We start from the raw sequence: 144,179 nt of genomic DNA, 5'->3' as shown, positions 1-144,179 counted from the left end.
TTCACTAGGCTGCGCTGCTGTCAATTTAAGACCTGCACGCATCTCGTATACAGACACGCCATTTTACTTTCCCTTCAGACACAACCGACTGTGTTTATATATGTTAACCTTGTAAGTATTTGACAGTATTAGTGCAGTAAGACTACTTAGTCCAGTAATCACGTGTTTGGCTGGCTTTTAGTGCGCTCGCTCAACGCATGTATAACAAATGTTTAACCGGCAAGGCTTTAAAACACATGCAAATAATGAACTTACGTGATTGTGAATAACTACATTGTTCCATGAGTATAACTCTCGGACAGCAGCACTGCAAGTGTGGCTAAACACCCCCTAACTTTAGTGCATATAATTGGATATTTGCTCATATCAGCGTGTACACTCAACAGCACACTCAAACAGACATGAAAAAACAGAGAAATATTTAAAACAGAGAGAATTAGAAATAATTAATTAAATGCAAAACCAATAAAAAAAACGCAATTCACAAGCACGTATTGAACTGTGAATGCTGTACCGAAAAGTTCAATATTCTATTGAGAATTGTGGCATCCCTATTGTTTAGTATCATAAATGTCCCTTCAAAATATGAAATATTAATTACAGGAAAAAATATACTTATCTAATGCAACTTTTTTTCTTTGCCTCCGCAGTTTAAACACTATTCTGGATTATCTACCCAAGCAGCGGCGCACAGGGCTGTTCTCCGCCACGCAGACGCAAGAGCTGGAGAAGTTGGTGAGGGCGGGTCTGCGCAACCCTGTGCGGATCACAGTGAAGGAGAAAGGTGTAGCGGCCTCCAGCGTCCAGAAAACCCCAGCCAGACTCAGCAATTATTACACAGTGAGTCATAATAGTCATCTATAACCGTCTGTAACACGCTGGGACTGATTCACGAAGGCACATTCATATTCAGTTAATTATGACATGAAATCAGAATTTGACTTTATAAAACATGCTCCTTGTCTAATTAGGAATAATCTGACTTAGGTTCATAAGCATGTTTGCACTATTTCTCAATGTTTGTGTTGTTTATCTGGATATTGTCTTCATTATGTGCAGATGTGTCGAGCAGAGGAGAAGTTCAACACTTTGGTGGCGTTTCTCAGGCAGCACAAACATGAGAAGCAGCTTGTGTTCTTCAGGTTTGGTCGACTGATTTTGCCACATACACTATCGGTCAAAAATAGTTTATGTTTTTGAAAGAAGTCTCTTCTGCTCACCAAGGCTTTAACAGTTTTCTATTTCTGTTTTAAAATGTGATTTATTTTTTTATGATGATGATGATGATGATAAATAGAAAGTTCAAAAGAACAGCAGTTATTTGAAATTATATTATAAATGTCTTTGCTATCACTTACTGTCATTAAAAAAAAAATGCATCCTTGCTGAATAAAAGTATCTCTTTTTAACTTGCAATTCAGCTTTGCATCACAAGAATAATTTATATTTTAAAGGGGTCTTATAATGCCAGTTTTTAAAGTAAGTGTAATATAATAATATAATTTGTATGTAAGGTTTTAGCTCAAATTACCACAAATTATTTTTATAGGCTGTTAAAATTAACTTTTTGAGGATGAGCAAAAAGACGCCATTTTTGTTTGTCCCTTTAAATGCAAATGAACTGCTGTTCCCTGCCCCTTTTCAAAAAGAGTGCATCGTTTTCAGAGCTTGTGTTAGCAGCCCTGATTACCTCACACACTGAAAATATCAGAAACTGTTCGGCATTTTACGTTTAAACTGGAGTCTGACCATGATGGAGAGACTTAAGAAGAAGACACAACATGTAGAATGAGTCAGGACGTTTCTGAATGGTTAGTTGATGAATTTATGAGTTAACTATCTTCAAGTCATTGATTAGCATATTCTGTCATGATAACTGTTGTAAAAGCCAAAAGTTTTATTTTTTTCAAACGCCAAATAATCACGATGCTCACGTTTACAAGCCAGCGGCATTATAGTAGTCTATTGGTCACCGTTTTACAGAATCTATATGATACTTCAGTTCAATGTTTGAGTGGTAGGTAATCACCATAACAAGCAGGACAGCATCGGTCGGGCACGCCTCCTTCAGCTCACGCCGACGAGCAAACGCTGGTCACATGTTGATCCTCATCCTGCCTTTAATCACATCACTTTTTCATTTCCTCTTATTGCTTTCCTCCAACAAAACCTTTTCTTTCTTATTTGTCTGTGCTGCTTCGGACATGACTATATTATCCGACGAACAAAGTTGGGCTCGCACGTCCGAATGTAAGGAAGTGTGTGTGTGTTGGTGGAAGTGACGTATATGCCGTAAAGCAGTCGAATTTTGTAGTTCTTTTTTTTTCTCGGGTTACTACCCGAAACCCGAAGTTTAAAAGTATGATTAAAAACGATACAGACCCCGTCAGGCTAAGGCAGACGTGTCATTCAACCTATTGTAAGTCGATTTATCATCACAAGAGTCTTAAAAAATATATTATGAAGGTTGAAAAGTTACCTAGTGCTGCTTTAATTAGGATTATAATTTATCTTGTCATCTTGCTTTTATGACATGCATGACATTTGTTACGTTCTGTATTGCAATGCAATAAATGTGAAAGAATGTGACAGCTTGAGCAGACTCCTTAACGTGCTGCAACTACAACAACTCATCGTTGCATGTTCTAGGGGCAGGGTTTATATAAACTTTAGGGTTAGTGATGTCACTGACCTGTGAGGAAGCTCGTTGTAGTCCCTACCAGCCGTTTATTGTAGACCGTAAAAAGTTATTTCTGTAAAAGAAATGATCTCCCTTTGAAGATGTTGTTTATGCTCAAACAGCAACAATACATGCTAACTAAATTTTAAAAAGTCAAATCGTAATCAACCACCCCTTTAAAATAACTCAAATCGAAAAATGTCACTATATTTCTGTTTTTACTGATCAAATAAATGCATCTTTAGTGAGCAGAAGAGACTTCTTTCAAAAACATAAAAATCGTTAATGTTCCAGACTTATTGTCCAGCCGTCCTAATATTATATTACCCTGTGTACACTCAGCACCTGCGCCTGTGTGGAGTATTTCGGTAAAGCCCTGGAAGCCCTGATCAAGAATGTCAGCATCCACTGCATCCACGGAAAGATGAAACATAAACGAAACAAGATCTTTGCAGACTTCCGTGCGCTAAAGAGGTAATGTACTGGGTCATTTAGTGTGAAGCCTTTCTAGCTATTTAAAAAGAGGAAGTTATAGAGTACAATGAATGCATCATGTATGTGTGCAGTGGGATTCTGGTGTGCACAGACGTCATGGCAAGAGGCATCGACATACCGGAAATGAACTGGGTCCTTCAGTATGACCCACCAAGCAGTGCGAGGTAACCAGGACATGCATGAACATACTTGGGCTTTTGGAATCATTTATTACATAATTTATGTTGTTCTTTGATTAGTGCTCATTAGGTCAGCTGGCATGAGGTTAGTGGCATTACAGCATCTTCGGCTGTTTACACCTGGTATTAAAGGGGTGGTTTCAGGGTTTTTTTCTAGGCTTGGTTGTGTTTATGGGGCGCAGTCAGTAGCGCGGGAAGGTGGGTGCTGCAGCCCCCCTCGTTATAGCATCAGCCCCCCTGGTGGGGGCTGTGGACTAAAATTATATTGCATTTAAAACATGAAATGAAATAAATTAAAATAGACCAACATAACATGCTGTATTTGATATGGGATTAAAATAATGGGCAGTGGATAAGATATAAACTAATGATAAATTATTTTAATAATTCCTCAGGAAGTGCTTTCGTCACGTCACCTCGCTCACTCTCGTTTGGTCATGGCTAGCAATAAGCAGCAGAAACGCATTTTTAGACTTTTTGAGTAACGTTACTACTAACACTAATACGGTTAAGAAAAGTAAAATTGGGAAATCTTCTCAAATAAAGTATGTAAACAACAACGACGCTGAACTTGACACCGACACAAACTCTGTTCAGACATCCGCAAGGTTTGTGAGCTGGATTAACATGTAGCCTAACGTTACTCTCACCAGTCTGCTGAGGTCAGGACGCATGATACAATCATTATTTCTCCAAATATGCGCACATGATGGACTAAGAGCCCTGGCAGATGCTGTATATTGTATGTAGCCTATGAACACAAATAAAAAGAATGCTTTATGAGTGATGATTAACGTGTGTCTGTGTATGATCCATGGGGGTCGGAACCATAGTGTGTCGTGAGGACAAGACCCACCCACTTTAACCGAGAAAAACGTATTAGGTGTTAGGTGTGTTTCTTTTGTTTTTTCACTTTTCTAATATTTTCTCAATATTTTATTGAAAATAAATACCTTTCCTATCTGATATGTGATGTGAAAAGGGAGTAGAGCGAGTTCAGCAAAAGGCTGTATTTTTCTTCTATTTGATCTTTATTCCACACCGCTGTCTCCACTGTCCTTTGAACGGCTCGTCTGCTTCCTGCTTCTATGAAGCCCATCCCTCCGAAAAACGCAATGGTCTTAGATTGGTTAGATGGCCAAATGTAGTTTCCTGTATTTTTATTGGCTGAAGTGCCAAGCGCAGGTTGCCGGAAACGCCACGCCCCTTCCCATTACGGGCAGAAGTCACATCTGCGGAGACTAGCGAGGGTTTATGATGTCACCAACCCAGGAAGAAGCTCGTTGTAGTCCAAACAGGCCATTTTTGTAGGCCATAAACTGCCATAACTTTCGAAGACAATATCTCCGTTTGCATTGAACTTTCAGCGCTGTAACTTTGCCGATACTGTTTATACTCAAGCAGCGACATTACACACTAACTACAGTTATAAAAGTCAAATTGCATGCAACCACTCCTTTAAGACGCGCTTTGGTTGATCGGATCTCAAGTGGACAACACTAAATACAGGTGTAAACGGGTCTAAAACGCTTTGAGCTTGTCCACTTACAAAGTCTTGCAGATGTAGTCAGAAATGCATTTGACCAGATTGCTTTATGTTGTGGAATACATTTGAACAGCCATAAAATATGTCTTCTCTCCGCCTTCTGACCTAACGCATGAACATTATGGGAAGCGTGCTAGCCAGATGGGTTAAATTAAGACTTTGTCGGCTGGAGACCCAAGTTTACCATACCAAACACAATGTTCTCTCACATTCCTGATTTCTAACATACACACGCAGCCTTCTTCAGGTGAAGTTAGATCAGGGTTGGACAAGAACTCTGCAGGAAACTAAATCTTGAGGGCGAGTTGTTGCCTGGTCCTGGTCTAATGCTGCTTTCCAGGTGAGGTTGGACGTGGGAATATCCCAAATTAAATGTCCCACTTTAGACCTCAGTGAGTATCAGGCAATTGGACGTGTTTTTGTGCCAATTATTGCAAAAACAGAATAAAATCAACATAAAATCACTTTGAAAACAGCTGGCAAAAAGCAAAAACCAAGTTGTTGTCACATAAACTTAATATCTAATGTTAAAGTTTGTTTTTTACATTTATGCTCGTTGGAAGCAGGACTTCTACATCTTGGAAATGTTGTCATATGACGCATCTCACTAAGGTTGGGGTTGATCGATGTACTCTTGAGTTCACAGGTCAAATGTCCGACTTTGATTGGCGTTCCAGACGTTATTTCCAAGAACGAGGTGGGAATAATACAAATCCCGAGCTGTCTGGAGCACAGCATAAATCCTGCGTCACCGTTACTATTGCTCGTTAAATATTAAACTTCAGCATTCTTAGTGAAAAATATTATCTTAAGTATTAACTTGGCTATAATCAATGTGTTTCAGAGCAGTGTGGTTATTATAAACTATAAAAACTTAGAAATGTACTTAAATTACTAAAACTGAAATTAAAAAAAAGTTAAAGTACGAAGCCCTTAAAGTGACATGATGATGGCAGGAAAAATTATATTTCAATGCTTTTGTGTTCACTTTTAAAATGTTTGCCTTTTCCCGAGAAACTTTGAGTTCTTTGCGAGCTAACACAAATTCCCTCAAAGCAATTGTGAGAATGCAAAATCATTTAAATATACGTTTGCCCTCTCCATATCCCTTTAGAGCCTCTGTTTTAAACAAAATCACCAATTCTGAAAATAGAATAAAACTGAAAATAAAAATTCAGCTAATAGTTATTCATAATATGAATTAACAGTATATAAACAATTCTAGAATAGGAGTGTTTTAAAGGTGACATGCTATTTGAATGTTTTGTGCATGCATTGCTAATTTTTGTCATCAAATTTCCATTAGCTCCTTTGTGCATCGGTGTGGACGGACCGCACGTATTGGAAACCAGGGCAGCGCTCTTGTGTTTCTTCTGCCGATGGAAGAGTCGTATGTAAATTTCTTGTCCATTAATCAAAAGGTAAGTCAGAGAGAAACTTTGTTTCATATACAAATAATCAGTGATCATTATGGCACTTATAAATAAGGGAAAAATTATAACAAATATAATAATAAAATACATTTAAAACGATGCAATGATGCTTTTATCTAAAGTGACTTGCACTGATATACTTCTTTTCAGCTAATGCATTCCTTGGGAATTGAACCTATGCCTTGGTGTTTCTAGCATCTAATATTGTTATTATTCTATATCTTAGAGTTTAAGTTGGTAAAATAGTGTTTGTACTTTATAATCCTGTGTTGTTTGGCCACAGTGTCCCCTTCAGTCATTTCCTCCAGTGAAAGACGTGGTTGATGTTCTGCCCAAACTGAAGGCGATGGCTTTACGTGACAGAGCAATGTTTGAGAAAGGCATGAGAGCCTTTGTGTCTTACGTGCAGGCGTACGCCAAACACGAGTGTAGTTTGATATTTCGCATTAAAGGTGAGTGAGTTGGCGTCGCACATTTTAAGAAGAGACATAATCAAGAAAAATCACCTGATTAAAATGTGTGCCTTGTACAGACCTGGATTTTGCTGCTCTGGCCAACGGCTTTGCTCTCCTTCGTTTGCCCAAAATGCCTGAACTGAAAGGAAAGACCTTCCCGAACTTCAAACAGGTGACCGTCGACACAGACGCCATCCGCTTTCAAGATAAAAACAGGGAGAAACTGAGACAAAAACGACTGGCGGAGCAGAAAGAGAAAGCGCCGCCTTTGAGGAAGAACTTCATCAAGAACAAATCCTGGTCCAAGCAGAAGACCAAGAAGGATAGGAAGAAAAAGAAGACAGCAAAAAGAAAACTGGATGATGTATGCTATTCATATTTTCTCTTCCTAAATCCACATTAATATGTAAAGCACTTAATGGAGCAAATGTGGTCCTCTCTATAAAGTCTCAATGCTAAACTTGTGTGTTCACAGGAGTCAGATGCTGACGATGAAGACTTGAACGAGCTCTTAAGTGACACGCGTCTGCTGAAGAAACTCAAGAAAGGAAAGATCAGTGAGGAGGACTTTGACAAGCACATGAGTTCAGCAGGCAAACGAGCACAAACACACAGTCCTGATGGAGAATGATGGAGAAGTCGTTTGACTTCAATAAGTACTCATGCTGTATCAGCAGTGTCATTTTTATGTCATTTTAGTCTTTGGACTGTACAAGGAGAATGTATTCATCACAAATGTGCTTTTGTATTAACTATCTTCCATACACCATCACTGCTCAAAAATGATCAAATAAAGATTTCTGTTGGAAATAAGTGTTTTTTTTTTAAGCCGAGGGTCTCTCTGGGAAGTGATATGTTTTTTTATTATATTAAAAAATAGTAATATAAATATGTCTAAATATTATTTGGAAAATATTTAATTATTTTTTAAAAATAATAATTTTACTTTCAGATTCATTATTTATTTGCTCATTTATTTTTGTGTTTATCAAATTTGTATTAAACTTTTTTTTTAAATTTAATTATATTTAACTAAAATACATTATTATTATTATTGTGTTTATTTTTTATGATTGTTAATTTTTTCAGTGTTTTCTCAAAAACATTTCCATGCATCTGCAAAAACCTCATGCTATGCAAACTAGCCTCTTTTTCCTATTTGTAGTGGAGATGAGTGGTACCCGGTGGGGTCTTCTGCTGTTGTAGCTCATCCGCCTCAAGGTTGTGTGTGTTGTGGCTTCACAAATGCTATGCTGCATACCTCGGTTGTAACGAGTGGTTATTTCAGTCAAAGTTGCTCTTCTATCAGCTTGAATCAGTCAGTCCATTCTCCTCTGACCTCTAGCATCAACAAGGCGTCTTCGCCCACAGGACTGCTGCATACTGGATGTTTTTCCCTTTTCACACCATTCTTTGTAAACCCTAGCAATGGTTGTGTGTGAAAATCCCAGTAACTGAGCAGATTGTGAAATACTCAGACCGGCCCGTCTGGCACCAACAACCATGCCACGCTCAAAATTAATTATCACCTTTCTTTCCCATTCTGACATTCAGTTTGGAGTTCAGGAGATTGTCTTGACCAGGACCACACCCCTAAATGCACTGAAGCGACTGCCATGTGATTGGTTGTTTAGATCATTCCATTAATGAAAAATTGAACAGGTGTTCCTAATAATCCTTTAGGTGAGTGTATATTGTATTATTACCTGTTACATTTTTACACTGTTTTTCTCTAAACATTTCCATGCACTCCCTTGTGGTCCCCTGGGGGCCACCAGAAACCCACTTTGAAAACCCCTGCTTAAACAATTGTAGTTTTTTTTTTTTAAAGCAAAAAAATACATTTTAAAACTCGTTCGTACCATTGCACTAATTTTTTGTATGCGAGAAAAAGCACAGATGTGTCTTTTACAGTGACACTGAATGAATGACACGCATGACTCCAGGCTCCTGTTTAAAGTCTTTCCGGAGTGCTCGCTCTGCGCATGCGTACAATTTAATCCTGCTCAGCTCCATCATGGCGGCGAGGGGCCATGTGCAAGACCCCAACGACAGAAGACTGCGACCCATTTACGGTAAGATTCGCATCGCACCGCAGGGCTTATAGAGACTCGACGGATCTGACCAGTGCTGTAGGACCGGCCCGTGCGTTTTCAAGCATATTAATGCGCTGCAGGAGCTGTGGAGAGCCGGTGAGGCCTGTGGAGCTCAAGCCGCGATGTCGGTTCCACTGCGGTGCCGGATGACAGTGCGTCCTTATGCGGTCATACTCTGAAGTTTCAATCGGTAGAAGAAACCCTGTTTATAGTGCATTTAAACCTATACATAATGTTTGAATGTCAAGAGACTACTGTTAATGTCATCTGATCAACCGGCTCATTACCTGTATGAAATGTCAAAGAGATTAACTGCCTCACTAGTAGCCATTTGTGCCTTAATAATTAATATGTTCTATAGGTTATGTGTATATAGTCCTAGACAGATGCTTTACATGCTTAATGATTTGTTAATGCTAATAATATATGTGAAATTACATTATAGATGCTTACAGATAAGCTTTATGTCTGAATTATCTGACATTGACCTGCTTATTGTATTCTAGAGATTATTTATAAGCTCTGTTTATATTATTATGAAGTAAGGCGTTTAATTTAGAAAATTCTCGTGAGTGCTGCAGGAATACCCTATATATGGCTTTAATTGCTTAGTCTCTTAAACTTAAATTGATCAGACTGTATAGCCTTGAGGAACACCTTGAGGACATTTGTGTTTTAACTATCAAAATTATGTAAATTTGACTGTATTTTACCATCACATATATGTATATTAATGCTCATGCATGTAGTAGACATTAATGTATTTGCATATTTTATGGCGCTTACTTTGCAGAGTAAATAAATTTCTATGCATCTTCTATTTAAAGTTGCATGGTTATTGATTGATCTGCCTTGCATAAATATTTTAGTTCATTCAATTATATTAATAAATAATATTGTATTAAAATACATTTTATATATGTTTTTATCATTTTATAAATTGATTTTCAAGTATACCGGTAGTTTCAGGTTCTGAGTTCAGACTGTAATGAGCCGGTTTTGAATGGAGTATTCATATCAATAACTTGCTATTGTTCTACTACCCTAGAGATGCTGCGCTGTGCATGTGAGGTTTATCACAATCAATGACCTTTATTCTGCTGCTTCGTGCAGTCTTGCCATCCTATTTTGTGAAATTGATCGCTATTGCGTGGGTGATTGATTAAAAATCTAACCAAATGCTATTTGGATGTATGAATGGACACACATGGAGCTGTTCTCTTGTAGAAAGTCCAAATCTACTGTCTGGCCTGGTTAATTTTGGCATCCAGCTGTCATACGACATGGTCCTGTGTTTTTAGCAGAGAGGCTCATGGGAAGGGAAGGGAGGGGGATCCCGCATCGAGCAGCCGGTGAGAGAACGTTCTCACAGTCAGGGGTCTGTCTGATCCGTGCATGTTTTGAGTGATGCAGTGCCGCATGTCTGCAGGCGTTCGGTCCTGATCACTGATGCTCTTATACCATCACTTGTGGTTTAGCATCATTGAATGTGCAATTTACCTGTAATAGCCATTCTAAAGCTGTCAAATTTTAAATTACAGTAACATTTTATCCACTTAGACTTGGTGCTGGTGACCCAGTGAATAAAAATATTCATGATTCTGAAGCTGAAAACACGATTTTGACGAATGCTTGCACTCAGTCACTGACTAGATATATTTAAAATAATGTTACGTTCACAGAAAGTACCACTTTTTCATGGTAACGAGACATTAGGCATTATCAGGATGCACAAATATTCCCCCATTGCATTATTATTTATTATTCATTATATTATATAGATTATATGTAGTAGTGTAATGTAGTTCTGACGCTAAAACTTTTTAGTTTTTATTTAGGGTGAAATACACACAATACAGATCCACGATACATATTGTTGCAATTTTGTATTGCGATATACTGTTACACCCCGTGTCTTTTAACACACACTTGAATGATGGAAACGCATGGTAGTAATTGTCAGAGATGTTGGAAATGTCCACACTGCTGCTGTTGAATTGTAATTGTTGTAATTTCTCTTCTAGATTACCTGGACAATGGCAATAACAAGATGGCAATCCAGCAGGCTGACAAACTGCTTAAGAAGCACAAAGATCTTCACTGTGCAAAGGTGTGTACGTTATTTATTTTTTACCAAATAGCAATTCTTAATGCGGGTTGTGCACAACTAACTATGTGCACAGCAACTCTGTATGCTGTTAAACAGGTCGCATCACTTTCGGTTCGGGTCTTTTGTATGTTCTTGTATGTCCATTGATGATATACGGCTGTCCAGTGATATCCAGTTCATACTGCTGTAATAATCACACTGAGTCGTACTGTGATTTCCCTTTTATTTTGATTAATTGCGCAGCCCAATCAAATACAGTTAATTCTGGTAAGCACAGGCTGCCATTGGTTCCAGTGTCCATGTCTCTTAAATATATTTAGGGCCCAATGAATTCTGTTTTTATTTTTTTCCTTGCTTTTAACTTTTGGGGACTCCATTTTCAATGGTAAAAATTAAAGTCTAGTAATCAAAAAAGCATGTCTAATTATTTGAAATCATGAAACCTATTCAGTTTAGGAACAAAGTTGAATAAAAATGACATTTTAGTGCCCTATAAAATATTTTATTTATCAAGTTCTATGTTTTTCTGTTTTAAGTTTTCTAGATTACATTTTAATAGCTTAATTAAATTTTGTCTAATTAATTATATCCATAAAAACAACAAAATGTATTATTTAAATGTTTTCTCAAATTCTGTGTTGTGTATTGTTTTTTTCTGGCAATCAAATGAAGGCATAAAACATTAATTTATTAGCTCTCTTAATTTTTGCCTTGTGGAAATCATGAGGTCCTACTAATTGTCACAAAACATCAGCAGAACTGATGGATTAACGCTGCACTGCACATGACGCTGGGGATAGTGGTCGACACAAAAAGCGTTGTTGTTGAAGAAGAAAAAAACATGAATATGACCATCTTGATTGATAAATTAGCTCTGGATGCATTTATTTGCAGGTCTTGAAGGCGATTGGTCTGCAGCGCACCGGCAAACAGGATGAAGCCTTCACGCTGGCACAGGAAGTGGCCGTTCTCGAACCAACAGATGACAACTCTCTGCAGGCACTGACTATCCTCTACAGAGAAATGCACCGGCGTGAGTGTTGAACACAGACACACAACTGAAATACTGCAGCAGAATCTCAGGCAATCCGAAAAAAGCTTATTCACATTGACTAATACCATGAAACTTGTGTTTGCCGTTATTGTTTCTGTAGCCGAATTAGTGACCAAGCTTTATGAAGCCGCAGTCCGGAAAGTTCCAGCGAGCGAGGAGTACCACTCTCACCTCTTCATGGCCTACGCTCGGGTCGGAGAGTACAAGAAAATGCAACAGGTTCTGTTTGTGTTCATTCTGGTGTCATCAATCATTACATCCTGTTTATAATATTAAGTAGGGCTGCTTAACTTTGGGGGTGGCAAAATCTAAATAGAATACATATATATTTTTATATTATTTTATATTATTTTTATTATTACTACAACAAAAGAAAATATAAAAGTTCACTGTAAAATAAAATAAAAAACATTTTTTTTTATAGCATTTATAGTAGGGCTGTTTAACGATTAATCACATTTAAAATAAAAGTTTGTGTTTGCTACTCGTTTTCAACTTTCCTACATTTAGATATGTGGGCAAATGCATTTTTGTCTCTGCATGCATCATTTTAGTTTGGCAGGGTCGCCGCTAGCTTAGTTTAGCATAATGAATGCAATCCTATGTTGCCAGCTAGCATGTCCTCACAAGTAAGTCTCAAGTCTTTGCCCTCGAGTCCTGAGTCAAGTCGAGTGCTACATATATCGGCTACTTGTAGTCGATTGTTTGGTTTATTTAAAATATTTAATTATTTTGTTTTGCTATACTTTTCATGCCAAATTGCCATGCCCCCCCATAGTGCCTCTCCTCCCTGTTTCCTCTCCATCTCTGTACATCTCTGCTGGTCGCATTGTTTGTAAAAATGTATTTGTCTATTTATGTCTACGAACTACCATTACGTGCATTTATAACGTCGCATCACATACCTGCACGTTGAATGCGATTTTTCTTCAACGAGGGGGAGAAGGAAGTGGAATGTATGACGACGAATGACTACAGCACTTGTATCGTTGCACTAATGGCTATTAGCTATGAGAAGACAGTGTCAGTCAATGTATTCGCACAAATCAGCAACCATAAATGTAAAGAAACGAAGTTGCTTGTCATATTTTCCTAACAAGCAACCACATTTTTTAAAATAAGGCAAAAAAACGCGACCCCGCAACTCGAGATTTTTTTTACACCACTTAAAAGAAGCCCAAAGTCGCGTGTTCTTCTCGAACTTGGCCACTATGGATGCTGTCGAATCAAACCAACGTGGGACTACAGTGATTGAATGTCGTGCAGGCAGCGCGCATTCTCTCTGCATCATACAGGTGATGCAGATACACTGAGAGCAGTGCGGCCGTGTGAACATTTTTCCCCAGGTTTTCATGGGAAGTAGCAAGTCAGAAGTCCAAGTGAAGTCACGAGTCATTGATGTTAAAGTCAGAGTCAAATTGCAAGTCTTTGTACATTTTGTCAAGTCGAGTCTTAAGTCATCAAATTCATGACGCGAGTCTGACTCGAGTCCAAATCACATGACTTGAGTCCACACAAAAATGCATTTGCCCACATATCTAAATCTAGGAAAGAAGTTGAATAAGCCCTATTTCTAAAAAACGGTGGAGTGTTCCTTTAATATGTGTGTGTGTGTCGAGTATAATTATGTATATTTGAATACACGCACATACATGTATATATTTTATAAATTATTATAATATATATAAAATTGTCCTAAATATACACGTGCATTACACACACACACGTGTATATATATATATATATATATATATATATATATATATATATATATATATATATATATATATAATTATTATTATGTAAACAAACTTTTATTTTGGATATGCACTATTTTATATTTTAGTCTATATATTAAGTATTTTTTTGGCATAAAACAGCAAGGACCTCACCTTCAAGTTGTTCCAAACCTGTGAATTTCTTTCTTTTGCTTATCACAAAAGACAATATTTTGAAGAATATGAGTAACCAAGCATTTGATGGACTGCATTGACTTACATTAACTGGTTACCCATATTCTTCAAAATATCTTCTTTTGTGTTCAGCAATTCAGACAGGTCTGGAACAACTTGAAGGTGAGTAAATGGAGACAGAATTTCCATTTTGGAACAAACTATCCCTTTAAAGCTTCTCTTTTATTAGCAATTGCTGCTTTATAAGTGCATTACACTTTTGGGAAGATGCATGTTATACGCTCTTCAAACTCAAATCAGATGCAGAGATGGAGTTTGTGTGGAGTAGCGTTTCCTGGAACCGTCTCAGCAAACACCAGATAATGAGTTGTGTGCTTGTGTGTAAATGAACACAGACGGGTTTTATGCTTCACACATGCATATTCAGCACATAATTAAACAGTTTAAAAATGAGATTTAAATTAATCATAAACCATCAAAATCATTGTTTATGTTGAAAGACTTTTCTGTCTCCACACTTCTGACAGGCTGGAATGGCGCTGTATAAAATTGTCCCCAAAAACCCATATTACTTCTGGTCGGTTATGAGCTTGGTGATGCAGGTATGATTTTTCTCACTTGCATAAACAATACATCCCAGCAAGAATATGCAGGTTCAAAAGTCATCAAATAGACGGCTAAAACAACCCTGATGTGCTGTCAGTGAAAATTGAATAGACATCTAACCATATCCCAAGTATAGACTAGTCAGCTGGAACATGGACATGTCAAAGAAATTAAACCAGAAGCCTTTTAATCACTGTTGACTTTGCTTACATGATGGACTATCAAGTTATTTTGCCAAAAACGACATATAACCAAATTCAAGGTTATTTTGGCTTACTCATACCTGGACTATATCGGGTCTATAGTTAACGGAGATGGTGAAATTACGCCTATTGCTTGCTGGGATGTCATTGATGTACAAAATTGCCTTTCCAATGTCCATCAGTACATTTCTCCATCATCAGCCATGTCATGTGTGTTTCAGGCCATCTCGGCACAAGATGAAAAGCTCTCTCATACCATGTTCCTGCCGTTAGCTGAGCGAATGGTGGAGAAAATGGTTAAGGAGGAGAAAATAGAAGCAGAAGCTGAGGTAGGGCGTGTTATCGATAATCTGTTTCTGTTTATTGCAGCCTTATAAAGTTTATGACGCATTTTCCATGGGCTGTTCCAGGTCCAGCTGTACTTCATGATCTTGGAGCGTTTGGGGAAATATGTGGAGGCGCTGGAGGTGGTTCAGGGGCCACTCGGAGGTGAGGAGGAACAAAGTGTTCTTCAAAGGAATATTCTGGGTTATTTCCAGATGAATGTCTTCATGTTGTTTGTGTAATAGTTCACCTCTCTTTTTGGTATAGAAAAACCTGCATTGTACATTATAAGGTTGAAATTATTATTTTTATATGTACTACGATTCAAGTCTGGGGAAAAGGGCTGTTAAACAATTAATCGTGATTTATCGTGATAGCTGTGAACTTTGTTGACAGTAATATTTTTTAACATGATAAATGTCTTCACGGTCATTCTTAGCAATTTAATGTAATTTTTGCTGAATAAAGGGCTGTTAAATGATTAATTGCATCCAAAATAAAAGTTTTTGTTTACATAATTTATGCATGTGCTATGTTTAATTGTTATTTATATATAAATACACACGTGTATATTTAAGAGAAAAAGTATATACATGCAACTATTTCTTAAATATATGCATGTATGCGCACACGTATTATGTAAACATAAACTTTTGAACTTTTGTTTTGGATGCAATTAATCACAATTAATCGTTTAACAGCAAATATGACATAAAATTAATAAGTGACATTTATCATATTACAAAAATATTGCAGTCAACAAGGCTCACAAGGATCCTTTTTTGGGGGCCACCACAAATCAATAAATAAAAGAAAAATTGTTAGTTTTCATTGTTTGAACTAAGCAACCTTAAAGATATAGTTCACCCAAAAATGTAAATTTTCATGTTGTTCCAAACCTGTATGAATTTCTTTGTTCTGCTGAACACAAATTAAGATATTTTGAAAAAAGTTTGTAACCAGGCTGCTTTGGGACACCATTGACTTCCAGAGTAGAAAAATAAATACTTGGAACAGTTCTGGGGCACCGTTGACTTCCAGTTTCCCCCATTCTTCATCTTCCTCTGTGTTCAACAGGTTCAATCAATCAATCAACTTTATTTATATCGCGCTTTTACAAACAATGATTGTGTCAAAGCAGCTTCACAGTGTCAAACAGGATAATATTGCAACAAAATTAGATTTGGCTGTACAGTCGTACTGGAGAAAACAGTGATGTTATCTGCTTAGTTTAATTGATCATATAGCGACAATGTTGGCATATCAGTATTATAGTTTATAGAATTAAATAACCTAATTCATAAATTTTATTTGTATAATTAGTTGAATAACTTTAATCATAAATTTTAGTGTCCCCAACTGAGCAAGCCAAGCCAAAGGCGACAGTGGCGAGGAACCAAAACTCCTTCAGGGCATGATGGAGAAAAATAAACCTTGGGAGAAACCAGACTCAGTCGGGGTGCCAGTTCTCCTCTGGCCCATTAACACACCGTGTAAGATTATTATTCTGGCAACCTTACAGGTCAGAAATCATATTAGATTGGAATATACAAAATTTCAGGGTATCCCGGAAGAGACGGGTTTATTTAGGATGGGGCGTCGATTACACAAGAGTATGAATACATGAAAGATCGGAGTTATTGCGCCTGAGACGGGTTTTTTGAGCATGACGTGCCGGTGAGGCAAATTCAGAGGAGACACCAATGGACACGGTCCATACAGGTTTGGAACAACATAAGGGTGAGAAAATGACGACAGAATGTTCATGTTTGAGTGAACTATGCCTTTAATAAATAAGATTGACACCAAATTTCAGATAGTAGTGAAATTTCACAAATCTCGATTCCAATAAGTTCAGATATCAGTCAATTGGGGCTTTCGCACCAGAGGAAATTTTTCATAGTTCCTAGAACTGATTGCAGAAGTACCCGCTTTTTGGCCTGTTCGCACAGCAGAAACACAGCAGTTTTAGTTCTAGGAATGACTTTTGCGGGATCTAAATGAGCTCTTACTTCAGGATTGTTAAACATAGTAAACTAATGAAGGCAGAGAACGGGGGCGCTGTGTGCAACATAACAAATGTCCGCTACACTTCCAAAATAAGTCACAACAACAAGCGTGACTTCTGGGTTCTTATTGGTGGTGTGAATGCAACCAGGAAAATGGCCCTAGGGGAACATGTAGTTAATGGAGACGCCCAACTACCCGGTGTGAAAGCCCCTAATGGTATCTGTAATTGAATGATGTTTTGTGTTTGTGGAGAAACTAAACAATAAAATGAAGGGGGGAAAATCTTACAGACTCCAAAGATTTGCTTCTACGATTAACATTGATTTGAACATTTGTACTGCAAAGAATGCAAACCTTCCCTGCATATTTAAATGTCTCAGTCATTTGCATTGTGTTTTTCTCTCTCAGAGAAGCTGACCAGTGAATTGCAGAGCCGTGAGAACAAATGCATGATGCTGTATCGCCGTCTGGAGCGCTGGCCCGAGTGCAACGCGCTGTCCTCCAAGCTGCTCCTGAAAAAGTCAGTCCACTGCTGATTAGTTGTCTTTCTGTTCCTTAAACATAAATAGCTACGTCTGAGTGAGGTTGTTCTAGTTCAGCAATACATTTCCAGTGCTTAATAAGGTGTTAATCGGTAGATTTTGTTTCTCTCTGCAGCCCTGATGACTGGCAGTTCTACTTGCTATATTTTGACTCTTTGTTCCACCTCATTGATCAGAGCTGGACGCCTCCACAGGAAGGAGCTCAGTACGTAAAAAGTTAATTGCATGCAAATATTGAGCTGGTAAAGCTGGACATTGTGACATTTTGTCACTAGAAATGGAAGGTCAAGTACACTGCATTGTACACTGCCTGTTGGTGATACAGATATCCCATCTATATTGAGCACAGTATACATACTGCATACTTGAAAGTAGTGTGCCATTCTGAACATATCCTGTCTCATGTTCTCATGCATGCTGTGTTGTTTCTCTCTGTGTTGCAGTTCTGCAGAAGGGGAGGTGCACACCTCCGTAGCCCAGTCCGTCAGCTTCATGAAGGAGCGACTGGCCACAGAAGATGCAAAGGAGTCGAAGCATCTGAGAGGACCATACCTGGCCTGCCTGGAGCTCATCAGACGGCTCCGAGAGCGGAGCTGTCCTGAAGCACAAGAGCTAGGTACAGGGTGGGTCGGGACGGTTTACACGCAGCAGAGGCTGTATGTTTGCTGTGTGTTTCTGACGTGCTTTCCCACCCTGATGCAGGTGACCCTCTTGAGCTCATGTTCCAGTTCTTTGTGAAGTTTGGAGACAAGCCATGTTGCATTACTGACCTGAAGATCTTTCTGGATCTACTCGCACCTGACCAACATGTGCAGGTTAGTTGTCCTTGTTTATATTACATTGTGGGGACCAAATGTCCCCATAAGGATAGTAAAACCTGAGATCAGCTACATTGTACAATACAACTTTCAAAATTATTATAAATCATACAGGATGAGGTTTTTTTTGAGAAAGTTAAAATGCAGTATGTTTCCTGTGATGGGTAGGTTTTGTGTGTGTGTGTGTGTGTGTGTGTGTGTGTGTGTGTGTGTGTGTGTGTGTGTGTGTGTGTGTGTGTGTGTGTGTGTGTGTGTGGTGTGTGTGTGTGTGTGTGTGTGTGAGATGGGTAGGTGCAGGGGCAGTGTATGGGATAGAATGTACAGTTTGTACGGTATAAAAACCATTACATCTATGGAGAGTCCCCAGAAAGATAGTAAACCAGACGTGTGTGTGTATGCGTGTATATACAGTACCTTTCAAAAGTTTGGGGTCAATTTCGTTTTTCTTTTGCAACAAAAATTTTTTGTGCGCAAACTTTAAATTGTGTTTTGGGGGATGTGTGTGAATAATAAAGAATCCCAGCGGATCAGTTTTATTAAATGTAAGATAAATTAAATGGTATAATTTTAAGGCATCTTTTATTTTGGGGATGGAAAAACATAAATCACAATATTGTCTAATTTGATTTTATTAAACTTCAAAAGGCTATGATTTCATTAAATAAATGTGAGTGCTTCACATTTGAAAGCCTGAATGTGGCGCTGTTGTGCATTCTATAGGCCTGAGATTATTTCTCAATCGATGAATAGCACACACATTTATGCCAACCGATTGCTTATTAACTAATGCTGATCAATTATGACTTTTTTTTCAATATTGTTTATATGTTGTATATGGTTGTAAGCATGCATATTTCATCTCCCTCATCTGAATTTTAATGAAAATCCTGCAATAATAAAACATAGACATTTCAAAATAAGAGTCCCGGTGTATTTCGGGGCTTGTTTATAAGTCACACAGTGCGTCCAACTTCCACCCCAGTTGTTATTTGGTTACACAAACTGTATTAAATATACTTTTTAATTTAAAGTAAACTATTATAGCTTCTGACTGAGATGCCACATCACAGAAAAGAGACTAAGACATTACTTGACACACATTATTAAATGTATAGATTTTGCTATCATTAGTATTATTATAGTTAACAACTAAAACCATAACATTTTTGAAGCACTCCTTCAAAAAAAGCATCACGCCCTGCTATGAAGCAGCACAGCTGTTTGTAACATTTGATAATAATCATAAATGTTTCTTGAGCAGCAAATTATCGTATTAGGGTATATAAGGATCATGTAACAGTGAGTAATGATGCTGAAAATTCAACTTTGATCTCAGGAATAATATTTATTAAAATGATAAACAGTTTAAATTGTAGTAATATTTTCCAATGTTATTCTTTTATGTTAATGCAGCCTTGGTGAGCATATGAGACTGCTTTTCAAAAACATAAAAACATTTTAATGGCAGTGTATTTATATTCATCTTGAGTTTTACTGTCTTGCAACTGTCTCAGTTGGCATGTATGTATGTTGGTATACCCTCACATATATACATTTATCAAATATTTTCTTGAGTGTTTCTAACTGTCTTGTGACCGTCTCAGTTCATCAACAGGCTAATGGAGGCCGTGCCACTGATTGCTCCAGGAGAGGATGGTTACGCCCTCCCGGCAGACACACGGGCTCTGCAGAGACATCTGTGTGTAACGCAGCTCAGCCGCTGTCTGGGTCTACAGCATTCACCCAGCACCGAGGGCAAACTGAGCCTTATCAAAGAACTAAAGGCACATTACCGGCACGGCTTACAGTTCGGTAAGCAGATGACTAGGCAGGTTGGACTATTATAACTTCTTCCTTTATGAATGACATAATCTGTGATAATGTCAGCGTCTTATATTTTCCACGGCAAGCATTAGTCATATTTTCTTTTAAACATTTCATATTTTATATATTTGAATTGACCTATAATGTTGTGTTTTGCAGCAGTCTTACCATTTCCTGTTTTATTTCTGCTCTAGGGAAGTCCTGTTTAAAAACAGAGCTACAGTTCTCAGATATGTACTGTCTCATGGCGGCTCATGTCTATATAGACCTGTGGATTGAGACGGGTGCGTGTGCTCCTCATTTTCAGAATCAGTTTTGATTTAAAACCTTTCATGTTATTGATAAACAAGTGCCGTGTCTGTGTTGTAGGCGATCAGAACATGTTGTGGCAGTGTCTGGGGCTGTTAGAAGAAGGTCTTTCACATAGTTCCTCCAATGCTCAGTTCAAACTTCTGCTTTTGCTTCTGTACTGCCGTCTGGGGGCTTTTGAGCCGGTCGTAGATCTTTATTCCAGCCTGGATGCCAAACATGTCCAGCACGACACCATAGGGTAAGAACACAGCGACTACAGGGAACAAATATATCTTTTATTCATATGTAAAAAGATCAGTTCACTTTAAGATGAAAATTAGCCCATGATTTACTCGCCCTCAAGACATCCTAGGTGTGACGTATGACGTCTTTCTTTCTGATGAACACAATCAAATATCCTGATGTTTCCCAACTTTGTAATTACAGTGAACAAGTTTCAAGCTCAAAAAAGTGCATCCATCCATTATAAGTCCTCCACACGGCTCCGGTGGTTAATAAAGACCTTCTGAAGAAAATACATGCATTTGTGTGAGAAAAGTATCCATATTTAAAACTTTATAAAGTAAAATATGTAGTTTCCGCTAGACTGCCTTCCACATTTAGCATTGAAAAAGCGTAACTGACGCTACGATGGTATCGGATGAAGTGCAAGCGCTTTGAGCTGCAAGAGGCGTTACACTTTCTCTGCAAGTCAAATACTGAAGGCGGAAAAATCTCCATATTTAACACGCTACAAAGTAAAATATTTAGCTTCCGGCGGACCCCCTTCAGTATTTGACTTGCAGAGAAAGTGTAACGCCTCTTGCAGCTCAAAGCGCTTGCACTTCATCCGATACCATCGTAGCGTCAGTTATAGGAATAGGAATAGAAGTTTATTGTTATTACAAATGTACAAGTACACAGCAACGAAATATTGTTTGGAGTAAGCCCCCGGGCTGCAGCCAATTACGGCTTATGCTTTTTCTATGTTAAATGTGGAAGGCAGTCTAGCGGAAACTACATATTTTACTTTATAAAGTTTTAAATATGGATACTTTTCTTACACAAACGCATTGATTCGCTTCAGAAGGCTTTTATTAACCTCCTGGAGCCGTGTGGAGCACTTTTATAATGGATGGATGCACTTTTTGAGCTTCAAACTCAATGGACCCAGTCACTGACATTATAAATCTTGGTAACATCCAGATATTTTTTAAGATAACTCTGATTGTGTTCATCAGAAAGATGGAACTTGCATTCACTGAGGATGTCTTGAGGGTGAATAAATTATTGGCTAATTTTAAATTAAAACTAATATTTTAAACTAATCCTTTAATGAAAACATTAAATAATATATTAAATATATATGTTCTTAGTCTCATTGTGCACAATTCATCAGTGCACCTTTATTCTACATTTTCAGGAGCAGTTCTTAGGCAAGATTTTTGACATAATTGAATATATGAAATATATATATAATAAATTGAATTACACATTTTTTGAAAATATACAGAATTTGTATCCAATATAATATAAGAACTTTACAGATATTGAACTAATAATATCATACTTTACTTTTCATGATCAAATCCCAGTAGATAAAATAAAGTCTTGGAATTACATAACATTATTTTAGTACATCACATTACTCCTTTATTAAGTTAAATGGACTAGCATGCAGTTTGTTGTTGTTTTTGTCAAATATCACCCACGCTAAAGCTGTTCCTTTGGTTCTGTTTTTGTACAGGTATTTATTGACCCGTTATGCAGAGTCTTTAGGCCAGTTTGCTGCTGCTTCCCAGTCTTGTAACTTCTCCCTCAGGTTTTTTCACTCAAACCAGAAAGATGTGCGTTGTTGTTCTTTTTTAAAAAGGTTTTCATTTATGTACAGAATCAAAATGACCGTTCTGTCATCATTTACTCATGCTCCTGCTGCTGCCATGTGTTTGTTCCTGCAGACCTCAGAATACATTATTCAAGCATATAAGTATGGTGCTTTTGAGAAAATCCCAGAGTTCATCGCCTTCAGGAACCGACTCAATCACTCGCTGCACTTTGCCCAGGTGCGCACAGAGAGGATGCTGCTGGACCTCTTCCTGGAAGCCGACATGTTAGTCTCTCTATCTTTACCTGTCGTTTTTAGAAGTCACAAATGGGATTATTTTGAGTTCTTTAGGTTTCATTGTTTTTGTCATCTTTTCGTTGCACAGATCATCTCCTCTAGAAGAGAGTGTAAAATCAATGTCCCTATGTCCGGAAGAGGACGACATCCCATGGGACAACTTAAGGGATAACCGTGACCTGACTGTTCTCGTCAGCTGGAATCCTAAAGACCGGTACATTTAAAGAAAAGAAAAAATCTTTGAAGAAGACCTGTTGTGCTTTTTTACTTACATAAGTGTGTAATATTGCTGTTTCCCAAAGGCAGTTATTCTCTATATATCACTCTTTCTGTACTCCCTGAAACATCTCCATTGTAGTCTTGAGTTTCCTAATTTAAGTAATTTCTATCCAATGCATTAGCTAAATAAAGGGGTGGGGAATTTGTCCACAATTTGCCAGTCTGAAGCAAATGTTGAGAATCCTAAAAGATTCTTCTCATCCTAGATGAAAATCTGAAGTCTTTGATCACTAGATTGACATTCGATTAATGACGTTTGCTCTCTCTTTCTTACTCGCTCGCTCACTCACTCAGTCATTTCATTTGCTCCAAATGAATATTGTTGATATTACAGGGCTTAAATTGTGGCGTGTATTGTGCATAATTTTTGTAACTCCTGCAGATTTTGTGCTCTCGTCCAAAGTGCACAACAAAGCCGCATCTCAGCACTAAATTGAGTTAATTTTTGCTGCTTATTGCACTTAAAACAGTCAAATGCACTCATAATAATTTCAAAAAATGCTGGTCTTGGCGAGTATTCACGTAAACACAGTCAGTTTTGTTTTACGTGAATGTTGAACAGTTGAGAAAGGAAACACATATGTAACAGTATAATGGATCTCTGCGTCAGTTCTTAAAGTGACAGCAGCCTAACATAACATACGTAGCCAGCAGCCATATCACCCTGCAGCCCAAGACTGGTTTCCCACTGAAGCTAAGCAGGGCTGAGCCTGGTCAGTACCTGGATGGGAGACCAAATGGGAAAACCAGGAGCTGCTGGTAGAGGTGTTAGTGAGGCCAGCAGGGGGCGCTCACCCTGTGGTCTGTGTGGGTCCTAACACCCCAGTATAGTGATGGGGACACTGTACTGTCAAAGAGCACCGTCCTTCAGATGAGACGTTAAACCGAGGTCCCGACTCTCTGTGGTCGTTAAAAATCCCAGGATGTCCTTCGATAAAGAGTAGGGGTGTAACCCCGGCATCCTGGCCAAATTTGCCCATTGGCCTCTGTCCATCATGGCCTCCTAACAATCCCCATATCCTGATTGGCTTAATCACTCTGTCTCCTCTCCACCAATCAGCTGGTGTGCGGTGAGCGTTCTGGCGCAAAATGGCTGCCGTCGCATCATCCAGGTGGGTGCTGCACATTGGTGGTGGTTGAGGAGATTCCCCCCTTCTATATGTAAAGCGCTTTGGGTGTCTAGAAAAGCGCTATATAAATGTAATGAATTATTATTATTATACCTGCTGACATAATTTTCTCCAATTATGAGATAATTTTGAAAAAATCTATGTCAGTTTTTCCCAATGTCAAAATTGTGACCAGTGAAAATGCTGAGTGGCTTGAAAACCACAAGCCACAGTGTGCTGGTGAGCAAAAAAAGTTAATGTCAAGCTCTGATTATGATCAAATTTTTCACTGCACACGAAGTAAAGAAAGCACAGTCCTGGGACCAGTTACACCAGCTGTGTGTAAGTTACAACTTACCAGCCAAGTTTTGATGTAAATGGAAACTAACTTTTAACTTGCGCACTACTAAATATTTTTGCATTTCATCAATAAGCTTAGTTGAAGTGTAACTCTACTAGCTGAATATTTAGTAAATCTAAATCCTCTGATCAGGAGTAATGTTTGGAATAAATCGTACAGTGTGCACCCGCCATAGTGTGTTGAAATTTGCGGTTATGGTAAGGGGTGGGACGTTTCTCAAACATGATCAAAGTGAGGGTCCAGCCAGCCAATCAGAGCACATTGTGCTTTTCAGAAAAAGTGACTTTATAGAGACAGGATATAAACAGGGGTGCGTTTCCTAAAACGTTATCAACATAGTTTAATGAGTCAGTGTTTCCCGAAACCATCTTTCCAACGAACATTCGCAAACAGCATCGCAAACTTGTGTGGTTGCAACGACAAATCTCGACCTGCGGTTAGAAGCATAGTTTCTTGTTTGCATGACGTGGACTTATCCAGTATGATCTATCTTTTATTTCGAAGACACATGTAATTTATGTCTTATAGTTTGTCAAGAGATTTAAGCACCTGTTTTGAAGTATGTAGGAATAAGCTTATGATTGAATCTGGAAATAAAGCAAAATTACTGAGACAAATGAGAATTACTCCTCAGATACCATGTCCAGAATTTATAGCAAAAAAAATCTAGCATGAATTCGATCTCAAACGAATTAATTAAAAGCAGTTATTACTCCACCACCTGCGTGACATCATTAACTAAAATGGCTGAATGACAGATTTGCGACAATACGGTTTTGTGAAACGGTTGTGACTAGCTAGTTTTCTTCATCGATGCAACGTTAAGCAGTGAGTTATGTTGATCTGCGGGAAATGCAACCCAGGGCATTATTGACAGACTGGGAAGAGAGGAGTTGCAAGAATGGAGAATATGGGGGAAATAATGTTGTTGATTCATAATGTTCAAAACACAAAACATTTGAGACTTTGAAACAGGGCCTCTTCAAACATTCATCTGTTTCAATAATGGTAATGTTGATCACTAATTGTAGGCAGCTGAACGAGGAGCACAAGCAGCGCTCTCTAGAGGACGAGACCCTGTGGCTGAGGTTGCGGTCGCTTACTCTGCGGCTGATTGGCTGCATCTCCACGATGACCCACCCGCCCGCAACACGTAACTCTGAGAAGACGACTGAAAACGGAGTGGCAGCCAAACCTTCTTCTCTACTGTCACTGATCTCCCAGCTTGAAAACACGCTAAACCAGGCCACACAGTTCACGGAAAAACAGCCGCAGGTCAGAACCGTTAGAGACCGTTTGGCAGATGCAGTTAGCGTGTTTTTATCAGTTGATTCATTTCTGTTTGAGTCCAATTGTGCTGAGTAGCTCCTGATTGATATCAAAAAGCCAGAGATAAGACTATCAGCATCAAGTCTGGTCCAGTGTTTATTTAATATTGTAGTATTTATTAAAATTGACAATTTTTTAAATACTTTTTCCTTCAATTTGTTTTTGTAATTATGTATATTATTTTTTAATGTCTATTTAGCTTTCATTTATTTTTCTTCTGTAATTTCTTTCTTAGCAACTAACTGAAATAAGTTTAGAAATTAGGCAACATCTTCTAATTTTCATACATTTTCAGGGTTAAGATTTGTATCTAGTTATCAAAAGCTATATTATTTAATTATTCTTAACTGATTTTATTTAATATTTAGACTAAAGAAAATCTTTCTTAAAGGGATAGTTCAACCAAAAATGAAAATTGTCATTTACTCGGCCTCAAGCTGTTCCAACCCTGTATGAGTTTTTCTTCTGTTGAACTAAAAGAAGATATTTTGAAGAATGTTGATAACCAGACAGTTGATGATATCTATAGTAGGAAAAAATACTCTGGAAGTCAATGTGTACAGTCAACTTTCTAGTGAAGTCTGTCTAGGCCTACAAAAAATAAACACAATATTACAACTTGTATTTGCACAAAACAAAAGACTGTGACTGCACACACAAATTTAATCATGAAGGTGTAAATCTATCCTTTTAACATAAAATGGTCCCAATCATAACTCTTCATTTTTCCTTATGTCTGCTTTACTTGTTTCATGGTTGAGCATCATGCGTGCACATGACCTTGCTTAACTGATGATCGATACGTTTCATTCATTAAACTATTAACAATTAATCAATCGTCGATTAATCATTAGCATATAGCGTAGCTGTGCCCTGGAGTCAATCGTTTTATTTGTGGTGATACAAATAAATGAATGAAACATGACACTGTGACAATTTTTGGCTAGACAAAAAAAAGAGATTATGAACACGTACAAAAACAAGAGCCAACAAAATATTAGTAATGGAGTATGTTGTGGTTGATGTGAGCTTTTTGGTTTTCATATTACAATAAAGCCTTTTTGGTAAATAATTTTGTCGTAAATACCGTAACCAAGTTGCTCATTCGTCATATAAATATTAAAAAACTTTATTATTTCTCTCATTTTGATGGTTTAATCAAACTTGTTGGATTATTAAAAACAAATGTGAAATGTTCTGCTGTGCCAAGCTGAAAGTTGGCAAAGAACTTTTGTGAAGAGTATTGAGAAATGTGGTGTAGTGATTTCAGAAAGCTATCTTTAGTGTGCAGACGGGTCAGTGTTGATTTAGTTGAATCTGTATGTTGTTTGACAGCAGTACCCGTTTCTGGGTCCCGTGTCGTCTCGGCTGGCTCAGGCTCTGTCCAGCGGTTGCTGTCAGTGTCAGCTCTCCTTCCTACAGCTCCCGCTGCACCTCCAGGAACTCGAGACCGCCGGCCTTGGTACGTGTTACTTCACCTCCTTATGTACAGTTTGAGATTCAGCAGATATTTTATAAAGCGTCCATCTGCTTGGCAATCCTCTTTGATTTCCATGCCAGTTATTAGCACATTTATTTTGCTATAATAATGGATTATTTTTGTAATTTTCCTGGGGCCTATTGCACAAAACTAGGATCAGGGATTAAGCCGGGATGTCTTGATGTTCTTGTCATCTGTACGCAAAATTTAGTACACCGCTGTCGTGTAAACGTACCTTGAAGGCCCCCACACACCAAGAACTATAACGATAACGAAAGATCACTATATTAGCGGATAAAATGAGCCAGGATCACCAATATATCCTGGCTTAATCCCTTATCCTAGTTTTGTGCAATAGGCCCCTGGCCTGGATTTTTTTTATTTTTTATAATATAATGTTTAATTACTTTAAATCGTGTTATTTTTGTTGTGTATTGTTTTGTATTCTTATCATATTACATATTTTTAATGCTTTGATTTAATTTGACTGTAACGGTTGTATTACATTTAATACTATTATATTTCCAGATGAATCAACAGAGCTTCAGACACAAATATCAAATCTTCTCAAGTCTTTAGCAGTACAACTTCAAGGTATGGCATGGATTAAACTAGTTTTACTTAAATATTTTTCCACATTCGTATCTCATTTGTCACATTTTTAAAGTTAATTAGGAATTTGTTTTAGATCACTAAAATTAAATGATCTATGCTTCTGAAAATATTTATTTTCATGTATGCGGTTTTAAGGATGCGGTTTTATGTAACCGCATCCATATGGTCAAGAAAAGAAAAAAAGAATAAGCCTACTTTCACTATCCAATCAAATCCGGATGAAAAACATTATTACAAATGTTGAATGTATTGCAGATGTATTTTGTATGCTTTTCCAGATATGTTGGGAAAATGTAAAGGTGATCTATTAGAAGTTAAAGACGGTCAAATCAAGACACAACCCTTTTTACTGGAGAATCTAGTCTACTTTGTTGAAGTGAGTCTCACATTAAGATTTTAAGAGATTACACAGCTCTTTTAAAACAATACAAATAATTCATTCTGAACTCTTCGTTCCAGACCGTTTGTATTGTCATATGGGTGTCTAATTACTGTGGAAGCGTCCTCCGGCCCTTAAAGTCCAGTTTACAGAAGAAGAAGAAAAAGAAAAAAGAAGCCAGCGCTGTAACGGTAATGCTTTGATTTCCATTGAAGCTTTCTCCTGAGTCAATATTTATGAAGTGTAGGGTTGGAGGGAATGCGAGTCACTCTTGTTTATGTCTCCCACACAGCCGGCGGTGCTCTCGGCCTTCCAGGAGTTCAGCGGCAGCTTGCAGAGTCTCCTCAACCAGGCCCTGGAGCTCATCAAGAGCCAGGAGATCAGCCTGACGGCCCTGAAGCTGGGAGCCCTCAGTCTCCAGGGACAAACTCAGTCTGAGGTTAGTGAGGTCAGGGTTCCCACGGGGTCTTAAAAAGTCTTACATTTCAAAATCCCACTGTTGAAAAAATCCTAAGAAATGCATACTCGGACTAAAACAGATACAGTTCATGAATCCTTTGCACTAAAAGCATAAATATGGCACAATTTGAAAGCAGACACTTGGCAGTTTATTGTAAAGTCAAAATTATAATCATTTTTTATAATCAAAAATAGCTATAATAAGCTTCAAAGTTTTGTAAAGTTATTAGAAATGTATTCGTATGAAATATCTTTATGAAAATAAAATTGAAGTTGGTCTTGGAGAAATCTAGAAATGCACTACAGCTAAAGCCACTGTCTGACCATGGCATATTTCAAATCTGAAGATGAGAAGTCAAAAACTTCATTTTATTCAATGTTTTAAAAGATCATGTCTTGTGATTTTATTTTGAGATTTCTCTAAAATATCAACTGATGTTTATTGCCATGTCTTCTGAGCTTTCATTCAGTGTATTGCCTCTATTGTTTAGAGGTGCAAACTGCCCCATTCAGTTTGTCTCCCCAGCACACATTTACACTTCTGCGGACTGGTTATGGCTCTATCAGTGTGAATGCAATCTGAGAATTAGTTTTGCATGTTTGTGACCCCTGTTTTCCTGCTTTATTCAGGCGGAAGCGACCTTCACGAAGACGGCCATGGATAAGGTGCAGAACAGCTACCTGCGTTCGCTGCAGGAGATCGGGGAACTGTTGAAGAAGAGAGTAGACACATTGAAATCCCTCAAGATCTGAGCACTCCATCGATCCCTGACCCGCACGGCTCCATGCGACGGCGTCCTCGGTTCCCAACTCAGTCTGTGAACTCAGCTGGTCGAGATCTCCCTCTCTTCCCATTTATCCGTCTCATTACTCACGTACAGATACTGGCACACTGTAAAGTTGAACAACGGCTTCAGCACAAGCATCTACGGTGCTCCCAGCAGCACTTTTAAGTGGAAACATAACTTCATATCCCTAGCAAAACTACATAGGCAAATGAATAAGCAATTTTAGAAGTACTGCTATAAATTATTGTACATAGTGTGAAGATAAAGAATATCAACGAGAACTCCTTGGCGAATTAAAGTGAACTGCTTTGTCCTTTTTGTCGATGTCTTGCGTTATTGTCTCTCTCACTTCCCAGCCGTAGACCTCGCGAAACCCCTCCTGACGAGTCGTTATTCGCCCTACCGGTGCCACTCCGTATCGCAAGAAGCCAACTTCCAGACTGACACTGCGACGCGTTCACATAGCCGTTCGCTAAATAGCTAAATTCGTCCCGAGGATATTTTGCGCAAACTTTCGGTGAGGAGGCGCAAGTATTCGGATGCTTTGGGTGCTTCTATTATGATATTTCTTTGTATATTACAAATGACTTTACTTGAGCCACAAGCGTTCGAAATGTAGCTTTCCCGACGGTTCGGGACCGTCACCATATGGAAACAAATGCGTCAACGTAGCGTTGAGTGCTACTTGAAAGGCATGGTGAGGTTTGGGAAAGTGTGTGTATGTTTGTTTGGTGAAAAACATTTATTCAATCTTGTTTGAAATTAGTTTTATGCTTAAAGTGGCGGGTGAATGGTTTTGTCTTTGGTTGGGCCGAGTTGTTTACTTTGAACTCTAACACATTGTTGATTGCACTGATGATGTCCCTTCAATGATGAGGTTTTATTGTTGCATACCAAAAACGTCTAAATTAGCCTTGCGTTAACGTCGCACTAGAGACTGAGGTAGGTTTTTATACGACTGATTTGTTGATGTCTACCGGGAAGTGCAACTTGTTTACAATGTTTCCGAGCGCCATTATGAATCATGTTTATAGCGTGTGATATACGGTTTGCTGCACTCTACGAGCTTTCACTGCTTTATACCTGCTCGGGGAGGGGGGGAAGCTTTTCTCTTTTGTCAAGCTTTTTTTTTATTTTAATCCAACACGACGGGATACAGGACGAGTTGTGCAGCGAGCGGCTCTTCCATCGCTCCGGGACTGAAGGGCTCATTTCACGTCCTCGCCGTCACAAAGCACGAGGACGACGAGCGCTTCTTAACTGAGGAGGTCGTTTCCAGATGTCAAGAGGTGGTTGGAAGTGTGTCGGCTGATGAATCTTTTGTTAGGGAAATTGAGAAAATACAAACAAAAACACTGGAATGTGAAAAGGAGTTTCTGTTTTTTAAATAAAAAGTAAATGTTCCACATGCTTTGACTGCTTTTGATTTCTTGCACATGGAAGCCATAAAATACTCTCAAATAAACATGTTCATGGTGGATGACTTTCATTTTAGTCATGGAGCATTGTCTGTTTTTACCTCTTTAGCCAGCGAAAATAGCTCTAAATCCACAGAGCAACACTGTTTTGTTACCAAATTAATTTTGTTGCGTGTTAAAGCTACGCTATGTAATTGTTCCGTCCACTGGAGGGCGCCTATTCAAAACAAAGGCGTAGTTTGATGATGCCAGGTTTGAGTTCAGAATCTTGGGACATGTGGTCTTCACCTCACAGCCGGTGGAAATGAATCAGGCTAGGACTCTGGCAGGATTCATGTTCATGGATGCGCTGGAGCTATTTGAAGGAGCTCAGTCAATTGACGGGGGACAGTCGCCGGCGCCATTTCCGCTTTTCCTGTCATGAGTGTGAGGTAACAGCTCTGTTTATCATGTCAGATGCATTTAAGTGTGTTTAAAAGGATGTTCTGATGTTACTCCGTGCATTCTCTCAGCGGCTGCTGTAACTTGTTCACACTGCTAAGAGTAAAGCTTTTTTGCAGAATAACACTGGAAACAGAGAGTAACGCATATTTGACAGGCGACTCCCTCAGACTTCCTGGCTCATTGGTTAAAATAGCAATTTTCTCACAATTTACAAATAGTTGGAAACATTTGGGATATTTTAAGACCTCAACTGAACAAAATATGTAGCACTGGCCTGGTGGTTTTTGAATATTTTACTGCAAAAATCCTACATAGTGCACCTTTAACAGACACTGAGTTGCAAAGGCCACCACTGTTGGTGTTTTTATGAAATCGCGTCAATCGCCAGTTGGCTGGTGATATTTTCATGAATTCTAACAATGCAAAATTGTGAGAACAGGAACAAACAACGCTCAGGGTAGTGTTACAGCTTCACGAAAGTTTAAGCCTTGACAATTTAAACATTCAATTTCTATCTGCAAACATCCAAATTGACATACTTAATTATGCCTTAACTGGTAAATAAAACAAAGCATTCACTCTTAAAGTGACAGCAACCTAATATTCCTGTTGCTGTCTGTTTTATGTAAATCTAACAATAGAACAATTGCTCATTGTGCCTTGACCTGATATCTTTTAATCGCTCATTGCTCTTGACTGAAGCTTTTTTGTAACTTTAATAAGGATTATTCTACGTTTCATGGCAGGTAAAAAATATTTATATGGCCAGTCAGAGGTAGACAAAGGACACAACTCCATTACTAAAGTAAAAGTACTACTAATGGTCAAATATTACTCCATTACAAGGGAAAGTTATATTTTGTCAATGCATTATTTTATTATTGTATGAATGCACATTGTGCTATCATGGTGGTTTAAGCCAGTCAGTGATGCTCCATCCGACATGCTAGCATACAACTACCTTAAACTCATTTCAAAGCTTGTATAAAAGTTACAAAGCTGCAGTCACTTTAAGGCCGATTGTCTGGGTCCAATACACTGATACACATCCGACAAACTGTTCATGTTTCACTGAAGTCATAATCGAATGTGTTTATGTGAATAATGCCAAAACTGACATCTTGACATAATTTTGTGTATTGATCAGTGCTGCGTTTCCCAAAAGCATCGTAAGCCTAAGTTGATCGTAGAGACCATTGGTGACAATTGTCCTATGATCAACTTAAGCATACGATGCTTTTGGGAAACGCAGCCCTGTTTAATTGCAAAAAGACCTGAAAGAGAGCTCTATTAAGTACTAATGCTCTGGCGTCTGAGAGGCAGCTTTCTGTTTGCTCACAGAAGAGCGGACTGAACTGAGCTCTCTTTCGCATTTTAATGCTTTTTCAGATTCATCCATACGTCTCGTCTTCTCTTTCTCCCAGACGTTTACATTTTTGAATGTATTATGAGACCTGAATCAAGTCTATGCCAACTATCTTTAATCTTTCCAGAAAACTGAAACATACTTTCTAAGTATGGCCATGGGTGCACACACTGCGCCGAGGAACCGTCGTCTTCCATTTTTCTATAAACCGGTTAGTGTTCAGAAAATGCAGAGAAACTTCACATGACCCTATAAGAGTGATCACAGAAAAACTTGTTAAAAAACTTTTAAAGGAAAAAAAAAATCCTCTGACTTTCACTAGCAAGTTGCAACCAATTTGACTTTGAGAACCTTGATAGAAATGTAGTGGAGAAAAAAGTATTGTCAAGTGTATTGTTTCAAATGTAGTGAAGTTAAAGTCATAAGTTTCCAGAAAAAGTCAAGTAAAGTACAGATATTTAAAAAGTGCCCTTAATTTACTTGAGTACTGTACGTTAGTTCTTCCAGTAAATGTTCTCAAGTCACCAGCCATTGGCAGGTGTGGCAAATAGTTAGTTTTAGTCCCTGGTATTAAATATTACATTACATCAGGGTTTCCCAGACTGAGGTTTGTGAGTTTTATGAAAAGCTATTAATGAAATCATTAAACTGTAAGATTCAGATAATTAACAAAAAAGTACTCTCATCACTTCATAACATTAAGTTGAACCACTGGAGTCACATTAACTATTTTGACAATGTCTTTAATACCTTTCTGGGTATTATAAGTGTTATTTAAACAGCTGTCTATGGAGGGGCCAGAAACCTTTCATATTTCATCAAAAATATCTTCATTTGTGTTTCCGAAGGTCTTACGGGTTTGTAACGACATGGGGGTGAGTAATTCCTTACAGAATTTTCATTTTTGGGTGATCTATCCCGTTAATTGTATAATTAATTATCTTTATTGATCTAATTTATTAACTTAATCTCATGGGCTTCTAGTAAATATATTAGGGCAAAGGGGTTCAGCTAACAAAAAGGTTAGGGAATCCCTGCACTGCATGTAAATAACACACAGAGTAATAATTATGAGTTCATCAAAAAACAAAAGTGAAATATCTGTAAATCCAGTGATCGAAATAAAATTGATACACACTTGGGAGCAAAATGATTCCGACACTTTGAGCTGAGCATTTTTTGCTTCAGGGTTTTTTCTTTAATTAACCTTTGACACCACAGACTGAACTAAATGAAGCATTGCTTGGTCATTGGTTGAGCTAAATTGGTATTATCTGATTGGTTGATTGATCCATTACGTCCCTTTCTATCAAAGTGATCTGACATTATCAAGATGAATCTTGTTCTTATGTATTATCGAGTTTGTTATATTTTATTTCCATTTTCTGAACTATAGCGAATAGACTGATAATGTGAGAAAAGGGTTCTGAATAAATTTTGGTTTGAATGTATATAAAATATATAATTTAAATGTATATATATAATAATCATATCATTTATAATCACATAATTGAATCACTTATGATTTTTTTCCAAATGTGGGTCACTGTCTGGTCTCAAAATGGACAGTGACTTCTCTTATAAAACACTTTTAGCTCACTGAAATAAAAATGAAATGGCAACCAGCCGTTTCCTCACAAAGTCGTTTATTTAGCGTTCAGAAGACACTTCTCCATTGACACCCACTCAAAAAAACGACCTTTTGTCTTAAACGAACGTGTTTCACCACAGCCATAGAAAGAAGGAATGCCTGTATATAACTTACTCTCTTGTGTGGCTTGTGCGCTGTGATCGAGAGCTAAGACTGACACAAGTAAGTGCTTTTATTTGTAGCTTTAACAGTTTGACAATCACAAATATTCAGTTTGTGGCCTTCCTGTCAAGTTATTAATACACCAATCCCACGCATCTATGAGAAGAAGGGTGTGGAAACCAATACAATGACTCGGTACAAAGAGTGACAGTGTTTTTAACTTTCTAAAAATAAGTGGGTGGACGTGTTGGACAGTAAAGCATAACAAAGGCCACGTGATTTTGTGCAGCGTGCATCTAATAACCAAATACACAAACATCAAACGTTCCCACGCGGCGGACGAGCCCTTACACTGCAACGGCATTGTCACAACTCCACACCTGTGACCTGCGATGAGAATACTGCTCACAATGTGTTCTGCTGGGGTGAATCTCACGGGGAAAAGTCTCATAGTTCAGCCTGAATCTAAAGAAAAAATTAAGAAATTATATTTTGCAAAAATTAAATGCAGCCTGAGTGTTATTTTCGTGATGATTAAGCACATGCTCACTGTAAAAACATTTAATTTTAGTTACAGTAATGCAAAAAAAAGGTATATTACTTTAAATGTATTTAGACGCCACTAAAATATCATAACAGGTTTTTTATTGTTTGTTTTAATTCTATAAAATAAAATAAAAATCATCCAGATGCATTACAGAAAAATCTAATTTCTTCTTCTTTTTTTTTCTCTCCAAGTGAAACGTGACCAGAACAGGTCAGTTCTGTCATTTCTACAAACGTAAAGTAAACCAAACAATGAATAAACTTCCAGAGTTATCAGCACGCGTTCATGAATCTGACGTCTTCCAGCTAAAATGATACGAAAATAAAAGAACAGCACTTTTCATATAAAAGCTCCATTTGTAAGCAGCACTGGTGTCCTCGTGAGAGATATTAGTGAACAAACTAATATATTAGAGCCTCTAAAGTAGCGGGAACACGAGGAAGGGCGATTATTCAAACTCCCTCATTCCAAAGCAGCCCGTGCAACATTTCCGCCATCCGTTAAGCACTTAACACACTAAACTGATCGTCTTTGTCTACTTTCCCCTCTTGGATCGTCCTTTCCGGCCCAGTTTGCCGGGGCCGTGGGCCGAGGGCCCGGGCTGCGGGGCGGCAGGGGCCGCGGCGATGTTGATCTGACCCTCTTGGATCTCTTGCCGTGTGTCGGCAGGCATCCGATCGATCTGCTGCTGCGTCTCCAGGTAGAACATGACGTCCCGCAGCTGCTCCTGCAGTTCAGCGATCTGGCCTTCTTTATTGGCCGCGGTCTCGTGAGCCCGCCTCTCCTCCTCCTGCAGCTGCGTCTGGAGCTGCGTCTGATTGGCTCGCAGGCATCGGTTCATCTCCTGCTCCTCCCGCAGCTCTTGACTGAGCTTCACCACTTTGTTATTCAGCTGGGAACATCTACACAGAAAAAGCAGCACAACAAGAGCGTGTCAATAGTGTATCATTAGAAAAATGTTAAATAGGCAACTCAATTTACAACAATTTATACTTACACTGCAACTTTAACTATTACTTTAATTTTAAAAAATAGGGTTTTTTTTTATAAAATCTTCCACTGTTTAAAGAAAACCTTGATTATTTTTTTTTTATTATTATTGGTGCTGTCAAATCATTTAATCTCATCTAACATAAAAGTATGAAAGCATTCATCATTACTGTTGTAAAAGAAACATTAAATGACGTAACTGGTATTTTGGAAACTTTCTCATACTAGTTTTATTGTAGTATCTTTGAGATAATTTTAAATCTTTTATATAAATATTTGGAATTCGTTTAGATTTTTATATATTCTTTTGTCACCTTGAAGTTTTACTAATTGTAGTATTCTTGTGAATTATTTATTTTTCAGTTTTTTACTACTAAATGAACTAAATGAAAAATGTTGACAACTAGATCAAGTGAAATAAAATACTTCAGATAAAGTTTATTTCAACTAATGAAAGTTTTTTTTTAATTGGTTTTAGTTAAATACATAACTATATTGTAAAGAGACCTAAATGTTTGGCATGATAACGAAGTGAAGGTCATCTGAAGGATAAAGTTAACCGTACTTCTTCTCGATGGACTGTTTTTCTTTGATGAGTTCGTTCAGTTTCCGCTCCAAACTGTCACACTTGTCGATCGTCTCCTTGAATTTGGCCTTCATGTTGTTGATCTAAAAGACACACACACACACACACACACACACACACAAGCTGCTTCACTGGAGTTAGAGTAGATTATTGTGATCTTAAGCATTGCTCATTATGGATTTGTTCTTGTAAAGGGTCCGGTTCTCACCTCCTCCGCTGTGTCTTTTTCCAGATGAACTATTTTATTCTCCCAGTAAATGCGCTGAGAATCCAGCTGGCTGGTTAATAAATATGAATACTATTGGAGGAGAAAGGTGTCAAAAACATTATAAGAGATCAGTATCTAACACAATCCAACTTTACACACACACTTGTATATGTGGTTTTATAATGATTTTTATACTGTACAAACTGTATATTCTCTCCCTTTACACTAACCCTACCCATCACACAAAGCTACAGGCTTTTTTTAATTATAAACAAATGCATTGGTATAGTATGTTTATTTAAGCCATTTGGTTTACGTGGATACAGGAAGTGTCCTCATAAACCACATTTACATTATAATACACTTGTCATTACACAAATTTAAGTCCTCATTAACCATAATATACCAGAACACACACACACACACACACACACACACACAGACCTCAAGCTGCAGCGCATCGATCTTCTCGTCCTGACATGTGTCTCCTTCACACTCGTACTGCACCATCTTCCCGTCTGTTTTACTGGCAACAAGCCGGTGGACGTAGTTATCTGATCGATACAAAGACGGAGAATATTCAGAAACTATTTTGTTGCCAATTGTATGTAAATTATTTAAAATATTAAAAAATTACAACATTTAAACAGGATTTAAGTGAACATAAAACAACATTCAATGCATTTCACTTTCATAATTTGACATTTTGAGTGAATTATTAAAAGGAACCTATTATGCCCTATTTCAAAGTCTTGATTTAGTTTTTAGGCTCTTCTAGATTAGGTTTTCCTGCTTGAATGTTGATTATTTCTCTCATATTCTCCATTGTTGCGGCTCCTCTCTTCCCAGTCTGTCAGTAACATTGTTTAGTTCCTGTCTCTATGAAGCCCCTCCTTCTGAAAAGCACACTGTGCTCTGATTGGTCAGCTGGAAAAGTGTGTTGTGATTGGTCAAGCACTTCCAGCGTGTGTGGGAATTGTCCCGCCCCTTACCATAACTGCCAGTTTCAACACACTACTAACGAACTCAACCAGGCACCGCCCCTTTATTCTGAGGTTGAGATATTTAAATGAGGAATATTGTGATGTTTTCGTTCCAGGAAGAAAACTCAAGACTACAATGAGTACAGAAACACTGACACTGATATAGAGAAGAACCCACACACACACACACACACACACAGAACATTGGAATAATGTGCTCGAACAGCACTATAATGTGCTCAAACTTTACACACTAAAGCTTTTTTTTTTTTTTTTTTGATGTGACTACACATCAACTGAATATTGTATTATTTAATTTTTTGCTAGCCACTTTTGATTCTCTGGGGTCTTTATTCCTGATCAAGGACGTCACACACCTCCAGCGTAGTCCCAGACCCTGTGATTGGTCAGTTGCATGGCGTAAGTGTGCTGCGTTTCCTCGAAGTGCTTGTAGGCATGCCGACTAATGTAGCGTCCGCAGCCGATGTGACCGCAGATGAGACAGATCCACAGATTCTATGAGAGATCAGCAAACATAACACAAGCAGGGTCATTTCCGCTAACTAAAACTATTAAAACATTTATGTTAATTGAAATCAAGCTGAAATAAAATATAAATATTAGAAAATGTTAAATGTTGCAATAAAGTTTAAGTTTGAGCACTACAGTTATTTACTGGAAATAAATAAAGACAAACTGAAAAATAAATGAAACCTAAATAAATAAATAAAAACAAAAAAACATGACTAAACTATACAAATAAAAGAGACTTCAACATATTAATAAAATGTAAATAATAAAAGTAAAACTAAAATGGCACACTATTCTACATGAACAAACAATGAACAATGCTTATAATGCATTTATTATTCTTAATGTAAATCTATGAACACATTTTGCTAGTTAATGCAGTGATATATCGCTCACTGTTAGTTTGTAAAAGTAAATGCATTATTAACTACGGTAAGGTTAACAAATGAGAGCTCATTGTAAAGCGTTACCAAAAATATTATTCTATCCATTCAGAGTTCAAATATGTCTATGTTGGTTTTATGCATTTTATGCAAAAAAAGGTTAAAATATAAACATCATATTCTAAATCTTGCGCACTGACTAAACTTACATATCACATTTATGCCTCATTACAACAGTGCTTTTAGATTTACTGCGGTCATAAAAATACATCAACATGCATTTAAAATATGCATTTAATGTTCAGCAAAATGCATATTTAACACAACAAAATCAAGTGCCGACCAACCGTATGAGTGTCGACCACAGAAGTGTGTTATTCACTACTGGCGGATGTTTTCCCGTGTGTGTGCGATTCATGGGCTGATCGTAACGATTAGTTGTGAAAGGTTTGTTACCTCTTGCACTCCACACTCAAAACACTTGTTTTCCTCCACGGGTTCAGGAGTCTGACAGTATCTGCACACTGGACACCTGCAGAAGAAGACCACGGTCAGCGCTCGAGCCTTCAAAAAGACCTTTTCCTGTATTCTGACACATCTCGGACTCATTGGTGCACGTAATACTCAAGAACAATATATAATAGGGCTGGGCATTGACACGAATGTGAGGATTCGATCATGATTCGATCTTGATTCAATTCAATATTCATTTGGATACATTTCAGGTACAGTGCATGTCCAATTTTTTCAATCTCAACTAATGCGGTAAACTATACTGGTGCGTTACTTTATTTATTATAATATAATATATTACATAGGTTTATTGAAATAATTTTATAGCTAATAACTACAGCTACAGGCTTTATTTTACCATGCCAAAAGTGCATAGAAAAACAAAAAGCTCACATTAACTAACACATAATCGGTTATTAATATTCTGTTGGTTCGCTCTTGTTTTTCCATGCTTTTTATTTCTCTGTATGAAAGCCTGGCCAAAAATGTAATTGCGTTATAACAAATAAAATAATTTCTCCAATTACAACAACGCAATATGATTACAAAACACATTTTTGGAAGAGATTTCAGTTTCAAGATTTCAATCACTTTTGCTCATCAATATTTAATCACATCACTGTGGTTAAATATTGAAGAACAGGTTAAGTAAAAATATAAGCTTATTGTGATTTATTGGATGGGAGGCATTACAAAGACTTTGTTGGGATTGTTCATCAAAATTGTTGGGATTGTTCATCAACCCAGCCCTAATATTTCATATAATTATGTGTAACAGTTTAGGTGAGGAGTCTGTTCACATCACTACCTTATTGTAAGAGCATTAATAATGGTGATGCATGCATTAGTAAACACCACTGATAATATCTTGACCTACATTTCATGCACAATCAAATCCTAAAGAATAAAATTAAGGCCCACCCTACATCATTTCCCACTCGATCTCACTTCACTCAGAAATACGCAGGTTAAATGTGTCGTACGTGCCAATTCATGCGTGTAAACTCTTAAAGCCGAAACCATCCTCAACCAGCGGTTTGCACTCCTCATTGTGTGCATGAAATGTGACATTGTGACTTTCATCTCACAGGTCAGAGGTCAACTATGACAATTGCACACAAACACAGCAGCGAGAACAGAGAACAGCCCAGCAAAGCTTTATCATATGTCAATGGAGAACCAAAACGAAAAGGTTAAGAGTGACGCAGGTAAACAACAGATGAGAGCGAAGTATGAGTGTAAACACAGTGTCATGGCAGAAGAATGTGTGTGACATGAGGAGAAGGGTGTGGAGGACACACGTCAAGCGGGAAGAAAATAAACTGAACAAATACTCTCAAAAGTCTCAAAGTTACTATAAAGTCTAATTCATTTAATAAAATGATCATTTATAATAATGATATTTCTTATTTTATAACTTAATATTTAAATTAAAAAACATTCTTTATTATTATTATTATAATAATATTATTATTATTATTATTAATATCTCAATCTTAGTTACTATAACATTTACTTAATTTAAACCAATAATTTATAACAATAATAAAGATTTTTTTTGTTTTATAATATTTTGTTAACAATTACATATAAAATATATTTTTTTTAATTAAAAATATTAGATTTGATTTAATTCAAATGTCACAGTTACTATTAAGTGTACTTAATTTAATGAATAAAATAATCATTTATAATAATAATAAAACAGTATTTAGTTTTATAGTAACAATGTTAATAACTAAATGTTAAATAAAATAACATTTTTACATAAAAAATATTAGATTTAATTTAATTTAAGTGTCTTCAAATTACCATAAAGTTGACTTAATTTAAAGGGGTGGTTCCGTGTTTTTTTTTCTAGGCTTGGTTGTGTTTATGGGGTCCAGTATAACATGTCTTGATACTTTTTGTTTTTGTTTTTTACGCCGTATTTTTCTTCTATTCTCCCTTTATTCCACACCGCTGTCTCCACTGTCCTTTGAACGGCTCGTTTGCTTCCTGCTTCTATGAAGCCCATCCCTCCGAAAAACGCAATGGTCTTAGATTGGTCAGATGGCCAAATGTAGTTTCCTGTATTTTTATTGGCTGAAGTGCCAAGCACAGGTTGTCCAGAAGCCACGCCCCTTCCCATTACGGGCAGAAGTCACATCTGCAGAGACTAGAGGGTTTATGATGTCACCAACCCAGGAAGAAGCTCGTTGTAGTCCAAACCGGCCGTTTTTGTAGGCAATAAACTGCCATAACTTTAAAAGACAATATCTCCGTTTGCATTGAACTTTCAGCGCTGTAACTTTGCAGATACTGTTTATGCTCAAGCAGCGACATTACACACTAACTACAGTTATAAAAGTCAAATTGCATGCATCCACCACTTTAAGGTACAATTATATATAACTTAAGATTATTTTTCATAACTTTTTGTTGACAATTAATTTTAAACTAAAAACATTCCATTTTATTAAGATCAAATGTCTCAAAGTTACTATAAAGTTATTTAATTTAATGAAATAATTAATTATAATTTAAAAAAAAATATTTTATAATGTACTGATAACAATTAAATATAAAACAAATTAAAATGTAAAAATAAAATTTGATTCCAGTCATAAACTATATTCAAAGCATTTAATTTCCATAATGTGACATCTTGTAAGTGAAATAGCACTTCAGCAGTACATCATTTAGGACGGGACTAGATTTTATCCAGAAGGATTGAAACTGGTGATAATATTTAATATTCATTTTCCCAATCCGCACAGCCATGGATACATCACCCCAAACATTTTTACAAATGTAAATTCAAATATATTTTTAAAAAAATTAAATAAAATAGAAGTAAATAATTGTGTGAGTTGATTTGCTGTTGTAAGTAAAGGCTTTGGTTGTGAAGGACAGCACTCACGTTGCATCCTCCCATCTCTGCAGACACTGGCTGTGAAAGCTGTGGTTACACAGGGTGGTCAGCACGCCGTTGACGGACTCGTCCATGCGCTCCAAACACACGGTGCACTTGGGCAGCTCTGTCAGATCCATCACAGGTAAACTGGCACCCTGGGTTATAATGAAGAGTTTGAGATCATTCAAAACATTCCAGAACACTGCCACTATTGTGATGCATGTAAATCAGTACTGGAAACATGACGTGTGTGTGTGTTTAAACAGAAACAACTAGTCAACAACAAAAAAGGTTAATCCCGATCACTCAAGCAATGCATCAGCCTAAAAATGTGTAACAAGAGTAAGTTAAAAAAAAAAGTAAGGTTGCTAAGGTGTTCTGATTGTTGCTAAGGTGTTCTGGTTGTTGCCAAGAATTCGAACACTCGGGCGGTTTCCCGGACAGGGTTTAAATTAAGCCAGGAATAGGCCTTAATTTAGTTAATTGTGACTTAAAAAATGTCTTTCAGAGATACAGATTACCTGGACTATGGAGTCCTTAACTAAAATGAACCAGATTCATTTAAAACCAACTGAATTAGCATGACAGAGGTTGCCCAGAAAACATGCAATGGACCACAAAAACCTTCAAATGAAAGAGGAAAACAAGCACAGCAGAAAAATACTTCAAACAAACACTATTTTTTAGCAAATAGCAAAGAAAAACTGCACACATCAGCTGAGGAATGTACGAAGCCCTTAAAGGGACACGGTGAAGGACAAATTTGTCAATGCTTTTGCATTCTCTCACAAATGTTTTAGGTTCTCAGAGAAACTTTGCATTTACAAAAATAATACTGTTTCCCATTCCGAGCAGGATTAGTGTCAGTTGCTCATGCGCCTCCTGGAGCCAGGGAAGTGAAGTTTAAACGCACAGCTCTCAAGCATGCCTCTGTTACATTCATATACACACACACACACACACACACACACACACACACACACATCAATGTGTGTATACATTGATCGTCACTGACATATCTCAAGTAATACATGTCTCTTCTTTGAAACACAACGTTAATCTGAAGTTAAACCTGCCTCCTGGTAGGTTTAATTTAAGACTCATGCTGCGTCCCAATTCGCCTACTTATACTACGTCCTAAAAGTATGTACTCTTTTTGTGTAGAAAAGGTATATACTTTTGAGTGTGTAGCAGAAAAGTATGCAAGCTTTGGGACATACTACTTCGCCATCTTTATCGGTCTCTTAGTTACGTGCATCCCGTCACCATATATCTGCCCTGTCAATCATCGTCACAGTTCAAATCCTCCACGTTCAGTTTAATCTCCATCCGTATCGGAGAGAAATGTAGCCGCTCGATGATCTGCCATGTGTGGGTCTATAATGCAGAGACTCTCCTCATGTGTTTGCAGTTTAAATATAATGATGCATTTAAAAGTTAATGGCCAAACGTGTCATTAAAAAAGTTCACAATGCTGCTGCAGGTGAAATATAATGTGGACAACACTGAATAAATATATTTTTGTCAGGTTAAATATTGATAGTTGGTCACTCAAACCCCTTTATCTAAACTTCTCAACTTAACCGTCGGACTCACACATCCGTCATGTTTGTAGTTTATTAACGCTTTTTATCCGCGTTTGTAGTTCTAATCAAATCCTCGTCCAACTCGCAATGGGTTATGGGCAATATCAGCCCCAAAAAAACACTTTGGTCAGCCCCAAGTCTAGGACTATTTAAAACCATGGCAGAGAAAGCAGATTTCTGTTAATCTGGTTTAAAAGGCCATTTTAGTCCAGGACTAGGCTTAATCTCTGTCGGGGAAACCGCCCTTACTGTTAAGAATTGTTCGAATCACAACAGTTGCTTGCTTTAGTTAACACCACTAAAGCCCCTTTCACACTGCTATTCCGGCAAATACACGGATAATGCGACCCGGCATTTGTTCCCTGGCCGATAGATTTGGTCCATTCACACTGCCAGCGAAATACCGTAATATGTGCGCTTTCACACACAACCCGAAACGGTCCCGGAACGAGTTGACACGTGACATCCGGATGTGACGTATAATGGCGAGCGATCTCAGCTTCAGCGCGGATAGTAAGGAGCTCCGTGGTCTCGACTTGTGTCCAGTTTGCGCACATTTCTGCTTGTTTAATTTTAGTTTCTTTTGTATACGAACACTCTCTGCGTTTAAAACACAGACGAGCTCTTCTGGCACTGCAGGGTTGTATTATTGAAAAAACAAGCTCTAGGAGTCGCACGATAACTACGTACACGTTGCGGCATTAGTTTCGGCTTTTGTTCACACAGCGCTCGTCCCGGGTCGAATCCCGCAATGTTACTAGGTCCCCGACCGTTCAATTCGGTAATCAATCCCGGGACATGGTTGCTTTCACACAGAAGGCGACCCGGCAATGTTCCGGGAATATTGCGTGTCCAACGTGCAGTGTGAAAGGGGCTTATCTAACGCACCTCTTCAGATTTGATGACTTCCGCCCTCTCCACATAGACTAACTGGCAGACCGCATCCTCAATGGAGTTGAACTGACGGCCGTTGCTTGTTGTGTAGAAGCTGTCGGCATCAGCCTAAAGAAATGAAAAAACACAACGAAACTCATGAAAATTTGAACATCGAACAAACTTCAGCAAACTAATAAGCATGAGGTGATTTTGCAAATCAAGTGGGAAAATGTGTCAAACTGTCAGAATTGCCTGGCAAATGGATAATCAAAATGACATTCCTGTGAAAATAATTTCTTCATGCCTTAAAATAGCTTGATTGTTACTACATTCTTGCTTCATTTAGTATTTGTGGAAGATGAATATGCAAATTATGGCCGCCTACACTCACTCTCGGTAGTAAACGCTACACATTGGTAAGAGGAAAAACTGGTTTAATTACATGTTTGAACCAGAAACTGATTCAGAAGAAGTGGAATAGATCATTACACAGGCTTGTCTGTCTAAAACAGACTTATCGGTATATCAGAATGGTAATGCGTATTATGTTTAGCTCTCTACAACACCGGACATTTACAGCCGAAGAAGCTATTTGCGTTTTTTTCTAAATGTTTTAATTAGCACTTCTCTGAGGGCACATTTTGACTGTGTTCAGCGTAAGTTAAACATGTCAGCTGTGTGAACACTAGTTCTAGACTAACAATATATTTTATTTTATTTTCCGATTTTAATCGGTAATGATATGATTTCTTATATTTTGGCTCTCTTTATTCCAGCATGACAGATCAATGTAGCCACCTCAGTTTAAGCGGCAGCATGGATTAATCTCATCTCCTCTTTACTACTATTTACAGCACGAAACAAACATGGGTGAACAATGAACACCATAAGGGTATGTTAAAACTTAAGTACATTACAACTTAACGAAATGAATATATCTGATGTAATCGCTTAATCAGTGTTTATATGATCAATCATTATATGATTTTATATATATATATATATATATAATATAATTTATTAATATAATTTATTATTAATTTTCAGTTTTGGTTTTCAACAAAGTGCGTCCTGAATTTTCGTTTTTGGTTCATGTCTGATGAATTTGCACATGGTTTGTCTCACCATAGCACATTAAAAACGCCACACAGACATCGTCAACAGAAAATTATTTTTTCTTAAGAACTGTGTTGATCACGAAAAATTCAATTAGTGAGGATAAGCTGAGGACTTTTCAAATCCTGTTCAAACTAATGAGTATGAAAGGCAGAACGATTGATAGAAAGAACGCTAGATAAAACAATACAACGACAGACAGACAGACAGACAGACAGACAGACAGACAGACAGACAGACAGACAGACAGACAGACAGACAGACAGACAGACAGACAGACAGACAGACAGACAGACAGACAGACAGACAGATAGATAGATAGATAGATAGATAGATAGATAGATAGATAGATAGATAGATAGATAGATAGATAGATAGATAGATAGATAGATAGATAGATAGATAGATAGATAGATAGATAGATAGATAGATAGATAGATAGATAGATAGATAGATAGATGACACAATTGCCCTTTATGTGGTTAACTCACCTGACTCCTGAACTTGACCAACACCATGTACTGGTTGGGCGTGGAGTCTCGGATAATCTTCATGTGCTCCATGGCGTCGTTGAAGGGAGCCACAAACCTCATGAGGTCATGGCTGGTCATGGTGGTCGGCACGGTGAGCACACACAGCATCGCACTGCGTCTCACGTCCTCTGTGAGTGACGTCATCTTACTGTCCACACAACATCACACAAAACCAAGTCAACACTGCAACAAAGTACCCATTGTGTCTATTATTAGTCTATTATTTACACTTTGCCAAAAAAATGTGGTATTTGTTTTGTATGAGTACCATAGTGCATCATCTTGAGGTACCATGTAAATAATATGACCTATATCAAATAACAGTATTAGTATTAGCATTGAGAGACAGATAGAACGACAGAGAGATAGAACAACTGATAGACAGACAGACTGATAGAAGTATAGAATGACTGATAAAACGATAGACAGAATGATTGATAGAACAATAGACAGACAGATAGGACAACAGACAGACTGATAGAATGAGAGATAGAACGACTGAGAATGATAGACAGACAGACTGACAGATATAGAAAAACAGATAAAACAACAGATAGAAAGATTGATAGAACGGGAGAACTAGACAGACAGATAGAATGATAGAAAGATTGATAGTTCGACAGACTGATAGAACGACAGACAGACTGACAGATATAGAAAAACAGATAAAACAACAGATAGAAAGATTGATAGAACGGGAGAACTAGACAGACAGATCGGATGATAAAAAGATAGATAGTTCGACAGACTGATAGAACGACCAACAAACAGACAGATAGAACGATAGAATGATATAACGAGAACGACAGACAGATAGAATGATAGTTAGTACGACAGACAGACTGATAGAACGACTGACAAACAGACAGATAGAACGAACAAACTGACACAGAACGATAGAATGATAGATATAGAACGACTGAACAACAGACAGAATGATAGATAGAACGACAGACAGATAGATAGATAGATAGATAGATAGATAGATAGATAGATAGATAGATAGATAGATAGATAGATAGATAGATAGATAGATAGATAGATAGATAGATAGATAGATAGATAGATAGATAGATAGAATGACCGAAAAACAGACAGACAGAACAATAGAAGGATAGATATGAGAACGACAGACAGATAGAATGATAGATAGAACGAAAGAATGACAGACAGACAGAGATAGAATGATGGATAGTGCGACAGACTGATAGAATGACCGACAAATTGACAGACAGAATGATAGATAGAAGGAAAGAACAGACAGATAGAATGATAGATAGAACAACCGACAAACAGACAGACAGAACAATAGAATGATAGATACGAGAGAACGACAGACAGATAGAATGATAGATAGTATGACAGACAGACTGATAGAACGACAGATAGAACGAAAGAACAACAGACAGATAGAATGATAGAAAGTACGACAGACTGATAGAACGATAGATAGAACGACAGAAAGAACGACAGAGATAGAATGATTGACAAACAGACAGACAGACAGAACAACAGAATGGTAGATACGAGAGAACGACAGACAGATAGAATGATAAGCAGAATGATAGCTAGTATAACAGGCTGATAGAAAGACAGATAGAATGATAGATAGAACGAGAGAACGACAGACAGACAGATCGAATTATGGATAGTATGACAGACTGATAGAACGACCGACAAACTGACAGACAGAATGATGGAATGACAGATAGAACAACTGATAGAACGACCGACAAACAGACAGATAGAATGATAGATATGAGAATGACAGACAGATAGAAAGATAGATAGAAAGACCGACAAACAGACAGACAGAACAATAGAATGATAGATACGAGAGAACGAGACTGATAGAATGATAGATAGTACGACAGACAGACTGATAGAATGACTGACAAACAGACAGACAGAACGAGAGGACGACAAACAGATAGAATGATAGATAGTACGACTACAGACTGATAGAACGACTGACAAACAGACAGATAGAACGAGAGAATGACAGACAGATAGAATGATAGAGAGAGGGAGGCAGGGAAGGTGGGAGAGTGACTGACTTGGTTTTGTAGAGGTGCATGATGCCGTGGACGATCTCCACCGACGGGTTCCCGCTGAAGAAGGAGATCTGATCCGGCAGCTGTTTGGAGGGAGAGTCTGGGGTCGAGCTCTCGTCCGTCTGATCTTTGGCATCTTCTTTACCTTCCTCAGCTCCTGCTGGACAGAATACAGTCAGTCACTCATTACTGGCCCGCTGCTGTCAATGCAAACGGATCCGAACCTGCACTGTGCTGAAAGGTCTCGATCACCATGTCGCTCATGACACGGCTGCCCAGATGCTGGTGGAGGAGGGCCGACCGCTCCAGATCCGACTTGCCGTCTAGCGCGGCTCTGGCGGAGACCAGCGATTTCTCTCTCATCTCGTCCTCCGACATCTCTGTGACTGTGGGACGCAGGACATGCGAGAGCTGTGACACCCGTGAAGCCAGCAGCGGCCTCAACATAAAGGCCTCAAAGAGATTCTAGAAACAAGCTCAAACACACCGAGTGTGTGAATGCTCTCTGCTCAAACTGACACTTCATTTTGAGGCATCATGGGATTGACATGAAATCAGATGATCATGATATTCAGAATCATGTATCATGCATCTCAGTATCTATACTACAGCTACTATACTATATACAGATATGGAACAAATGAAGAGACCACTTAACATTGAAAAATCAAAATATCAAATATTAATAATTATAATGGATGGATGGATGGATGGATGGATGGATATGGGTGGATTGATGGATGGATGGTAGACAGATCGACAGACGGATGGAAGACAGACAGACAGACAGACAGACAGACAGACAGACAGACAGACAGATAGATAGACAGATAGATAGACAGATAGATAGATAGATAGATAGATAGATAGATAGATAGATAGATAGATAGATAGATAGATAGATAGATAGATTGATTGATTGATTGATATGGGTGGATGGATGGATGGATGGATGGATATAAGATTACCCTTATCAGATGGCTATATTTGATACCATGCCACGTATGTCACTTTAAGAACAATAATATTTACAGTGCATTTTAAAGTACTTGAAAGATTACCGTGGTAACTTATTAATGTTATACGTCAAAAAGATGGTAATACCCGTTTGTACACAGTCATGATGACATATGAATATAGTGTATGGATTATATAGCCATCCCGTACCACGGTAAACAAGTAAGTGTCGGGTCGGTTATGAAAGAGTAAACGAGTGAAACTCACCGGCGCAGTATTGAAAACCCTGCGGGGAGTCAGACTGATCCGCGAGCTCGAGTCTGATCACGACCAGAGACACACTCATGTGTTCAGAGGTTCAACTCATCCACGGACAGACACACTGATAACAACAACACGAGCTCAATACAACAGGGCATTGGGCACGACACGGGTTTAAACGCAAGGTCTGACCCGTATAAACGACGTTTCGTTGGACCTATATGCCATAAACGCGTAATATAATTATGCTTTATTATTAGAAGGATAAACGCCTGAAAACAACAATGACGTTTGAGAACTAAAGATAAATTTACTGCGTTACTTCCGGGGGCAAGAGGATCATTTCAAAAACAAAAGCTCTTAAATAATTATTGATAATTTATTATAAAAAGACAGACACGGTTTTTGAATTATTCAATGGTAATATAATTGTAAATGTCTCATTAATAACGGTATCTTTATGCTTATGTTTGAGAAGAAAATATAGATTACTGCGTTACTTCCGGGGACAAGGAGATCATTTCAAAACAAAAGCCCTTAGATAACTGCCACAGTTTGTGAATAATATAATGGTAATATCATTTTAAATGCGTCATATATTATGGTATATTTATGATTATATTGTAATAATTATAATTAACATAATTATTATATTCATTATATTTTCAAAGTCAGAATGATATTTCTTGCCAAGTGTGCTTACAAGGACTTTGTCTTGGTGAAGCTTGGTGAAGAAAAAAATATAATACTATAATAATAGTTTAAAAAAATAACAATACAAGATAATAAAATAGCCTATTTTATATAATAGCCAAAATCATTTGTATTCAATATGCATATACAGTTAAAGTCCATGCGAAATCAAAATAGAAGTGTTTTGTCTTTTTAGTGTGAATATGTGAATATGTGTGAATACCTATGAGGTAGTGTAGCTCCAAACAATGACACATTTTTCATTTAGAAGATATAAGCGTTCAAAACATAGAGCCTCTCACTTCCACTAATAAGGATCAAAGATTTTCTGTCTAATCAAATGCTCTCTAGAATCTGAAGCCCGCCCCCTATATTATACAGAGATGTTGAAGCTGTGGCTTAAATCAGTTACGTGTTCACACATTTACTGTCTTCCACATGGTGGGGGATAGGAAACGATCAGACAGTGCACTGTATAGGGGATATGGAATGATTCACACAGTGTAAATATGCTTTCCATTTGGGCAAATTAAGTCTGGTATTATGTTAGTGTCAGAGAACCGGCACAGCTCCAGTCCAGTCATGACAGCACAGAGCAGATCATGTGATCAAGCCGGTCCAGAGTCACGACAGCACAGAGCGGATCATGTGATCGAGTCGGCCAGAGTCACGACAGCTCAGAGCGGATCATGTGATCGAGTCGGTCCAGAGTCACGACAGCTCAGAGGATCATGTGATCGAGTCGGTCCAGAGTCACGACAGCACAGAGCGGATCATGTGATCGAGTCGGTCCAGAGACACTATAGGCTTGTTCGACTTCACCTAGTGATGCGCAGACCGATCAGCGGCTGACTTGAAGCAGTGCATGCCGGTTAGAAATTTTGTCCGACTTGAGACAGCGCCGACGGCACGTGACTGTGACGTATGTCAACAAAGTACCGCGAGAGCGATTCGAGAGCAGCCGGCTGATGCAGCCGCTGCAGATTCTCAAGGGGGACTGCAGGTGAATGCAAGAGCTCTGATGACGACACAACTGATCCATGATTGGCCGATTCACCGCATGACAACGAACACGTGCGTTTCGTGTTTATTCTAAAACCTTACGTTATGCTAATGCTCACAAATCATTTGTTTATAACAGTAAAACCTCTTTTCATGTAGCCGCGATGTTATATCATCATGTTTATCAAACTAAAACTGATTAAAACCGTTGACAACACTTCATTGATAGTGTAGGTTTATATGTTGAACATTAATCTTGTCCAAATAGACGCTTTATTAAACAGTACATAAAGTATTGAATGAAAATGTCATTTGAAACATCTGTGTATTTGAGAAATATTGCATTTATTTAACTTCAGCTGTGATAAAGTTTGCAAACGCAGTGCAAGCGTCACCACGGGAAGCAGAAAGTGTCCGACTTCACGTCTCCGTTTGCAGCTCCTCCCCGACTGCACTCGGCTACTCTCGCCGATCGCATGCATCCAGCCGCAGCCGATGTCGAACACACCTGACAGCTCAGAGCGGATCATGTGATCGAGTCGGTCCAGAGTCACGACAGCTCAGAGCGGATCATGTGATCGAGTCGGTCCAGAGTCACGACAGCTCAGAGCGGATCATGTGATCGAGTCGGTCCAGAGTCACGACAGCTCAGAGCGGATCATGTGATCGAGTCGGTCCAGAGTCACGACAGCTCAGAGTGGATCATGTGATCGAGTCGGTCCAGAGACACGACAGCTCAGAGCGGATCATGTGATCGAGTCGGTCCAGAGACACGACAGCTCAGAGCGGATCATGTGATCGAGTCGGTCCAGAGACACGACAGCTCAGAGCGGATCATGTGATCGAGTCGGTCCAGAGACACGACAGCTCAGAGCGGATCATGTGATCGAGTCGGTCCAGAGACACGACAGCTCAGAGCGGATCATGTGATCGAGTCGGTCCAGAGACACGACAGCTCAGAGCGGATCATGTGATCGAGTCGGTCCAGAGTCACGACAGCTCAGAGCGGATCATGTGATCGAGTCGGTCCAGAGACATGACAGCTCAGAGCGGATCATGTGATCGAGTCGGTCCAGAGTCAAGACAGCTCAGAGCGGATCATGTGATCGAGTCGGTCCAGAGACACGACAGCTCAGAGCGGATCATGTGATCGAGTCGGTCCAGAGTCATGACAGCTCAGAGCGGATCATGTGATCGAGTCGGTCCAGAGTCACGACAGCTCAGATCGGTTGTGCAGACCAGAAAACATATTGGACCCAGTTTGAATACTGCACAGAATGATATTTTAAAGCAAATTGGAGATTAGGAGGAGAAACGGTTAGAGGTTAGGAGGAAACTGCAGCTTTACCGAGCGGCCCTGACCGAGCTGTGATATAAACTAAATGTCTTCCTGTTTCAGTGGAATTTTTCAACACATTAAAATAATGCTGTGCACTTCAATGCACTTCAGTTTAATTTGTTAAGCATCAACACAGCATACAGAAGTACATGCCTATAAAAAAATTATAGTGGCATTGAAAATAGTAAGTTATTGTTTCTGTAAAATAATAAAAATGACCAAGAGTAAAAAAATGTATAAAAACTCTTAAATCTTCACTCCATCTGCTCTATGATAGTGTGAGGTGTAAAAGTGCTGTTTCATTTGCATACTGAGCTGAATCTACGAACAGTAATAACTGTAAACCACCAGCTCAAACTCCACCCTGGTGAACAGTCAACAGTGACACCTTCATACAGCAGGGCTGCTTTATGTAGTACAAATCCTCAGCAAATCCTCCACAGTGATTCAGATAAAAGACATGAAACAAATATTCTGCTTACGTAACACACACCATTTTTGGATTCAATTACTCATCTTGAATAGTGACTTTCCACCAACAACATTGCAAATGCATTTCCATTCCCTAGTTTCTTTCTCTGAATCAGATGACGTACAATGAGGTGCAAACAAACTCTTTTGAAATCCTCAGAGGTGCATCAGAAGGTCTGTTTCTCCTGTGCGTGATGGAGGGGGGTGTGGTTTGCACAAGAGGATGGTCAGATGGCCCATCTGAGATGGGAGGAGCTGCAAGAGTTTGCCTGTGTTAATGTTCCTCTGCTCAGAGGAAGTCACCTCCTCTCTCCTCTCCTCATCAGTCCAGCTTCTAGAGGAATCCAAAACCACACGCCAGCTGTTAATCAGAGTGTTTACTGAAGGTAAGCCAACTCCATTTGTGTAATGCTTGCTCTGTTTGTCCTTCTCAAGTTTTACATTTGTCTTCCTGTTGCATCTGATAAAGTTTAACCACTGCAGCTGAAGCAACTGTCTTGTCTTACTGAACTTCCCCTTATTTAAGTGGTCTTTGTAAAACCACTCAAGAGCTGGTGGGAGACGTCAAACTTGCAGTCTGCTAACGCACACTCTTCAGGCAACTTTTTATTACCCTTGTTCTCCTAAAAGGGGTGTGTGAAAAAGGATTTCCAGGAAGGAATCCATATCTGCTGCTTTGGCAGAGGGGAACGTAAAGGAAAGGCAGAATGTGTGGAATGTTGAACGTAAAGTTAGTGTAAATATGTTTTGAGAGGCTTTCACAAGAGTTTCACGGTTATTTTGTGTGAAGCACACATTTCTGACCAGGTTTCATTGTGGGGGAAACAAAGAGAGGCAAGAATCTACAGTTTTTGTCATTTGATACTTGGTGGTCAAACAATGCAAACATGTCTTTTCTTGAAACTGAGCTCTTTTGTATGTTTTGTTGCAGATGAAACTTGTTTAAATGGAGTATCATTTGCATGTGTATAGTTGTAAACGCTTGACTTTCAGCCTACAGGCGAGGTCAATGCAGCTTGAATGTAGTGAATGAAGTTGCTACAACATGCCTCCATTCTTGCATTAGCTGTTTTGTGGGCAAATGCAAACTGTCATATGCACCAAAATAATGCATCTCAAAGCAGAGGTTGAGTTTATGATGCAAGCAGTTTACAACACGTGCCATCATGTAGCCTACTAAAGAGTTATTCAGAGTCGTTAAGGCTAAAAAACAGAGGTGAGTTCACTAAATAAAACAGAAGCAGAAACGTCAAATTCCTTCTCATTTTTGTGGTTTGGTGCTGGTGTAAACTCACACACGTAATTTGTCAGGCCACTGAAAAAAACTGAATACATGTGCACTTTTGTGTTGCTAGTCAAATGATGCATGTCTATAGTGACTTTCAAGTTGTTCATTTTTTGTACGCACATGCCTCTATTCTTGCATTCGCTGTTTTGTGGCAAATATAAATTGTCAAATGCACCAAAATAAAGGCACAATATACATCACATATTATTCAGGAAATGCACTCACTTTGAGGTGAGCGTGCCAACTAAAACATGCAAGAACACTTTTAAAAATGCTTTTTCTTTTCAGTCAACAGTTCTTAAAAGAGCCTTTTAATTTTAATAATGTAAACAACCTTTTCCGTTATAAAGAACCTTTTGTGGAACAGGATGTTAAAGGTGCTGTATGTAAGTTTTTCACTTTACTAGAGCATAAAAATACCATACTATGTTGAAAGATATGCTAAATTCACCTACTCGTTTCTCTGAAAAACAATCTGCAACCAGTTATTCTGCTTTAAAATGTGCCTTCCGTTTCTGAGAGTGTCTGTTTTTGTATTGGTCTGTGTGAAACCGCACATTGCCAATTTATTCAATAGTATTTCGACACCACAGGTTTTCCAGTTGGCAGAAAACACAATATATCGCAGCCATGGAAGCCAGTGAACAATCTTGGCCAGAGATCGCAGAGTCTACCTGACCTAAAAAGCCTCTGTATCCATCTAAAAATCTCTATGAACGAGAGCATATAAAAACACGGACAAATCAACTTATAGTGTGGCTTCCATTGTCAATTGCGCTTGCTCCTGTTGCATGTCCTCAAGCTGGCACCCCGCGTGAGTGTCGAGTCTGAATGTGTGTTCACAAAATTACATTTTGAGCGAACTTGCACGTGACATTCACTTCACAACAGACGCAAATTTGCGTCATGGGAAGGGCTTCTGCCCAGGCGGCTCCAACCTCATTGCAAAATGGCTGACACGGATTGTTTCAAAATATGGCGAATAAGCTCAATTTGCCAGCATTAGCTAGCTTGTAGTCTCAATACGTATAGCTCAAATTGAGTAAAGAGCATTTTTACAACTTACCAGATTTTCTGACCTCCTCACTCACTTTCTTCCAAGAAAGATTCTTTTTATTCCTGTTTCTATAAAGTATGAAGATATCCACATATGATTTTGTCCTCATTGCTGTCACTACTAGAGCAAACTCCTGATTGGTTAATGCAGCGTGAATATCCGCCAATGTTCAGATTTTTCAACTCTTCCAGACGCCCGAAATGCTCAATTTACGCGAATCACATCATTCACGTAGCCTCTTTTGCACGATTCGTGCTGCAGAATGTCTATTTGTGTCTTTGCATTGACTTGACATGTAAGTCACTCGTGTGTAACGCTTCATTCGCATCTGGTCCACCTTGAGGAGGAGGGGGCGTGGGAAGCTACAACCAGCAATATTTTGAATTTGGACTGCAGTACCTATTTTAACTACTAGCTGTCAATCCCACATACCGCTACTTTCTTCATGGAACCATCCATGCCAATAAGGAACCTTTTATTTTTAGAGGTGCATAAAGCGATTTCTGAGAAACATTGTTGAAAGTGGAACAGACGGAGCAGCACAACACACATGTAGCCAATCAGCAGTAGGGGGTGTGTCCACTCTTGATGGGGAAAGAAAGAGAGAGTGAATGAGATTTAAAGAAGGTTTGTAGAAAGAGAGATGGCTGAGGGATATTACAAAAGGGAAAAGATCAGGAATATCATTGGGGGGGAAATAAAGTTTATGATCATCAGGCAAGATCTTTAGAATTATATTGCTTGTATATATTTGTGTAATGTGCAGTATGTTCACTTTATTTTAAGGTGACTAAAGTTTCCTAAAATAAGTACTGAGTAATCTTAAGTAAATACATTTCTGCATTGCTTTCCACAGATGGGCGAACAAGACCCAAGCGACAGGCTGAGTGGGGACCAACCGAAAGAGGTGAAGGAAAATGGCACGGGAAGTTTCTCCCAGTTCTCCTCAAACGTACGCGCCATGGTGCGCATCCGCCAGAAGTACCTGGCCATGAAGAAGCGACGTCTGGAGATGGCAACACTGTCATCCCAGAGCTTTAGTTCTTCACGGTCCACCAGCCCAAAGGTTTTCACCTTTGAAAATCTTTATGATCCTATAACCAGCAACCCTGCTTTCCCAAGCAAGAAAAGGAAAAAGAGGAAGGGGCGGGTCTTGTATCCGAGCAGCAGTTTAAGAGCCGTACCCACAAAAGAGAGAAGCCGTGCAAAAAACTGCCTGTACTTGTTGTTTATCATCGTCTTTCTACAGATTTACAACGCCATCGAGAACTTGGATGACCACGTCCTCAAATATGATCTAGAAGGCCTGGAGAAGACCCTTAAAAGAGAAGTGTTTGGCCAACAGGAAGTAACAGAGCGCCTCCTGGGTCATTTGCATGATTATTTATCAACTTATGTACACAATAAACCTTTGGTGTTGTCACTTCATGGACCTACTGGAGTTGGGAAGAGCCACGTTGGGCGATTACTGGCTCAGCATTTCCGCTCAGTTGTTGGCGATGAGTTGGTGATGCAGTACTTTGTGCTGCACCATTGCCCGACAGACGACGATATCCCAAAATGCACCAAATCTCTGGACTCTCACATCTCTGAGATGGTCACACAAGCTGAGGAAGCGGAGAAGATACCGGTCTTCATCTTCGATGAAGTGGAGCACATGCCCAGGGAGTTGCTGGACACGTTGCGAGACCTGATTCGTCCCCAAAACAACAATGAATACTTAAACGCCATCTACATCCTCATCAGCAACCTGGGACAGGAAGATATCACCAAGTTTGTCCTGCACAACTCCAGCGTTGCTGTCTCAGGCCGTCCAAGCTTGAGTCAGGAACTGACACCTTGGTTGCATAGTTACCTTCAAAGACACCACATGCTATTTTTAGAAGCAGAGCTCCTACCGTTCATGCTTTTGGAGAAGAGCCACGTAATGGATTGTTTTATTGATGAGATGTCCAGGGAAGGATTCTACCCGGAACGATCACATGTAGAAAGACTTGCGGAAGAACTATCATACTATATAGTTGGCGAACAGGAGTTTTCTCACACCGGATGCAGGCAGGTTGTGGCAAAAGTAAATCTTCTCTGACACTAAATCTGCCGTGCAGATGGGCAACATGAGGAAAGTTATTGGTAGGACTCTGCCATGAGATTTCATTTCATTGTGTTCAACATTTTGTTCTTTGTGAATTTTTTTTTTTTTGTCAATACACTACTGGTCAAAAGTTTGGTCAGTTTAGATTTTTTTTATGGTTTTGAAAGAAGTCTCTTATGCTCACCAAGGCTGCATTTATTTGATTAAAAATGCAGTGAAAACTGTTAGATTGTAAAAAATAATTTATACCATGGTCTGTCTGAATACTCGATTCTGATTGGCTGGAAGGTGTGCAATGATCCCCTAGCTGTGCATTATAGGATTCGAATGCACAACATGGAGGCAAAAAAGGCCCATGGTTTTTTTTCCCTCAGTTACATCTCGTTAGATCCAGCATTTTGCGTAAGATCACATTTTTTTGAATGAATTAATGAATTATAGCATTTATTTGAATTATACTCACAGCTTTGATATTAATAGAGGCGGCGAACAGACACAGGTAGCCTACGCATTTCTCTCGATAATTAATTCAAATAAATGCTATAATTCATTCATTCAAATAAATGTAATCTTACCGCTCTACTTTATCTCTGATTCAAAGTGGGCAGATCTAACTAAAAAATATATTTTAAAATGTATTTTTTGAAGCTGATTTTTGTGCTGCTTCATATTTTTTGTGAAGCACACACACACACACACACACACACACACACACACACACACACACACACACACACACACAAAGATATTGTTAGGATTCCTTGATTAAAGTGCAAAAGAAAAGCATTTATTTAAACCTTTGAATCTTTTGTAACATTATAAATGTCTTTACGTTGCAATTTAATGCATCCTTGCTGAATAAAAGTATTAATTTCTTTAAAAAAAGTACTGACCCCAAACTTTTGAATGGTAGTGTATTTTTCCTCAAATATGTGAAGCAGGTCCAAGAAACTCTAAACTCTAAATAACCAAAAACAGTCCATTTTTCGTTGTTTATTGGAATTTCTCAATTTCCTCTGAAAAAATTTGGTACAAAGACCAAGATGATTGTAAAATTAGTGTGTGTGTCTATATGTTATATGTAACACAGAAAAAGCAGTTGGTATGTACAATGCATTGATATCTGTGCCCATAGAGCATATGATGATCAAATTTCTCTTTTGTATACAAGAAAAGTGGGTTGCTAACAGTATTTTCCCACAATACAGAGTTGCTTTATATTCTAACTATCAGTAAGTGTATAAGAAAGTGTTGCAAGCGCTAAAAATACACATGCTGTCTTGTCGGTTTCCTTTAAGTGTCGTCTATGCCTAAAGCTCTATAAGTGCGGCATCACTCTAATGCTTCATCTTGAGCATTCATTATCAAATAACCTCAACTACCATCATATAATTTCTGACCTTCACTCATCAATGTGATAAAACAAATGTAAGTGCTTAGCATGCACTCACATCAGAGAAACACTCCAAATGTTTCTACCATGCTTGCAAATCTACCGCAACTTGTGTATTTTGGTTTGATGTACGTGCTCTACGTAAATATACGACCTTCATTAAATAAATGAGCAACTTTTTCCCTTAGAAGGCCAGATATTACAGGAGGTTGAGAAGTCACTTGGCTCCAACAGACTTGCAAAAACCATCAACATGCCGCTAAGTGCTGTTAGTCATAGAGTGCTAGTGTGTGATGCTGGACGGTTGTGCGGGACGATGTGAGGACTGGGTCTCTTCTTTAGTGTCTTTTGCACTACGGCAGCTACGCTTCCAGCTCAAAACCCAGTCCAACCTTGTGTCCACCGGTGTTGAAGTTTTTTCCATCAATGAGAGCTGAGAGTGTGAGTTTCACCCCTTGACAATGAGAAAGAGAATGAGGCATTGAAATGTTAATAAACATCTTAAACGACTAAAACACTAGTGACAATGTGCTTGGAATGATAAACTTGTGATGCGTTTGCATACTATTTATGTAAAATTGCTATTTTTAAGTGTTTTTGACATATTTTTAGTAAAATTGTATGCAGTATTTTCACATGATCCCACTTTGTTGCATGTTTAATTCAGTGAAATATTTATGTGTGTGTGTGTATATGTATTTCAATTACATTTAATATCTACACTTCCAGCAGTATGATCAATTAATTAATCAAAAATGGAAGATGTTAAAAATAATTTCTGGCTCGATCTTCAAACTACAAATGAAATGCATTGCATTGGGGTATAAAGCAGACCCTGCAGCGCTCTGGTTGTATATTGAACATTTTGGCAAATGTCATTGAGTATTTGGTGCATATAAAAAATACACAAACTGTGTCCAGTTTACATACAGTACAAATGTAGAGGAGACCATAAACAATTATTATAACATGTTTACCCGGTCGAAGACTCTGAGTGTAACCAACTCCAATCAGGCTGGAATTGTTCACTTTGGCCTGTTAAAAGAAAATAATAAAAAATCATGGTTCGGTTGGTCATTCCAGGCTTTGACATTTTAATATACCTTCCATGTACTTCCGCTTTTTAATGTATTTACAGGCAGATTTAGGCAGAGGCGGACAGTAATGGAGTATTTTTACTTTCTACTCAAGTACATTTTTTAAGTATATACTTTCTCAGTGTTTTTCTTTGGAAAACTTTTACTTCACTACATTCCAAAGCATAATATATAACGTCATACTCTTTACTGCACTACATTTCATGAATAAAAGTTGTTGATTTTTTATCTTGTTGTCTCTTAATTACATTAAACACATAGTAGTTTCTTACTTGTACTCAAGTAAAATTTTAATTACTTTTACCTGTGTAAAAGTATACAGCACTACATGTTTTATTTAATTAAGTATTAAATGATATTCAACATGAAATGCAGTGCATTAAAAAGTACAATATTATGTTTTGGAATGTTGTGAAGTAAACGTTTTCCAAAGAAGAGCACCTATAAAGTACATATACTTGAAAAATAAAATTACATGAAAAGTAAAAATACTCCACTACTGTCTGCCTCTGGATTTAGGCCTGAAGCAATATATGAAAGTACATAGATGCAGATGCTTATAGTTTCATATGTTGTTGCATAATGTGCCAATGCAACACACGTGCGCATTTGCATTCTCCACACTGTTATATGAAATGGTACCACTCACTTGCAATTCATTGGCTAAGCGTTCATGTGTAAAGATTGTTGACTTACAGACAATGAGGCGTCTTTATCTAGCTGGTATTTTGCTGCAACTCCGAAGCGTGTGTTGTTGCTTCCGGTGGTCCAGGATAAAGTGACGGCTGTCTCCAGCTGATCGTTCACCTTCTGATAGACTGATCCACCGAACTCAGCTCCGTCATTACTGGTGACAAATGACACAGTTCATGCAACATATCTACATATACTATCGATCTATACACACATACACACACAGTCTCTATCCATCACACAACAGACTTGATGCTACAGTTCAGAAGTTTGGAATAATTCAGATTCTTTTATATTTTTGAAAGGAGTCTCTTATGGTAATCAAGGCTGCATTTATTTGATCAAAAATACAACAAAAATAGTGAAATATTATTACAATTTAAAATTGCTGTTTTCTATGTGAATATATTTTAAAGTGTAATTTATTCCTGTGATTAAAGATGGATTTATCATCATTACTCCAGTCTTCAGTGTCACATGATCCTTCACTAATCATTCTCATATGATGATTTGATGCTCAAGAAACATTTATGATTATCAATGATGAATATAGTTTTTACTGCTTAATTTTTTTGTGTGTGGAAACTGATGCACTACAAATCAAACGTTTGGGGTAAGCAAGAATTTTAAAGTATTATTTTTGTTCAGCAATAATGCATTAAATTGAATGAAATCACAGTAAAGACATTTATAATTTTACAAAATACTTTTGTTTTTACACTTTTTTAATAAATGCTCTTCTTTTGAACTTTATATTCATCAAAAAATCCTGAAAAAAATGCATCATGATTTCCACAAAAAGGGTTTTCCACATGGAAGATAATAATAAACATTATTAATGATTAATAATCAGTGGCACTAAAGAATGATGCTGAAAATGCAGGTTGGTCATCACAGTAATAAATGACATTTAAAATAATTGTAATGCCAAATTTAATATCAACTGTGCAATGCATTCCGTTAATTGTTTCGTCAGTGCGTGAAGAATAGAGCCGAGTATTATCAGCGTAACAGTGGAAACTAACGTCATGTTTCCTAATGATATCTCCCAAGGGTATCATGAACAGGGTAAAAAGCAACGGTCCTAGTACTGAGCCTTGCGGTACTCCATACTGAACTTGTGATCGGACTTCATCGTTTACTGCTACAAATAAACAGTATTTTGAGACCGCAATAAATGTTAGGAGTTTAATGCGTTAAGAGCACGCTCAAGTACTGGGGAGCTAAACCATTTAGTGCTTTGTAAGTAAAAGGCAAGACTTAAAAATGTATACAATGTTAAATAGGGAGTGTTGTAAGCCGACCGAGGGCCGCGAGAGAACGGGGCGAGGCTGGTGGCCTGAGAGATAATCAGGGCCGTTTGAAGGAATTTAGGGGCCCCAAGCAAAATGGACATGGAGGCTAATACATAATATAATATAATATAATATAATATAATATAATATAATATAATATAATATAATATAATATAATATAATATAATATAATATAATATAATATAATATAATATAATATAATATAATATAATATAAGTATCAGGTAAATGATTAAACATTTTTGTAAACCTTTAAGAAACCCTTTTTAAAACCTCTATAAATATTACATAAATAGATGACCAAATATTCCTAACACTTTGTTAAGGGTTACTAGTTGGTTTGTAAACTGTTTATGAACATTATCTGGATGGTTATTATAAAGTTGCAACAGATGACTATAATACCTGTTAAATAGTTAATAAACAGTACTAGTAAAACAGGGGTTGTCCTGATACTGTACTTCAAAATGTAACAGTGTAAAAATTGTCACACAGAATAAAGTAACTGTTCAAGATCCATTGGTAACTTATAAAAAATAATGTCATATTTGCATAAACTGTTACTACCGTATATCTCGACACTAGCACATTAAGATCTTCACATCTAAAAATCTTGTTCCTCTGCCTCTTTCTGGTTAAATAATGTTTATAATAATAGTTAATATAGCATGCTATATTAACTATTCCAGGTTATTTATGCAAACATATTCCCTTAGCTAACATATTAGCTAACCTAAACATATTTTTACATTTACATTTACATTTATGCATTTGGCAGACGCTTTTATCCAAAGCGACTTACATTGTATTCAAGGTACACATTTTACATTTTTGTCAAGTCTTGCTTTCCCTGGGAATCAAACCCATGACCTTGGCGTTGCTAGCGCCATGCTCTACTCATTGAGCTACAGGAAAGGCTTTTTGCTAGCCTACCTGTTGCACAATTACACTATTTTTGTACAAGACAAGTAGAGTGTAATTTATCACTTCCCACTATTTTTGGTAAGTTATTTATTTTTTATTTTCTGGATTCCTAATGCATAATTCCGCTTCATGATTGCCGCAGAGGTTTTGTATTTTGCCGGCGGCCAAGATCGCGTAGTTGGCTGGCTACTGTCAGCTACTGAGAGGGCCCCCTTGAGGGGGATTCCGATAACAGTGTCATTGCACTTTACTGCACTGACTATCAAAGGGGCGCTCACACAGTTTGTAGTTGCATTTAATTCTTAACCTGTCATTGTCTTGGGGCCCCAGGCCAGCTCGGGGCCCCAAGCAATTCCTTGGTTTGCTTGCCTTGTCACGACGGGCCTGGAGATAATGAGCGCCATCTGCACGCTGCACCGGTCTCGCCCCGTTCTCACCATCTCTCAATCTCGTCCTGCTTGCTACAGGGAGCCAGTGCAGTGTGGACAGAATCAGACTAATATGGTCATATTTCATGGCTCTAATAAGAACCAGTAAATATGACACCTTAACAGACATAAAATGCAATTAAAATGTCTGTCCAACATGAACAGGTCCCTTACATGACCACGAGATGCGTTTAGCCATTTAGCCATTGTTTAAATTCACCTGTTTTAAACGGCTAGCTGTTGCTCGCGATGAAGTCCCGTATGAACGCCGTTGTTGCCGGAAAAAAGACAAATAGTCCAGTTGGGAAGAGCGTCATTGCATTTTGAATCTGTTAAGAGCAAGTGGGGACCTCCCACAATCTCTCTTGAAGCCAATACGGAAGTAAAGTTAACTGCAATTCATCAACTGGCCACTAGAGGCAGGCTCCAGAAGGGAGCAGAATCTCATTGAGCCCCATGTTAAAATTCTCAACTTTACAGCAGAAAAAAAGATGTTTACAGCCTGGTACAAATTGTGGTTTTGGTCTATACGGCTTCATGACAACTGTGAGGGGGGTGAATTTTTTTATAACTCATTCGTTTACGTTATGTAAAGGGCATGGTTACTTGGAGTGACAGGTGGATGGCCATTTAACCGCCGCTTATAGTCATTGCGTCACCTAAGCCCCGCCCACATCCCGCCTTTTGGCCCATTTTCTATTATCCGGGAGTGACTCGCGATGAAACGCTCGCAAGATGGCGACGCCCAGCTCGTCCATACTTTAAGCTCCAGAACGGCTTATCGGAATCCTATGGGTGACGTCACGGACACTACGTCCATATTTTTTTACGGTCTATGGTCTTACCCCTACACAATAGCCGCTCTAAATGGTTCAGCTATTTCCGTAATATTGTCTGGCCCAACCAGATGTTTAGTAAACAACGCAGTATATTTGTACTTCATGTAAATGGCATCTAGCCTACTCCTGTAAAACACTTCTGAGAGAGGACCCACCCACATTTATTTTCCTTCCGACGCCAATGGTCGATGGTATCAAGTGTAGAACTAAAATTTAGTAATACTAATCGAGAGATACAACCACGATCAGATAAGAGCAAATCATTTGTAACTAATGAGAGCAGTCTCAGAACCGGAAACCCTCACAGATAGCATTTCTTTTTTTTCAAAAAACAAACACAGCTGTGAGGATACTGCCTTTTCTAGTATTTTTGACAGAAAAGTTAGATTCGAGATCGGTCTGTAACTGACTAATTCTTAAGGATGAAGTTACTAATGTATATGCATACATGCCAACTTTAAAAGCTCTGATCAGCTGTTTCTGGTGTTTTTCCCTGATTCTTATTTCTTACACGTTGGTGTGAAGCTGGAAGTCTCCGGTCTTGTATCCCAGAGCGAAGTTATTTTGCACCAGTTTGGACTTGGCCGTGTCAAACGCCATCTGGTAGCCCGCGAGCCAGCCTTCGTATCCCAAAACCGCTGAAGAGTGCACGACCGGACCCTCAAAATCAATGTCACAGCTCACGTTGACAAAGTCACGCTTGTAGGCGGACTTCAGCTTACCGCTCTTCTTACTGAAGAGAAAATAACACTGTCAAAGAAGAAAATCATCAAACCGGCCTTGATGCATCAGACACTAACAACTCACCTTGTGTTTGGGACAAAAGACGTATCCAGGGCCACTTTCAACCCCTGCACAAGCTGAGGAGACAACACAACAAAAGATACAAGATTCATAAGACCTGTATTCAATGTGGTGTGAAATATGATTTCACCAAGTGCAAACATGTTCCAGGACCAACATCTTTGTTTATTCCATGATGAAGGGGATTTGGCTAAAAGACATGAACTGCAGAAGGACATTAAACTAGTAGTTAGGAAACCAAAAATAAAACTTGAGAAAACAAAAAGTCAGAATAACAGGATCTAAGGGGCGTGGGAACAAGAAAGTTGAATTATCTGGGTATGGCAGAGGAGTTAAACAGGTTATGCACCTAGATCAAAAATAAGTTATGTTTGTGCTAAAGCTTTTTAATATGAGAAAAAATTCCTGTTCCAGATCATCTTGGAGGGCACTTACTTAAAGGTGCCCTAGAATGAGTTGAAACAATATGTTAAATTGTTTTCTGATATCTTCATAGAGAAGGTATGTGGCTTATTTAAGGGCAAAAATTGTCCAGATACAGTTCTACAGGTCCATTTACAACCCTAGAAATTGTCCCTAGGATGTATTGCTCTGTTTTTGCCTTTTTTGGAAGAGTCATGAATATTAATGTTGAGCTCTGCTCTGATTGGCCTTTTGCAGTTCAGTTGTTCAACGAAACGACTCATGAGTCCTGACCATCCTGACAGAACACAGACCGACTGAATGACACTTTTAGCAGAACATCTCAAATGGAGATTGATAAGATGCAGCCTACTTGTTTATTGGTGTTTTCAGATCATCCATGCGAGAGAGAGAGAGAGAGAGAGAGAGAGAGAGAGAGAGAGAGAGAGAGAGAGAGAGAGAGAGAGAGAGAGAGAGAGAGAGAGAGAGAGAGAGAGAGAGAGAGAGAGAGAGCATATGGTTGCCAGATTGCAAATGTTTAGGTAAAACACTGGATAGTATACATGTTCTTTTCACAGAAAAGCTCTGATTGGGGGATTTAAATTACTGAAAGCTGGCAACCGCAAGCACGACCGCTCTTCTTTCCCCCCGACGAAACCAAAACCAGTATACTATCCGGTGTTCTGGTTATATATGGTACTCAGAGTTTCCTATTGTTAATGTACTAGCATCTTGCATTATTTAGACAATGCTCTCTCTACATTTGTGTCCATGAGAGCTGCCATTTTTGCTATCCTTGAGTGACGCTTGTTTACCTGCAGTCCCGATGATTCGGCTCCGTCAGTTTCGCCTGACAATGAACACGTTTGGACATATGCAAATGTTGGGGGCGTACATATAAATGTTTCCTAATTATTGCATCACGCTTGGCGTTATGTTGAGAATCACTTTTTTTCCGTGGTGTTTTTGATTTACGAGATTTACATAAGAAGTAGGAGACAATGGTGTTTGAGACTCACAGTATGTGATGTCCATGCACTGAACTCTTATTATTTTACCATGGCAAGGTTAATTCAATTTTTCATTCTAGGGCACCTTTAAGGCATTGATTAGCTGTTTCAGGTGAGTTTGATTGGGGTTGGAGCTGAACTCTGCAGGACAGTGCCCCTCCAGGTTCGAGATTGGGGACCCCTGCTCTAGAGAGTCCCTAACAGTGGAAACAAGCCACTGTGGTGCCAGTGCCGAACACTACACATGCTGAAACATTAAATTACTTTAGTATAAAATAAATTGTATAAAAGCTTTTTAGTCCCTCTTCAGTTTGCTTCTAGAACAAATCGAGGTATTGAAAATGCAACAGCAACTTTACTGAATATGAATAAAATTTGATTTCTCAGTTCATGGCCCCTTTAATTCCTTACAATCCCATATTTTAGCAGATAAGTTGACCAATTTTGCCCTTAATCTTAATGTAGTTGGTTAGGTTTTGGACTTTTTATCTGAACGAACTCAAGAGAGTGAGAGTAAATGCTAGTCTTTTCATCTACAGGTTCTCACCAAGGCTCTGTTATTTCCATCATTATGTATATTTTTATACACATGACTGTACAAGTAATTACAATAACAGGTACTTTTGCAGACAAAACAGTCATTGTGAGTCTTCTAGAAAACAATGAAACATGCCCAGTTGATGATTTTGTAAAATAGTGTGATGATGCCTGTTTGCAGCTTAACATATCGACATGATTATTGATTTTAGAACAGAGGCTCATTTATCCCGGTTTACACCTATTAAGGATTAAGAGCGAGGTGGTGGAGTATGTGGAAAGTTATAAATACCTGGTGACAATTATTGACAATAAAGTGCATTTTGATGTAAGCACAGAAGCCTTGTGTGGGAATCGAACCCATGACCTTGCTAGCAACACCAAGATCATGGGTTTGATTCCCAGGGAAAGCAAGAACTGACAAAAATGTAAAAATGTGTACAGTAAAAATGTAAGGCGCTTTGGATAAAAGCGTCTGCCAAATGCATACATGTAAATGTAAAATGGAACTACAGCGCCTACACTGTTTAAATTTGCTGTGAAATCAAAATAGAGTTTTTTTTGGCTTTTAATATGAATATTTTAGTAAACTAGTGTGCTCCAAAACAATGACAAGAGACAGAGACACGATAGCACAGAGCGGATCATGTGATCGACCAGAGAATGTATCGGACCTGTCTGAATTCTGCACAGAATGGCATTTTAAAGCGATATGGGGGAGATCAGGAGGAAAAAACGGTGAGAGATTAGGAGGAAACTGTAGCTTTACTGAGCTCAACGACTCTGGCTGAGCTGTGATATAAACTAAACGATATTGGCTATTTTAAAAAGGGGGAGGAGCTGTTTGGTGTGTCCCGCCCTGTCTTCCTGTTTCAGTGGAAATTACTCATCTCAAACGTGAAGTTTAGGCTTACAGCCAGGTTTAAGTGTTCTACATCAGTGTTATTCACCTATTATTTCCCTCAGATACGTGATAGGGTTAGGGCTACACTTTCAGAAAGGAATGTTGTTCCTGGATCAACAATACATTTAGGATTCAAAAGTCTTGGCAAAATCACAGTGACCATTTTAATGCATACTCTGCAAATGAACCATTTTAATCATATCCTATGCATCTCAAAGGGGTCAAAGGTCATGACGAGAGTTTGCTCTACTGACCTGATCTTCCACAGAGACTTCTGTAGAGAGCATGTTGTCTGTGTTCCACTTCTGGTTCAAACTCAGCCCCAGATCCTTCATTTTATACTTGGTTTCCAAGCTCCCGCCGGCTTTTCCCGTGTCTGTGTTGGTGGATCCAGATGTGTTGAACTCCTGCAGTTGATTTTTATGAACAGGAAAAAACATTAAGGCTTGTATCTGTGACCATATGAATATTAGCTATAAGTAGTTTTTTTTACTTGTACAGGTTACTTGTTAAGACGGATGCCCATTTTTGTGCTGTACAATATTTTTGTGGTGTACATTATATTATGTTGATGCCTAAAGTATGTAATTTCTGTTATTTTTGCTGAAAACAGAAAATTATATAGATGGATAATTTTGGAAATGATTTGTCTAGCCAAATTATAATTTTTATTTCTGATATAATTATCAATTAACATCATCTGTAGTGATAGACTGATATGTATCAGAAAGAGCTAATATTTTAATGTTAATTTGTTGTTATTTTAGTATTATTTATATACTATTACAATATTTAATAATATTTTAAATGAACATATTTTAATATTTTTTATTCATGTTTAGCTTAAAACATTTACATTTAGGTTTCAGCAAAGGTTTTTACATTTTAAGTTTATATGATATTCATATTTTTTCATTTTAATATTATTCAAACATTACTTTTTACATTACATTATTTTTTCATTTCTGTTTAGCATTCTTTCTTTTTTTACACTTAAATTTCAGTTTTAGCAATCTTAGTATTTCAATTCAAACCTATTTCTAATATTCGTTTTATGTTTATTTGACATTTTAATTTAATTTAATTTAACCTTGTATCAACTACAAAAGCAATTTTTAATTTTAATTTTTAGTAGTTATCAATAACAGACAACCCTGTAATTATAAGCTAATAGTATCGGTCAGAAAGTCAACATTGGTGCATTGTTAAAACACATCAAATGAAGAATAAATGCGGTGGACTTTGATGCTGAACCATGTGAGCAGGTGGCTCAGGACATTACCGGATGGCAGATGGCGAGTGATGTGACAGAAATAGGTTTATTTCGAATGTGACCTAGAAACACAGGGCTGATGGGATGCGACTCGATGTTGGTTGTGTAGTGAGAAATTGATGATTCAAAAAACGAATGACGTAAAAATAGTCACAGATAACTGACATCAAGATAAACGTTCTGTATGGTAAATGATGTGTGATGGAGCCCACATTAGTGAAACTTGCCACATCACTCAAACGTCCCTACAATAATCTTACCATCTAAATGCATTTCCCAAAATGGTGCATCAAAGACATAAAAATACTTAATTTGCATTTCATGTTTTATGCAAACTGTTTTCAGGTGAATCTCGAAGAGGTAAACTCACCACTCCATTTTGAGATTTAGTCTTGAGGTCCAATTTAACAATCCCAAAACCTGCAAACAGAACAAACTATCGAATGCTGTTCGTCTTGCAAAGCAAAAGCATCTTTTTGCGGGACGGAGTGATTTTTCTTACCATAGCCCTTGCTGAAGATGTCCTTGGCTGATTTTCCCAGGTCTGAGTACGCAGGAGGAACCGCCATTATATCTGATATATAAAAGCAGAGGGAAAATATCAGTGGATCTGAACAAAATATTAATGTAGAGTTTTCACGGTATCATCGCGTCATCTGGAAACTGCACTAATATGAAAAACAGGGGATCAGACCGCAGATAGAGCAAACCCACAAAACTGCATAATCAGTAACCAAACCCACAGTGAGAATGCAGTTAGTAGTAGTTGCTCATTTTCCAGCCTTGTAAAAGCAACTCATGAACATAGTAAAACTGAATTGTATTCTGACACCTTTAGTTTGCATCTATTTTTACATGATTATGAGTGAGGGTTTTGTTTAATGTATTTAGGACACTAAACATGTCACCTTAAAAGCCTGTCTATGTAGGACAGACATATTTAGTGACATGCATGCTGTGAACCAACAGAAACGCCTCTATTGGTATAGTAACATATTTGCATTACTGATACTTAATAAAACAGCTCAGGCTGTTTATACATGAGGGGGCGTGGCCTCAAGCCTGATAATCTAATCAAGCTTATGCAGAAAGCCTAACGTGTTGCTCAGAGGGCAAAACGCCACATTTAATCATAATAAAGGAAATTTAACAGCAAAAAATAAAATAAAAAATGACAACGCTGACTATAAAAAAGTGTGAATTAAGGTTAGATTGTGTAAAGGAGATGGTGTCTGTTTCTCATTAAGTCACACATGCTGCTATAACAACATTGCAAACAAATAACTGGGTCAATAATATTTAAAACTGCATGATTTAAAGTTGCAATCTAGTGAAAACCGGATGATAAATTCATACCGAGGATGTTGTTGTTGCTGCTGTTGAGACAGAAATAAAATAATGACGCTAAATGAAAGCAGAAGCTTTTGAGTGTGCTGTGTTTCAGTTTTGACACTTACAGCTACAGGACAAAGTGAAGGAGACAAACTGCGCATGCGCACTGGCGTCACGGAAAAGATTTCCAAATAAAAGTCCCCAGTACATAATAAAATAAAATAAAATAAAATAAAATAAAATAAAATAAAATAAAATAAAATAAAATAAAATAAAATAAAATAAAATAAAATAAAATAAAATAAAATAAAATAAAATAAAAAGGGGCCAAATGAAGGGCCGTAAACAACACACACACACTTACCAGCAGATGTCATCCCCTTCACAAAATAATATAAAATAAAAAGGGCCAAATAAAATAAAAAAGGGCCAAATAATAAATAAATAAATAAATAAATAAAGGGCCATAAACAAAACTGCTCCATTATTATTCAAAAACACACATTTACCAGCAAATGTCATCCCCTTCACATAATGCTTCACGTAATAATAATAATAGCCTAATAATATATATATATATATATATATATATATATATATATATATATATATATATATATATATATATATATATATATATATATATATATATATATATATAACAAATAAAATGTAAGTAAAACAATTAAAATAGTTCTAATTTACTTCAGATCATCAAAGTTTTAAAATTTTAATATTTGATTTGTATAATATACAATATTATACAAGTTAGGACACGGTAAAAATGTAACGTGTCAAAAAGACATTCATATAACAAAATAAAAAAGTGTGAAGTTTTTTTTGCTTGCTTTTTTTAATCTCTGCGATTTATTGCGCGCGCAATTTAAGATAAAAAACTAAATGTGCATCTTCTCCAAATTAAAGAGATATGTTTCGTTAACAAGGTCTGCAAAAACAACATCTATATTTTTTTATGGAGCTCGTTTTTCCTGATATGATGTTGTAATGTGCGCGTTAAAGGTCAGGCCAATGAACCTTTAGCAAAAAATCTCCGTTCCACCTTAACAGGACTGATGTGTTCGTCAGAAATATGGCGCTGCTATGAAGAGACTCACCCTCCCTTAAAAACACACTCCCACTCCTGACAGCAAAGGGAAACTTCGGGCTGTCAAAAGATCTCACGAGCCCGTCACTTCACTTATGAGCGGCGTTTGCACTACAAATATAGTTTCTGCTGTGCAGGAGGCGCGTGTGTCTGCAGACCCCGGTTTAAAACAAGAAAAATGTCAGGGAACCCGAAATTTGTGAGTCCTTTCCACAGACCACACTGTTTAGCAGCTGCTGCGCCCGCCGGACAAAACAAACTCACACACCCTGGGAAGGCTATTTTAGCTGGTAAGTGACTTTCTATGCTTATGAATCACGTAAGAAACAGTGAAAGTCATTCCTGTTCATGCTGTGACTGACTCCAGATCAGATGTGCCACAGTTTTTGCACTGTCATCCACACTGTTTACAGTCCTCTGCTCGGTTGATCCCCACAGGGCTGTAGTCATCACCACTACACAGGCGAGTATTCAGACTGTGTGTGTGTGTGTGTGTCAGTGTGACTGTCTCACTGGAACTCATGCAAAGTAACAATAGAACGTTGACACAAAGTACCGAACGAGCTTTGATACAGTTTAGAACTTCTGTCACAATGTAACAATCCGCCTGTTACGAAAAATGGAATGTGTGAGGATACGTCACACTACACCCCGAAATCAAAACAAAACAAATAGGAGATTATATGACAAATAAGCAATTTTTCTTTCTGTCATTTAATTTTTATTATTGTACCTGTTTCAGGGATTTTTTTTTGTATATTTATTTTTGTAACATTATTTCCATGCACTTATTCCCTCACATTTTTATCACACCTACACTGTTAAAAATGTATATTTTCAATAAGTTATGACAACATATGTTTTTACATTGTTTTAACTCATCAAAATAAGTCAAGAAATGTCAAACTTGTTTTTATTAGTTATACAAGATGTAACTAATTTTTTTAAGTCAGTTTAACATAATTTAAGTTGAAATAACGTAAACATCCAAGTCGATTGTACTGCAAAAGTTCAAAATTTGCCTTTTTTTTAACAAGCCCCTTTCACACTGCGATTCCGGCAAATATACGGATAATGAGACCCCGCATTTGTTCCCGGGCCGCTAGATTTGGTCCATTCACACTGCCAGCGAAATACCGTAATATGTGCACTTTCACACACAACCCGTAACGGTCCCGGATCGAGTTGACACGTGACATCCGGATGTGACGTATAACGGCGAGCGATCTCAGCTTCAGCGCGGATAGTAAGGAGCTCCTTGGTCTCGACTTGTGTCCAGTTTGCGCACATTTCTGCTTGTTTAATTTTAGTTTCTTTTGCTCTCTATTAGGTGATTCTCATTAGTGAAATAAAGTATTTTTATTAAATGTAAAAATTGCTGTAACAATATTATTTAACTTTAAATAAGCACACTATACTCACAATAAGTGAGTTAAATCATGTATATAAATCTTACCTTATTTTGATGAGTTAAAGCAATATAAAAACATATGTTGTCATAACGTATTGATCATATCATGTTTGCATTATGGTAATGAGGGGGGCAAATGTGCTTAGTTGTCATGAAAATAATGATTATTTGTTTCTTTTGATTTTTGGGGTAAATTATATGAACTGGTCATGCTCATCACTTCCCGTTATTGATAAAGTATGTCTTTATAGCTGTTATAAAGGCCATTCATTTTTGTTTATATTTAACAAGTGGTTGAAAAAATCTTAAAGGAATGCTAATGAAATTTCATTATTATTATTTGGAGCTAAAAAGTAACAATCGGGATTATTATTATTAAATAACACTATTAAAAACATTTCTGTTCATTTAAATCAAGCTGAAATAAAAATGAAACCAAACAAATCAGAAATGTTGCCTTGGCAATAAACTAAAATTGGTTGAAGTTGAAGCACTTAAATTGTTAACTGGAAAAAATTAAAACAAACTATATATATATATATATATATATATATATATATATATATATATATATATATATATATATATATATATATATATATATATATATATATATATATATATATATATATAACCTAATTAGCAATATTAAGAAAATGACAAAAGCACATAATGAAATTACTAAAAATGTAAATAAAAAATATTAAAATATAAAACTAAAATAAGACTGGATTTTTTTTTATCTATTCATAAATGGATCAAAAAAGAGTCTTCTAATAATACAATAAGATTATTATTTATTTTCCATTTTATCCATAGCAACTTATTAGATTCTTAGAACATTTTAATTTGATCCCTGATTCTAAATTATGGTATGCATTCCATTAGCAATCCATTAACATTATTTTCTGCCTCAGGACACTGAATATTTCTTTTATTCTGACCTCAGCTTCTAAGGATAACTGAAAGTGCTTGTGTTTTTCCACCCTTCCCTGAAGTGTCCCTTGTTATTGTGGTTAATGTCTTGCCAGGGCACGTGTCTGAGATTCACAGTGAATGAGAAACTCATACAGTTAACTCATCATAGTTAACTCATCATAGCTAACTCATAATAGTTCCCTTCACATCTAATGGTGTGCTGCATGAAGCTCATTGTGGCCTCGTGATAAATGTGCTGGATGCATGATGACAGAGCCTGTGGCATGGACACATTAACACAGTAACACGGAAGGCAGTTGGATTGTGAGTGACGTTCTTGCCAAATATGTGGTTAACAACTAAAACAGGCAACTACAAGTGCACTAGATTACCATACAGTCAATAGATGTGGCATTTATTCAGTTCAAACACCTCATTGGTGCAGCGTAATGACTTTCCCCACCCCAGCATGCCTTTCGGCTGACATGTTGATCGTAAGAGTCATTCTAGTGAACTACAATAGGAACAACTAGCTCAACAGAAAAAGAAAAAAATCACACCTCTGAGTGTACACACACACACACACACACACGTTTGTTTTTGTGAAATATGGGGACATTCCATAGGCGTAATGGTTTTTATACCGTACAAACCGTATTTTCTATCCCCTTACACTGCCCCTGCCCCTAAACCTACCAAACACACACACACACACACACACACACACACACACACACACACACACACACACACACACACACACACACACACACACACACACACACACACACACACACACAAACACACTCACACACACACACACACACAGACACTGACTGCCCCTACCCCTAAACCTACCTATCACACACACACACACACACACACACACACACTGCCCCTAAACCTACCCATCACAGGAAACAATCTGCATTTTACTTTCTAAAAAAAACTCATCCTGTATGATTTATAAGCATTTTGAAAAGTGGGGATGTCCTCATATTTTACCCTCTCCTTGCAATAGGACCTACCTATGTCATACCCATGTCATTATACACATTTGTGTCCTCATATGTCATAAAACCTTGCCCACACACAGACACACACACACAGACACACACACAGACACACACACAGACACACACACACACACACACACACACACACACACACACACACACACACACACACACACACACACACACACACACACACACACACGTGCACAGAGCACTGATTGCATCATAGACTCACTTTGTTTGACTTTAAAGACATAAAGCCGGATTAGGTGTGTCATTAAGACATAAAGGCCTGATTTCACAGACAGGGCTTAGATTAGGCCTTAGTTAAAATACTGTCCTTTTTCAAAATGATATGTCAGTGCAAGTTGCGTTTTGTTAAAACAGCTCAAACATGCATTTTAGTCTGGGACTAGCTTAAGCCTCATCTGTAAATGTGTGTAACATGACCAAACCTCCTCTGCTTCTTCGACGAGTCTGAGAGTGGAGTTTATAAAGTGCTGTTTGCTTTTATTAGCCACCTGTATGCACTCTGGATCTGGCCATGACATTCGCCCTAGAACTGATACGTCAGGTATTTCATATAGAGAACTAGTAATATCAGTGGTCTAAACTTCCTTTTTAACTATTGTTGTAGAAAGTCACTTTGAATACTCAAGAAATTAATACTTTTATTCAGCATTAAAATGATTAAAAGTGACATTGAGACATTTGTAGTGTTATAAAAGATTCTATGTTAAATCAGTGAGGTTCTTTCAAACTTTTGATCAAAGAAATATGTGAAAAAAATATGCATCATGGTTCCCAAGTATGAAGCAGCACAACTGTTTTCAACATTGATAATGATAAGAAATGTTTCCTATTGATAAGAAATGTTTCCTGAGCATCAATTCCTCATATTAGAAAGATTTCTGAAAGCTCATGTGACACTGAAGAGTAATGATGCTGACAATTCAGCTTTGATCACAGGAATAAATTACACTTTACTATAGAAAAAAGTTATTTTAAATTGTAATAATATTTCAAAGTATGTCTGTTTTTACTGTATTTTTAAACAAATAAATGCAGCCTGGGTGAGCAGAAGAGTTAAAAACAACATTAGTGTATAATTACATATTTATTTATAATATAATATAATGTTATTTATACATTTTAAAATATTTTAAGTAATTTATGTACACTAATATTTCACAATATTTCTCTTTTTACTGTATTATTGAGCAAATAAATTAAGCCTGTTGAGTTAAATTTCATATTTATATTAAATAAACAGATTTTATTATATTTATATATTCTAGAATATTTTATGTCATTTGTGTACACTAATATGTCACAATATTTCTCCCTTTACTGTATTATTGACAAAATAAATTAATGGTTGAGTTAAAAAAATCTTAATGTGTAATTTCATATTTATATGACATAAACAGATTTTATTATATTTAAACATTCTAAAATATTTTAAGTAGATTATGGACATCATTTGGAATTGTTACATTAAATTAAGCCTGTGTGCACAATTTGATTTGTGTATAATTTGATTAATATCAATTTAATACATTCTAAAATATTTTAGGTAGTTTATGAACACATGAATTATTCTCGCATGGATTTGTGGTGTCGGCTTTAGTGTCCCTCTCCTCTCCCTCAGGGCAGTTTTTGTGGCTTCGAGGAGACCAAGCAGGTCAGGCAGGATAGAGATGTGACCCTCCTACATATAACCTGCTGTTCAACAGAAAAGTGCTCGTCAGTTATGTTAAAACCTGTTAAACGGGTATATGTTTTTTTTAAGAAAATGTGTTTGTATGTATTAAAATAAATCCTCAGCTGTCCCAGAGAGCATACACAGTTGTTCCAGGAATCCCAAATGAGGACAGATCATCCTTAAAATGAGTAGGAGACAATGACAGAAGCAATTCAGAGAAACTAGTGTATGCAGCACTGAGGAAACAGCAGCAATCACTGAGAGGAATTTCAAACATGAAACACTAGCACTCATTGCAGTGGTATGGCATTCAGTTTAAAGCTTACCCAACTATGAAAATTACCCCATCATTTACTCAAGCCATCCTAGGTGGTTATTACTTTGTTCTTTCAGCCAGAGTTATATACATAAGTATCCTGGCAGGCTAGTATCCTGGCTCTTTCAAGCTTTATAATCGGAGTGAATGGTAATTTAGATTTTGAAGCCCAAAAAAGTTCATTCATCCACCCATTAAAAATCTTAAATCTTCTCGTTTTAGACTTGTAATTCATATAATTCACAGTGTTTTGTTTTGCTCTGTCCTCTGCGCTTCACCAATACGTCATGGGTCGGGTCAGAGGTCACTTCCTCCAGCACTAGACTCGTGTACGGCCTTTACCGGAAGACAGTGATTATAGTTTAAAAAGTTATACTTATGGATATTTTTCTGACAAAAACACATGGCTTCGCTTCAGAAGACCTTTGGAGTCGTATGGATTACTTTTATGATGGATGGATGCACTTTTTTGGGCTTCAAAATTCGGCTAAATGAAGAAAGTCATGTAAACCTAGGGTGAGTGATTTATGGGATAATTGTCATTTTTGAACCCTTTAATGAGATGATATTTTGTTTTTTGACATGCCTCTTTACATTGTTTTTCTCTCATTTTTACATCTAAAAGAAGTAGAGCATTATAATTAGCTGACAATTTCAACATTATCATTGATTGCAACTGACAGGATATATAATGTTTTTAGTCAAGCCAAGTCACCTTTATTTATATAGCAGTTAATACAGGAAATGATTGATCAAACTTAATCAGATACAAGAGAAATTCAGCTGTAAATCAGCTCTAAAAAAGACAATAGCGTCATTATTCAGCTCAATTCAGTTGGAGATTTAGATGATACAAGATGCGTTTATGAAAGAAAAATGAGATCCCTTTAAAATCAATTTTCTTTCTTCTAGAGAGCTATGAGATTAAATATGGAGACTATTGCAGTCTTAATGTTATTGCTGTCTTTTATTGCTGTTTCTTAGTAATTTTGGTGAAATTTACAACCAGTTTCTTCCTAAGAAGTGTCTCCAATTGTGCTTAGATTTGACAAGACACACAAGACTGCTGTCCAATTTTAAAAGATATCATTATCAATATGAATGCACTTGTAGCACTTTATTTTAGTGTCCACTGATGTTACATGTACTTACCATGGTAATAACAGTAAATTGTGCATAATTACATGCAAATAACCCAAAAACAAACCATAACCCTATAGTAAGTACATGTCGTTACTACGTATTACTCAGTACTTAAATACATAATTACACTGTAACAGGTACACCATAAAATAAAGTGTGACCTACTTTATTTTACAGTGTGCACTTGTGTGTACTAACACTGTGAGGACAGAGACGGGGGGAATCTTATGCAAGTAAAAGTTTATTAAAATAAATAGCGAGAAAGAGAGGGAAAGAGTCAAAATCCACAATGGGTCTCAGGAACTGTGATGTTGATGCTCAATCCAGACGGATCTCAGGAACACAGATGATGATGCTCAATCCAGAACGGATCTCAGATGTTGATGCTCAGTCAGAACAAATCTCAGGTACTCAGATGTAGATGCTCAGTCAGAACAAATCTCAGGAACTCAGATGTTCATGCTCAGTCAGAACGGATCTTCAGGAACTCAGATGTTGATACATAATCCAGAACAGGTCTCAGGAATTCAGATGTTGATGAACAGTCCAGAACGGTGAGGAGCACCGTAATCGCCCAAACGGATCTTGTCTAAAAACGAGACACACCGAAGAGCAGAGGAAAAACATCAATAGTTCACAGATGAGTACAGTACCAAGTTCAAGGTGTAGTCAGCCCCAGTCTAAAAACGAGACTCGTTGACAGTAGAAGAATCCGACTAGTCCACAAGGAAAAAATCCACAAGAAAGCGTTGCACAGTGTACTCACAAAAATACCGGGAGAGGGAGCAGAAGCCAAAGGAATTAACAAATTCCCACCGAGTCCTGGAGGAAAACACAGTGGAAAACAAGAAAACCCGATCAAAGACCAACAATAGTCACACACAGCATGGCAGCAAACACCCAGGAGAAACACAACGAACGCGCACAGAACACAGCACACCTGGACCTTAAATAGAGGGAAACACACAACAGCTGTGGAAAACAATCAGGGATAACGAGAAGGGAGGAGACAGAGAGTGCACACAGGAACACAAAAGGTAAACACACAAAAAGAACAACCAATCACACTGGGATCCTGACAGTACCCCCCTCCCCACGGCCGGCACTGGACGGGCCAGGGAGGGACTCACCCTGTCGTCGACGGAGATCCTCGATCAAACCGGGGTCCAGAATGTCCCGAGCCGGTACCCAACACCTCTCCTCCGGACCGTACCCCTCCCAGTCCACAAGATACTGAAAACCTCTACCCCTGCGGCGAACATCTAGTAATCTCCTGACTGAGTAGGCAGGAGAACCATCCACTAGTTGGGGGGGCGGGGGGTTTGGGGGTAGAGACAGGGGGATTAATGGAGGCAAAAATCACTGGTTTAACCCTGGATACATGAAAAACAGGGTGAACCCGACCAAGAGAAAGAGGTAACTTAAGCTTAACTGCCACTGGGCTGACGACCTTGACAATACTGAATGGCCCAAGGAATCTCGGAGCCAGCTTACGAGATGACTCGCGAAGAGGCAGATCCCTGGAAGAAAGCCAAACCTTTTGTCCACAGATATAACGAGGAGGAGGTCGCCGGTGACGGTCAGCCGCAGCCTTGGTTCGTCTGGAGCTTTGTAATAATAGGGTTCTAGCTCTTTTCCAAGTGCGTTTGCACCTTCGGACAAAAGCTAAAGCAGACGGAACCGCTGCATCGGGTTCTTGTGATGGAAATAAGGGAGGTTGAAAACCGGTAGCGGCTTCAAACGGAGACAGATTGGTCGAGGAAACGGGAAGAGAGTTATGGGAGTACTCGACTCAGGGGAGCTGTTGGCACCAGGAGTTCGGATAGCGAGACGACAGACAGCGGAGCGTACGACCGAGATCCTGATTAGCCCGTTCACATTGACCGTTGGTCTGCGGATGATAACCAGAAGACAAGCTGGCGGTGGCGCCGATCTGTCTACAAAACTCCTGCCAGAAACGGGAGATGAACTGAGGACCCCTATCTGAAACCACGTCAGTAGGAAGACCATGTAACCTAAAAACGTGGTTAATCAGAACCTGAGCCATCTCTTTGGCAGAAGGGAGTTTGGGCAGGGGAATGAAATGGACCGTTTTAGAAAAGCGATCAACCACCGTCAGTATAACAGTGTTACCATCAGACGCCGGTAAGCCAGTGACAAAATCAAGAGCTATATGTGACCAGGGGCGGGAGGGCACGGGCAAAGGTTTAAGCAGACCAACAGGTGGTTGATGAGAGGCCTTATTACAAGCACAAACCTGACAGGCTAATACAAACTGTCTGACGTCAGGACCCATAGCGGGCCACCAAAAACGTTGACGGACGGCTGCCAACGTTCTCCGAACACCAGGATGGCCGACAAACTTAAATTCATGACACCACCGGATGACATCAGAACGCAATGCCTCGGGAACCCACAGACGACCCACCGGGCACCCCTCTGGGACCTCCACCCCTCGTCCTGCCTCCCTCACCCGCTGCTCGATGCCCCAGGTGACCGCCCCGACCACCGTCCCTTCCGGGAGAACGGTCTCGGGCCGATCGGGTTCCGAGCCACCGAACAGACGGGAGAGAGCATCTGGCTTAACGTTCTTAGAACCCGGCCGGTACGAAAGGGTGAAGTTAAAACGGTCAAAGAAGAGCGCCCAGCGAGCCTGCCTGGATGTTAACCTCCTGGCCGAACGGATGTACTCTAAGTTTTTGTGATCCGTCCAGACCAGGAAGGGCTCCGAGGCTCCCTCCAACCAGTGACGCCACTCACCCAAAGCAAGTCTAACCACCAGCAACTCCCGGTTACCTATGTCGTAATTACGTTCTGCTGGGTTTAACCGGTGAGAAAAAAAGGCGCACGGGTGCACTTTCCCGTCAATGGGTGACCGCTGGGACAAAACGGCGCCTACCCCGACATCAGAAGCATCTACCTCAACTATAAACTGGTAAGCCGGATCAGGAATAGAAAGAACAGGCGCAGAGATGAAACGGGACTTTAATTCATCAAAGGCTTTCTGAGCTTCGTTATTCCAACGGAAACCTACTTTAGTGGAGGTAAGAGCAGTAAGAGGTTTAGCGATTTGACCAAAATTTCTGATAAAACGCCTATAAAAATTGGCGAATCCCAGAAAACGCTGTAACTCCTTACGTGTGTCGGGTACTGGCCAATCAGCGACCGCTCTGATCTTAGCGGAATCGGGGCAAATCCTCCCAGCGGCTATAACAAAACCCAAGAACGTAACCGACTGTTTGTGGAATTCGCACTTCTCCGCCTTGACAAATAACTGATTCTCTAATAGCCGTTGTAAGACTAGGCGAACATGCTGGGTGTGTATCTGCATAGAAGGGGAGAAGATGAGAATGTCATCTAGATACACAAAGACAAATTTGTTGATCATGTCTCCCAACACTTCATTAACCATAGTCTGGAAGACAGCGGGCGCGTTCGTCCTGTGAGGACAGAGACGGGGGGAATCTTATGCAAGTAAAAGTTTATTAAAATAAATAGCGAGAAAGAGAGGGAAAGAGTCAAAATCCACAATGGGTCTCAGGAACTGTGATGTTGATGCTCAATCCAGACGGATCTCAGGAACACAGATGATGATGCTCAATCCAGAACGGATCTCAGATGTTGATGCTCAGTCAGAACAAATCTCAGGTACTCAGATGTAGATGCTCAGTCAGAACAAATCTCAGGAACTCAGATGTTCATGCTCAGTCAGAACGGATCTTCAGGAACTCAGATGTTGATACATAATCCAGAACAGGTCTCAGGAATTCAGATGTTGATGAACAGTCCAGAACGGTGAGGAGCACCGTAATCGCCCAAACGGATCTTGTCTAAAAACGAGACACACCGAAGAGCAGAGGAAAAACATCAATAGTTCACAGATGAGTACAGTACCAAGTTCAAGGTGTAGTCAGCCCCAGTCTAAAAACGAGACTCGTTGACAGTAGAAGAATCCGACTAGTCCACAAGGAAAAAATCCACAAGAAAGCGTTGCACAGTGTACTCACAAAAATACCGGGAGAGGGAGCAGAAGCCAAAGGAATTAACAAATTCCCACCGAGTCCTGGAGGAAAACACAGTGGAAAACAAGAAAACCCGATCAAAGACCAACAATAGTCACACACAGCATGGCAGCAAACACCCAGGAGAAACACAACGAACGCGCACAGAACACAGCACACCTGGACCTTAAATAGAGGGAAACACACAACAGCTGTGGAAAACAATCAGGGATAACGAGAAGGGAGGAGACAGAGAGTGCACACAGGAACACAAAAGGTAAACACACAAAAAGAACAACCAATCACACTGGGATCCTGACAAACACTTACAGTGTATTTACCTAAGAAAGTCCTGGGTAATATATGGTAACTATGGGTTTGGTTAGGTGTAGGTTTCGGTGTTAGTACCTAGTTATTACCCAGTTATTATAATTACTATAATAAGCACATAGTACGGTATGTACATGAGGAAAAGGACTTTAAAATAAAGAGCTACCAACGTTGCTCATTAAATGCTCTGAACTAGAATACTAAACTATATACAATACTTTCATAGCTCTGTACTCGAACTGTATGACAACTGTTGACTCATGTGTTTATTTTAGTAGAGACACTTCAGACAAGTTAAATGAAGTTAAATGATTTTTAACTTAAGTTAAAAATGGCTCTGCTGAGCTTTAAAACTGCAACCTCTGAGTAATACATTTTTATCCTGGAACGTATATACAGTGTATAATAACGTCTGCTTGTCGAATCAAATCCATTTGATTGATAACCTCAAGCTTTTCTGCAAGCATGGCACACAGTAAAAGAAGCATAAATGTGTCAACAAAGTTGAGATCAGATTAAAGAGCAGGACGTTTGTTTTCGGTCACGCCCATCTGTACGGGCAGGGGGCGGGTCCACTCAGCCAATCACAGACAGACACGCCCCCTTTACTACCCTGAGCTGCAGATGTGCTCAACACAACACACAGTTAAGGTGGAGACGGATCAGTGAGATATACATTCGCATTCGTTATTCTCAGAGAAGCATTCAAACTCATAGTACACCAAACGAGACATTTATGATGTGACAAAGGATTATATTTCAAATAAATGCTGTTCTTTAGAACTTTCTATTCATCAAAAACTCCTGAAAAATTATATGCATCCGTTTCCACAAAAGTATTAAACTGTGTTCAAAACTGATAATAATCCGAAATGTTTCTTGAGCAGCAAATCATATTAGAATGATGTCTGAAGGATAATGTGACACTGAAGAAAAGTCAGCTTTGATTCATTACATTTTACAAGATATTCACATAGAAAACATTTATTCAAAATTGTAAAAACATTTCACAATATTGCAGTTTTTACTGTATTTTTGATCAAATAAATCTGCCTTTTGGAAACATTTGAAAATCTTAACAGCTCCAAACTTTTAAAGAATAGTGTATAAGTATTTGACTATATAACAATAATTAGTCACTAATACTATTAGGGTTAGTGAATTAAATGTATTAGTCATATCTAGAGACAGAATACCACAGAAACCTGAGGGAGACTCTCTTTATTTGGCACTCGCACCTATCCGCTTGCCTAGCAACCATCACAACTCCCTAGCAACTACATAGCAATGCACTAAAGGTACATTTACATGAAAATAATATGCTTAAAACAGAGAAGTTTTTCCTTTGAGATTTCCACGTACAGACAAGACCATTGTCAAAACGGTCCATATTATTCACACATCACAAAAACGGCTTAAAACGCTGTATTGTGTTGCCAGGCCATTGGGTGGTGATGAAACACTCTGAACATGTAATACACGTGCATGACATCATTGCTTTCAGGGATTCATGTTTTTGTTGTTTACACAGAGACTGTTTTAAAAAAACTTGTACTTTGAAACCCCAAAGTTTGTGTTTTTAGGCACCCAAAACGCTGTTGTCGTGTAAATGACCAGCCAAAACACATAAGAAGTTTTATGTTTGTAGTTGCAAACGGTGTCAGGTAAACAGCCCTGAATACTACCCAGAACACCCTAGTGTTGTCAGCGATGTTTGCACAAATGCAAACACTTCTGTACAAATCTAGTTCTGATATGCTAATTCATGCTAGCATTATGCTAACTCGTATTAGCACACACTTATTAATGCAACATGCAAGCATTGTGTTGCCAGCCATTTCAAAGCATGCTAGCAATGTGTAAAACATGGCAGCAATGTGTTAATTTATGGTATCAAAAAATGCAAAAACAGGTTAATTGATGCTAGCATTGTGCTAATTCATGTTAAGAAAATGCTTATTCATATTAACAATGTGTTAAAAATGCTAGCAATGTGCAAAAACATGCTAATTAATGTTATCAGTATGCTAATTAATGCTAGCAATGTGCTAATAAACACTAGCAACATGTTAAAATGTGCTAGCAATGTGTTAAATTTGTTACTTCATGTTAACATCATGTTAAAATATGTTAGCAATATGTAGGCTAAATCCATGTTAAAATGTGTTAAAACGTGTAATCAGTGTGCTAAAACATTCTAGTTTGTGCTTGCTATGTATGCCAGTGTTAAAACATGCTAGCAATATGCTAATTCATGTTAACAATGTTCTCAAACATGGTAGAAATGTGCTAATTCATGTTATCAATATGTAAAAAACAATATGCAAAAACAGGTTAATTAATGCAAGCATTGTGCTCATTCATGTTAGTAACGCACTACTTAAGGCTAACAGTGTGTTAAAACATTCTAGCAAATTATTATGCTTTTGGTCTTTGCATAGTACTTTTTCCTCCTTTTTTTCGTTTTACCAAAATAGCTAAACAGCAGTATTTTCCATCTGTCATATTTGCGACTTGTATTATTAATATCAATATGAATAAATTGTCTGTGTTTTGCAGGTGGGCTTGCCGGAGGCATTGAAATCTGCATCACGTTTCCTACAGAGTATGTGAAAACTCAGCTACAGTTAGATGAGAAGGCAAACCCGCCGCGGTACAAAGGCATCGGTGTGTATTTGCTCACACTTCTGATTGCTTCATGTTATTATCTTAAGTAGACACTCAACAATTGTTTCATGATAATTTCATCTGCTTTGTTCAAACACTTTCGTTTAATCATTGTGCGTAAAAACCCATGGTGCATGAGCCGAGACGGAGTCCACTCGGGTTTGAAGGTTCAAAGTACAGTGACTGATCTGAGTTTGGGGTTATCAGCCACTGGACTGTGACCCCTTTTCACAACAACTTTATCAGCACTGATTGTTCAACCGGGTTCATTTGTTGGCCAATAACATGCGTGCAGCCTGGCAGGGTCACGCTTCAACAGTCTGGTCGTGGTCTCTTTTGAACCGATGAATGATTGACTCAGCTGCAGGGGGACCAGCCCGAAAACTATCTGAAAAAGGAAATGAATGCTTTTAATATTTCACACCCACCCATGTTTCCCGTTTCCAAAAGATAAGCATTTAAAATGTCTCAGATTATAATGCAAACATGCTCTTATTATTATTAAGATATTGATGTGATGTGCTTCTGTGGTGTTTCTCAGTCGACTGTGTGCAGCAGACGGTGCGTGGTCATGGGGTGAAGGGGCTGTACAGGGGGCTGAGCTCTCTGCTCTATGGCTCCATTCCCAAAGCTGCGGTGAGGTAAGCACTTCCTGTCCCGCTGGGATAAGCCTCGCACAGACGGACCTTTGGCTCTCAGGGTGAAGTCTGATGCTCATTGAGGCTTATTCTGGCCGAGAGCTGACCATTTAAACAATTTCTAGTTTTGCTCTGCTCTCTTTCATCCGTTAGATATTTCTTGTGTAGAGTATAAATTGCTAACTAGCCATCATGACACATCATGTCTTGTCACGCTTGAATGGTTCATAAGTATTTGCATGAATAAAGAACATGATCATATAATGTAACAGTAGCCAAATATATTTGTGTGTGTGTGTGTGTGTGTATATATATATATATATATATATATATATATATACACATGTTTGACCATTTTATTCTTGTTGTTATAAGTCTATATATTTTTATTATAGTAGTGTTTATGATGGAAATACCCCAGAAAGTTTTACAAAATTATTTTGTAAAGCACACGGTTTTCAAAATAATATTAGAAAGAAACAGTGCTATTTTAATGTTGTTTCTACACTTTTATTGTATTTATTATCACAGTTTCTGCATTCATTTGTAAATTATATATATATATATATATATATATAATTATATATATATATATATATATATATTTATATATATATATATATATATATATATATATATATAATGCTATAAAAATAAAAGTAATTAAAAAGACAAGATAAGAAACAAAATCAATAAAACTCAAAAATGTTAAATTGAAAACAGAAACTATAAAAATCTGATGATCTATATATCTATATTATTTGTTACTAAATATTTTATATATACAGTATATAAACACACATGTGAATATATAAATATGAGTAAATATACAGATGGATGTATTTATGTATATTTATGTGTTGTGCATATATTTATTTACAGTTTTTATTTATTTATTTCCCTAATTGTGCCCATAAAGCAAATTCTGCAGGGTAAATGGGAAAGATGCTTTTTCTTTTCATCTTAAACAGTAAATTAGCTTGTGTTATTGTTGTACAGTTAATTGTCATGTGATTCTTTGTCTGCAGGTTTGGGATGTTTGAATTCCTCAGTAATAAGATGCGGGATGAATCTGGGAAGTTGGACAGCCGGCGGGGGCTGATCTGCGGTCTGGGCGCAGGAGTTGCTGAGGCTGTAGTCGTGGTGTGTCCAATGGAGACTGTAAAGGTGTGTGAGATGATATGTGAGCATGTGTTGATAGTTGGTGGCCTAGCATTTACGGCCTACACAGAGAGTGGGCAATGTGACGTTTAATCTAGTCACACTGCATTGCTCACTTGCAGTCTAGACGCAGTATAAGACATTCCACACAAATACAAATGTGAAGGATTATAGTTTGCCTGTTACGTAAGCAGACCCTCAGACGAGAATATACTGCTGCATTAACACTTTGAGTCAGATTACACTAGGAGTAATACAGCTTTTATTGTAGTCATATCAGAAATGCATTGGAAATATAACCAGTGCGAAGTGATTTCTAGATCTAACACTGATGTGTTCAATGTTAATTTTTATTTAATTTTTTTTGTTTTCTATTTCAGGTCAAATTTATCCACGATCAGAGCTCAGCGAGCCCAAAGTACAGAGGATTTTTCCATGGCGTGAGGGAGATAATCAGAACTCAAGGTACGTGTGTGTGGTGAATGGTTTGTCCTGCAGCGCCACCTCCTGGACACCAAACACACTTACAACAGATACGTCTGAGAAGAGAGAAATAAGATGAAACTAGAGAAGCGTTTCTAATTTCATTTGATAGATTTATGTTATATGCCTGTTTGGCTGCTTTATTTTATTCTTGTTGTTATAGGGTATATAATTTATTATAGTTATGTTTATTATGAAACCATCCCAGAAAAGTTTTACATGTTTATGTATTAGAAAGATATTAAAAAGAAAACGACCCCCTTATTTGTTAGGACTATTTTAAAGGTGCAGTGTGTAGTATTTATGAGGATCTATTGACATAAATGCAATATGATAAACATAACTATGTTTTCAGTGGTGTATAAAGACCTTTATTGTATTTATTACCTTAGAATGAGCCATTATCTACACACACCGCAGATCCCCTTACAGTGATCCCCTTTGCGCCGCCATGTTTCTATAGTAGATGTAAACAGACAAACTTCTCTACAGAGCGCTAGTCACTCTCAGACGATGACATTTTAGTCCTGTGTCGGCCACAGGCCTGCAGTATCCCTCTCAGAAACTGAAGCCTGTGCGCCTCCATCGCCCCCTGGTGGCCGGTCCCAGTATAGCCGCACCTCTGTGTTTTCTAATGGACACGAGGCAAACTAAACAATAAAATTACACCTCAAATATTTTTTTCTCAAATACTAAGCAGTGCCTTCAGTCTCTATCGTTAGCAAAAAGCTTTTAAATGATTAGCTTATCTGTGAAGCTCTTTTCTTATTGAACAGGACTCAAAGGAACATATCAGGGATTGACCGCAACAGTACTGAAGCAGGGCTCAAACCAGGCCATCCGATTCTACGTAATGACTGCTCTGAGAAACTGGTATAAAGGTATAAACCTCAATATAATATATATATATATATATATATATATATATATATATATATATATATATATATATATATATATATATATATATAATAACTATTAGTGCTAATCAAACAATGTGGCTGAAAGGAAACTGTTCACTCTTAAACCAGGTGATAACCCCAATAAGACTATTAACCCCTTCATAACCGGAATGTTTGGAGCCTTTGCTGGAGCTGCAAGCGTGTTTGGAAACACACCATTGGATGTGATCAAAACTAGAATGCAGGTGTGTGATAAAAATCATTGTCAAGCATAAAAAGAAACAAAACATGAATGGATATTTCAATATTGTTTTAATGATGTTCGCAGGGATTGGAAGCTCACAAATATAAGAGCACAGTCGACTGCGCCATCAAAATCATGAAATACGAAGGACCAGCTGCGTAAGTAAACACTGACACAAAGTGAGGTATTTATTGACGAGTGAAGGATCATGTGACACTGAAAACTGGAGTAATGATGATAAATTCAGCTTTGATCACAGGAATAAATTACATTTTAAAATATATTCACATAGAAAATAATAAAAATAATATTTCACATTATTACAGTTTTTACTGTATTTTTGATCAAATAAATGAAGCTGTGGTGAGCAAAAGCATCTTTTAAATCATACAAAAATCTTCCCAAACTTTTGAACGGTAGTATATATGAAAATATATTTTGCATGCACATATTTTTTAACGACTGTATTGCATAATGACACACGTTTCTGAAATATTCCCTTCAATTTGTGTCTGTTCTCTAGATTTTACAAAGGCACCGTCCCCAGGTTAGGTCGGGTGTGTCTGGATGTGGCTATAGTGTTCATAATCTACGAGGAAGTGGTTAAAGTTCTCAACAAGGTGTGGAAGACGGATTAATGGAGCGACCACGGGGGACGTTCACACAGGGGCCAAAATATCTGCCAATGAGCAGAGGACAAAGACAGTCACTGGAATGAACTTAATCGCCATCATTTAATCAACACACACACACGCACACAGAGAGAGAGAGAGATTTAGCCAACTAATGTGAGACTCACATCAAATACTTGAAAATTAGACTAAAGATAAATAGTATTTACCATAATTTTTTAATCAAAAATGTTTTTATTTAAAACAACATCTTTAGGGAGACACAGGATTCAATTTTATTTTATTTTTTTAATATTAGGAATATATAGATATAAATATTATATATAGTGCAATTTACCAGCAAAATATTATACTTGTTTTTCATTGTATACTTTCTTATTTTGTTTTCCTTACATGTGCTGACGGCCTTATCTGAACACCATAAAACTTAAGGACCAGAATATGCATCTTAGAAAATTAAAAATATACATATATTACCCTAAGTAATTTTGTTTTGGCTTTATTTTAAGGTGACATAGTTACACTGTACTTACTTAAATAAGTACTGATCAATGGTAATCAACTACATGTACAGTACTTACTAGTTACAGTTAGGGTTTGCAAAGGGTAACTGACTTATAATTATGCATAATTTACTGTTTTTACTATAGTTAAGTACATGTAGTAATGTGTAAATAAGTCACCTTAAAATAAAGTGTTAACTTGTCTTGTTTTTCAGTACAAATATGTAAAAATACTTTAATTAATCCGTTCTAAAGACACATTTACTTGAGAAGAAAAACGCCTAGTTTTATGAAAAATGCATCAAATTTAAGTGAGTTTATGCTTAAAACAAGAACAAATATCTCCCAATGGAGTCTGATAAAATAACACTAATTCAAGGGGAAACTAGTTTATTTTTCTGATCATATCAGCAAATATTTTTTCTTGTTTTAAGCAAAAAACCCTCTTTATTCTGATATATTTTTCATAAAACAAGACTTAATATCTTTAGTCATTTTGTTTCTCATGTCAATGTTGAGATATTTGTACTGGGAAACTTTCTAAGATGCATAAATTAACCAAAGCTTTTAATTCTAACATAAAATGTGATTTATACCTTATAGTGGTACATATGATACATGCACTTTCACATTTGGTATCAATCGAGGTTTAGTGATTATTTTAAGTGCCTATATAATATACATCATGTGATCTTTTTTTAATTGTACTTGTTTACATCGAGTCATTTCCATCATTTGCATATAATGACACCCTGTTGTTAAAGTGTACCTTATTAACAGTGACATATAATCGTGTTACGATAATCTCCGAAATCCACACCCACCGCGCATACACGCGAATGATTTAAAAAAACAAACGGTGTCGTGCCACCAAAGAGCCAGGTCACTCTGATACAAATACAATGTTTACTTATTTAACATCAGATGAATGTTGTAAATGATGTTCAAAAGGTCAACCGATTTGGCCAGAGCCTCGAAAATACTGATCACGGATCAGTACATGCCTTAAATAACATCACGTGTGCTTATATTGTCTTTTCCCTTCTGCTCTGCTACCTCAAGACACTCTCACAGATCTGTAAAGGTGAAATATTCAGCATATTCAATATCTTTGAGAACAAGGTGACATGCCATCTTCTAGAGTTGTTCTACAGACTGTCATCTGTAGTAAATGTTCATTTTTCAGCATTCGAGTATTTTAAAACGGTCTTGTATTCACACCAGACCAGAGTGTCTCAAATTGTAGCATCCCTTTACTTTGGTTAGAAGTAGCTCAGTCTAAAGAATGTGTTTTTGCCTTCACCGCACATCTAGTGTGATTATGGGAGAGAAGCGGTCTTGAATTTACAGAGAGGTCCGACTGTCAAAACTATCATTAGTGCCTGTGGTTCTTGACTTGTTGAAAGACATGTTTTAGATATACTGTAATGCCTTATATCTAAGACACCACGTTGCAGCCAAATCTTCATATAGTGTTTATCTGATTTTGTGAACAGTATGGTAACTGATCCATGTTGTGCCAGGAAATGGCACTGAGATTAAACAGGATTTTATTTTGTGTTTCTGTAAAAGAATGCATTCCAGATGTGTGGCCTGAAATATGCATTAATTGTCATGCTAACAAAACATACATTGTGCCTTCAGCTCATGTTCTAATCCAGAATAAATTATGCTGACTGGACAAATGAGTCTATTTACCTTCATTAATACATTAGGTACACACAGAAAAATAGGGTGTCAAAATTGTACCTTTAGCTTGTCGCTGGGGCAGTACCCTTAAAAGGACATATTTGTACCTGTTTTACTCCTTAAAGGTGCATATTAGTACCTTTGAGTACAAATGCGTACCTTAAGGTACTACTATGAACCTTTTTGTGGTATAAATGGTACAACGTTGGGTTTTTTTAAAGGCACTGCCCCAGCGACAAGCTGTTGTACCCCTAAAGGTACAATTTTGACATCCTATTTTTCTGTGTGTAGAAATAAATGTTTATTATTTATGCAGTGCACTTACATACATGACTATGCCTCTGCTGCATGGTGTGTGTGTGTGTGTGTGTGTGTGTGTACATACAAAATTCATATAAAATTTGATTTCCCTGGAACAGCGATAAGTGGGATGTGAGTATTAGCCTGGATCTGTAAATTGCAGTCAGTTTTTTTTATTTGTACTTAATTTTGTTCTGTATTTAAATAAGCCATATATGGCCAACTCATCGCAGGGCTCACACACAGATATTAAAAAGTCATTTATTAAACTTTCTTTGCTTTGATATCGCAAGAGGTAAATGTACTTAGTATCCTCGGGAACGTCTGACACCGGCGCATACATAATGTAAATAGACGTGACAGGCGTGAAAGCTTGACAGGCGTAGCAACAGTAACTAAGGAGGGCGGGGCTTAGCGAAGGGTCAATGTGGCTCCACTTATCTTCTACCTTATAGGCTCAATTTACCCCAGTTAAATCGTGCCAAAATGTTATATTGGATGGATCTGGAAATGTCAAATATACATCCGACCCTGGACGCAGAATCCCTGCCAGAAGATACAAGTGTTTAAAGTTTAATCAGTCTGAGAGTTTGACTGAGAAAGCAGAGAAGAGCAGGAGATGAAGAGATGATGATAAAAAGAGCAGAGTTTATTGAATAATCTTTGTTGTGTATCAAACTGTAAAAGAAGACTGTCTGACTAGTACAAATCCAAAAACTGTTATTACAACAAGGGAAAAACAATGGAGAATTACTGCTTCACAGCATCGTCCTGGGACATTAAAAACCTTTCACTTCAAAACACACAACCATAAGATTAAACAACAACAGAAAGGATAGAAGTAATATAAAAACAAGAAATTACATTAATGAAAAATTTAAATGATGATTAAATGATCATTGATATAAATGAAACAATAATAGGTTACTATTGAGAATACATTCTGCAAACCCCATTTCCAGCAAAGTTGGGAAATTATGATTTAACAAGAATCTGTGATATGTTAATTATCTTGAACTTTTATTTAGCTGACAAAAGTACACAGACAAGCCCAACTTGGGATTGGAGTTTTGTGGAAATGGGGTTTGTAAATCTTGTAAATCTGAGAGTAAGTAAAGTATCAACAGATTCTCATTTTTGTGGGAAATATTTCTATTTAGCAATAACAAAAAGAGTATCTTAAGACCTATCAAATTATTTTGTTTTTGTATGATAGAGTCCTGTTGGGTTTAATTAATCAAGTCATTAATCTGGCCTATAAAGAGAGTTTAAATTAGCTGGTGTGACGCGTGTTATTTAGAACTGAATGTGAGTAAAACCAAAGCATTACTCAATGATTTCAGAAAGAAGAGCTCCCCATCCCCAGTAAATACTACAGGTCAGAAGAGAGATCTGAACTGGTTGGGGTTTGGGTGTGAACAGAATCACTACAGATGATGAGATCCATAAGATGATCTGGAAGGTTCTGGGACAGGTTTTAGCCCAGACTCAATTCAAGCCACTGTTGAAAAGAGAACAAGAGTTACATGAGAAAAGTTCATCCACTAGTGATTTAATGGACTAAGCATTGTGTAATTAAGTGTAATTAAAGGAGGGGGAAAATCAGTTGGTTCACTCAGAGCAGAATCAATATTTTAACATTTCTGTTCATGCATTCCTTTTGTAATATTTACGCTCTGAAAACGGTTTGATCCATTATAAAAAAAGACTGGTTAATAACATTATTTTTTTAACCTATACTTTAATAATAGTATACAATTGGGCTAAAGACACACCTTAAGAAAACTTTGCTTTTCATTACTCCCACATTGTGTGATTGCATAAAAAATATATAGTATGTTTTTATTGAACATTATGGATCTACAGATTTTGCATGAAAATAAATCATAAAAGTGGTTTATTTTTTGTAAAAGTCCTATACATTTATGAGGTGGCGAGGGGGGCCTTTTACCCCTCAGACACACAGGGAGCTCAAATTGCTCCAGAAGTTAATGCTGGTTCTGATAGAAAGCTGTCAGAATACACAGAGCATCTCAGTTTGTTGCGTATGGGGCGGCATAGCTGCAGACCAGTCACAGTGCCCATGCTGACCCCTGACCCAGCCGAAAGCACCAACAGTGGCACGTGAGCATCAGAACTGGACCACAGAGCAATGGAAGAAGGTGGCCTGGTCTGAGGAATCACGTTCTTTTACATCACGTGGATGGCCGGGTGCGAGTTCCCATATTGGGAACGTTATTACATGACCAACAGAGGCCCATGTGGGAATGTTCTGTTAAAGTCCCAAAGGTCCTCTCTGTAACATTGCTCAGTGACCATAGAATAACTTATACTGTATGGGATGTCCCACTAAAGTCATATCAGAAACCTTAAACTGCATAAAACCAAAAGAGGACATAATTCATACAGGTTTGAAACAACTTGAGGGTGAGTAAAGGATGACAGAATTTTCATTTTAAAGTAAGACAAACGGTTTCCTCACTTTTTTTCACATGTAAAGTCAACTTATTACATTTTACAGTGCATGTTTCTTTATTATTTGATTAATAAATCAAAATTTGTTAATCAAATAATACATTTCAGCAGGGAGCGCACCCCCCATATCCCTCTGAGACGAGAGATTTATGTATTTTATTTCTGGAAAAAATCCTCTGATGATGCAAATATCGTAATTTTGTGTCATTTTTTTGGCCAGAGGCTAAAGACTACAGCCAGCAGAGGGAGCTATTTCCACATGTTTTCAACCTGTCCATGGGGCATGGAGATCGCACTCACAGGTCAGCTTGCAGCTGCAGACATTCATGTAAACGGAGCGGTGTCACGCTTACCTCAGCTAATGAATGTAATCTGACTCCTGCTGCATTTGTACCGTGACTCTTGTTCGGCTCACTCACACTAATTGAAAAGACACGTTCAGTTTTTAATTGTAGTTTTAACTGTTCTCTTACTGAACTGATTTTATGAAAATGAATGCGATGGGAAAGTGATCAGTAATCCAGTAGCGATGGCTTTGGGAGTGGCCTCACAGGAGGGCAGCGAAGCATTCTGGGAGTTGTTGTCTTTCATCCCCATGAGACAAAAATACATTTTCTGTCTTTTCTCAGAGGGCACCAAATTCAAAAATATTTTCACATTTCTATTACATTAATGACCCAGTTTAAATACAAAGCTTAATGCTAAATCACTGAAATAACCCTTTAATAAAACAATTAATACAATTGCGGTGTCTTTCTACTTCAAAACACTTTCTTTGGTTACCATACAATAGTGTTATCCACAGAGCAAAATAATACAATTGCATATTTTACTCAACATACTATACATAACTATGTTTTTAGTGGTGTATAAAGACCATAAATAATGAACCGTTATGTTTTTAAAGGGGACCTATTATGCCCTTTTTTACAAGATGTTATATAAATCTCCCAGAATGTGTCTGTGAGAATGTTTCAGCTCAAAGTACCCAACAGATCATTTATTATACCATGTGTAAATGACCATTTTTGAGTGGAATGAAAAACATGCTCTTGTCATGCATGTATCTTTAAATGCAAATGAGCTGCTGCTCCCCACCCCGTTTTTCAGAAGACAAAATTTGTTTGATTATCATCTCTATCAATGTTATGGCTCACGTGACATTGCAGTTCTTCATCATCATGAAAGTTTATTATCTGCATGCGTTTTAAAAACCATATCAGTCTAAACTTCTGATATATGGTTTTCTGAGCGCACATGAAGCACGTGCACAGAAAGCTGACTCTCAGACATTGCGTCCAGTGAGTATTAAACTAAATCTAGGTTCCATTCAATGGTTCCTACGCAGTGCTCACTGCTCCTGCTCACGGTATATCAGTTGGAGTGGACTTCGCTGACAATAATCACTCATTTGGAAAGCCCTGCAACGTCATCCAATAAAGGCAACTGGGGTCACTCCTAATATAACAAATAAATATTGTAATTTACTTAATAGGCCTATACAAACACAGCGCACAGTATATATCTAATACAATACAAATATTGTATTAGTCTATTAGTTGTATTTATAGTACATAGACTACTTGTTATATTTAATTGACTTAACAGATTTGAAGCTGCAAGTAACTGTCACTCAATATGAAAACCAATTGATTTGGTTAACTGTATAAATGTGTTCTTAATCACTGGTCTTAATAACTGTAATCCTGCGCTTTTCTTTCCCATGCACAGCTCCATTGTAAACCTTCTTTCAGTAATGTAAAAAAAAAGACATGACTTTAATTTAATAATAATTTCAGTTACTTCTGATGCAATTGCATTAAATACTGTATCGACTATCCATTCTTAACCTTCTCCCTTTAAATACTTTCAAGCTCAAGTTCAAGAATAATTGTATATTGTTTATTTGGAATAATTAAAAGAGCAGTTTCATATGTATTCTTGTATTGTCCAACTAGTCGAGGCTGATATGGGATTTAAAACTAGGCCTAGTTAGAAAAAAATATGAGTATTTTCAGACAATCCTTTTAGGAGATAGCTGTAATCTAATTGCACTGTTGAAGATAGTAGATTAGTAGCTAGCAATTATTACTATTTAGAGCAACTTACCAACAGATGTCTGCAGATGTGCATCATGAGTAAACGTGTTATTTCATGTGCGCATGCGCGAACTGAGACCGTCTGCATGTCTGCAGCCAGACCCTAATGCAATAATGACCTTGCCAAATGTGCGCTCGGGCTTTCCGTAGTCGCAGCCCTCATCAGCTGTCACTAGACGAACATTTCATTTTAAGATGTATATATTTGTTTGTTGATTTAATATATAAATGAATAATGTCGTCGAAAGGGACGTCGCGAGGTTTTTACTTTAATACTGTGCTGTCTCTCGCGCGCTCTCTGGCTGCTCATCGACCTGCTCCGATTGACAAGGTGAGAGTTTTACTTCCTATTAGCATCTGGAGCTAACGGCTAACACAACCAAAACAAACCATAGTTTAATCCAATATCTGACGCTCACTCTTATTTTTTTAACCTTTATTAACATTTATATCCAAATGTTGGAAATAAGCCATTCAAATCGGCTGATATTCTCTTTATATAGTCACTCCTTTACTAGTTTTACGTTCTTTCTCTTTAGATATTTACATTATTAATTATTACCTGTGTCTAATCATCGATTGTGTTTGAACTAATTTAAATGTAATAATCAATGTATCTTTGAAACTATTAATCTAACTAAAATAATAATTAGTGCTGTCAAAGCGATTAATTGCATCCAAAATAAAAGTTTGTGTTTACATAATATGAGTGTGCATTCTTAATTATTATTTTGTAAATATATGACACATTTATAATTCATGCAAATATTTCTTAAAAATAAACATGTATGAGAGTGTATTTATATATATACATAGTACCGGTAATTATACACAGTACACACACATAATATGTAAGCACAAATTTATTTGGGATGTGATTAATCGCAATTAACGGATTTAACAGCACTAATAATAATAGTACAAATAATCAATAGTCTAGTGTTCAATCACACAATACATTTGTTTTTTAGGAGTGAAAAAACTTTATTGATTTATATCCTCCACAACACAACATTTTATTGATTTACAGTATGAATTTATTTTAGAGATGAGCTGGTTGATGTTTCAACTTAGTTGCGAATTTTAGAGTCTTTTTTTTTGCTCAGAGACTGAGATGTACAATAAGTATATAATAATAACCCTGACACATGTTACTGCCTGACAGGACGTGAAAAACCAGATAGGCGTTTCAAGGGTGGATCTCTATAGAAAAGTTATTTGTGACTTTTCGTTATCTGAGCCAGAGTAAATCTGTGTAAAGGTGCTCTCATTGAAAACTGTGCGTGGGATATTATTATCCTAAAACAAATTTTTGCATGTTATATTCTTTATGCATGCTAGCCACTTTTTGACCTCGGGATAGTAGTGGTAAAACAATGATCTTTTTAAAAGAGAAGTATTTTATAAACTTCCTTACACTTTGGTGAACTGCATCATCTAGTTTTCATGATTTGTGTGCACTTATTGTATTGCATGGTATTATTCATATACTGTTATAGTTCGTATTAATATTTTTAATTTGCTTTTACTTTTATATTTTCAGTTGTGTATTTAAAAAAAAAAAAATTCATCTCATATTTAGATTTGTATTATTACAGCTTGATTTCAATAAAAAAAATTGTCATTGTAAAATACTAGAAATAACACCCTGGTAGTGTCACGTTTGACTTTGTATTATGTATGACACATGGAAGAGATATAATTCAATATTTATACAAATTAAGTTTTTAAATTATATTTGTACAATATAGGTCCAGAAGCTCCAATGCATGTGTCCCGTGGACATCCGTGGTGTTTTCCAGCTGGATGAGCGGAGGAGAGATGCTGTGATCGCTCTTGGCATCTTCCTGGTGGAGTCTGAGCTGCAGGTACTGGTTTTAACTCAGTCACACCCATCAGCTTTCTTGATTCACATTAGTGAGAGTGTGACACATTTAACACTCCTATTGTATTTAAAAATAAAAAAAAATCAGCATAAACCTTTCATATTCCTGGGTCAGTTTTGACCCAGTGGAACATTAGCATAACTAAAATCATATTGCGTCTTATCAGTAACTTCTCATCAATGAGTGAATGTGCAACATTTTTAAATATTACTGTTATCATTATATTTACTTGCTTTTTATTCATTTTTATTATAGAATTACAGCAAATCCACTAATTGTCAGTTATATCTTTTGCGTGTTGCATTTTTCGTTTACAGTTTATTTTTATGTTTGTGCTTATTCTAAGGGTGCTTTCACACCTGCCTCATTTAGTTCGGTTGAATCATACTAGAGTTCGTTTCCCTCTTTGGTGTGGTTCGTTTGGTCAGGTCTGGAAGCAGCAATCGCACTCGGGTGCGCACCAAAAGCACTCCAAACAAGCGTAACGAGACCTCCTTGAAGAGTTGGTCTCGGTACGTTTTTTAAACGAACTCTGGAGCGGTTCGTTTGTGGTGAGAACGTGATCCGACCTCGAACAGAACCAACTGCAAAAGTACTGATCATATTTGGACTTCACCAGCTGCCGTAGTTAGCTGCGCTGACATTGTGTGCATGATATTATTACCTGATAGATCGTTGGAAATATTTTCGGGAAGATGAGCATGTCAAGAATAATTAATGCTTGAAGTGACGAGCGATGTGCGCTCGCCGTCTGCAGTGCATTAGAACATTTTTTTCATGTCGCATCAGCGCTTCATTATAGAAATATATTGTTTGCATACTGTGTTAAATACACACAGTGTAGTAGAATATGGCCACGGACAAAACTAGCCCACGGAGTCGTCTCTACATAGTGTTATTATCTCTCCTTACCCACCAGTGCATCCATGGTGATGCTCCCTCCTATCTCAAGGAACTCCTCACCACACAAACAGCCACTCGTAACCTCCGCTCTGTTTCGCTGTATCGCCTCAAAACTCCCACAGCCAATCTCCGTACTATGGGGGATCGGGCATTCTGCTCTTCAGCCCCCAGTCTGTGGAATGCTCTCCCTGACCACCTGCGTACTCCACAGACTATAGATACTTTTAAGCGTGGTCTTAAAACCCACCTTTTTAGCGGAGCTTTTAATTGACTTTTAATTGACTTGCTACTTGTTTAATTTATTTTATTTTATTTTTCGGTTTTATTTATTTATTGTTGTTGATTGTTTTGTTTTTGTTTTTAAATTCTGTAGCACTTTGAGATTTTGTTTAATATAAAGTGCATTATAAATAAAATTTATTATTATTATTATTATTATTATAGTTTGCTTCTGTTGAAATTTTCCCACACGTAAATTCTGACCAATCGAAAAGCAGTTTAGGAAATACGCCATGGCCAATGAGTGATGTGAATGTTGTCACGTGCCTGCGTTTTGGTTCGTTTCAACTGGTTCGGACCAAAGCAGTCAGTGTGGTCTGAAAAAGAACCAAAAAAGCTGAAAAATGCAACAATGTATAATTGTTTGCCCTTGGTTCAGACCAAATGCACAGTCTTAAAAGTGCGTATGAGATATGGGAAAAAGGATAAATGTATTTTACTGTAGTACACTACCAGTCAAAAGTTTGAACACACTTTCACATCAAAGAGAATGAGAAAGTGTCCAAACTTTTGACTGGTAGTGTAATTTTAGACATATCTTACTAATAAATGTCAAACAAACACACACAGCATCATTTCATATGTAAAGCCACAGTTCACTTCCTGGACCAAAACTTACCTGATCAGAAAATGTGTAACTATTTAGTTTGAATGGTTATATCTCTTAAAAGTACATTTTTCAAAATCCGAAAGAAAAACAAACGTATTTTGATAGTTGATGGGATCGTATGTAAATCAAAGCAAATTAATTCACTGTGCTCTTGAGGAGTGTTGGTCTGTGTGCTGAATCGTATGTTTATTCACTCCTTCAGCACAAGGACGCTATTGTCCCGTACTTGTTGGTTTTGCTGAAGGGATTGCCCAGGGTGCAATGGATCGAGGAGAGCTCAGAGAGAAAAGGACGAGGTATAAATATGTCTTTTCTAATCACATTTCTGTATTTAATTCTCAAATGTTCCCGACCTTACGTGTCTCACATCCTTGTGTTTTCAGAGACGCTCCCCATTGCGGAGAATTTCTCCTTCAGTTTGGTGACGGTGCTCTCAGATGTGGCCCAGATGGACGAGTCCATGCGAATCCAGGTGTGTTCATGATGATTTTGCCTGCTGTTCTTTACCTTGCTTATCTGAATAAACAGACTTTTACATTTTCAACCAGGATTGTTGTCATAAATATGAAGTTCTGTCAGTGTTTTATGTTTTTAATTTGTAGCTTCTTGCTCTTCTATTGTATTTAAAAGACAGGCTTAATTCCTTACCACATAACAAACGATTGTATTCAGAGAAGATGTTATTATTTGACTCAACAAATGCAAGTATAGGTTTTATTACATCACTGACACCCGTGAACATGACAGCAAGACATTATCTTCATTTTCATTTACGTCAAATGAATTATGCTCTGCATCTGCCCTAATTGAGGTCTGAAAAGAAAAGCGCAGCAATAATATATTTAGTTTCTTCTCAAATGTCTTTCAGATTTTGGAGGCTGTGATGAACCTCATGCAGGTGCTACAAGAAACGTGTCAGAACATCGAAGGCCAGGATAAAGGTCAGTGTTTTCTTCCCATCCTGAATGCCATACCTTAATTTTAGGTATTCATTAGAAATTCATAACTTTCATAATGTGAGACAGATCGATCAACTAGAAAAAATGTAGGGTGGGATTTTATTTTATCCATGTGGATTCTTTGGATCACAAAACATGGGCTGCCCCATGCTTTTGAAAGAAGTTTCTTATGCACTCCAAGGCTGCGTTTGAGTGAAAATACAGTAAATGAACCATTATTGTGAAATATTATTACAATTTTAAAGTTTTAATATATTTTAAACTAATTTATGAATTTATCAAAGCTGAAATTTCAGCATCATTCCTCCCGTCTTCATTGTCACATGGTCCTTCAGAAATCATAATAAGATGATTGTTATCAATGTTGAAAACCGTTGTGCTGCTTCATATTTTAGGGGAAACTGTGATCCGTTGCCTTTCAGGATAAAAAAACAGCATAAAAAAAACAAAAAACATCATACATATCTTTATTTTTGGCCAATTGAATGCATTCTTTGCTGAATAAAAGTATACAAAGTAACACTTTTTTCATGATTGTGAACATAATTATTGTCTTTAGAATAATCACAAGACGACCAGATACATTTATTTAAAATTAAAAAATATATATTTAAAATTGTCATTAATTAATAGGGTCAATTTGCATTTCATGTTTACTTTAAATGTCTTAAAGGTGATTTTCAGTGTGAAATAATAAAACTCTCTTACGATTTTCCTACCCAGAATACCTGTGTAAATACACTGTGCCCTGTCTGCTCGGCGTGGTGCGAGCGTTCGGCCGCTACAGCAACACAGAGGAGCCACTGCTGTCTAAACTCTTCCCACGGGTCAGCCCTCAGCCCTTGGGCCCAGGAGAGGGGGCGGAGGTGACCCGACGGCGATCATTTAACGATTTCCGCTCCATCCTTCCCAGCTCGTTCCTCGCTGTCTGCCAGACTGACTCTTTACGCCGTAAAACCAGCAGCGTTTCCAGCATCTCACAGCAGGTACTGAATTAATCTTCTCCCTTCACCTGCATCTTTAAAACGAGACTGCAGCAATCAGGACACAAGCTATTTAATGCCAACCAGTGTGATCAAATACTCTAGAGTAGTGTCTGTGTGTGTGTGTGTGTGTGTGTGTGTGTGTGTGTGTGTGTGTGTGTGTGTGTATGTATATGTATATGTATATATATATATATATATATATATATATATATATATATATATATATATATATATACTAAATTATACTAAATACTACAAAAAATTACTAGATTATCTCCTAGTTTCACAGACAAGATTTAAGATAGTCCCAGATTAAAATGCATGTTTGAGCTGTTTCAACTGAAAGAAACTTGCCCTGACATATCTAAAAATATACCAGAGATGTCCCAAGATGCACACTAATAATGTTTTTTTTTCTAAGGCAAGTTTATAAAAGTCCTTATGTGTCCTAATTGAACTATGGCCTAATCCTGGTTTATGCTAAACCCTGTCTGTGAAACCAGGCCTTCATGATTTAGTCAATAGGTGTAGCATTTGTCGAAATTGTGATATTTTTATTTTATTTTTATAGGCCAGTCCAGAGCGTGCCGGACTTCCTCCGAGTTCCCCTTCTGACCCTTCTGCTCCTTATTTTGAAGGTAACTTTAAACAGAACATCGTTTTAAAAGGTTTGCTTACTTAGTATTTATTATTAACACAATAGACATGTTTGTACAAGGTTTTGATGCCCAAAACTGCTGTCTTTGTTTGATGTGTCCTAACGTGGTCTTGTTTTTATGCTCCAGCTGGCTCGTACCTGCCCGATGGCAGCGCCGTGGACCCAGACTACTATTTCTCCACCATAAGCTCTAGTTTCTCTGTCTCACCACTCTTCACGGGCAGCAACAGTAAAGAGTTTGATGTACCACTGGATTTACTGACGAAGCTTCTGCAAATGGTCGGTGTTCTGTAGTGCCTTCAGTCCGTGTTCTGTTGTACTTGTATGCCACCGGTGCATTTATGTTTACTCTTTTGATGTTTCTTTATCTTCTTGCATAGGTTGAGCAGTTTGTGTCAGAATCTTTTATGAAGTCACTGGATCAGGCTATGGTTACAGTTCTAGAGGTATCTGCTTTGATTCGGACATCACTGCCTTATGTGTGTTCTGTTCAATAGACAATGTGCTGATTTCTGGACATTTGCTCTTTGTTACAGGCCAATGCGGCAGCTAATCTGTTCTACAAGACGTTCAGTGATCCGCTGTATGTGGCCATCTTTAAAATGCTGAGGGACACTTTATACTACATGAAAGGTAAATGTAAATCGAGTAACGTTAATTTATTTATATAGCAGCTTCACAGTACTATAAAAAGAAAATACTATCATTATTTAGCTGAAATGATTTATAATGGATACATTTATTTCACTTTTTTATTTTATCAACATTAGTTGTATTAAAAATATACGTTCTTTTATTGCAGTTGTAATTTTTTAGTTCATTATATACATACATGTGAGATGATGGGAAAAAAAGGAAATTCAGCTAATGGAGCTGACATTTTATTTAATGTACTTGGAGATACATTAAATAAAATAAAATTACAATTTATTACAATTAAATAAAAATAAAAATAAAATTGGTCTAATAATATTAGTAGCAGTAATATTAATTATTGCTAATATTAATATTTATAAAAGATAATAATTTGTATTGCTATATTATTGTTATTTTTATTATGATAACAAAATACATAAAATACAATTTATTTCCAATACAGTCAAATCATTTGATCATATTATTGATCTATTATATTCATCATTATAAATCACAAATAAATACAATTACAATGTATAAAAATTTTTTTTTAAATTGAATATTTTTTGTATTATTATTATTATTATTATTATTAATAATCTATTATATCTATTATTATAAATCTCAAACTAATAAAATAAAATAATTATTTAAATGAATAATAGAAAGTGGGTATAAATGTTTAGATAACTGGCATAGAAGAAAAACAAATGTTTATAAAAAATATATAAATATATTTATCATTATAAATCACAAATAAATACAATTACAATGTATTCATTTTTTTAAAAACTATTTCTATAAAAGTTATTATTGTTTTCTAAAATATATATATATATATATATATATATTATTATTATTATTATTTTTTTAAATAAATAGTATGAATAAATGTTTAGATAACTGGCTTAGAATAAAAATACATTTTTATGAAAAAAAAATATAAATCTTTATATATCTCTGAGACTTGTGGCCTTCAATAACTCTAATAGTTGCAGTAAGTATTAGAGCTGCAGCTTGTGTTCATGTGATTGTTTTATGTGTGCAGACCTGCAGGTGTCGTACGTGAAGGAGGTCCATGACTTTGTTCTGGAGCAGTTCAGCAGCAGTCAGTCGGAGCTGCAGAGGATCCTGCATGACGTGGAGTATCTGCACAGCGAGCTGAACCCGCTTAAACTGCGCTGCCAGGCCAACGCCGCCTGCGTGGACCTCATGGTTTGGGCCGTCACAGAGGAACAGGGTGAGACTGAGGGAGTATTCTGGAGGGAGTATATCATATGCTGCATGTATATCATGACTCATGATACACTTCATTTCATCATTGATTCATTTATCGGCTTGTTTCTGCCAGGTGCGGAGAACCTTTGCACCAAACTGTCTGAGAAGCTGCAGTCCAAGACGTCTAGTAAAGTCATCATCGCTCACATGCCTCTGCTCATCTGCTGCTTACAGGTGCATCCTGAGTTTTGCCCCTCTCACAATGCACAAAAGAAAACATTATTTTTAACATTTTGGGGTGAAATGTGCTATTTCATGTATGATTGTGCTAAATGTGTTTGCGAAACAGGGTCTCGGACGGTTGTGTGAGCGTTTCCCTGTGGTGGCTCACTCAGTCACCATGTCTCTGAGAGATTTCTTGGTTGTACCTTCACCTGTACTGGTGAAGCTCTACAAATATCACAGTCAGTACACCACAGGTGAGATCTTCCCCTTGATTTCATTCTCTTTGACTGTTTATTGTGTCTAGATTTATACTGCTTTTGTCACCGTACATCAAAACTCGAAAATTAAAGAGGCCATATTATGCGCTTTGCAAAGTCTTGATTTTGGGCTCTACTAGAATAGGTTTTCATGTTCAGCAAACACATTTTTTTTCATATTCTGCATTGTTGCAGCACCTCTCTTCAATATGACTATATGTCCAGGTGGAAACGGCAATCTCAGAAAAACACGTACTTCATTTTCAATATCAACAGTAAGAAGCCAAGTAAAGTACAATATAAGAGTTTGGAAAAAGTAATGTAATTAACAGGCATTTCACACACATTAATGCACAAAAAAGTGTCATTCATTGATACTGTACAATCATTTTTTATTGTTTGTAAAAATACAAACTTACCTTTGTGTTGCACTTTGCTCTGACGAAACCACAGTACGTCTTTTGTAAAGTACATCGAACATCACGCACTTAGTCCAGTCAATACTTATTAATTGTTGATCCAAACCTCTTTCAGCAGCTGTTGGGGTTGCTTGTTGCAGATGTCCTGAGTGTGTAACGTTATATGACGATGGACAGGAGTCAGGTTATATTATATGTATAAAGAGTCTTCGAGTCAGGTGTAATCCACATTTGAGAGTTGGATCACTCTCACACTCTTTGCTGTAGATACAACTTACTGTATATTTATGCCACTTTGACATTGATCACTTGAATATACAGCTACAAGTTGTCATGCTAAAAACTGCAACGTAAGCAGTGACGTACAGCCAAATGAATGAAACGGAGGGATGTTACAGCGTGAGGAAGGGCATAAAAAGTGGACTTGTATGCAGCCCTGGTCTCTATAAAGCCCCTCCTTCCGAAAAGCTCAATGTGCTCTGATTGGTTGGCTTAACCTGTGTGTTGTGATTGATCAAGTGTTTGAGCGTGTTTAATGTCTCGCCCCTTATCATAACCGCACAACACACTACTAACTCAACCAAGTCCTGCCCCTTTATTCTGCATATTAATTATTTAAATAAGAAATATTGTGACATGTTCATTCCCGGAAGAAAACTCAAGACTACAATGTCAGAAACACTGACACTGATATAGAGAAGAACTGCCACTAGAGGGAACTTTGTGCTTTGGAAATTTACAGAGCTTTTTCATGCTCAAAGAGCAACATTACACACTAAACAAAGATGAACATGGAAAAAAACACAATAGGTCCTCTTAAAGGGGGGGTGAAATGCTGTTTCATGCATACTGAGCTTTTTACACTGTTAAAGACTTGGATTCCCATCCTAAACATAGACAAAGTTTCAAAAACTAATGTTGGACGTTTGATGGAGTATTTCTGTGTTAAAAATACTCCTTCCGGTTTCTCACAAGTTTCGGCGAGTTTTTTTCGAGTATGGGTCTACTTGACGTTAAATAGAGCGGAAGGTCCTTGTATGGGCCGTACGGGCTCTTCTCCCGGAAGGGTGCGCGCGCGCGTGACTAGAGGGAGAGAGAGGAAATGCACGCTGTAAACGGTCTCTCAGGTGCAGATCCAGTCGTCCGTGAACACTTATGTCGCGCCGCGCTCCACTTTATTCCTATGGGTGACGTCGAGCGACTTCAACGCTTCAGCACAGCATTCCGGGAAGGCAGCGCTGCATTTGAACCGATTTGAACGCAGAAATGACGGGAAGCTTCAAGGCATCGCTTCAGTCGTGTCGCAAAGTGGATTTCCACGGTCACTGCTGTCAGGACTTTACCAAATCATACCAAAGAAGTGTGTTTTTGACAGAGCGGTCCTGCTTTGGAAGATGCCGGTGAGTAAATCAACTTCAAATGTCTCTGCTATTGGCTACCGTCGCATGAGTAAACATCAGTAAACGATACGATCGCGTGCTTCGTCATTCAAATGCGCTAACGGTTACTCCATTGTTGTTCTGTATAACGTTACACTATTCTGACTCTGACGTGCAAAACCGTTTTGCTTGCTACCTCTAAGGTCTAGTCACATACAATAGTCCATAAACCGAATCATGTCCTCATAAACTGCACACAAAGGCCCCTAAATACAGTACATACCACAGAGACGGACATCCTGATGTTGCCGTTTCTCCTGTTCAATTTATTTCAGCCTCAGATTTGATTGTGGATCATTATCTGTATTAGCTGAGATAGATGGGTTTCTCCGCGCTTGAGGACGTCACCGCTTTGCGCGCTTGTCATTCTTTAGCTCCGCCCACACGATACGCCTCCAGGCGCTCGTTTTTTTCCGGAAAGACTCGGTACAGCCCATATTTCTTTTATAAATATGATAAAACTAAAGACTTTTCGGAGATATGAAGGATGCAATACTACTCTATAGGTACTCAAGATTGACATGAGATTGACTGAAACTGAGTGTTTCACCCCCCCTTTAAGGAAATATAAATTGTTGGCTGAGTGCAAGTTTTCTAACGTTTCCCACTAAACAGGAACGGGTGACATCAAGATCCATGTGACCAATGAGCATTCCCAGTCCACCTTCAGTTCGAACGCAAGTAAGAAGAGCCAGCCGTCTATGTACGAGCAGCTCCGAGACATCTCCATCGACAACATATGCAGGTAAACCTCATCTATACTTTGGAAATGTTTTCAGATGAAAGTTATGCCTAAATCCTATGCATAATTCACATAATATTCATCCTATACAATATGTGAGATTAGGAACAATGTGCTGCAAATGCCAAAAGTGTCCAGAAAGCATAGTATTTGTGATTTTGAAAGTGAGCATTTGTGCATGATTTTCTGTTGCTATTTTTGCCATCAATTCCTTTGGATTGGATTGTGCAGTTAAGCGATACATGCTACTGTTAAAAAATTGGGTTCCATAAGAATTTTTAATAGAAATGAATGCTTTTATTCATTGAGGATTAAATAGTTTAAAAGTGACAGTAAAGACATTTATAATGTAAAAAAAAAAAATCAATTTCAAATCGACTTTCTATTCATCAAAGAATCTAGTATGATTATTTAGAAGGATTTAGCAGTTTTTCATATGGTTAACCACTGTTCGAATAATTTACTAAACACTAATAAGTAACTCTTTTTGTTTATCCAGGTGTTTAAAAGCAGGGTTGAGCATGGACTCGGTCATCGTTGAGGCTTTCCTTGCCAGTCTCTCCAACCGTCTGTACATCTCGCAGGAAAATGACAAGTATGTTATTGAACCGACAGTAAATCACATCCCATTCTTCATAATCCAACATTCTTTCTTATTGATTATGAAAGGGGTCTAATGAAATTTCACGCATTCTGATATATTTACACTTTTAAAGGGTTGATTCTCATACACAGGGCCAAAATGTCAAAAAATTAGTTGTAAGTATGACTGAGTATTTCTGTACCATATACACTCCTTCAGGGTTCAAACAAGTTTTGGAAAGTTTTTTTTTGAGTATGGCCCTGTATGACATCATGAAGGATGTAATTCCTTGTACGTGCACTTCTCCCGGATGAGCATGTGCGCGCACACACACACACACACACACACACACACACACACACACACACACACACACTTGATTTTGTCCATCAGTAATTGTTTGGATGGTTGAGGTTTGCTATTTGTGGATCTCATGTAAGTGACAGGTGGCCATGCCCTTGCGCCAGCAAACACATCATTAGAGAAGAGATGTCGCTGCAAGAGGGAGGAGAAGATATTTTGAGTAAAGATTATGAGGGCACATGAATTTGATGTGTATGGATAAATCATTGATTATAAATACTGTCATACTCCATAAAAAAAAAACAAGATTTGTTGATGTTGATTTCATGGTGAAAAAAGGGAATGTTTAAATGTGAGAAAAACAATATGTGTGTCTCTCCCGCAGGGAAGCCCACCTTATTCCAGATCACACCATCCGAGCATTAGGGCACATCGCCGTGGCTCTGAGAGACACTCCCCGTGTGATGGAGCCCATCCTACAGATCCTACAGCAGAAGTTCTGCCAGCCGCCGTCCCAGCTGGACGTCCTCATCATCGATCAGCTGGGCTGTATGGTCATCACAGGAAACGTACGGCTGCAGTTCTGTCTTCTATCATAGGGATTGTTTTGTTCAGTCTACAAGTGCTAATATCTCCTTATATCTGTTTGTCTCCGGCAGCAATACATCTATCAGGAAGTTTGGAACTTGTTCCAGCAGATAAGTGTGAAGGCCAGCTCGATGGTGTACTCCACCAAAGACTACAAAGACCATGGTTACAGGTGATTCTTTTCAGTGGAATACTTTGGTCTTTTTCTTTCTTCTGACATTAACAGAAGACATGTGAATGGAGACAAATCGGTAGCACTTTATTTTACATTTCTGTTCCCTGTGTACATACTACTACTATGCAATTATTATAGTAATTACTATAACTAGGTAATAAACCCGAACCTGCCCCTAAACCTAACCTTAACCCATGTAGTCACCTTATATTACCCAGTACTTTCTTAGTTAAGTACACTGTAAGGACACATAACTGCATGTACTGTAAAATATAGCGCAGCTGAAAAATTATATTAATTACACTAGATAATATCAGATAAAAGGTTTAGAAATGTCATATCATAGGTTTTTCACCTCTTTTTACCCATTTTTTAACATACAGTAAACAACTTGTGGCAAGTGATGAATACAATAAACAACACTGTGTCAGCAACAAACAATACAAATAAATGAATTAATTATAATAATTACAAACAAAAACAACAAATAACAACACATTTTTTGACTCAATTAACAATAAATAAATAACATTTTTCAAATAAATTGTGTGTGTGTGTGTGTGTGTGTGTGTGTGTGTGTGTTTGTGTGTAATTTATTCCTGTGATCAAAGCTGAATTATTTGATCCAAAATAAAGATCCAAAATGTTCAGCATTAAACAACCCTTCAGAAATCATTCTAATATGATGATATTCATATATTTGTGTAAACCATGATACAATGCCATTTATAATTATCAGATGAAAAAAATAATTGGACACTAAATTTATCAAATCATCATATTAGAACGATTTCTGACAGATCATGTGACACTGAATACTGGAGTAATGATGCAGAAAATTCAGCTTTGATCACCGGAAATAAATTACACTTTATTATATATCACACATAGAAAACAGTTCCTTTGAATTGTAATAATATTTCACAATATTGCAATTTTTACAGTATTTTTAAGTCTCGCAAAAACACAAATATCTTAATCAAATAATGATTTCAAACTCTTCATACATAAAGATGTGTATATATATATATATATATACTGTAGATACATACACATGAAAATGTATTTACATGAAAAGTACTGACCATAATAGTAAAGATGACACTAGCTCATCATAAATGCATTGCACGTGCGGTTTTATTTTGTCAAGAGCATCTTTGACATGTTAGTTAACTCTGTATTGTCATGTTTGGTGCAGGCACTGTTCTCTGGCCGTGATCAACGCTCTGGCTAACATCGCGGCGAACCTGCAGACAGAGCAGATGGTCGATGATCTGCTGGTGAACCTGCTGGAGTTGTTTGTGCAGCTGGGACTGGAGGGGAAACGAGCCAGTGAAAGAGCCAGCGAGAAGGGCCCGGCCCTCAAGGTATCTTCAGATTAAAGTCCTTTATTGTTATTTCTCTACTTCATTGTAGGACAAGCATGTTTGTGTAGCATATCTTGCATTCTTTATGTTGTACTGTTATTATAAATGTAAACACATTCTGAATGTTGTTAAAAGAGGGAATGTAGAAATGGGGTGTGGTCTGCTAAAAGTTGGAGTAGAAATTGTTTTAATCTAGACCAGATCATTAGTGTTAAAGGTATAGTTCACTTTAAAATGAAAAATCTGTCATCCTTTACTCACCCTCAAGTTGTTTAAACCTGTATGAATTTCTTTCTTCAGCTGAACACAAGGGAAGATATTTTGGATATACTGGAGCCATTGACTTCCATAGTATTTTTTTTTCTTCCCTACTATTGATGTCAATGGCTCCAGTTAACTGTTTGGTTACTGACATTCTTCAAAATATCTTCCCTTGTGTTCAGCTGAAGAAAGAAATTCATACAGGTTTGAAACAACTTGAGGGTGAGAAAAGGATGACAGAATTTTCATTTTAAAGTGAACTATACCTTTAATGTTGTAATAGGATTTGTCCTTAGTATTCCCAGGTGATGGTTAAAAAGTTGTGAAATATTGAGCCTGTTAAATGGAGTATCTTAAGTAATGTAGTGTTTCTGCTTTTAAATATATGTTATGTTTTTCCTCAGGCGTCCAGCAGCGCTGGTAACTTAGGAGTTCTCATTCCTGTCATTGCTGTGGTAAGAGAATGGGATTTCTGCAAATGTGTCACAATTATATACAGTCTACACTGCGTGTAATAGCAGATTACAGTATAGTTACATATATTTTAAAAATGTAGTCCCTCACTATTGGGCAACACTGCCTTGATGTCACAGATAATGTTCTGTTATTGTCCAGTTCATGATTTAGAATTTAATATTAATATAATAAGTTATTTACATGCATGTGTATATTTAAGCTAACCAGATTTATGTAAAAAGATGCATTTATATTTAAGTCACTTTTTAACCAGCAGTTCTTTTATTAAACCATAAATGCATATAAATTAAAAACACATTTTTTAAAGGGTTTTTCTGATCAGATTAACCACTGTATTTTACTTTGCTTCCCCACAGTCTGCACATTAATTATTTTGGTTTATGTCACATTGTTCATAATTGAATCTGCTTTTTTCTCTCTCTTATAGCTGACCAAACGATTACCGGCCATAAAAGAGGCCAAACCGAGACTGCAAAAACTGTTCAGAGATTTCTGGCTGTATTCCGTAGTAATGGGCTTCGCTGTTGAGGGCTCAGGTCAGATATTTGTCGTTTATAAATCACTTATATAAGCCAACATATGTTTGTAGCTGTTTATTTTCTCTGATTATCTGTTGAAGATTAGACAATATGCTATAACTTATGATAAATTGATTACCAGGTAAACATAAATGAAGGCCCTGATGTAGTCACAGCTCACAGCGAAAACAATTTTTTTGTATTCTTCCCTTAATGGTAATTTAAAAAAAAAATTCTTCTTCTGCGAGCAGTGTTTAGATGAATATGTGCTGCACTCTTTCCTTTCATTAGCAAAATAAACAACAAAAACAGCAGTTAAGAAAGTATCTAATCATAGTGATGTGGATATATTTGAACCAGCTGTGCAATTCAGCACTAGATGGTTTAAAAGCAGCCAGCTTTACAGTATTAAACATGAACACTGTCAGTGTGTTGCTTTCAATTAGAATTACAACTTACATTTGTATAATAAAGCAGCTCTCCAGTGTTCAAGTTTTTAAGATACATTTACCTAAATGCTCAATATTACCGTAATTTTAACATTTTTCAACTCGTAAAAAGTGTTCAAGTCCCCGTAGAGCTTGTAAATACTAAACTTTTTTAAATTTTCTGAGAGCTACTTCATGCACCACGTGACCACTATACCACCTGACGGCTGCAAATTAATTTAGGCATTGATAGTGTTGCTATATAAAGGCATATTTCCCTGTGTGTGTGTGTGTGTGTGTGTGTGTGTGTGTGTGTGTGTGTTGTCATCTCGAAATTACGTGATTTATGAATTGGCGTTGTTAGGGGTTAACAGTTTATGACCCAAGACCAGTAATGAAAAATTAAGACCAACGACCGTTTCACACCACAAGCGTGAGCACGTCAGCGTAATTTCACCGTGACTGCAGCTGCAGATGCGCGAGAGTATTCACACTGGAAGCGTTTGTACAGCGTCACAGCAGCAGCTCCCACAATGCTAGAGCCTATACCTGTCTCTGAGTATTACATACTAAACTAAAAGTAAGTTTATCATATTTTCTGGCTAGTTTACTTTATTTGTTATACCATACTTTCACCCAAACTGAATAATTAAAACAAGTTTAAATGGGTAAATCTTCTACAGATATTTTATATTCTTCATTTTCTTTTCTGATATACACCAGTTCTTGTTAAAACATACTACATGTGCTTCTTGTGCGCATGTTGGGCACTTTTTGTGTGAAATCATATTTATTTTGTCCATTAAAAGTGTGCTTTTACTTTAATTGATCGTCAGCAGTGCAGCAAAAATAGGCTCGCTGCCGAACCCCCCTGCTTGACGCTCACGCGCTGCTGCTGCTCCCGGTGTGAATGCACTCATTGATTACCATGGGCGCTGAAAAAAATACGCGCCGCTTATGCTTGCTGTGTGAAACGGCCACAAGAGTCAGGAGCGCAATACAAATTTACTGAAGAATTGTTTGCAGTTTTATCAGCAGAAGCCAGCTTCAAGTCTCACAAGGAGTTCGTAGGCCGCGTTCCCTCTCTACCCTTTCTTGTCGCCCTGCCTCTCATACATACAATTGTACCAACAGTTATACTGTTTTCAGGTCTTTACATGTCATTACTGCAAGGTGGATGATTCCGATTGTCTCAAAGAAAATGCACAGTCATGGTAAATTTCCACACATGTCAGTTAATCAGATGCCAGCTTGCCCAGAACAACAAGTCCACCCATCTTTTAGGATGTCCATTCTCAACACTGATCTGTAACAGAATATTGCGCACATACACAGATACACAGTCTCTCCAAGGTTGGAGCTGATTAAACTCCAGCTCTAACTGAATGTATGTTCCCCAAAACATACTGATTACATGTGCTTTCTCTCAGTGAGAGATACAGACATTAGTACAGGCAATATTCATCTTGACTCTTTAGTGTTTCAGTAAAAGGAAATATGAAATGAATAAAATATTATAAAAATGAAAGACCGATATTTCATATCTGGAAGCTGGGCTAGGTTACACTACTACTGCACTCCTGGCATGTTAGGGGTGTGTGATACCTCCAAAACACACGACACCTGGTTGCTATCAAGTGTTTAGTGACACATCACACATCTCTAGGCCAGACCCTCAGTCACTCCTCAGAGATCAAATACACACTTTAGAAAACAAGAAACAATCAGTGGTTCTCTTAAGCAAAATCATAAATGGAAAGAATCATTATAATAATATAGGAGGATAAATATCGATTAAGATTTTGATTATGAATTTAAATAGGATATATACAGGTATATTGAAGTGTATTTCAGAATCCTCCTTTGAGCGTGAACGCTGCATTACTCATGTCAGACCTCGACGGACTGAACACAACTGAACTGGAAAAGATTCGCCTCAGAGCCACACCCGCCTATTACACCATTAGCACAGACCAATGGTAGTTTAAAGGTGTTTACCAGCTGGAGAGAATAATGTTTGATTTAGTTTGAAAAAATGTCACACAAGTTCATCTTTTGATTTCACTTGACATAATAATACAGAAATATTCATTGATTTACATCCAATTTTTGTTCCTATTTTTGACGATATGTTCAGCTGATTTTGAGAAATCTTCTTCAGGTTTGTGGCCGGAGGAGTGGTATGAGGGAGTGTGTGAGATCGCGACCAAATCCCCTCTGCTGACATTCCCAAGCGGTGAGCCACTGCGCTCAGAACTGCAGTATAACTCTGCCCTGAAGAACGATACTGTCACTCCGGTACTGCTTTGTTTCTTATTCAATTTCAGATTGTTCCAATATCGCCAAATCACACTGATCATTTTGGTTCATTTCGTCATGATCGTCAGGGTTATCATCATTAACTAAAAGTAAAACCATAGAAGCGTTTTCGGTCCTGCTTTATATTAAGTGTCTTTAACTACTATAGTACCACAATTTAAATAAATCATTTGAGAGTGTGTTTATTGTGTACGTACATGCTTTTAAATTGTACTTCTATTTAAAAATACTAACATGTACTTACAATTGTAATTAATATCTGAAATTACATCTATAATTTCACTTCCTTTACACTTTACCCACCCTTAAACCACCAAACCCAGGCTTAACCTTACCTGTCAATAGCAGCACGTGTTTTGCATGAACACAATATGTATATTGATTGCGCCTAACAATTATAATTTTTTAGATGTAAGAACATAGTAGTTAAAGACATCTAATGTAAAGTGCATCCCCAAGTGTTGTGATTCACCCTGTTGAACTGCATGTGTTTCTAGGCCGAGCTGAATGATTTGAGGGGGACCATCATTAACCTGCTGGATCCTCCTCCTGAGGTCGCTGCGCTCATCAATAAACTGGACTTTGCCATGTCTACCTACCTGCTGTCCGTCTACCGGCTAGAATACATGAGGTAACAGGGAACGCCAGTCCAATGAGCAGAGGACAGTTTCAGACGTGTGTGATGATTTTTTTCTGAACATTCACATGACCTCTCGTAACTTTGCAGGGTTTTGCGCTCGCTGGAATCTGATCGTTTCCAAGTGATGTTTCGTTATTTTGAAGACCGAGCTATCCAGAAGGATAAATCAGGTGGGCTAGACCTTCTGATTCTTGATGATTCAAAGGGTTAGTTCACCCAAAAAGGAAATTTGTCACCCTAATGTCGTTCCACGCTCTTAAGACCTCCGTTCATCTTCAGAACACAGTTTAAGATATTTTAGATTTAGTCCAAGAGCGTATCTAAGTGTAGGGAATAAAAACAAAGTTGTCCATATGTGATAAGCATCGAAAATACATTTTGGCCCAAAAATAGCTAAAACTACGACTTTATTCAGCATTTTATTCTCGTACGTGCTTATTTTCAAACCTCAAATAAAGATTCAAATGGTTATGAATCAGTGTATTGATTCATGATTCGGATCGCGTGTCAAACTGCTGACATCACGTGACATCAAATCGCTGATTCATAACCGTTTGAGTCTTTATTTGAGGTTTGAAAACAAGCGTGGAAGAAAAGACAATGCTGAATAAAGTTATAGTTTTTGTTATATTTGGAACAAAATGTATTTTCGATGCTTCAAGAGACTCTAATTAACCCACTGATGTCTCATATGGACTACTTTGATGAAGTTTTTATTCCCTTTCTGGATATGGACAGTATAGTGTGCATACACTTAGATACGCTCTCGGACTAAATATAAAATATCTTAAACTGTGCCTGAAGATGAATGGAGGTCTTACGGGTGTGGAACGACATTAGGGTGAGTTGTTAATGACATGAATTTTTGGGTGAACTAACCTTTAAAAGATTATATTTTAAAGAATGTTGGTAATGTATTAGTTAATGGCACGTAGTATCTAACGTAGTTAAGCATCTATTTAACTTTATCTATTTTCTTCTGTAGATTTCGATTTATAACACATATTTTGAGATTTGTGATATCTGTGAGATTTTTCTCCACTAGTTTTATTCCTATCTATATTCTGAAGGTATTTTATTCCTACAAACATGGTGAATTTATTTTTTTCTGTCTGTTTAAAGTATTTTTTGATTCATGAATAAATGCTATCAACAACAAATATATATATATAGAGAGAGAGAGAGAGAGAGAGAGAGAGAGAGAGAGAGAGAGAGAGAGAGAGAGAGAGAGAGAGAGAGAGAGAGAGATGCATCTAGAATGCCTCATTTGCATATTTAAATACAAAATTGAATGTTTTGGGGTGTGTTCACACCTGGCATGTTTGGTTCAGTTAAACCGAACCCCTTAATGTACTGTCATTAATCAGCTAGGGAAGAATGGTCAGTGGCATCCTTTAGTAAAAGTTTCCGTTATGTCCTCTCAGGAATGATGCAGTGTGTCATTGCAGTGGGTGACAAGGTCTTTGATGTCTTTCTTCAGATGATGGCTGACAAGGTAAATGAAAACTAAAGTGCTTAACATGAACAGCTTTAGCATTATCTTCCCAACTAGACTTAAATTGAGGACACAAGCCACTCTTTGATGTCCTCTAATTTTGGAGATTTCTTTTTTCCTAGGAAAAGACCAAAGCGCATGAGGAGGAGTTAGAAAGTCATGCTCAGTTCCTGTTGGTCAACTTCAACCACATTCACAAGAGAATCCGAAGAGTGGCTGATAAATATCTGTCAGGACTCGCTGAGACGTGGGTGCTTCTGCGTTACAATCACACAAAATTATTCCAGACTATAGTAAACCATATTTTCTTGTGATGTTGTTTACGTAGATATGATTAAGAATCAAATTCAATTTTGAACTGATAGAGTTTTTGGGTTGCTTGTTTATCAGTCCTCTCACAAACAGTAGAATAGTGTCTTAGGTTGAGTTCTTCTTCTTGAACATTTAATGGTCCGGTGTCTCTTTGTTTTTCTTCTAGTTTTCCTCACTTGCTGTGGAGCGGTCGTGTCCTGAGGACCATGCTGGATATATTACAGACCCTGTCCCTTTCACTCAGTGCTGTACGTGCTTCTTCCTTTGCTCAGATCAAGTTAATGTGTTTCCACAAATGGAGGTTTGTTACAGGAGATGTTTGATATATTATTGATTTTAAAATGTTGAATTTTTCTTCAGGACATCCACAAAGACCAGCCGTATTATGACATACCAGACACCCCATATCGCATCACAGTGCCAGATACATATGAGGCCAGAGAGGTACATTTACTTTACTTTTTTAATGTGTTTTACAATAATCAAAGATATATATATTATATATATTATATATATATTATATCATATATGTATATGTATATGTGTGTGTGTAAATATATAATTTCTACCAATTTTTTTTTACTATACTAAGACTGTACTATATTTTACTGTACTATACACTTTAAAAATGTATTTGTTTGTCTTCTTTTTTATTGAAAAATAAAATGAGCACAAAAAGCATAGATATGTAATTTGCCTTTTATTTTAAAGCATGCTGTTGCATATGTCTAATGATACATTTGGGATGCCATATGTCACGTGTAGAGCATAGTGAAAGACTTTGCTGCCCGCTGTGGAGAAATCCTTAAAGAGGCCATGAAATGGGCGCCATCGGTCACCAAATCTCACCTACAGGTTTGGCTTCCCATTAAGACAACAACAACTAAGATAATTAACTTCTATAGTATCATCCTCTGCAATGATTTTTAACATAATCAATGTATCGTCCACAGGAATACCTAAATAAGCATCAGAACTGGGTGTCGGGTCTGTCTCAGCACACGGGTCTGGCGATGGCCACTGAGAGCATCCTGCACTTTGCCGGGTATAATCGCCAGAGCACCAGTCTGGGTGTAAGATGACCAACTCGTGTTGTGTTTCAGTTCATACTGAAGGGTTATTGACTAGTTCCTCAGTGATTATATAACCAGAAAGTATTTTTTCTCTCATTTTAGACCACTCAGCTCACAGAGAGACCGACATGCGTTAAGAAAGACTACTCCAACTTCATGGCCTCCCTTAACCTGAGAAACCGCTATGCTGGGGAGGTAGTGATAAATAATAAAGCAGAGGCTGTTGGGTATTTTATGAAAGAAGCATCAGACTCTTATCTCCTCACATGTCTTGTATGCAGGTGGCAGGGATGATCCATTTCTCAGTGGCCACGCGGAGCACGTCGGACCTGAATAAGCTGATGATTCGTCAGATGAATGAAGCTTTGGACGGAGGCCAGCCAGAAGCCTTCACTGAAGCTATGTTCAAAATGGCTGCGCTGTTGATCAGCTCAAAAGGCATGTTACTACGCAAGCCATACGCCAACAATAGATTTTCATGCTGTTGGATTGCAGTAACAACACAAATGTATATTTCATAATCTACTCTCATAGTATATCCCAAAACTGATTTAGTTTTTTTAGTCTGATTTGATTTAGTTTTTGGGGTTTATTAGAATACGTTTTCATGCTTGAATTTACAAAAAACATAATTTTTCTCATATTTGACATATTTGTCAACGCTCTGTTTAGTTCCTGTCTCTGAAGCCCCTCCTTCTCCTTCAGAGCACAATGTGCTCTGATTGGTTGGCTGCACCAGTAAGATTGGTCAACGGCTTTGAGTGTGTTTGGGAAATGTCCCTCCAGTAACCATCACCGCCTGTTTCATCAACCTACTAACTAACTCAATCAGGCCCCACCCTTTATTCTGCGTATGCCTTGGGTGGGAATTATTTAAATAAAGAATATTGTGATGTATTCGTTCCTGGAAGAAAACTCAAGACTTCAATGGAGGCGTTTCAGGGAGTTTAGAAACACTGACACTGATATAGAGAAGAACTCCTGCTGGAGGGAGAATAGGACCCCTTTAAGAAAGTAAATTGAGTTTTGATTGTTGTTGTATTGTGCAGAATGGGACCCTCAGCTACTGCATCAACTGTGCTGGTCTCCTTTAAAGATGTTTACTGAGAATGGCATGGAAACAGCTATTGCATGCTGGGAATGGCTCCTGGCTGGAAGGACAGGTGTTGAAGTCCCGGTAAGACACGCATGTAAATGCAGTATTATTTCCATAGTTCATATCAATACCAAGTCAAATATTCGTAAAACGCACATTTTTATAAATCTCTGCTGTTAGATTAGATGAATATTGTTCAATATTACGTACATATCTTAGCTATGCAGGTTTTAAAAAAAACTTTTTGCTAAGTTTTCACTGCATTCTGTGGTCAGTTCATGCGGGAGATGGCTGGTGCGTGGCAGATGACTGTCGAGCTGAAGATGGGGCTGTTCTCCGACGCGCAGGTTGAGGCGGATCCCCTGGCGGCCTCAGAGGAAAGCCAACCCATCCCCTGCCCTCCCGACGTCACGCCCCACTACATCTGGATTGAGGTTATTTCCTCTTACCTTGTCCAAGCTTATCGGCATTTCCATAGCTGTAGATTTACCCCGTCTAAAAGCTTCTTATGATACACACCAGAAATAGCTTGAGGATTCCTTGTGAGGAAATCTCACTCCCCCTCTATTGTGATGGGGTCGTTCTCGAAATAGAATCTCATCCTTTGGAAGTGCATACAAAGTGGATTTGCTTTCGCAGCACAGGAAGCAGCGTCTTCTCGACATGAACAACATGAACCAAATTTTTCTAGTCTCAGCTACAACTACAGTGTCTGCGGGTGGGCCAAAGTAGATGTTGTTTACGGCAACCAATAAAGACCATAGGCTGCCATTATGCAAATGTATTACAATTCTACATAGATTTGTAACAGGAAGTGAAACTGGAATTGCTGACGACCCGTTTCGATTTTTTCTTTTAGGAGACAATAGGTTAATTTGTCTTGCACTTTGATCTTTAAAACTTTCCAGCCCTTTCACATTCACAAACAGCTATATTACACGCTACGTGAAAGGTCATATTCAAAAAGTATTCGGGGCACTTTACTTTTGAGGCAGAGAAGTGCAAGCAATACATTGTCCAGAATAGTACAAGCTAGAACAAGAAGGTGTAAGCATAGAAACATCAATAGCATTTATTTAATCAAGTTATTTGTCTTTTTTCCCCATTTTTGTTATAGTTCCTGGTTCAACGTTTTGAGATCGCCAAGTACAGCAGTGCGGATCAGGTGGAGATTTTTGGCAGTCTTTTGCAGAGGTCTCTCTCTCTCAATGTTGGTGGCCCAAAAAGTAGCCTGAACCGCCATGTTGCGGCCATTGGACCTCGCTTCAGGTTAGCAAGAAGACTAGACTGTAAAAATGATAATATTAGAAATTATTGGAGTGTTTTACTAGAAAATGCTATTATAGTCTTTCTACTTGATATTTAGGGTTAGGGTGTGTTCTTTGTAAATTTTTGTGAAATTTACTAGCAATTTTTTGACTGGAAATGCAAAGTAAAGCAAAGCCTACACCATTTAAATTTTTTTTAAATTGTATTCCATTACATTTACAGAGTTTTTTGTAGTTGACACAAAATAATATTTTTTTTTCAACATTTCTCTGCATTCAGTTTGTTGATGCTAGGACTTTCTCTCCTGGTTTCTGACATATTAACTAATAAAAATCAAGCAGTTTTTACTATATAGTATATATTGCTTTACGGGAGTGTACTATATTTATACGAGGGGGAAAAGTATACTACACTATATGTACAATATATTATATATAGAGCTGTGTGACAAGTTTACATTTTAACGAGTGAATTTACACAGTTAAAAAAAAAACAATAAAAATTCAGTATGCAAAAATGTCATGTATTCATTAAGTTTTTTCAAGTAATTATTCCAGTAAACACTAATTTATATGAAATATTTAAGTAAGCAGTCAGAAATAAATACATAATAAATGTAAAATAGTACTTTATAAGACTATTGTTATTATTAATTGAATTAACTTTATTATATTATAATAAATGTATGTGTTGGCGGCCCAAAATGCTGCCAGAACTGGCACGTGGCGGCCACTGGACGTCGCTTCAGGTTAGCTAGAAGACTACACTGTATAAAATGACTTAAATAAAGATTATTAGAGAAAGTTTTGCTAGAAGATACAAATTTCACATTTAATTTAATGTGTCACTTGTCGTTTCTTTGTCATTATTATCAAATTTACTAGCGATTTCTAGTAAGTAGTAAGTCATATCTACACCAGTTTTTAAGTTGTAGTTGTAGATGACACAGAGAAAAAAACTAAAATATGAAATATTTATGTTATATTTGCAATGTTTCTCTGCACTTAGGCTGTTGACGCTTGGCCTTGCCCTCCTGCATTCTGACGTCGTGACCAACTCCACCATCCGCAACGTCCTGCGGGAAAAGATTTACTCCACCGCCTTTGATTATTTCAGGTACTGGAAAGAAAAGAGTTTTTGATATGATAAATGCTTGTTGAGTAAATGGGGAAAAACACTTTCAGAACCAGAGCTGGAAAAGTTGTCAGTCTCTGTTGAGCTAATAAACTTATATAAATGTGTCCTTTCGCAAATGAATTGGATCTTAATTATATTTATCTCTTTTACCTCTCTCTTCTTCAGTGTTGCATCAAAGTTCCCCACGCAGGGAGACAAACGTCTACGAGAGGACATCAGTATAATGATCCGCTTCTACGCCAACATCCTGTCCGATAAGAAGTACCTAGCTGCTTGTCAGCTCGTGCCACCTGGTGAGCTTGGCTCCAATCCCCCTCAAAGCTCCCTATCTGCTGGGATTTTCGGATCGCTTATCGTTTCCAGCACTTCTCCGCTATCGATATTAAGTAAGCCTCTCTTGCTACAACTGTGCAACTACAGTGCAGCAGGAGCATGTTTATGTGGTTCAAATTTGCATGGCTGCAAATTTGAAACCAATACTAAAAATGCACGGCAATCATCCGGGCGGCCAAATTTATCAATTTGTTTGCTAAGCGCAAATTGACAAATGTATCCGTCCCGCCTACCCCCTCCACCCTTACCGCCACCACCCTTCTCTATCCATCGTAGAAAACATGATCTCATCAGAACATTAGCGCTTTCATGTAAAATGCATGATCATTTCAATACCAGAGAACTAATTGAGATTTCATTCGTCCCTTAAAGCCTCTCCATCGTGTGATGTGCTACATCGCCAGACAGCACCGCAAATCAGTTGCTTCGCTTGGTATTTACTCGTCGAATGTATAATTTGTAGGCTACGCTTCCTAGAATGCTATGTGTTAATAATTCATTAAGGCAAATAGGAAAGGAGAAAAAGTGCTGGAATGATGGAACAACAAAATAGTAAAAAAAGAAAGTTGGAAATGGTGTAAAATATTTAAATTAAATTACAAATTTCTTAATGAATGAATTTCACAGAACCTGTCAAGAACATGTTCAGATCATATTTCACCTCATGAAATTTATTTTAAGGCCATTTTTGCAATTACATTTTTTTTTTTGTCAATTATGTGCATTTCCCAAACTATCATATATAAATTATTTATTTTATTTTATTTGTGTACTCATTCTTCTTTTTTTTCCATCTTTTTTTTACACAAAGAAATGGTGCTAGAAATAGTACTTTTTCAAATATGTGTAAAATCCTTTCCAGTTTATTTTATTTTTTAAATAAAACCAGAAATGATTGCAATTTGTAAATGAAAATCTAATGAGTTTCATCACTGAAAGAATAATTGGAAAAACAAATAAACTCAGAAGTAAAACATTTGGGTGCTTTGAAGTAATGAGGCTAAAATAAAGCACACAAAAAATATCACAATGCAATACAAATTTGAATGATAAATAAATTGGCCTAGTTTTCTTTATGCTGAATATAATTGCTCTTTTTCTTTTGATTTTAGGGAGAAATATGACCCGCACATGCTCTTCTACATTCATAATAGTTTAGGTTTTTAGTACCAGAAAGGAGAATAAAATTCAGCAAAAATCCTTTGCTTGACAATGTTTCCTTTCACAGACAACCAGGATCCGTCCCTGAACAGTTTGTCGGTGATGAACGCCACTGACCCCAGGAACAACATGGATATGGCTGTGGGTTCCCGGCAGCAGAGCGGTCAGGGCTGGATTAACACCTACCCCCTGTCCAGCGGGATGTCCACAACCTCAAAGAAATCAGGTATCGCTGAAAGGTGCAACAGGTCTTTAGGCCTGTTCGCTCATCCTGATTCGTTTTAATAGTTTAATCTGTTTAGCCAATGTGTACCTGCTAATGCTATGATCTCTCTGATTGTTAAGAGTCAGCAGTATGCTTAGCTGAGCGATAAATGCTTTCTGAGCTACTGGAAACAAACTTAAGTAGCCTCCATTTGTAAATTAGCTATTTTATTTAAGAAAATGCTAGTTAAATACAGTGTTGTATGTGTATATACATATGTATGTATGTATGTATGTATGTATGTATACAGTGGGTATGGAAAGTTAGAACCCCTTAAATTCTTCACTCTTTGTTATATTGCAGCCATTTGCTAAAATCATTTCATTTCATTTTTTCTCATTAATGTACACACAGCACCCCCATATTGACAGAAAAACACAGAATTGTTGACATTTTTGCAGATATTAAAAAAGATAAACTGAAATATCACATGGTCCTAAGTATTCAGACCCTTTGCTCAGTATTTATTAGAAGCACCCTTTTGATCTAATACAGCCCTGAGTCTTTTTGGGAAAGATGCAACAAGTTTTTCATACCTGGATTTGGGCATCATCTGTCCTTTCCTCCTTGAAGATCCTCTCCAGTTCTCAGTCCTCTCAGGTTGGATGGTAAATGTTGGTGAACAGCCATTTTCAGGTCTCTCCAGAGATGCTCAATTGGGTTTAAGTAAGGGCTCTGGCTGGGCCATTCAAGAACTGTCACGGAGTTGTTGTGAAGTCACTCCTTCGTTATTTTAGCTGTTTGCTTAGGGTCATTGTCTTGTTGGAAGGTGAACCTTCAGCCCAGTCTGAGGTCTTGAGCACTCTGGAGAAGGTTTTCGTCCAGGATTTTCCTGTTCTTGGCAGCATTCATCTTTTTTTCTGACACAACCAGTTGTCCTGTCCCTACAGCTGAAAAACACCCCCACAGCATGATGCTGCCACCGCCATGCTTCACTGTTGGGACTGTATTGGACAGGTGATGAGCAGTGCCTGGTTTTCTCCACATATACCGCTTAGAATTAAGGCCAAAAAGTTCTATCTTGGTCTCGTCAGACCAGAGAATCTTATTTCTCACCATCTTGGAGTTCATCAGGTGTTTTTTTTCCAGCAAATTCCATGCAGGTTTTCATGCGTCTTGCACTGAGAAGAGGCTTCCGTTGGGCCACTCTGTCATAAAACCCCGACAGGTGGAGGGCTGCAGTGATGGTTGACTTTCTACAACTTTCTCCCATCTCCTGACTGCATCTCTGGAGCTCAGCCACAGTGATCTTTGGGTTCTTCTTTACCTCTCTCACCAAGGCTCTTCTCCCCCGATAGCTCAGTTTGGCCAGACGACCAGCTCTAGTAAGGGTTCTGATCGTCCCAAAAGTCCTCCGTTTAAGGATTATGGAGGCCACTGTGCTCTTAGGAATCTTCAGTGCACCAGACATTTTGTTGTAACCTTGGCCAGATTTTAGTATATAGGTATTCCCTGGTGGCTGTGGTCTCTTCCAGCAGGATAATGCTCCTGACACAAAGCAAAAATGGTTCAGGAATGGTTTGAGGAGCACAACAATGATTTTGAGGTGTTGACTTGGCCACTAAATTCCCCAGATCTCAATCCAGTCAAGCATCTGTAAGATGTGCTGAACAAACAAGTCTGATCCATGGAGGCCCCACCTCACAATGTACAGAACTTAAAGGATCTGCTGCTAACATCTTAGTGCCACAGATACCACAGCACACCTCAGTGGGTCAGGGCTGTTTTGGCAGTAAAAGAGGGACCAACACAATATTAGGTGATCGGTGTGTGTGTATAGTAAAAAACAACAACATTTAAACTGAAATGATACTAAAATAACCGCAGTCACAGGATAGAACCAGCTCTGAATGCTAACCAGCTAGAGTAGTTAAAGTATCACATAAGCCCCCCCTATAAGTGGCTCTTAACCCTCAGCTCACAACTGTATGGCTGCAGTCTAGCTAGGCTAATGTTAAGTCCCCATGCAGCTCTGGTACTATGTCTTCTGTTGTTTCCTTTCACTATAGGCATGTCCAAAAAGAGCAACAGAGGCACCCAGTTGCACAAGTACTACATGAAACGCAGAACGTTACTGTTGGCGTTACTGGTAAGGGACACCTGATTTCACCCTCTCTTCCTGATAAACAAAAGAACTCCTGTGTCTTGAAGAACTCAAGACACAAAGAACTCTCTGCTTTCTCAACAGGCCAGTGAGATCGAGCGACTGACCACTTGGTACAACCCGCTATCAACACAGGAGCTGGCCATCGCTACCGAGCAGTCGGTAGAAACCAGCATCTCCAACTGGAGATCCAAATACATCAACCTGAGTGAGAAACAATGGAAGGACAATGTCAATTTGGCCTGGAGTATCGCTCCGTATCTGGCCATGCAGCTTCCAGCTAGGTACACCAACAACAAGACTACTAGCTCTGTTCCGAACTCTAGTGAGCCGTTTACCTAGACTGCATTTTAAGGTGTCTCAACATGAAGCAAAAAATTTGATATCTTCTCTTTTCTCATTTTGACCAGTTTTAAAGGCAACTTTAGCATTGCTTCAGACAAAACAAATATTTTCCTTTCACATTGTCATAAAACATCCCAAAACAAAACTCGAAAGTGGGAATTTTATCTGGTAGTCTTAGCACTTTATACCCAATAAAATAGCTTGACATAAATAAAAAAATGAATCTGCCAACCGGCAGTTAGCATCACACTGGTTCCCTTTAGAAAAAAATGATTATTTGTGTTTTCTAATGCATGTTTCAATCTAGCATGCTGCCAAGGTTTTGTTACAGAGCTCATGTTTTGATGTCAACGTTATGACCTGTTTTCTTGCTTTGTAGGTTTAAAAATGCAGACGCCATCGTGGCTGAAGTGACCCGTCTGGTTCGACTGGATCCGGGTGCTGTTAGTGATGTGCCAGAGGCAGTGAAGGTTAGATCCACCATTCTGCCACAAAAGGACATGAACTGCCACTATGTGTTTACCCCTAGGGATCAGAGCCAGTTTTGGGGCCCTTTAGAAGTTTTGACATGCTCTGACATTTGTGCTTTTTTCAGTTGCTAATAAACATAATAATGGCAAATGGCATTGGATACTATTGTATTGTAAACTATTGTATTAACCTTAATATAATGGCCACTCTTAACAGAAAACATGATTTTTGTGATCGCGTGCATGCATGTATTATTGCACAGCATGTGAACAAAATTTTGAGGAAGCGATTTGTATTGGCCATTTAAAATGATATACAGTACCGGTCAAAAGTTTGGAAACATTACTATTTTTAATGTTTTTGAAAGTCTCATGCTCACAAAGCCTGCATTTGTTTGATCAAAATACAGAACAAACAGTTATACTGTGAAATATTATTACCATTTAAAATAATGTTTTTTTATTTTTTAATATACTTTAAAATATAATTTATTTCTGTGATGTAAAATTGAATTTTCATCAGCCATTTCCCCAGTCTTCAGTGTCACATGATACTTCAGAAATCATTCTAATATGTTGATTTATCAGTGTTGGAAACTTGGATTCTTGGATGAATAAATGAAGTAATGGTGAAAATGCAGCTTCACAGAAATGAATGACATTTTACAGTATATTAAAATAGATAACCCTTATTTTAAATTGAATTTTTCTGAATTTTTGGTCAAACAAATCTATGATTAATGAGCATATTAGACTTCTTTCCAAAAAATGAATTTGAATAGTAATATGTCCAAACTTTTGGTACGGTATTTATTGCATCTGAGTAGACATTTTCAAAAGAAATGCTGTATTGATGTGAAGCTAGGCTATTTTACAATAAACACTTCTTAATCTGTCATAATCTAAAAAACACTCTTGTCTAAACAGTCTTAAATCTATAACATTTTATGTAGTGTATTTGTTATATTATAGAGTCTAAATGTTAATCTCCAGTTCAATACATCACACAAAACACACAGGATTCATATTTAAATGGCCTTTTGCGGTTTAATATTCACAGACACTCACAGAATAACTTGCTTCACAATCCTCGGCTGGATCCGTTGCTCTTAGAAATTAAACAGTTTTTCTCCATGTCCGTGACCGCATTAGCACATAATGAGGCAGATCACAAACGACTGACATCTCTCTCTCTTTTCAAACAGATTACATAAACAGAATATCTGTTTTCAATTTGATTTACCTGACATGTCAACATTTATTTAGACATGCCTCATGTTTGTGTGACAAGTACAGTTCATTTTCTGACAAGTATCAGAATGGACTTCATTGAGAGAGGCGGAAGATTGCGCATCATATTTGTTTTCTTTATTTTGCAAAAAGCACAACATTTTGTTTTTATTTTGAGTAACAGATTGGAATGATGTATAACACATACTGTATGTATGACAAAACATTTTTTTTAAAGTTATTTGAGTCACTTTCACACTGATAAGAAAAAAAGCGAGGTGAAGTCGTTGCCGATTTTGCCGACCCCTGGGAGTTAAAAGTCACTTTTAATGTTTTGTGTGCTTTTCCCTATAGTTCCTGGTGACATGGCACACCATTGATGCTGATTCTCCAGAGCTGAGCCACATCCTGTGCTGGGCTCCTGCGGATCCTCCCACCGGTCTCTCGTACTTCTCCAGCATGTACCCTCCTCATCCGCTCACCGCTCAGTATGGAGTCAAAGTCCTTCGCTCCTTCCCTCCTGTAGGTACCAGCAGGGCGGCGCTAGAGCTGTGCTTCTTAACCTCTCTGGCCTCCCATTGTCAAATACAACATTGAAGATATTTATTTATTTAAGTTTATTTGGATAGGGACAGATACAAAAAACATAGATAAACTTGAACATTCATCAAGTTGAACATTTAATGTTTGCATCATAGTGTTTTTAGCTAAAGCTAATTCACAACACTTGTCCCTAGTGGGGATTTTTTTTAAAATACAGACTAACGTAATTAAAAAGAGCTAAAAAACTAAATACTTTACAATCTCTCTCTCTCTCTCTCTCTCTCTCTCTCTCTCTCTCTCTCTCTCTCTCTCTCTCTCTCTCTCTCTCTCTCTCTCTCTCTCTCTCTCTCTCTCTCTCTCTCTCTCTCTCTCTCTCTCTATATATATATATATATTATAATAATATAATTATTATAAAATTGTAAATAATACTTAATTTACACCACTTTTCTTGTGATTATATATTTTTGTAAACTCACAAATAGACGTTTCTATCCAATACAATTGTGATTTGTGTGAGAATTTCACGAGTATAAAACATATTTTAATAGAATGTCCTTTTCTAAATAATATTAGACAACGGTTTTATTCAGAAAACACATTAATTGATAGTTTTAAAAAGGTTTCTCCTGGAGTAATTTTAGATTTTTTGTCAAATATTGTACTGAAGTGATACTGTTGATTGCCATGAATATAGCCATTGCTGCTGATATGGCATTAAATCATAAATAAATAAATCTATCCATTACAATAGCTTGACATGACAAGAAAAAGTTATATTCATTATGTACTTGATTTTTTTTTATGTTTACTTTTATTATTTAATATTTCTAATTTATATCTAATTTATTATCTATTTATACCCACTACTTTTCTAGTAGAAATCACACTTTTATGATTTTATATTCTAATTTTTAACTGATCAAAAGTGTTTTAATATTTTACAGTTAGCTCAAAGAGGTTTGGATGACAAAGAAAATGATTGCCATATATTACATAATAAGTAAAGTGACCCCAGTTATTATGCTCAGCAGGTATTTTGCTCTCTATCAAAGTCAGTTATTTGATAGCTGTGCTTTAGCTGCATTTAGTTTCCATTGATATAATTAGACCCTTTTGATCACTGGAAAAAATGAGACACTCATGTCTTTCCAAACCCATATGACAACCACAAAAGATGTTTTAAAGAGTGTTCATGCTTTAAACACCTCATGTCACTTTATTTTTTTTTGTGATCTTGCATTTCTCTTGCAGGATGCAATTCTGTTTTACATTCCTCAAATCGTTCAAGCGCTGCGGTATGACAAGGTGAGGAAGAGTGCACTGTGACCTTTCCTGAGCCTTTTGTTAACACAGCAGTCGTTTCATTCACCCCTGGGCTGTTATCAACATCTTTTGCTGCCATTATTGACAGATGGGCTACGTGCGTGAATACATCCTGTGGGCCGCGCAGAAGTCCCAGCTCCTCGCTCATCAGTTCATATGGAACATGAAGACCAACATCTATCTGGATGAGGAAGGCCATCAGAAAGACCGTACGTACCTCTTATATAGTGAATGCGTCCAGATGCTTGCCATTATTATCCAGATTAATCCAAATTTCTTGGTGGCTCTCTGCCTGTCAGTTATTTTTCACATACACATGGCAGCTCATACAGCAGTATATATATCCAAGAAGAGAAAATACGCATCAGTGTTAAACATTTATAGGAGCCCATTAGGTTTAGAATGGCATAAGATGTTTAGGTATAAGGGTGTCATACTTAGCTGGTTTAGATCAACTACAACAAACTCTGGTGCGGTTTATTTGAATAAGTGTGAACGCTGCCATCCGAACTCTGGTGTGCACCAAACAAGCAGACCGAGACCCACCTTTCCAAACCAACTCTGGTGATATTTCACCAGATTCGACTGAAATATGAACACAACACGGACCACAGACATTTAAATAAACCAAAAACAGGATGTGATATCACCAGCTGCGACCCGAAAAAATGCTCGAGCATACCTGGTTCCTTTCGTCACAAGAGCTCTGTTGCCCATTACAGTTCGATACAGGTGTCAAAACCGGTTCTCTTTTAAGCAGATCTTTGTTTGTGTGCAACAGAGGAATTCAAGGTGACTCCTTTACACATTTAAACTCTTCATGAGTTCTCAGCTGGTAAAAAATACCATCATATGTACCTCACATACAACAATCACACACATCATGGCTTCAGATCTTAAAGGCTCATTGTTAAAAATGACACATCCAGGGCTAAGTTTATCTCTCTTTTTTTGGTCCGGACCAAGAGAACCGCACTTCAAGTGTGAACACATGCTAAGATATACAGGTGAATGTGTATTTATAATTGTGCTGGCTTTGTGTTGTGGTACAGCGGACATCGGTGAGCTTCTGGAGCAGATGGTGGAAGAGATCACACACTCTTTGTCGGGCCCCGCTAAAGACTTCTACCAGCGCGAGTTTGACTTCTTCAACAAGATCACCAACGTCTCCGCCATTATCAAGTAGGCTCAGGGTCACCAAATATGAACTTTCACTCTACAGCCTACAAAGGCAGTTACCTGCCTACACAGCATCCTAACTGAAATGCAACCGATTAAAAACATATAATGGTTATATTTCTTTTATCTCCCATTTATTCACTGATTTCATCATAGTGCATTTTGGGTTGTGTTATACCTAAAGTATGCGATGATCCCGTAAAATTAAAGGCATCATCGTGTGTTTATAATTTATAAAAGCTAATAATCATAATAATAATACAATTCTAAAATAAATTTTTTTAAAGTGAAACCCTTAAAAATAAAATGAATAAAAAGTTAAAAAGAACAGCATTTATTCCAAATAGAAATCTTTTAAAACAAAATGCACTGCCATCTAAAAGTTTGGGGTCAGTCATTTCTTTTCTTTCTTTTTTTGAAAGAAATTAATACATTTTATTTATCAAGGATGTGTTAAATTCATAAAAAGTGATCGTAAAGATTTATATTTTGAATAAATGCTGTTCTTTTTAACTATTTATTCATCAGTGAATCCTGAAAAAAGTATCACAGGTTATAAAAAATATTAAGCAGCACAACTGTTTCCAGCATTAATAATAAATCATCAGATTATTATGATTTCTGAAGGATCATGTGACATTGAAGACTGGAGTTATGATGCTGAAAATTCAGCTTTAAACACAGGAATAAATTAAATTTTAAAGTATGTTAAAATAGAAAGCCATTATTTTAAATTGTAACGATATTTCACAATATTAGTTTTTTTTCTGTATTTTTGATCAAATAAATGCAGGCTTGATGAGCAGAAGAATACATTAAAGATTATTTTAAAAAACATTTTTTTAAAAAAAGAAGAAAAAAAAAAGTAATGTTTCTTAAATTTTTGACCAGTATTGTAGGTTTTTATCATGGGAAATTACTTAAATTGCCAAAATAAATGTAAAAATTATTTAATGTTGTCCAGGTCATATTTTAAATCCACAATATTATTTTAAATATTTTATGGTATATGTAGGTATTATAACAATTTCTCTTATTATAAATATTTCTCATAGGTCAATAGATTGTAGTATTTTATGTTTATTATAAGTGCGTTACAGTTTTGTCGTCTGCCACTTTAAATGCTCAAGCTCTTTGGAGCAAGCAGGATACTTATTGGCTATTAATGTTTTTTGATTCATCAGCTGGAAAAAATCTGAAAAGTGATTCCAACAATATATTAATCCTCTTTGTTGTTACCGCTACAGTTGTGGTGTGGACTCTTTTATATTTAGAAAATGTTTTTAGAATGATATCTTTATATTTATTGTCCTTTAGCGTGAATGGGCCTTAATTTAAAACAGGCTTTATTTTCTTTATGCAAAATATACCTATAATAATGCATTGTATGCGTATAGAACAGAGGATCAAAGCATGCTGTTCTTCTTTTCCAGGCCCGTTCCCAAAGGAGATGAGAGGAAGAGAGCGTGTCTGAAGGCGCTGTCGGAAATCAAAGTTCAGCCAGGTTATTATAATATATATCCAAATAGTTACTTGTGATATGAGTAACTGCTCTTATATTACTTGGCTATTTGTCTTTTTTTCTTTTCTTTTTTTCTTCATTTTTATGAATCTGTTCATGACCTTTCTAACTCTATAATCAGGATGCTATTTGCCAAGCAATCCAGAAGCTATCGTTCTCGATATCGACTACAAGTCAGGAACACCTATGCAGAGGTATCACAGCTCACCATGAACTCTTGTTCTTTTGTTCACTTGCTATCTGCAGTATTGACAACATGTTTACATTGCACATGTGATTTATGAGGTCATTAACATTAGCTGGTTTTTACAGTGCTGCCAAAGCCCCTTATCTGGCAAAATTCAAAGTTAAGAGGTGTGGAGTTAGCGAGCTTGAAAAAGAGGGTGAGTTGCATGTGTCTTTCATATGTTATGAACTCGCAGTGTTCGCAATCTATGTACAGTTTCTGTTTTATCCTCCTAAGCGGCCCGTTGTCTGTCTGCAGGTCTGCGCTGCCCATCAGACTCTCCGGATGAAGGTGATGAGAGTTCAGAGATGGCTCAAAAGGTCTGCTGGCAGGCGGCCATCTTTAAAGTGGGCGATGATTGCAGACAGGTCAGTATCATAGCAAACATTTTTAGGCAAATTAAATGTAAATGGGTCGATCTCACAAAACCTCTTAAGCCTGTATCATATTTTACTCCAAAAGAAAAGAAAACTGTAATTGCCTGAGTTAAGGACCACAATCACAACAATTGCAAAAAAATAAAAATAATTATGGATTAAAAAATATATAAATATGGGAAAAAATTCATTTATAAAAAATTCATTGAAATTCAAATGACTCAAAAAGTCAATTATAAAATATTAAATAAAAACATATATTTTTTGCTATTAATACTTTTATTCAGCAATGATGTATCAAAATGATGAAAAGTGACAGAAAAGACATTTATAATGTTACAATATTTCATATATTTCAAATAAATATATTCTTTTGAACTTTCTATTCATCAAATAATCCTGGGGGGGGATTCTTTCCACAAAAATATGAAGCAGCACAACTGTTTTCAATATCGATAATAATCAGTTATTAAATGATAATAATTAATATTTCTTGATCCTAAATCTTCATATTAGTATGATTTCTGAAGGATCATGTGACATTGAAGACTGGAGTAATGATGCTGAAAATTCAGCTTTGATCACAGGAATAAATTACACTTTACTATATAGAAAACAATTATTTGACATTCTAATATTTCACAATATTACTGTTTTTATTACTATTTCTGATTAAATAAATATAGCCTTGGTGAGCATAAGAAACGTCTTTCAGAAATATGAACAAATCTTACCAACCCTAAACTTTTAAATGGTGGTGTATATATATTTTTATATACTACAAATGTAAAAGTAAACCATCTGGACGTATTACAGTTCAGAAAATCTGAGAGAAAATGTTTAATTTTCATGATGAAATGATTAATGTATACTTAGCTGGTTAGTTTTGGGGTGAAATGTGACCTGTATGGGTTTTCTTGTAATTCACCCAAATAATTCCTCTCCAGTAAATGGATTGATTTGATTTTGTTTCTCTGGTATCAGGACATGCTTGCTCTTCAGATCATTGGTCTCTTCAAGAACATCTTTCAGCTCGTGGGTTTGGACCTGTTTGTGTTCCCGTACCGAGTGGTGGCCACAGCTCCGGGAGTGAGTGACCCTTGAACTTCCTGTAAGACTTCATGTTACTCCCCTGCTGAACTTCTGCTTACCTGGACTTCCTGTTTGATTCTTTTCAGTGTGGCGTGATCGAATGTATTCCCGACTGTAAGTCCCGTGATCAGCTTGGCCGGCAGACGGACTTTGGCATGTACGACTACTTCAGAAACCAGTACGGGGACGAGTCCACACTGGCCTTCCAGAAGGTGACAAACATTTGCTTCAGTAAATCTCATAGAATAATATATATATATACAAGGACCCATCATATGCACCTCAAATCAATTTAAACCATGATTGAAACATTAAAGAAATATTGCATTTTTAATGACACTTGAGAGAATAGAAAATGATAAACATACTTTGCTTCCTGTTTTGCACAAGCTAATGTGTATTTATTGAATTGCCTATGCAGCTCTGCTCATTTGTTTTTAATGCATCTTTTGTTGTTTCTCTCTTTTAAAGGCTCGATATAACTTCATCCGCAGTATGGCCGCATACAGTCTGCTGCTCTTCCTGTTACAAATCAAAGACAGACACAACGGCAACATCATGCTGGACAGCAAAGGCCATCTTATTCACATCGGTCAGTCAGAGTAAACTAACTACTTTAAAACTAAAGTTAAAAAAGCAGTGTTATATTGTAGCATTTTATTTTCTCCCAAATTCCACTTATAATGTTAGTCATGGTTTCTTGCACCATCTTTAGACTGTTTGACTCTTTCACCATTATATTCAAAAAGATGTTTTTGCTACTGTTAGATGCTGTTTATACATTGCGCAAGTAGTGGCAGTATGCAATAATAACAAATGATTCAGGGCATAAGATTGCTGGGGTGCCTCCTTAATAAAACATTACCTGTCCCTATATCCATCCCCTACATCTACACCTAACACTAACCTATAAACACTTTATTCTCTCTACTAAATACCCGTTAGGCACTTTTTTCCCCATATCTTCCTAAAGGGTACATAACACACACAGTTTTTGCTAATCTCATGTTAATCCTGAGTACCTATAGAGTAGTTACATCCTTCATATCTCTAAAGAGTCTTTAGTTTTATCATATTTATAGAAGACAGATACGCTCTACCGATTCCAAAAACACCCGAGCTCGTGCAGGCGTGCAATGGGCGGGAGCTGAAGAGTCACAAGCACGCACAGTCGCACACACACACACAAACACACACACATACAATACATCATGGCATTATCACTGGATAACTTTCGATTCACAATAAGTTTGTATGGTTCACATTTTATGCACTTATGCGCTGACTGCCAAACACACATCTGATGCAGTTTCACTCACCGCCTGCGGTTTCGACTCATGACCAGGAACAAACATACACACACTTGCAGAACTCTGGACAAACAAACTACATCCACTGTTCTCTTAACGCTGGGTTATTTGGGAAGCCAAACAAGGTGATCTTTCCCTCACACCAGAAACACTTCTTTAGTGACATTTTTGATTTTGTGGTCTAAAAACAAACCGACAGCGCTGCCGAAGGCTCCCATAACGTGAACGAAACTCGTTAAATCCAACTCTCTAACAGTGTCAATAAGTCACAATGCTTGAAATAGCATTATACCCCCACTTTAATTTGTATTTAAAATAAACTCCTCTCCTAGCTGATATCGATAGGGAAAAGGGAGAAGAGCAAGAAAACTCAAAAACTAGCACCACCCGCCTTACTCATGTTACAAGTGGGATTTCTTTTGTCATTTTGTCAGGCTCAATAGACAATGGTGGGCGGATTTAGCCACTGCCAACAAGGTGGGCTATTTGCACTTTGCACAGATAATACGTCAAGATATGTAAACAATCTCTTATGATTGGCTAACCACCAGTGTTATTTGATTTTCTATTATAGTCTTTTAAAGTATTAATATTTTGAGTTAGATTTTTTTATATTTACTACCATTCAAAAGTTTTGGATTGCTAAGATTTTTTTGATGTTTTTGAAAGAAGTGTCTTTTTTTGAAAAGTTTAATTTTTTTGAACCAAAATACAGATCCAAAATTTTCAGCATCATTACTCCAGTCTTCAGTGTCCCATGATCCTTTAGAAATCATTCTAATATCAGGATTTGCTGCTCAAGAAAAACTTCTGATTATTATCAATGTTGAAAACAGTTTTGCACAATTTTTTTCAGGATTCTATGCTGAATAGAAAGAACAGCATTTATCTGAAATGTATATATATTTTTTAACATTATAATGTTTTACTGTCACCTTTGAAAAATGTAATGAATAATAGTAATCTTTTTTTTTTTTTTTTTTCAAAAGAAAAATAATCTTACTGACTTTTTATACTTTTGAACGGTAGTTTATAATGTTACAAAAGCTATATATTAGGTTTATTAGGTATATATATATATATATTAGTTTTAGTTCAGGTTTGGCCTTTATTTTTTTTCCAATTTGCTATTTTATTGCTTCAGCTTCAAGTTTTTCTGCCTCGTTGTTTATCTAATATTTATTTTATTTCAGCAATTACATTTTTTTAAAATAATTTGATAACCATGTTTAAAATAACTTATAATTTAAAAAAAGTTTATAATAAAACAAAAAATAAACAAAATCAAAATAAGGATGAAATGACTATTAGGCCCTGTTTACACCTGGTATTAAGATGTGTTTTGGTAGATCAGATCTCAAGTGGCCCACACTAAATACAGGTGTAAACGGGTCTAAACGCTTTGAGCTTGTCCACTTTTAAAGTATTCCAAATGTGAAGTACAGCCACAAAAGACCTCTCCGCCTACTGACCTAACGCGTAAACATTATGGGAAGCGCGCTATCCAGATGGGATTGGTTTTGAAGACCAAACACATACTAAGCACAATGTTCTCTCACCATTCCTGATTTCTAACACGCACTCACAGCGTTCTGCTGATCTTGAAACAAAAACTGATGCTCTCCGTGTGTTTTCTGTCATCTCCGGCCACAGCTTATTTTGTCCATTAGATGGAAAGATCTGAAAAAGCCCATATATTTACCCGCCCATAGACCTTCCCCTCAAAGAAATCAGGACAGAAGTGGTTGAAAGTGGACAAAAGAGGCAGATTAGAACACCAGGTGTAAACGGGAATGTGTCTCCTTCATCTACTTGTGATCTGATCCACCAAAACACATCTTAATACCAGGTGTGAACAGAATTTGTGTTTTAAATATTTTTATGTCCTGTAGATTTCGGCTTCATGTTTGAGAGTTCTCCGGGTGGGAATCTGGGCTGGGAGCCCGACATCAAGCTGACCGACGAGATGGTGATGATCATGGGCGGCAAGATGGAGGCCACACCCTTTAAATGGTTCATGGAGATGTGTGTGCGTGGATACCTGGCCGTAAGGTGAGAAGGGTCACTGTTCAATATTTCAGAATCCTCAGAGATTATAGATTAGGTCAGACGTGTTGACACTCGAGTGCGTCTGGGAAGGATTTTGGCTGCAAACCACCCAAATATTTTAAAGGGGTCCTATTCTGCCTTTTCCATGCTCGTCTTTCTTTAGTGTGTAATGTAGTTTGAGCATGAAATAGTCCCTCCGGCAGTAGTTCTTCTCTATATCAGTGTCACTTACTCCCTGAAACGCCTCCATTGTAGTCTTGAGTTTTCTTACAGGAACGAACATGCCACAATATTCCTCATTTAAATCATTCATACTCAGAATAAAGGGACGGTTATGGTAAAAGGGGCGGGACATTTCCCAAACGAACTCAAAGCTTGGCTAATCACAACACACTGCTCCAGCCGACCAATCAGTGCACAGTGTGCTTTTCAGAAGGAGGGGCTTCATAGAGACAAGAACTAAACAGAGCGTTACTGACGGACTGGAAAGAGAGGAGCTGCAACAATGGAGAATATGAGAGAAATAATCAACGTTCAAGCAGGAAAACCTGTTCAAGTAGAGCCCAAAAACAAAATCAAGACTTTGAAAAAGGGCTAATGTCTCCTTTAAAATTGCAGAAATAAAGGTGACTTGACGGTCTGTGTTTTAATGGTTTATCTCAAGGCCGTATATGGATGCTGTGGTGTCATTGGTGACGCTGATGCTGGACACGGGGCTGCCATGCTTCAGAGGACAGACTATCAAACTCCTGAAGTACGTTACTGAATGTTAAATCTTAATTTTACGCTCGATTCTGTCATTTATTCCTCTGAAACACTGATCGTCATTCATTGTGTTCGGCAGGCAAAGGTTCAACCCTAATATGAGCGAGAAGGAAGCCGCAGCCTTCATGATTAAAGTCATCGAGCGCTGCTTCCTCAGTAGCAGGTAAGGGTTAGGGTTAGTAACACTCTTAGTTAACATTGAGCAATACATTTGTTCAAATTTTATTCATCTTCGTTTACATTAGTTAAATAAATAAAATAAAAAAATAAAAAAATATATATATATTCTTAGTTCAAGTTACAGTAATGGGCAAAACTGACATCTTCACCTTTAATTAAATTTTTATTATTAAAAACTTGTTAAAGGTTTTTTTTTTCATTTGTGATAACGCAATAAAACATGACAAATTGTGCCGACATATTTTTTGTCCAGGCTGTCATACAAAGAAATTATGAATGCATGCAAAAAAAGAACCAACAAAATATTAATAATTGATTATGTTATAGTCAATGTCTGCTTTTTTTTTCTCCATGCATCTTTTTTTCATGGTAAAATAAAACCTGTAGCTGTAGTTATGCATATACATATATATATAATTTAAAAAATCTAATATGTCCGTCATATTTTGATAATTTAATCGAACTTGTAGGGTCAAGTTCATTAAACTATTTTAATAATCTATTTGTAAATGTTAAAATTAAAATTAACTATAATTAACAGATGCTTTTGAAAATGTATCTTTACTCTTTAGTTCATGTTAACCAATAAAACCTTATTGTAAATGTTTATGATAAAAATCTTTGTTTCTCCGATGCAGGAGCAAAACCTACGACATGCTGCAATACTACCAGAACCAGATCCCATACTGAGACCGGACTCGCACATCCACCTTCGATCCGACTGCTCTTCACCGGCCTCAGATTGAGATCAGTAGTCATTATCAGTCTATTTCAATCCTTTATGATGAGCACTTTATAGACCTGAATAATTCACCCACTCTGATTGGCCCAGATCGCAGCGTCCAGGTGTGTCACTTCCTGTCCGGCTGCCTCAGGGCCTCTCTAGTGATCCGCTGTACTCCAAAAGCTGCATGCATGTCCTCTTATCTCCCTTTAAGGCATCTGCCATGACGGTTCGTGTGTGAGTTCTGACATTCCATGCGTATAAATACATCCTTTAACTCTACTTGAATCTTTACTGGGTTCAGTTGCATCACCCAGAAAGCCATTTCTAAGACTATGGCACAAATTGCACTGTAGATTGTGTGCCGTCAGCAAATGACCTGTGTTATGCAATACATCAGTGTTTGTGCATTTGTGTTTTGTCTGTGTGTCGTCGTGTTCGGCACTGCACTGCAAAGAAATGAGTTTCTTACTTAGTATGGTCTCAATTTCCAGTGCAAATATCTAAACATTCTTCAATCAAGACACGTTTACTTAAGAAGCAAAGTGGCTTAAGATAGAAGTTGTGTTTTATGAAAAAGAGACAAGAAACTAAATCTGACAGTGGGGTCAGAAAAATAAACTTTTAAATTATTTTTGCTGACCCCATTGGAAGATATTTTTCTTGTTTTAATCAAAAAATCTATTTTGATACTTTTTTCATAAAAAAAGACAGTTTTGCTTGTCAAGTAAATGTATCCTGATTTAAGAATGTTTACATATTTGTACTGGAAAGCAAGACAAAAATACTGAGTAAGAAAATCTTTTTTTTTTTTTGCAGTGATGAATGAGTGAATCTCACGAAACCTGAACATGATGCAAATGACAGTTTTGTAGGAAAATTGTCTATTTTTGGGACTATTACGGGATGCATTGTGACATTATATTTCTTATTAATACAATGCAAATGTCACTAATCAATATGTATATTTCATGGGGGTATTTGTTCGACTGCCTTTAATTTGTGTTGATTTAAATAAAGAAAAAAATACAGTTTTTTTTTTTACTGTACCAAAAAAATACCGTATTTTACTGAGAATCCGAATTGATTGAGAATTACAACAATTATATACACCGTATAAATGCCGTACAGTAAAGGCAATTAATACAAATAATGCAAAAAACTAGCCTGATGTGGTCATACTCAATTCTAGTCAGAATATGAGTCTGATCTGCTCCATTGGGCTGTGATTATGGGGCGTGTTTCAACCAAACCAGGAAAGACGTCAATTGGACAGACCTACGACCAATCAGAGCAACGAAGCAACGTCAACAGAGCTGTAAAAAATACAAGAATTGAATGATACACAGAGTACTTACCCAACATGATCATCATTTTTGAGAGAAATTGTGAAGGTGAATGCATATACAAACAAGCTCTCCGTTTAGGATTTGAACAAATATAATCCAAGCCCCTTTGATGACGTGATGATTACGTTACTGTTGATCATCTGTCCATCATCGTCTAAAGCCCGCCCTGATGATTTCATTGGTCCGAACAGTTTCTGTTCGGGGATAATCACTCCTCTATGGAGCAAGGCCAGACCGAACCGCCCGACCTAAAAATATTGTGGGCAGGGCTAAGTTCGGCTGGCATCCAGGCTAGCAAAAAACCTTAATGCTCCTGAAAATAGGCCTTTTTTATGTGAAATATAATATTGATTTTAGGTGAAATCTTGATTTTGTTTTCGTGAGATTCACTTTGGATGTTGTTTGTGTGTTTACTCCTAACAGGGATCTCAACCCAAAAAGAAAATAGTTTACTGACTTAACAGATTCATTATGTGTCATTTGGCATGTATTTTTCTTAAAAAACATTGAAGATGTAATTTCAAAGTGGTTAAAATAGGGAACTGCGAGGGTCAAAATGGCGTTGATTGGGTTACGTTGAGAGATTTTGCTGTATAGTTCCCTTATATGCTGTCGTAGTTTCGCTGCTTTTTTACTCGCTGTCCGTAAATAGATATAAAATAATCTTACACATTATAGACGAAAGCTTTAGTCCTATGAATCATTTTCGTTTAATGTTACTCAAAGATAAGAGCTTATTTTAGCTGTTTAGCAACAATAGATTATAGAAGCTATACTCGAGTTCATCTGTATGTATATATGTGCGTCTGAAATTTGTGACAATAAGAAATATGGCAGAAAAGACTTGATTTCTGTGTATGTTAAAGTTTTATCTGTTTAATTTGTGTTTTAATTCATTTGCATCACCATTAGCATCATTGACAATCAAGTCGCTTGTTGAATTGTGTTCTGTGTGAATCCATTTACAATTCAATCATGAAATATTCACGTTTGTCCGTGAAGACCCGTTTGAGAGAAGCGTCACATGCTGGGAATGTTTCTTAACCTCATGAAAAGCCATTGCTAATATTATACGCCGTTTGTCCACATTTGCACTTTTAACATTTCATTGCTGTCAATCAAATGTATTTGTGAAGAGAAATGGACCTGAAATGATCTATTAAAATGTAAAAACTTGGACAAAAACGTTCTCCTTCTAGTCTTTGACGACGTCACCTGTCAGTAATGTACGATGATTGCGTTCCATTATTCATCTGGAACCTGATCCGTCCCTTCTGTGTGTGTTACACCTAGAGGATGGTTTAGATGCTATGACTCCTGGCTTCATTAATATTTAATTGCTTGATGTAGCCGGCCGCAGAACTGCTGAGCTAATCCTGCTGAGGGTGACCATCACATTTATAGAGCTGCTACATTAACAATTACAAACTCCTTATAAAACACTTCTAAAATCGAATGAATGAGACATGTTGAACACTGTAACTTAACACAATATGCCACAAGAGTCTGTCTTCTACAGTTTTGCAAGTAAGGAATGTTCTTGTGCATTATGTATCTGTCTGTCATCTCTATATGTATATCTATCTATCATCTATCCATATATCTATCTATCCATATGTATGTATGTGACAAGGGCCAAATTGTGATGGCTAGACTTAGACGACTGGGTCAGAGCATCTCCAAAACTGCAGCTCTTGTGGGCTGTTCCCGGTCTGCAGTGGTCAGTATCTATCAAAAGTGCTCCAAGGAAGGAACAGTGGAGAACCGGCCACAGGGTCATGGGCGGCCAAGCACTATGGGAAGAAGGCGAGCCGGCGGAGGCAGTGTGATGCTTTGGGCAATTTTCTGCTTGGAAACCTTGGGTCCTCCATCCATGTGGATGTTACTTTGACACGTACCACCTACCTATTGTTGCAGACCATCTACACCCTTTCATGGAAACGGTATTCCCTGGTGGCTGTGGCTCTTCCAGCAGGATAATGCTCCTGACACAAAGCACAAATGCTTCAGGAATGGTTTGAGGAGCACAACAACGAGTTTGAGGTGTTGACTTGGCCTCCAAATTCCCCAGATCTCAATCCAATCGAGCATCTGTGGGATGTGCTGAACAAACAAGTCTGATCCATGGAGGCTCCACCTCACAACTTACAGGACTTAAAGGATCTACTGCTAACATCTTGGTGCCAGATACCACTGAACACTTTCGGTGTGAGTCTGTGTATGTATGTATATATGAGTGTGTATGTGTATATCATATTCATATAAAATTTTCATAATGCAGTTCTGTATTTTTGTTATTTATATTCCTTGTTTTAAATTCTTTGACTTTAAAGAGGCCAAAACAGTTCATACTACGGTAGTTTTCTGCAAGTTGAGACGGAGAGGATCTGAGAGCTCAAGCTGCTTTGTAAGAGAACTGTAGCACAAGAAGCCTCACTGTCTCCAGGAATTCCACTTCCACATCCATACATTACTTGAAATACTGGGTTGCCATGGCAACGGTTCCCTCAGCACTCAGGGGTGGGGGAGGTGGGAGTGGGTTGCAATAAAAAGGTGTTGCCACTGATTTCTCCCATCTCCTGAAACATGCCCATTTATTCTCGACAGGGCAATTTTCAGAAAGTGCAAATTGAACCCCTCCCTTCTGCCCGTGATACGGCTGGAGGCGCTGTGGGTGGGGCGGGGTCTGTTGCATAAAGAATGCCACTCAGTGTGTTTGGCAGGTTTGGCGCAGAGACCACTGAGGATTCTTGAGCACTGCACCTGAAGCACGTTATCTGCAACTGCACTTATTAAATCCTGTGTGTGAACTGAGAATTAGACTGTTTAGATGGGATTGCCCTGGGCAGGAGCAGTGCTTGCGTTAGGGCTCCGGTGAGCGACCACAGTACTCCTACTCATTTTTAATGAGCTTAGAGATTATGGGCTTTAATGTGTAGCTGCTCGTCATGACAACGTGCCAAGAATACTTAAAACCAACGACCTGTTCACACCAAGGATGATAACTAGGGTCATTCCGTGTCAAATCAACCAAATTTTGGAAACTAGCCCAGCTCATTTTTGGATTTTGTTAATATTTTTTACAACATAAATAGTGATGAAAGCGAAAATATTAGATGTCACAGATGTATATTTATTAAGTAATCCGCTGTTTTGTAGAGGAGAGTCAAAATGACATTTTCACCTGAGATCTGGAGCCAAATTACAGGGGGGTAAAAGTGACTTAAAGGGGTACTTCAGCGCTGGGAAGATGAATCTGTATTTAAACTGGGTCATTACTGTAGTAGAAATGTGAAATTATTTTTGAATTTGGTGCTTTCTACACTGAAAAAAAGACAGAAAATGTATTTTTGTCTCATGGGGATGAAAGACTACAATTCCCAGAATGCATCGCTGCCCTGTGAGACCTTTCCCAAAGCCACCAACTTGATTACAGTGACTGAGTTAGAGAAGACACTACAATTAAAAACTGAACGTGTGTGTTCAATATAATGAGTGAGTCACCGCGCGAGTATCACAGCCCTGAGCACTAACTGCACGAGTGATGAGAACTGAGGTAATCGCGACTACACTCGCAGCATACATTCACAACGTTCAGTCTGGCGCGTTTCAGTTCATGCCTTTGCAAGCTTAAATTTCATAGAAATTAATTTGAGAAGTTAAAAGACTTACATTGCTCACCATAGCTCCGTTTAAATGAGTGCCTGTAGCTGCGAGCTGAGCTGTGAGAGAGATCTCCATCCCCCATGAGCGGGTTCAAAACATGTGGAAATGGCTCCCTCTGCTGGATGTAGTCTTTAGCCTTTGGCCAAACATTCCTCCTATGATGCAAATATCGTCAATTTGCATCATAGGAGGAATTTTTCCAGAAATAAAATGCATAAATATTTTGTCTCAGGGGGATATGAGGGGGGAAAGCACAATCATTTGAAAATACTCCAGGGTTTCTACTGATACAAAGCCATATGCTAATCGCTGAAGTAACCCTTTAAGAAAGTATTTTTTTACACAGAGATTGGTAGGTCTGTTAGTAAAAATCTGTTGACTTTATCAATCTTTGTTGCATTATATGCCAACGGTGACAGTTCAGTTCTTCAGATATTCCTTTTTAAAATATCAGCTGTGTCTGTGTAAAGTGAACCACTGAAATTTACCAGTTTACTCATGGAGCCGCATTAAGATCTCTTAAGATCTAAACCACGAAGGCCTTTTCAAGGAAGATACCAAAAGAAAAGTTTA

General features: G+C 37.5%; 7 protein-coding genes and 2 long non-coding RNA genes across 13 annotated transcripts in view; 5 read left to right on the top strand and 4 right to left on the bottom strand.

Annotated features, from left to right (window-relative positions):
* The window catches only part of ddx55 (DEAD (Asp-Glu-Ala-Asp) box polypeptide 55), a 9,695-nt gene extending 2,103 nt beyond the window's left edge, over positions 1-7,592 (top strand). Inside the window, exons 7-14 of the mRNA XM_067432793.1 lie at positions 651-840; positions 1,060-1,142; positions 3,023-3,154; positions 3,247-3,339; positions 6,207-6,321; positions 6,617-6,785; positions 6,866-7,152; positions 7,264-7,592. Coding sequence (XP_067288894.1) covers positions 651-840; positions 1,060-1,142; positions 3,023-3,154; positions 3,247-3,339; positions 6,207-6,321; positions 6,617-6,785; positions 6,866-7,152; positions 7,264-7,419 — 1,225 coding nt within the window. The 3' untranslated portion in view covers positions 7,420-7,592. The remainder of the gene's footprint in view (positions 1-650; positions 841-1,059; positions 1,143-3,022; positions 3,155-3,246; positions 3,340-6,206; positions 6,322-6,616; positions 6,786-6,865; positions 7,153-7,263) is intronic.
* Positions 7,593-8,643: 1,051 nt separating this feature from the next.
* Positions 8,644-30,904, top strand: naa25 (N-alpha-acetyltransferase 25, NatB auxiliary subunit). Of its 2 annotated transcripts, none has more exons than XM_067433225.1 (24): positions 8,644-8,863; positions 10,909-10,994; positions 11,889-12,027; positions 12,149-12,267; positions 14,489-14,563; positions 14,992-15,099; positions 15,181-15,259; positions 17,513-17,624; positions 17,762-17,851; positions 18,090-18,262; positions 18,349-18,461; positions 20,069-20,276; positions 20,483-20,572; positions 20,658-20,838; positions 22,327-22,426; positions 22,538-22,689; positions 22,790-22,915; positions 25,482-25,725; positions 27,118-27,241; positions 27,788-27,853; positions 28,153-28,250; positions 28,334-28,444; positions 28,546-28,692; positions 29,343-30,904. In XM_067433225.1, exons 1-24 carry the CDS (start codon positions 8,716-8,718, stop codon positions 29,463-29,465), a joined length of 3,012 nt encoding a protein of 1,003 aa, XP_067289326.1. In that variant the 5' UTR covers positions 8,644-8,715; the 3' UTR covers positions 29,466-30,904. The 2 variants fall into 2 exon arrangements, with proteins under 2 accessions (XP_067289326.1, XP_067289325.1); XM_067433224.1 differs by having other exon boundaries at positions 8,645-8,863; positions 27,115-27,241.
* Positions 30,905-34,357: 3,453 nt separating this feature from the next.
* Positions 34,358-49,830, bottom strand: brap (BRCA1 associated protein). 3 transcript variants are annotated; one of them, XM_067433378.1, is made up of 12 exons: positions 49,508-49,830; positions 48,508-48,748; positions 48,287-48,443; positions 46,188-46,377; positions 44,593-44,706; positions 42,125-42,273; positions 39,166-39,241; positions 38,173-38,311; positions 37,257-37,366; positions 36,813-36,902; positions 36,584-36,687; positions 34,358-35,930 (listed from the first exon to the last, which is right to left on the bottom strand). In XM_067433378.1, exons 2-12 carry the CDS (start codon positions 48,728-48,730, stop codon positions 35,564-35,566), a joined length of 1,719 nt encoding a protein of 572 aa, XP_067289479.1. In that variant the 5' UTR covers positions 48,731-48,748; positions 49,508-49,830; the 3' UTR covers positions 34,358-35,563. The 3 variants fall into 3 exon arrangements, with proteins under 3 accessions (XP_067289479.1, XP_067289477.1, XP_067289478.1); XM_067433376.1 differs by having other exon boundaries at positions 48,508-48,669; positions 49,508-49,829; XM_067433377.1 differs by having other exon boundaries at positions 48,287-48,440; positions 48,508-48,669; positions 49,508-49,828.
* A 3,389-nt stretch (positions 49,831-53,219) lies between these two features.
* tor4aa (torsin family 4, member Aa) lies at positions 53,220-58,137 on the top strand. The gene is made up of 2 exons (XM_067433319.1): positions 53,220-53,392; positions 56,208-58,137. Exon 2 carries the CDS (start codon positions 56,208-56,210, stop codon positions 57,435-57,437), a length of 1,230 nt encoding a protein of 409 aa, XP_067289420.1. The 5' UTR covers positions 53,220-53,392; the 3' UTR covers positions 57,438-58,137.
* A 284-nt stretch (positions 58,138-58,421) lies between these two features.
* zgc:56235 (Voltage-dependent anion-selective channel protein 2-like) lies at positions 58,422-70,553 on the bottom strand. The gene is made up of 9 exons (XM_067433320.1): positions 70,419-70,553; positions 69,565-69,636; positions 69,433-69,482; positions 68,044-68,196; positions 64,940-64,992; positions 64,644-64,865; positions 60,630-60,780; positions 59,814-59,871; positions 58,422-59,290 (listed from the first exon to the last, which is right to left on the bottom strand). Exons 2-9 carry the CDS (start codon positions 69,629-69,631, stop codon positions 59,199-59,201), a joined length of 846 nt encoding a protein of 281 aa, XP_067289421.1. The 5' UTR covers positions 69,632-69,636; positions 70,419-70,553; the 3' UTR covers positions 58,422-59,198.
* A 953-nt stretch (positions 70,554-71,506) lies between these two features.
* On the top strand, positions 71,507-91,254 carry slc25a1b (slc25a1 solute carrier family 25 member 1b). Its single transcript, XM_067433714.1, has 9 exons — positions 71,507-71,789; positions 84,899-85,006; positions 85,548-85,647; positions 86,673-86,811; positions 87,186-87,270; positions 88,065-88,169; positions 88,320-88,435; positions 88,519-88,592; positions 88,958-91,254. The coding sequence occupies exons 1-9, from the start codon at positions 71,678-71,680 to the stop codon at positions 89,070-89,072; spliced, it is 954 nt and encodes a 317-aa protein (XP_067289815.1). The 5' UTR covers positions 71,507-71,677; the 3' UTR covers positions 89,073-91,254.
* LOC137062610 (uncharacterized) lies at positions 78,232-79,298 on the bottom strand. The gene is made up of 2 exons (XR_010901254.1): positions 78,775-79,298; positions 78,232-78,597 (listed from the first exon to the last, which is right to left on the bottom strand). It is a non-coding gene; the product is annotated as an uncharacterized lncRNA (long non-coding RNA).
* On the bottom strand, positions 81,473-82,327 carry LOC137062869 (uncharacterized). Its single transcript, XR_010901300.1, has 2 exons — positions 82,016-82,327; positions 81,473-81,838 (listed from the first exon to the last, which is right to left on the bottom strand). It is a non-coding gene; the product is annotated as an uncharacterized lncRNA (long non-coding RNA).
* A 4,905-nt stretch (positions 91,255-96,159) lies between the features above and the next one.
* pi4kaa (phosphatidylinositol 4-kinase, catalytic, alpha a) lies at positions 96,160-141,125 on the top strand. 2 transcript variants are annotated; one of them, XM_067433713.1, is made up of 55 exons: positions 96,160-96,463; positions 97,884-98,000; positions 100,013-100,106; positions 100,194-100,282; positions 100,679-100,751; positions 101,493-101,755; positions 102,327-102,393; positions 102,541-102,692; positions 102,794-102,859; positions 102,950-103,046; positions 104,098-104,289; positions 104,401-104,501; positions 104,617-104,746; positions 107,223-107,352; positions 107,849-107,944; positions 108,621-108,804; positions 108,895-108,995; positions 110,197-110,365; positions 111,031-111,081; positions 111,531-111,639; positions 114,211-114,347; positions 114,866-114,999; positions 115,096-115,178; positions 116,433-116,503; positions 116,626-116,750; positions 116,982-117,063; positions 117,176-117,259; positions 117,581-117,670; positions 117,769-117,888; positions 117,991-118,083; positions 118,170-118,326; positions 118,938-119,065; positions 119,260-119,418; positions 120,102-120,253; positions 121,262-121,369; positions 121,556-121,683; positions 122,952-123,110; positions 125,159-125,238; positions 125,338-125,537; positions 125,978-126,068; positions 127,653-127,820; positions 129,096-129,149; positions 129,256-129,376; positions 130,220-130,349; positions 131,780-131,850; positions 131,990-132,062; positions 132,181-132,251; positions 132,353-132,462; positions 133,456-133,560; positions 133,650-133,775; positions 134,035-134,155; positions 136,766-136,925; positions 137,587-137,676; positions 137,767-137,850; positions 138,506-141,125. In XM_067433713.1, the coding sequence occupies exons 1-55, from the start codon at positions 96,368-96,370 to the stop codon at positions 138,555-138,557; spliced, it is 6,294 nt and encodes a 2,097-aa protein (XP_067289814.1). In that variant the 5' UTR covers positions 96,160-96,367; the 3' UTR covers positions 138,558-141,125. The 2 variants fall into 2 exon arrangements, with proteins under 2 accessions (XP_067289814.1, XP_067289813.1); XM_067433712.1 differs by having other exon boundaries at positions 121,556-121,776.
* The last annotated feature ends 3,054 nt before the right edge of the window (positions 141,126-144,179 follow it).

The sequence above is a fragment of the Pseudorasbora parva genome, chromosome 23, assembly GCF_024679245.1.
Source record: "Pseudorasbora parva isolate DD20220531a chromosome 23, ASM2467924v1, whole genome shotgun sequence".
NCBI classification, from domain to species: Eukaryota; Metazoa; Chordata; class Actinopteri; order Cypriniformes; family Gobionidae; genus Pseudorasbora; species Pseudorasbora parva.
Note: the sequence above shows the minus strand (reverse complement) of the source record. Positions and strands in the feature narration are given on the sequence as shown.

Bases quoted from the DNA above. Each gene is read 5' to 3' on its own strand.
- naa25 (XM_067433224.1), top strand. From the start codon at position 8,716: ATGACACGCATGACTCCAGGCTCCTGTTTAAAGTCTTTCCGGAGTGCT. The intron at 17,852-18,089 runs GTACGTAAAAAG...TCTGTGTTGCAG, and splicing joins CCTCCACAGGAAGGAGCTCA to TTCTGCAGAAGGGGAGGTGC. The intron at 18,263-18,348 runs GTACAGGGTGGG...ACCCTGATGCAG, and splicing joins TCCTGAAGCACAAGAGCTAG to GTGACCCTCTTGAGCTCATG.
- brap (XM_067433376.1), bottom strand. From the start codon at position 49,586: ATGAGTGTGTCTCTGGTCGTGATCAGACTCGAGCTCGCGGATCAGTCT. The intron at 48,444-48,507 runs GTTCGGATCCGT...TATTCTGTCCAG, and splicing joins GACCTTTCAGCACAGTGCAG to CAGGAGCTGAGGAAGGTAAA. The intron at 35,931-36,583 runs GTACGGTTAACT...TTTTCTGTGTAG, and splicing joins AAACAGTCCATCGAGAAGAA to ATGTTCCCAGCTGAATAACA.
- tor4aa (XM_067433319.1), top strand. From the start codon at position 56,208: ATGGGCGAACAAGACCCAAGCGACAGGCTGAGTGGGGACCAACCGAAA.
- zgc:56235 (XM_067433320.1), bottom strand. From the start codon at position 69,631: ATGGCGGTTCCTCCTGCGTACTCAGACCTGGGAAAATCAGCCAAGGAC. The intron at 69,483-69,564 runs GTAAGAAAAATC...TTCTGTTTGCAG, and splicing joins CATCTTCAGCAAGGGCTATG to GTTTTGGGATTGTTAAATTG. The intron at 64,993-68,043 runs GTCAGTAGAGCA...TTGTCTCCTCAG, and splicing joins AAGTCTCTGTGGAAGATCAG to CTTGTGCAGGGGTTGAAAGT.
- slc25a1b (XM_067433714.1), top strand. From the start codon at position 71,678: ATGTCAGGGAACCCGAAATTTGTGAGTCCTTTCCACAGACCACACTGT. The intron at 85,007-85,547 runs GTGTGTATTTGC...GGTGTTTCTCAG, and splicing joins GCCGCGGTACAAAGGCATCG to TCGACTGTGTGCAGCAGACG. The intron at 86,812-87,185 runs GTGTGTGAGATG...TTTCTATTTCAG, and splicing joins GTCCAATGGAGACTGTAAAG to GTCAAATTTATCCACGATCA.
- pi4kaa (XM_067433712.1), top strand. From the start codon at position 96,368: ATGTCGTCGAAAGGGACGTCGCGAGGTTTTTACTTTAATACTGTGCTG. The intron at 108,805-108,894 runs GTACGGCTGCAG...TGTCTCCGGCAG, and splicing joins GTATGGTCATCACAGGAAAC to CAATACATCTATCAGGAAGT. The intron at 119,066-119,259 runs GTAAGACACGCA...TTCTGTGGTCAG, and splicing joins GGACAGGTGTTGAAGTCCCG to TTCATGCGGGAGATGGCTGG.